This window comes from Haliotis cracherodii, unplaced genomic scaffold (genome assembly GCF_022045235.1).
Source record: "Haliotis cracherodii isolate W230 unplaced genomic scaffold, xgHalCrac1.p SCAF_1, whole genome shotgun sequence".
In the NCBI taxonomy this organism is placed as follows: domain Eukaryota; kingdom Metazoa; phylum Mollusca; class Gastropoda; order Lepetellida; family Haliotidae; genus Haliotis; species Haliotis cracherodii.
Window position 1 is genome coordinate 3,427,883 of NW_027266264.1, and position 144,179 is coordinate 3,572,061.

At 41.2% G+C, this 144,179-nt stretch overlaps 5 protein-coding genes across 7 annotated transcripts; 2 read left to right on the forward strand and 3 right to left on the reverse strand.

The window, feature by feature from the left end:
• The first annotated feature begins 876 nt into the window (after positions 1–876).
• LOC139471518 (uncharacterized) lies at positions 877–25,908 on the forward strand. The gene is made up of 23 exons (XM_071253898.1): positions 877–952; positions 3,431–3,674; positions 4,051–4,213; positions 5,927–6,069; positions 8,334–8,487; positions 9,147–9,289; positions 10,813–10,951; positions 11,288–11,427; positions 12,717–12,840; positions 13,187–13,317; positions 14,243–14,372; positions 15,932–16,062; positions 16,844–16,997; positions 18,086–18,287; positions 18,707–18,843; positions 19,372–19,599; positions 20,056–20,279; positions 20,794–21,022; positions 22,750–23,023; positions 23,389–23,648; positions 24,068–24,305; positions 24,795–24,898; positions 25,023–25,908. Exons 1-23 carry the CDS (start codon positions 877–879, stop codon positions 25,611–25,613), a joined length of 4,359 nt encoding a protein of 1,452 aa, XP_071109999.1. The 3' UTR covers positions 25,614–25,908.
• Positions 25,909–29,424: 3,516 nt separating this feature from the next.
• On the forward strand, positions 29,425–47,839 carry LOC139471513 (uncharacterized). Its single transcript, XM_071253888.1, has 23 exons — positions 29,425–29,632; positions 31,513–31,756; positions 33,220–33,382; positions 34,429–34,571; positions 34,946–35,096; positions 35,676–35,818; positions 36,296–36,446; positions 37,120–37,253; positions 38,136–38,259; positions 38,984–39,114; positions 39,554–39,683; positions 40,531–40,658; positions 41,443–41,596; positions 42,330–42,531; positions 43,101–43,237; positions 43,452–43,679; positions 43,869–44,092; positions 44,352–44,583; positions 45,128–45,401; positions 45,572–45,831; positions 46,050–46,287; positions 46,566–46,669; positions 47,015–47,839. Exons 2-23 carry the CDS (start codon positions 31,518–31,520, stop codon positions 47,768–47,770), a joined length of 4,446 nt encoding a protein of 1,481 aa, XP_071109989.1. The 5' UTR covers positions 29,425–29,632; positions 31,513–31,517; the 3' UTR covers positions 47,771–47,839.
• A 7,319-nt stretch (positions 47,840–55,158) lies between these two features.
• On the reverse strand, positions 55,159–80,503 carry LOC139452557 (uncharacterized). The gene is made up of 22 exons (XM_071234114.1): positions 80,220–80,503; positions 79,961–80,123; positions 75,254–75,396; positions 69,312–69,462; positions 69,030–69,172; positions 67,992–68,148; positions 67,416–67,549; positions 65,306–65,429; positions 64,889–65,019; positions 63,686–63,815; positions 63,382–63,521; positions 62,983–63,136; positions 62,292–62,493; positions 61,385–61,521; positions 59,663–59,890; positions 58,288–58,511; positions 57,852–58,083; positions 57,359–57,632; positions 56,855–57,114; positions 56,395–56,632; positions 56,046–56,149; positions 55,159–55,710 (listed from the first exon to the last, which is right to left on the reverse strand). The coding sequence occupies exons 1-22, from the start codon at positions 80,501–80,503 to the stop codon at positions 55,159–55,161; spliced, it is 4,305 nt and encodes a 1,434-aa protein (XP_071090215.1).
• Positions 80,504–84,684: 4,181 nt separating this feature from the next.
• LOC139471529 (uncharacterized) lies at positions 84,685–106,403 on the reverse strand. The gene is made up of 23 exons (XM_071253907.1): positions 106,208–106,403; positions 103,880–104,123; positions 103,620–103,782; positions 102,369–102,511; positions 101,073–101,223; positions 100,445–100,587; positions 99,196–99,352; positions 98,676–98,809; positions 96,606–96,729; positions 96,196–96,326; positions 95,163–95,292; positions 94,855–94,994; positions 94,449–94,602; positions 93,747–93,948; positions 92,838–92,974; positions 91,111–91,338; positions 89,381–89,604; positions 88,945–89,176; positions 88,450–88,723; positions 87,914–88,173; positions 87,454–87,691; positions 87,098–87,201; positions 84,685–86,699 (listed from the first exon to the last, which is right to left on the reverse strand). The coding sequence occupies exons 2-23, from the start codon at positions 104,116–104,118 to the stop codon at positions 85,953–85,955; spliced, it is 4,455 nt and encodes a 1,484-aa protein (XP_071110008.1). The 5' UTR covers positions 104,119–104,123; positions 106,208–106,403; the 3' UTR covers positions 84,685–85,952.
• Positions 106,404–109,546: 3,143 nt separating this feature from the next.
• Positions 109,547–135,655, reverse strand: LOC139471538 (uncharacterized). 3 transcript variants are annotated; one of them, XM_071253918.1, is made up of 23 exons: positions 135,426–135,655; positions 129,551–129,794; positions 129,289–129,451; positions 127,183–127,325; positions 126,773–126,923; positions 126,395–126,537; positions 122,118–122,274; positions 120,639–120,772; positions 119,658–119,781; positions 119,286–119,416; positions 118,687–118,816; positions 118,382–118,521; positions 117,968–118,121; positions 117,237–117,438; positions 116,926–117,062; positions 115,505–115,732; positions 114,244–114,467; positions 113,845–114,076; positions 113,328–113,601; positions 112,795–113,054; positions 112,335–112,572; positions 111,977–112,080; positions 109,547–111,572 (listed from the first exon to the last, which is right to left on the reverse strand). In XM_071253918.1, exons 2-23 carry the CDS (start codon positions 129,787–129,789, stop codon positions 110,826–110,828), a joined length of 4,455 nt encoding a protein of 1,484 aa, XP_071110019.1. In that variant the 5' UTR covers positions 129,790–129,794; positions 135,426–135,655; the 3' UTR covers positions 109,547–110,825. The 3 variants fall into 3 exon arrangements, 2 of the variants coding, with proteins under 2 accessions (XP_071110019.1, XP_071110024.1); XM_071253923.1 differs by lacking the exon at positions 135,426–135,655 and adding an exon at positions 131,378–131,430; XR_011653844.1 differs by having other exon boundaries at positions 111,490–111,572; positions 112,345–112,572.
• Between the last annotated feature and the right edge of the window lie 8,524 nt (positions 135,656–144,179).

Consider the following 144,179-nt stretch of genomic DNA (forward strand, 5'->3'; position numbering starts at 1 on the left):
ATTCCGAAGTAATAAAAGTAGTGCGCAGCGGTGGGCGTGGCTTAATTTTTTACATTCATTGGGAAATGAATGCAATAACACGTGACCAATTCAGCTAATCAGAATGCAGGAATGTCCATGAACACAACGAAAATTTAATTATTACAGGCATAACTAAAAAACAATCATAAAAAAAAAGAAATTTATTTCGTTACGGTGAAAATGATATTTGATCTACATTAGTAGAAAAAGTATTCTATGACAAAGATGTATATGAATAATTGTCAGTCAAACAAAATGAGTTATAACGGTGGAATTCTTTTTAATCAAGAAGTCCTATTTTAAAAAAATGAATTGCCACTGAAAAACAACAATTAATTCATCAGAGTGACGCCAATATTCTATCTATTCTGTTGCGTTGAAAAACTTCTGTTTTACCAGGAAACGTGGTCTTACTATTGGAAACCTGACTGCTCAACAAATAGATACTTGAAAAGCGCTTCAAGCAGAACGCCCGCTGTGACGGTAATATGTTCACTTATGAATCACCTTGAGCTCCTCGCATCGACAGACAGCGCATTTGTAGATGTCACGCGTTGGGACAGAGCCCCCAGTTTTGTTTTTTTTTGACTAATAGTATTTGTCTGACAACTAATTCCAGAGATTCCTGCCGAACAATGCATCTCACCTGGACATGTAAGGCCATTGCATCATCATATGTTAACAGGCGCTTTAAGAACATGCTACGTTGTGTCTTATGTACACTCAAACAGTGGCATGGTCGTTTACCCACGAAAAACATCTGTATATAATCAATGCTTTGACTGGCTTGTCGCTCAACAGAAGGCAATAGCGTTCCATATCTAGCCTCTAGTAAATGGTTGTACGGCGAATACCATGAAGAGTTTCAAGATGGCGTGTGCTGTGTGTTGTTGTTGTGGCGATCGAGTCCGATTTGACGATAAAAAATACGGTAATGCATTTCTGTCATTTTGTAAACCTGCATAGCAACAGTGATACTAATATTAGTGGCACATACATTAAATACTGTTTATATTTATAACAATAATGATAATAATAATACAACAATAATAATAACAGTAACAACAAAACGGTTAAGCTTGATGAATGAATATATTCCCATTCATTTTGGTATTTGCGTGTCATCCAATCCGAATGTGGTGTACTGTGTGAAATACCCTACATGTCAATCAAAGCATGTCGAAATGTCTTGCATACTTCTGCTTAAAACAGAGATATCTGTATTCATTCTTCCGATGTCAAACAGTTCATTTTTTAAGCCTCATATAAGTGGTGACATGCGTATCAATACTGTGTAAGTAATATAGGGTCACGTGTCCTTTCATGGGTCAGTGACTAACGTCCTGGGTTATCCCAAGCACACGTGACTGAACTGAAGGATTGTCACGCTTCACAAGAATGTTGGTGTAAATAATTCTAGCAGTAGATAATTTATGTCGTTGACCCTGTAATAGGAACTGGCATCATCCAAAGACGGCGACAACAGACGGAGCGGATGGAATGCCCTAAACACAGTCAGTTTGACATACCGTACACATACTGTCATAATTATACGGACCCATCGATGAGGCCCTTGTCACATGACCCCTCTCAATGAGGCCGTATTGCGACATACTTTTGAATACCGGTATTATTCCTGGGAACAAGCGAGAGAGCAGGAGGTTGTTTGTCCGTTGCTATGGACGTAAACATTATTGAATGAACCACTGCAAATCGGTCAATAGTGACGGCAGCTGTCAGTGTACCGCAAGTCGTTTACCACGCAGGCCGAGGGAGAAGCGTGTAGTCTGTGACCTCGACACTGTGTGCATCCGACCATCTTATAAAGCATATTTATACATTTGCACTTGTTATTAGTGATCTGGTATACCAGATGCAACAGTATTACAGCACTATAACTTACTAGTTTAACAAAGCTAAACACGACTAACAAACACACATTGGTTCTAATCCTGCACCTCATTTTGTTAAAGAGCTGTATCCGCGCTTGTGGTACTGGGTTCGAATCTCAGGTTCTCCCTGATTATTTACCCCACCAGTGCCGGCGGGTTTCACCAAAGTCGTAACCATCTGTGACCTGGATCACGTCCGTCCACCTCCCTCAGTTTACCTGAAACACCTAAATATAACTGGGGTAGTGTTCAAAGCGGCGTGAAACACAATTTACCCTCTCACAGCCACTTCAAAGAGTCGACACGCCTTTGATTTCTACACACCATTGAGTGTGTGAGTGAGTATGTTGGTCAGCAATATTACTCGGGGACAGTCTAGTGTGGGGTATAATGAAACACAATCTGACACATCACATCATGTCAGCAACATTCACTTTTTTGTCTCTACGACAAACTGAGATTTCCTTTTTACACAATACGTTTCTATAAGGATGAAAATGCTTTCTTGGACATTTTCGAGAAGAATCAGATGGAATGTTTCATCTGGAATGGTGTTCAGTTTATTAAATTATAGATACGATTGCTTAAAAATCTGTTACAGCCGAAAACATTTATTGAATATTTTATCAGCAAGGATCGAAATTGTTTGATAAGATTTAGGCAAGTGTTAAAAGATTGTATAGAGCTTGAAGGAAGAAAAATGGCCACGGAGAGACCAGCGAGAATATGCTAAAATATACAGAAAACGATCCATCCATTTCTATTGCTTTGTCCCCTATTTGTTACCTATTAGGTAAATAATTACAAGATCGTACATTGAGGAAAAAAATATGTAATTGAATAGAGCAGCAAGTGTGCACAATATGTCCAAAATAATTTGAAGTCAAATGCCAGTTTGTTTTTGTTGCTTTGCCTCAATACAACACATTAGAACAACTCGTTGTGGTAGAGATACCACTGTACACTACCAGCCCACTCAACACAGTACCTCAGATATAAGCAGGGTTACGATTAAAATTACATCACTGAAATTTATTAAAGCGGCCTTTGACACAACTCACTCACTAATGTGTCTATGGTATGATTTCCAAGCTCTATATTCAGTGTAAATCTGTTCAGGTAATGTTAGGTTTAGGATAAATGATTTTCTCCCTGGAGTGAGTGAGTGAGTGAGTGAGACAAATACATCAGAAAGACAAAACTCAGTCACGTAGAATGATAATCAAATAGTGATGATACCAGGTGCACGCGAAGAGGTCCGTCACAAACACATGCAAAGAGAAGTCAACTGTTCATCTAAAAACACGGGAACATTTGGTACAAGTGAAAACAGGGAACTGCTTCATGACATCATGTCCACCACATGTCTGCCGTAAAACGTTTTGAGAGCTTTACTGAAGCTTTGAATGTCGTAACCCTGATCAAACAGTTTTGTTTTAGCAAGAATCATATTTGTAGTTAGTTAAAACTAAAATGCAGCTTGGTGTGTATACCTAAAACTTTTGATCGTTGAACAGTTTCACTGGAGTTCCTATTAGAAAAATACGACATGTTGACAATTGGCCATACTGAGCGGCAAGAGTTAAGAAGCGAGTTGGAACGACACTCAAGCAAGTATGAGGCTGAGGCAGGCGAGGAGGATGTGCTTGCGGCGTTCAGTTTGCTGCGGAAGGGGGTGTGTCGGCCAGACTTCCCTGGACAGTACACGACACAATACTACACCGTCATGGACGTTCTGCAGAACCTGATGACCTTGTCCAAGTAAGTATACAGCTTCCATAAACTACTTAAATCCCTCTCAATAAAGCACAGAATACACTTCCCTGTAATTTGTTGTTGTTGTTTGTTGATTAACGCCGCACTCTGCAATATCTTCCCTGTAATGATATGAGAAGACATTCATGTTGTAATAGGCTTGTCGTAATAGGCGACTAGTTGGATCTCGTGGTCAGGGTCGGTTGGTCAAGTGTGGCGTAAAATACCATTCACTCACTCACTGTCTGATCAATACTTACCCTAGTCAGGCACAACTGCGGACAGCAAGTACAACCACCGCTTCCCTGCAGTATTACCGTGGGACGTGGATGTTCTCGCTCACCTGGGATACCATGGTCCTAAGTCAGGCCTATGTTTTCAGAATTTTGAAGGATTCCGGGAAAATAACTTCTTTGTCCCGCATCCACGACTTCTGCTTCGACTTCCTCCACGACCTGATCCAGCAGGGTCCGGGAACGACACACATGCAGCTGTGGAAGAAAATGCTTAGCGACAGTGACTTCGGTTTCAAAGTCTACTACCATGTAAGTCTTCATTTTGTTCACCTACCTGAAATGTACGATTGAAGTATTTTTTTCAGAACCATACCGGCGCGCGAGGGTTCCGAAAAAGTGGTAGACGTCTAAGATCTGTATCACATCGGGCTTTCCTCCCACATGAAGCTGACCCGCTGTAATATAACTGAACTATTGTTAAAAAACATATCACTCACTCACTCGCTCACCCACAGCTGACACGTCGTTATAGAACTGAATTGTTAACTAAAACCAATAAAACCTTTCAATATTCAAAAGAAATCTCTGCAAAAAGTAGTCAATTTTACGATTCCGACCATTTCATGAGCATGCATATTATAGTGATGATACCAGGTGTTCGGGAAAAGGTGAGCGTATATGCCCCTCTGATGGCACCCGTCACTAACACGTGCAAGTCAATTATTCAGTCACAGGATCATGTAGTACAAGTCGAAATAGGGAACTACATCCGACATCATTCTTGTTACTTGTGCGTCACATTAGGAAACTGTCCTCCACATGTCCATCATAATACTTTTGGCCTTGAATGTTGAAACCTTCATCAAACAACTTCTGAGCAACGGTCGTATACACCCTTTGAAATCTTGGAAGAAAACGAATGCGCGAATGTACCTCAAAAGTTGTCAGATGTAGACAAAGACTGGAGCTGCAGGTATATTGCTCGAGATTAAGGGAAAGTTGACTATTGGAAAGTTGAAGTCATCCCTCTTGTCATGCAGGGGAGGTAGGGTAGCCAAGTGGTTAAAGCGTTCGCTCGTCACGCCGGAGGCCCGGGTTCGATTCCCCACATTATAACAATGTGTGAAGCCCATTTCTGGTGTCCCCCGCTTTGATATTGCTGGAATATTGCTAAAAACGGCGTAAATCCATATACTCACTCACTCACTCTTGTCTTGTCTTGTGAAAAGTGTTTTGTCACTCTGAATCTTTATGCAAAGATCTAAATAGGAAACAGAAGGAAGGGAATTTAATGGTTATTGAACGATATCAGATCCTGAAGCTTAAGTTAAACTTAAAGTTAAACCAAAATCACCCACTCACTCTCCAACGGCTGACACGCGGTGATACAACTGAACTACTGGATGTACCATCGTAAGCAAGCATTTTAGTGTCTTCAACAAAATACATCTCGACAATTCAGCAAGTATGAACCAAAATGTTTAAAGCGCCACACGAAAGAAATACTGCTTACATTAATGATTTAAAGCAGCGTATAGGCAGTGTGTCAACAGGGCATCTTTTCAAGCATTTTAGGAAAAAGACCAAGAGACGTGTGTATAATTTCAACAATTACCAGGGAGATTTTTTTATTACGCTAATAAACAACAACAATTGGAAGAGATAAACTATTCTTTCTCAAAATTGTTTAGCCCAGTCTGTATCTGGTTCAGCCGATCGCCAAGAAACCAGATTAACATGAGGCGAGGCTTCGGTCTTTCTCCCCTCCCTTGTGTTTACAGTTTCAACCAAAACCTCGTCTGACATTCCATTTCAAATGATGGCTTCATTTGCAATAAAACTAGTCAACCTCCTTTCGTATTTATGTTCCATAGATATTCCAGCATTTGCGAGCTTTTTATTTGAGGTATTACTTTCGAAGTAAAACCTCATAACATGTTTTACTTCATAGCAGGGTTTCCTGTGTTTTGATGAACCCGTCTTACTATGGCAAACATCCGCAATAGATTTATGATACTTCAGAGCCTCACGGGATCCAAGCTGAAGAAACACATCCTGTTCCTGAAGAGGGAATACAGAAATCAGGAACAGGGGACAGACTGGGACGGCTTTAAGACCACTTTCGATGCTTGTATGGAACAACTCATTGACAAACAGAATCTGAGGTAAACCATCTTTTCAGTTACGATACGTTAAACCATGGTAACATCAACTACTCTTTATGCAGGAGGAGACAATCTTACACGCCTGTGGTTCGGAGAAGCGTCCCATGTGGGCCGTGAGATGATAATATACTGAACCGCAAATGAAACGTCCCCATGGATAGATATAAACAAACACTGTAGACATACTTTGAGACATATTAAAAAGATGAAACTTGGCAAAACTGATCATCAAGGTTGAAATTAAAGTGTCAAATGTTCTGAAAGTGAAACACAACACCAGTCTCTGAGAAAAAGTCAGTATCTCGAGTGTCCGCCATGTTCATTGATGACTGCCGTGCAACATCGATACATGGAATGGATGAGGCAGTTGATGAAGCCCATAGGCACTTGAGCCCACTCTCTGAGGAACGCCTGACGCAGTTCAGCTGCAGTTGTCGGCCTTGGTCGGACGTCATTCAGCCGTCTTTGAATCTCGTCCCACAGGTGCTCAATTGGATTTAAATCGGGACTGAGGGCAGGACACTGCATGGTTCTGATGCCATTGTGCTTGAGGAGATCTCTTGTTGCTCTCGCAGTGTGGGCGCGGGCGTTATCATGCTGAAACTCGTGTTTGCGGCGACGTGCCAAATGAAGTATGGCGTGTGGTCTCAAGACTTGATCGCTGTGACACCATTGCCTCTCCCTTGACTGATGTTCTGGAAGACCACAGGGCCGACCGATTCCACCCCACACCATGATGCTCGAACCACCCCACGAGTCTCTCTCAACAACACAAGCATCCGAATAGCGTTCCCCACGGCGTCGCCAGACTCTCTTTCTGCCGTCTGCTGTCTGAGAAGAGGACTTTTCCCCACTGATAGTGGCGCCAATGCTGGAGCTGTGTTGCCCACTGAAGACGGTCCCGCCGATGACGTGGTGTCAGAATGGGTCCTCGATGTTGCATGTGACAGTGGAGGTGTCTGCTCGTCAATCGTCGAAGCACGGTGTCTCCCTGGTGTGTCCCCATGGTCTGTCGAGCAGTTTCCTCAGCAGTAACAAAACGATCTTGAAGATGCTGTCGCAGAATCTGATGATCCTGACGTCGGGTTGTGACACTTGGTCATTCACTACGTGGTCGGTCATCTGTAGTGCTGGTGGTCTGGTACCGTTGCTGGAGCCTGTATATGGTCCTTACATGGACTTGAAATGCATTGGTTAGTTGCCGGGCAGTTTGTCCAGCTTGCAATCGTCCAAGGGCTTGGTTTCGCTGATTTCTTTTCAATCTTGATATGTGGTAGCAATACAATAACGAATGAATGTTATCCGATCTTGGTGGATTTTTTAGGGCATGAAATTGGGGAACGCATGTGCATTTCAATTTGCACGGAATTCACGTGCATCGGGTTACCATGGCCGTTGCCGTGATGCGTTTGGGCGATCAGTTTTATTGTCATCTGATTTGTTTTGTTGTTGTTTATCATCAAATTTAATTTATTCCGGACAAGGTAATGTTAAATTGAGGAACTCTGACAAAATTTACCCAGATATTTAAATGACAACTTTTTATGCAATGCTACATGGGGTGACGTTTCTTTTGCGGTTCAGTATATAATTGAGACATGATGTCGTACTGTCCTCTGAGATAAGAATACGTCCTCACTGATGGTCGTTTCGTTCATTGAATATATTTATGGGGAGTGTTTCCTCGGGCTAGTGGATAGAGCGTTTGCCCGGATAGTAGATGGTAGGTTGTTCGATCCCCAGGCCGCTTCCACGGTCTAGTGGGTAAAGTGTCTGCCCAGAGATTGAAAGGTAGGTGATTGCATCCCCTGGCCGCCTGTTGTCTAGCAGATAGAGCGTCTGTCGATGGTGCGAAGGTCGGTGGTTCGATCCCACGAGGAATCGGCTTAGAATGAGCATGCTTTGTGTTTGAGTGGGGTATCCATGTTAAACTGCGACATGATATCTCAGTGGGCTAGCACTGTATAACCGACCAGAAGCACACACACACGTCACATCACCTCACCCCACCTCACCTGGGACGCCACGAAAGTCACCTCACCTCATATATTTGTGGACGTGTTAATCCAGTATGGTATGTCCTGGTATCTTATCGACAGTCGTGATTTATATTTTGTGTTTGAATCTTGCAGCTCTGTTATTTATTTGTATGTTGAGGTTGTGCAAACATCCTAGGTTAGATCAAACGCCTCTTTGAACAGTCGGCGTGTCTGTTTAAGTATAAATGTTCACACACATGATGGCCTAACTATGTGTCACTTCAGCGACAGAGCGTTCGCGGAGGCCCAGGCTGAGTTCATAGAGCTGTACCTCCACGCCCATCTCGGGTTTATCTCCCGGGAGAAGGAAGTCAGGGAGTTCCATGATCATCTGGCATTGCTCATCTGTAACAACTACAACTACAGGAACGTATATGTGGTGACTATCGTCTTCCAAAACACAATAAGGTCCAATCTATTCCGACAACTCAAGCAGTCCAGCTACTGAGGCTGAATCTATTCAACATTCAAGTAGTACAGACTCTTAGCCCGAATATTCCGATATGTCAAACAGAATAGACACTCAGGCTTAAGAGGTGACCAAATTGACCAGGTGGTCAGGCTCGGTTAATTGCATGTCGTAGAATCCCGACGGCGTGCATCTCTATGCTCAGAATATCTATTACTGGGTTGTCTGGTCCGGACTCCTTTTCTTACAGGCCGTCGTCATATGGCTGAAACATTGCTGAGTGCAGCGTCTAACAACACAATATCATTTTTCCGAGTAGGCTGCAAGGTGTTACGACACCTAAATACGTGTTTGTGTCTCTGTGGCTGAACCATGGCAGGCCAAACCAAGTACACAACCCCTCATTATTCATTAAAAAGAGGATATAAAGGTGAAGTCGAACTATAACGTCTTGTAGTTGAATCTGTTGATATGGAGCGATGTTATTAAGACCTAGTTGATACACCCGTGGCCCCAACATGTTGATATTAATGTTTGGTCTTCAAATATAAATAAAATGTACACAATGTACACCGTATGTAGATGAATGTGACTGCAGGTCGTATTAGTGTGCATGTATTTTACTGAAGGGTTTGAAGGACCCCGGACACCTTACACACCTCTTGAAACAGATTGAGGACATCATTTGTCAAACGAATCTGACAACTGAAGACTGTGACGCCGTCGTTAAGAGGCTGCACGATGTTGTGAAGATGTTGCTGACAGTTATAAAGTAAGTGACAACTGTAGAACTTAGATCACTGACACGAATCTGTATTTAACCCTGTCTGTGTCATTGAACCTTGATGGCATGGAACAGTGCCTTGATTGCTTGTCATTGTAACTTAAAGCTGTAAATCAGTGCTCTGATTGCTTGTCATTGCACCTGATGGCGTGGGTCAGTGCTCTGATTGCTTGTCATTGCACCTGATTGCGTGGATCAGTGCTCTGATTGTTTGTCATTGTACTTTGATGACATGGATCTGTGGTCTGATTGATTGCTATTGTAGCTGATGGCGTGGAACAATGGTTTGATTGCTTGTCATTGCATCTGATGACGTGGATCAGCGCTCTGATTGCTTGTCATTGCACCTTAAAGGCGTGAATCTGTGCTCTAATTGCTTGTCAGTCTTCCATCACATTCCTTTTTCCTACGGAAACCTCTTTTGAAATCCTTTTAAGCCTTTTCGCGCAACAAAACGTGCATATGAAGATATCGATAGCCTACATATCGATTCATGTAAAAATGGCTGCCGATCGATCACCCATGTGAACATTTGAAGAAAGTTTTATTCATAACAGCATGTTGTTTACGAGGACAATTTTTGGTGATCAATATTCATTGCCATCTCCGTCAACCACCACCGTAAGGATTTGAAAGTACATCAGAAAACATTCCTCCCTCGAAAGTAAGCGAAACCAATGTCCTAAAATCACTGAAGTCACAGCACACGCACTTGAACATAACAACTTATCAAACTTGATGAAATTTATTTCGGAACAAGCGCTGTGAAGCAAATCCAACATCAACCACTGTTTCAGGGCCACAACTGTCACATTTCTTTCAAACGCTGGCGTTGAGTCCGTGAAATTGAAATTAACAGGTCAAATCAGATTCCTCGTGTCAAAATAGCCGCCTCGTCTGCAGCCTAAATAGGGGCTGTTCAGTCATACTCCAGTTTCATTGGTAATCACGTTGTACCAGTAAGTCAACAGGTTAATGTAGAAGCACATCATAGATCGGTGTTGTCGGGTTTGTGTAACCTAAATTGTCAGAGGCATGGAAACTGTCAACATCAACATTGCAGCCATATTGACAATAGGGACGAGTGACCACGATGTAGGTCAAGTTCTGCTACATACCAGATTGGGTTGGAAAGGCATGTTTTTGGAATTTGTATTATTTACTCAGGCTAATTGCAAACTAATAAGATTCACATTTTAAATATTCAGCAGAATGTTAATTAATAAGGTTTGTTGGAGAAATACATTCGTTTAGCATTTTGTAAAACCTGTTAAGCCTCCAAAGGGAGATGGCATATTCGATGACTGTTCAACGGTTGTGATTTCAAGTGTCACTTTGATTTAAACGATCGAAGTCAGTGAGTGAGTGTGAATAGCAATATTTCACGGTTGGGATACCAGAAATAGGCTTCACACAATTTACACAATTAGGAATCGAACCAGCGACGAGCGAACGCTTTAACCACTAGCCTAACCCACCACATCAAACAATTTGATATGATTCCACTGTAGGGATGGCCATATTTACCACAAGGTGTACGGGGACATCCTGGATTTCGTGGCTGTTATCTGTGACACCAAGGCAGGAAGTCCAATCCACTCCATTGTAGAAGCAGTGGGGAGTTTCTACTACAACATCAATTCCTTACAGGTAGTCAGAAGGATTTGGCGTAAAATCAATAACTAAACCTCCAAAATGCTGTGAACTGTGGTTTGCCTATTATGATAATGTTATGCATATAGCTGTGGAATAGCACACTTCCACTTTGTTTCACTGATAAGTTGCAGCATTCACCCTAGACATGGTCATTGTCAGCTTGTTGTGGGAGGTAACAAAGCCTATAACACGCATCCAATATGCAGGACACGGCACAAGCGTAACCCATGACTGATGACGTCATATAATTACCAAATATGTAGCACCAGATTACTGGATTTTGACAAAATGTGTTTGCATGTCACATGTTTTGTGATCTGCCTTTTCTAGGGCAACTCTGAGATGTTCACTGTGATGACGACGAAGCTGATCGACTTTCTGACCAACCTGGATGACCACACCCTGATGAGGGTCCATTATGTGGATTATGCCATCCATCCAGTCCTTAGCAAAGCCATGGACAAGACACTGTAAGTTATGACACTATCGTCGACCAATCCATGCCATGGGCGAGACATTGTAAGCCATGACACTTTCTTCGACCAATCCATGCCATGGTCAATACACTGTAAGCCGTGACACTTTCTTCGACCAATTAATGCCATAGGTGAAACACTGTAAGCCGTGACACTTTCTCCTACCAATCCATGCCATGGGTGAAACACTGTAAGCCGTGACACAATCAAGACACTGTAACCTATACTCAATCATTCATACCACTTATCCCTCCTATGGGCGTAATACTGAAAACCTCGATCAATCATACCACTTATCCCACCTATGGGCGTGATACTGAAAACGTCGATCAATCATACCACTTATCCCTCCTATGGACGTGATACTGAAAACCTCGATCAATCATACAGCCGCTATCCATGGCATGGGCGAAACACTGTGAACTATCTTCGATCAATCATACCACCCTTGCTTATTTGGGGCCTGAACATATACTGATAAATCTTGGCCAAAGTGTGGGTATTTGCTGTTTCCATTAGAACCACCCCTAATCGCCAACCCTCCCCACCCCCACCACCCCTGCTAAACTGGATATTCACAAAGATTAAGTGTATATAGATATGAAAAATCAATAACTTCTATGAGATCATTTCATGAATACCTTGTATCATCACTATTTGATGGCAATTCACAAAAATATGCATATGATGCAGTCGAGGTCATAAAATGAAATCCTTATTTTCCCAATGTTTTCGCTTTATTTACGAATCCGTAGATAGGTTTTACGACCCGTGAAGATCCGGGGTAGAATAGGTCTGCAGCAACCCATGCTTGCCGTAAGAGGCGACTAACGGGATCGGGTGGTCAGGCTCGCTGACTTGGTTGATGCATGTCATCGTATCCCAATTGCGTGGATCGATGCTCATGATGTCAGTTACTGGATTGTCATGTCCAGACTCGAATATTTTCAGACCGCCGCCATATAGCTGGAGTAGTGTTTAGTGTGGCGTTAAACAACAAACAAACAAGATAGGTTTTACATACACAGTCTAATTGAAATTCAAACAATTATTTTCTGTTTTCATATGGAATTTGTGGTTCATATCAACCCGGGATATACACAGAGATGCCCTCATCAACTGTTGTATATTCAAATAGATGCATGAATCAACTATTGTGAACAGGGTACTATCCCCTTGTTGGACGTAGGTCCGTCCATGAATATCATCCGCATTTGCAATGTTCGGATGTTTAAGGTTTGAATCGATGAAACCTAATGGCTGTTGGCATAAAAATCTTTCAGGCCTCCAGCACATTGCCGGTTAACTATAGACCTGATCAAGGCGTGTATACGAATATATCAACCAAGAACAATCGAAGCAGCTAAGATGATGATGTATGAATCGCAAAACAGGATGCAATGGAAGGTAAGATGTTTTAGAAGTCATCATCTCTCAGTGATTGATTTCAATTGTACAAACTTTTACAGAAAAATCATGTTGGAGGTTTTTCTCCAGGTCGAATGATAATTACGTGCCATACGCCATGTCGGCCTTGCTGTTGATATTCTGTACAGGACAGTCATTATCCAGATATCCAGCCTTGAACCGATTCCTCCCTGTCCTTCAGACAGCCGACTTGTCCGATCCCGGATGGGAGAAGAGAGGTATCCTTCATGCAAATTCCCTTCCCGACGAAGACATAACGTATTGCATAAAGTAATTCTTAAAGTAGTTTGTGTTTTACCAACTTAGCTACTTCCGTGTATTTTAGGATCACTTGAAGGATGCGTGTGACCTGTTTGACCTCCTGACACAAGTCCAAGTGATTGGGGATGATAAGCAGACAAGGGAGTATTGCAGTAACTTCAGCAATCTCACGGCCCATTTCGGGTATTTGTTGGAGTGAGTACATAATCAGCAGTTCAAAATAATATACGAACATCAGGCCATTGAACATATGAAATCCTGTAAACCTCAGAGACGCTATATCGTTCCCACTTTGTGTATACTGTGTGTCTGCATTAAGATTTCATTATTGAAAGAATTAATATATCATATATTTCGTCTGTGAGTGGTCACGAGTACCCAACTTGTCTAATGGTGGGTGAGTTGGTTTGTGTTAAATGTACAGGGCAACTTGGACTACATAAAGGTTCCCTTTTGTAAGCTGATGTGCAGTGTTGTATCTCTTTGACATGCCAGAATTCTATGATCGATAGCTCGTATCCCAGATTCACCCTGATTATTAGTTTTGGTTTGTGAGCTCTTTATCTGTGCCCGTGGGTTTCACAAAAGTGACAAAAGATCTATATTGCGTCAGGTTTTCCTCCTACTTTGAGCTGACATGCTGTCACATAATCGGAAAACCTCTCACTCACTCCGTCGCTAAGTGTCACTAGTATGTTTGTCATGTGAAATATGGCTTTAAATCCTACTGTCCAGTGGCAAAGAAATTATGGATTCAGTGTATTTGATAGGGGAATATGTGTAACATTTCTGTGAGAAGTATCCGTCATCTGTAAGACCGGTGGAGCCGTTATTGTGTATGCATGTGCCAAACAATGACAACCTAGACCGTCACTCATGCTTTCAAATCACTTGTGTACATGGCCAAGACTCAAATGTTTACAGGCCGTTGTGTTGCAGCTGACATATTGATGACTAGGGTATGAAACCAACTCACTCACCCTGTTTACATTGGTGCCCTGGCTTACTTCCCAGCGACCTTCACGGCCATCTCTGTGGGCTGAGGTGCCGAAGAATTGTTTTGTTGCATTAGTTAGTTGTCCAATACACTATGAAATAGATGGCATCGGATCTGTTTCAGACGGGAGGAGGTTCTGCCTAAAATGATTGAAAAAATTGTGGATTTTTCATTGACACTACTTGAGAAGAGGGAGCCGAAATTATTCAAAGCAGCACGGGACGCAGCACACCGAATCGGATTTAAAGGGAGGGTAGGTAAATGAAATACAGGTATTATATCAATATAACTGGAATTGGCATTTATAAATATATCTCCTATGCAATAGCTGAGGCAGGGGCGTCCTGTTGTCTCGGGCAGCTGGGAAGGTGCGCCCTTGCGTGCTCTCTCTACACGTTGTGTTCGTCTTTAATAAGAAGACATTACAGGGGCAGGTCAAACTTTCTAAGCCTAACAAACAAACAAACAATTCTGGAAGTGTCAACATAATCTCCCTGCTTTTCAGTACACATCTCATAACAATAGTGAAGAAAATGTTTTCTGAAGCCACCCTGAAAACCCATTCACGGCAGCTGTGGGGTCATCGTTGTGGTAATAGCGCTTTCCACGAAGGTGTTATTCCAGTTTGAGGAAGCTCTTTGAACCCACATTGACGCATAGCAGCCTTTGCAAGTTGAGATGTGTGAGAAAAGGCATTGTCATGAAAAAGTAGAACTCCAGCTTTCAGCATTCCTCCTCGCTCTTTTGACTTTCTAAGTAATCCTCAAGTTCAGCAACAGTAATAAATCCATCTGAAAGTATAAGTTTTTCTATCTCCTTGATTGAATCTTTCCTCGGGTCATCATCCAGGCTTGTTCTCCCAGCCTTACATATATCTGCCTAATGTTTAACAGTGGAATAGCTAGGGCAATTTTCCTTATACACTCGTGACATACGGTCATGCATTTCTTGGGGAGTACTTTTCTCTTAAGTTAAACAACTTGATGACTGCTCGGTACTCGTTCTAGTCCATTACTGTGTCCCTATTATGTTCAACTGGCTGTCACTAATATACAAACGGACCAAATAAACTTGCAATGCACAACTCAAACACAGTACTCTTATGGCCCATAGTCGAAAGTTAGTCAGGCTCATAACATTTTGACTAGCCGTCGTACAGGAATGTTAAAACGGGTTTCCTTTGGCTAGGTGTGATGAAACTTCTTTGTATTGTATGAAGGTAGAGCTTTAGAATGGTATATGCTATCTTCATCTGATGACGTCTAATAAAGCAGCTCAAATACTCATATTGTAAACCATAGGACACAGTTCTGGCCCAAACCTTTAAACTAAGTGGCGGCGGGGTAGCCTAGTGGTAAGAGCGTTCGCTCGCCACACCGAATGCCCGGGTTCGATTCTCCACAAGGTTCTCCACATGGTTGTAATGTGACCCATGCAAAACGCCCATTCCCTTGTGATGTTGCTGGAATATTGCTAAAAGTGGCGTAAAACTCTCTGATAAGTTAACTATCATGTAATGCAGACACACCAGCATCGATACACCCTGTCTCCCTAGATTATCAAGATGATATGCCAGTAGACTTTTATAATTGCTTCGTTTCTTTATGGGATGTCTTTTTGAAGATGCCTTCCTTTTCCCACCAGAATCACTGTTGTCTTACATTGATTCTCCGCCTGTTTCAATTATGAATAACCCTACTACATGTTCATGGTCCCCAGAGCTACGAATTAACGGGTTGCACTGTGTATGTCAAACGTGTGTTGATCCATGTCTTGCAATGTTACCTATATTTGGGTTGCGTTTGTTTCCAGTATCACAAAGGCGTAATCATATCGACCCTGGCACGCGTACTCCCACTGCTTGAAGACCCCAGGTTCGACTGGACTGATGAAGATGCCTGCAAAACCGTGGAAGTCCTTGCTGGTGTCGGGATGCGCACTTTGTGAGTTGTGTTTAACCTGTGGACGGTTGCACAAAGTGATCGTAGTGCCAAGATGATCGTAACGCCTATGATTTATCATTGGTTTACGATCCATTTAGAAATAAGTTCACTCTGCAAGTATGACACAAAGACACAGATACATAAGTGATACTTCGTTTCTGATATGTCACACCCAGTCAGGAATCAGGCACAGAGAAATGTTTGATAGGCATTTCTTAGAAGTTGACAGATGACAAAGTAGACACAATTTATGGATAACAAGAGCCATTACAGTAAAATGAAGAAGTTGTTATCCATAAATCGAGTATACATTGTCAGGCACAGAGAGTAATGTCTGGCATGTACTTTAGGTATTCCACACAGTAGCATGTACCGTGGGGTTTCCGAAGAAATGGAGTTCCACTGTACAGACAATGGCATTATCACGTGAAACGAAACACGCATTAATCTCCATTTATGTGTAATTAATCTTCAACCATGGTCAGATATTTTTCACTTCTTATAGTGGAGCCCTGTGTGAGGTCAGGGTAAGAACAGGTCCCCAGCAACATATATGGATAGGGTAGGCAAACTCTGTGACTTGGTTGATTGCATGTCATCGTACCCCGACGCGTGGGACGTTGCCTATGATATCATTTACTGGTTTGGCTGGTCCAGATACACATGACACAGCTGTAACGTTGCTAAGTGCAGCGAAAAGCAACACACAAATAAAATAATACAATAGATGGAGTAAAACCAGTGTGGTTGTCTTCATTACTGAGTAAAGCTTTTATTTTAGAACATCCAAGACGCCATACGAGAAAGAGTTCAATATCCTGACCAAGTTCTTCCGAGCAGTGTTGAAAGATGGTTTGGTTGGCGAAGATCCTAAAAAGAAAGTTTCAATGCGCTATCATCTTTTCCATGAGCAGGGATCAACGTTCATCCAGCTTGTACGTTCCATATAACAGTAACTCGTTAAGATGTTCCTCTTTATCCAATAATAAATGCTGCTGTGCGAAATGGTGAAGATGTATGGATTAGCTGTTGGTTCGAGATATGAGTGTGAAGCTCAACTGCCGTAATTCATGTACATGTATACATGTAGGCTTTTCATTTAAATGGTTCATCTAATATGATAGGACTCAAAGTCTTATTAAATCTGGCTCATAATATACTAGAAAGAATATTTAAGGGAGCCCCAAAATTTATTCAGAAATGACATGTAAAGAAATGACATTTTGGCATTAAGTCTTCGTAGTAAAGTCAATATCTGGTCCATACCCCTTGGGCAATGATGAAGGCACGGCATCATCTGGGCACACTGGAAATCAATCTGTGGATTGTTTCCCATGGTATCCTTCCTCATTCTTCTTGAAAGGCCTGCTCAAGCTGGTGCAAATTCTGGGAACATTGAGTTCCATTGCAAACCCTTCGGCCCAGAACATCTCAATGGTGTTCAATCATCGACACGTCTGGAGATTGAGCTGACCAGTGCAACCTTGTTTCTTTAAACAGTCGACATACGTACCAACTCGAAGAACCATGTGATTGATACGTTTATTGGCACATGCATATAACCAGGATGTGTCATCGTGGAGGGCATGCCATATACATGTATGTGTAATCTGCCAAGTTTGAGCGAGTTTGATATCCGCGTTCAGTAAATGTGTCTTGTGCAGCAAAGTGGGACCTTTCATTCTTACAACTGAAATGGCAGGGGTTCCCTTAGATATTGTTCTTCCTAGAGCAGATCATAATGAAGAGAGTCATCTTCTTTCTGTAGCTTATTGAAACGTTTCAGTGCAATTACATACCACCAAGTAGTCATTCGATGTTTTTTGTTATTCTATTACCTATTCTTCAGTTTGTTTCTGTGTAAAAGAACCCAAACAATTACATTGTGATGACGTACCATTGAGTGCAAAGTTGTAATAACCTACGTCAACTTTTATAATGACAATCAATGATGCTGAAAGCCTGAAAAATTTTGTTTACTCATTCCTGAGGACAAGTCTTACATGTTCTGTCATTTCGCTAGTTGGACAACCCTGGGAAAATACAGAGAGCTTTGTCTGTGGTGAGATGTGTGATCAGTTTGACCTCTCACCAGAACCCCAAGATCGCAGAAAAGGCAATGTGGCAGGTCCACACTCTAGTGGGCGCAGGGGCCAAGGTCATGGCACAATTCTTTCAACAAATCTTAACAGCCTTCATTAACACAGAACATTATTTCTTAATTGGTAGGTGAAACTATGTTAAAGATTGTTATAATTTGCATGTGGGAAGCCACATGGTTAAACACATATGCTACAGATACAGTTTTGGTGATTCAGGATTGACATGTCAATACACAAGGCCAGTTCCAAGTTAGGTCATACATTTAAGCTTTTCGTGGCAGTATGTGAGTTTTTTTAGAAGAAATTCATACATGTGTAGCTTTTTCTGCACCTTTAATTTGTCTTTAAATGTGACTTTCAGGCATCATCTGGTTAAAACGTTTTCTTCTTTAATATATGCTGATGGACTTTTCAAAGAGAGTAAGGATAGGTTATATGGATGAACAAGTTTTTTGTTGATTCATATGTCTTATCCTTACTTAGTACTCCTACTTCCAAATGTTTTTCAAAGAAGTCTTTCAAAGGGAGCTTTCTTTTTCTAGTTCCCCTCTGCACACTCTATTGCCACAATCAAGACCTTCTGGAGTCACAGTTTGAAGCCGTGTTCACGTTGATTGACTGCAACTGTCGACACAACATATTACAGTGGTTGGTCAAAATAGCCAAGAAACAGCCATTTGTAAGTATTATACACCATCCAAGCAAAGCATTTGGATGATTATTAAATTACCCAAATTGATCTAATGTAACAATTAAATATTGCTTTTTAATGAAAATCAAAGCACAGCTTTGGACCTCCAGTCTGATCAACTTTCCCTTTATGTCATGCAAAACTTTGGAAAGGTTCAATGGTAGACACGTGATGGACATTTCCAAGTTTGACACATCAGGGAAAACATTTATGTCCGTGGCTATACCTGTAGGCGAACACTTGATGTTGTCAATGCGTGTGTTTGTTTTCCATCGATGGAGCAGGATATGCCCAAACACCTGGTGTCATGACTGATAGTGATTCATAAACACATGCTTGTGACAAAGTCGTACAATGGACTATTTCTACCTAGAGATTTCTTATGGTTATGGAAGGGGTTGTGTCGCTTTCATTTATATATCGAGTCAACGTAGCCTATATCTAACTGACAACAACATGTAAAAAAGAACAAGAAACTGGTGTACCTTTTACTCCATGGGGATTTACCCTTTACAGCTGTTCACGGAGAAGCACTTAGCAAGACTGATTGATGAGATGTTGCAAGACCATGACAGAGAGCAGGTTTTGTATTTGGACATCATGGATGGTCTGTCTTCCGCGGTGCCAGGCAAATTCATTCCCCACATGAAAAGACTGATCAACATGGAACCAAGCAGCGAGTTTGCAGGCAACTACACACGACTCCAGGTCTTAACGAATGTGGCCGTCAACAGCAAAGATGAGGTACTTTCTTATTCATTCTAGGCAGACTGTTATTTAGCACAGACCCATTTGAAGCAACTGCATACATACTTGCAGTACCCAGGGTGTTAAAATTAAAGTGACCAATGGATGCTATTCTGAACAGCCAATTGCGGCGCCTTAGACGACAGGCCATCAGGGCCTCGTGGGATCAAAACGCATTAGTTCAAATCATAACAGCTAAACCTTCAACTGAATACATCAGGAACATCTCTATATGCCACATGTGTACATCCGTTATACCGCACCTACTGACTGACGTTATTACTGGAGTGGTGCGCGATAACAATATTTATTATATGGTAGAAAGTGTAATCCTATAAAGTTTGTAGCAAGATCTGATAGATATACAAATTAGGTCACCTGGCGGGTACAATTTTTAAGCTAATAATCTCTATTCATACACTGTAGTGTACAAACCTTTCTTTGTAATATCAGGCCGAGTGTGAGAGAGTGATGGCATTTCTAGAGAAGAAGATCCGAGGCCCCGAAGAAGAAGACATGACAGTTAGTTATCTTATAAAGATGAGTGATGTAGGCGATATACATCGACATGTCCTGGAGAGCCGTAAGCCTGCCCTAGAGGACCTGAGGGAGAGATCTACTGTTGCGACAACAAAGGGTCACTGCACCCATATAATTAATGTTTTGGATGGAAAAGTGTGAGTGCCATGCCAACTTTCAAATGTCAAGTACCCCATACAACGGCAAAATTACCCTGGAACATTTCAAGCTATTATCTTTTTGCGATTCATTTTCATGACATTCTATATCTTCAAGCTGATCTTCCTTATATATACCTTCTCTTATGTGCTGACCTGGCCTTGAAAGTTCCAGGGTAGAAAAATCCCCACTGTATCATGCTCTAGCACTGATTCATCATGTGCACGTTCTGTTTTGGAAAGCATAGCAAATAATTATTATAGAGACGGAATTTTACCATGGACTCGCCCTTTGGCAGAGATTTCTTATGATTATTGAATGGGTTTTGACACTGTTATTTATTGAAACTATAACAGTATATCCAAATTGCCTTTTCCAAATATTATCGCTGAGAATATCCAGTCGCCCACTTTCACATGTTATCTATTGCACTTTTAATTATGGTAGATGATATAATTGCTGTCGTAGAAAATTCAGATCCTAGTACTGTGACAGATTATCAAATTCCCTCAGTCAAAACCTGGCACTTGAGATCATGGAGGTGAAGGATGATGTGGAAAAACTGGACGTACGAGTGACGAAGACTGAGGAGGGTCTGGTGCAGGTCAACCAGGAACTTGGGCAACAGAAGGGGACACTGGACGAGGTCAAACATAATGTAAAAGAACAGGTGGAGAAGATGGGTCAACTGGAGGAGACGGTGGATGACACCAAGGCTAAAGTGGAGGAACTCGACGAAAAGGTCTGTCATGTTGGTTGTACCATGTCAAGCCATCATTTATCCTCATGTGGGGGAAACGAATAATAATATTTAGGGTTGCAAGGATCAACTGTTGGTTAAAAAAATTATCCTTGAAGAGCTTAAGACGTACCAGTGAACCTCTCAATGTGTTAGATTGACTACAGAAAAGCTTATAACCTGTACCTCACAAATCGATTCTGAAATCACTGGAATGTATTGAAGGTTATCATCCTGGATCTCCTCAGCACAGACCCGCCACTCCTTAACATGGATGACCTTGAACTTATTGCCAAAGTAGTCCACACAGATTGTCATTGTTAAGTCCTTTTCTGATGATATTGGCATGTCCTTTAGGTTCGAGAAATCCAACATTCTTCATCTGAAACGTGGCAAGATATAAGAGCGAGGATCAGTCATTTACTTGGGGGAGGAGTTATTGACCATCTCTTGTAAGGTCAGGCCAAAGCATGTTTAGGGAGGAAGAAATGCAGAAAATAAAAAAATGTCCACATCTAAGCCAAACATCTGGAGTTTAGAGCTGAACGCTAACAATAAAGTTAAAGCCATAAAAACCTGGGCCTTCGATGTGACGAGCGAACGCTTTCACCACTAGGCTACCCGACCACCCTGTATTTAGCAATTATAATGGGAGGGCGTGGTTTAATTAACGTGGAGGGTCTTCATGACAGAATTGTATTGTGCACTTTTGCACACATATATTTATCTGATGATGCTCTTGTTAAGCATGTAAAGATTCATAATGAAAACAAGGGATTCCAGAGTTTTCTGAAACGATCCGTGGATGTGGGACATAATCTCAATGTCAATGTTGATTTTGTTGATGGTTCTGTACAGAAATGAGTGTCAACCAAGCTAAGTGCCACATCAGATCAGTCAGTTATCCAGGAGAGGCTATTTGAACGACCATTGCATCGAGTTTACGTGCAGTATGTTGGGAAGTACAGCAACCCGGCAGAATATTTCACTTGGATGACATCACCTGGCCCAGAAAGTGAAACAGAACGCTTCCCACTTACTTCCCACTTGAAACTGTCATGTGTGATTTTGCGTTTTGTCTAGTCCAAAGGACGATATCATTAGAAAAGAACATGCCAATGAGAATCTGTTCTTTTAGTGTGGATCCTCCATTGGCAACAAGTTCAAGGTCATCCATACAAGGGAGGTGAGAAAGGGGTGTATGGGATCTGGGCAAAAGAGATCAAAGGTGGTAACCTTCCTCTTTACTAAGCCAAAAGCTTAAAGGGTTTAATGACAAACAGAAAAGCAAAGGACTTAAAGAATCGCCCTGAAATATTGGTTCATTATTATTATTATCTAAATGAGGACATGACCCCTGATTACGTTTCTTTGTATGTCAGCACCATACCCGTGCTCATAGGTTTCACCAACGTCTAATAACTGTCTTCTTTCCGCCCACATAAAGCTGCCTTTGATGTTACTGAAATACTGTTCAAGGCAGCGTTAAGACCCACCTCACAACTTATGTCATTCGCTTATAACCAAACAACCAATATGAACTGTGACTGATTTATGCCTACCATTTTAAAAACAAATGGGGTATTATCACATAACGACTTTTATTGATTACGTCGTTAACATTAAGGTGTGTATATTGTGAATGTTGTAACTGATTTTCTTATGTAACAGATTCACGAAGCTGTTCATTTGTAACTTTTATCACATACCCCTTCTCCAACCATATCTAGACATTGAGTCATGCTCCCTTCTGGTCAAGAGACGTGACCAGACTTCTCAATCCTGAAAGCTTTCTGGACTGGACACATCTATCAAGTCGTCTTGGCTACACCAATGATGACATCAGGAGCTGGGCTCAGATGCACGACCCATGTATGGCCATGCTGAACGAATGGTACGCCACTCGCAAGACGAGGGAAGCCACAGATGCTGTGCTGACAGCACTGCAAGAGATAGACAGAATGGATGCTGCTGTGATCGTGGAGAATGCAATGAAGATGACAGGTATGTGGTCTGTTGAAATTGTTTGAGGCTAATCTGCTTTATCTTTTATAAGATGAAAGTGATGTAGTTGTTAGATACTTACCACCCTTATGATGGTATGGTGCTGACTTCCAAGATTCATCAGCACTACAATTACGAACACACGATAACAGGATACAAGTACGTCTTAGAGATGCAACTCTGCACAGCAAATAGTGGCACATGTAGCCCTAGAGGAACAAGTATCTGTTCAAAAAGCAGTTAACATTGACCTCCCCTATTAAGATTTGTCATTTATGATGATAATTATTACCTGATAAAAATGACCTTCATTTGATAACTGTTTTGCATTCTTTGCCATTATGAAAATATTAACTTCTCTCCAGAAGCTGTAGTTAAAGACGAAGAGTTTGAGTACCCGGAGCCTCCAGAGGTGTTCATCAGCTACCAGTGGGGAATCCAGAACGAGGTGAAGCTTCTGAAGCAGCACCTGGAGAAGGCAGGCTTCACGTGCTGGATGGACATTGGTCAGATGGGAGGTGGAGACAAGTTGTTCGAGAAGATTGACCGGGGAATCAGGGCAGCCAAGATCATCATCTGTTGTGTCACTGATAAATACACAAAGTCTCCCAATGGCATTAGAGAGGCAAGGATGTGGTTGCACAAGTCGAAAATAAGATAACACATAATCATTTTCTGCGACACCATTCATCTTTGTATAATCGCAGTGGCAGATTTAAGTATATGGGCATGGAAAGTGATGTCAGTTTTGACTTCTTATGTTTCTCGTCATACAAAGACACATCCCAACGTGTTTCAAATATTTCTATTTAAAGCATAATGTCAACGATAACACAAAAATTACTTATATAAGTACAACTTCCTACCAATCAGAAATGATAAACACGTTCTGTATCGTGATATTTCCTCACTATATGCAATGGCACAGCTTTTTGATATCGACGTGCCCTGTTGAATTGTTATTGATTACCAACATTGTGAACCATGATTGAACTTTTGTTTGACTGTCTCATTTGCGAATATATGTTATCAATTTGGATTCAGGTGAACCTCTCGGTAAGCCTGGGTAAGCCCATCATCCCTCTGTTGATGGAGAAACTGTCATGGCCTCCACCAGGCTCAATGGGGCCAATCTTCAGTGAGTATCTGTTCATCCGATTCTTCACCCGGCCTGGGGAGGAGACTGGTGACGTCAGGTACTGGTCAGCAGCCAAGTTCCAGGAACTCCTGATGCAGGTCAACTACAACAACGTCAAGCGGGATGAAAAGAAGGTGGGAAAAGGTAAGTGTGTTCTGCTTTGGTGTCGATTGTGGTATGGTGCAGGGTGACAGGGTGAACTGTATGTGTTGAATGTTTAATGCTGCTGCAGGGTGAATGTTATGAACAGGCCATCTGTTGAGTAAAAGTAATCCTTCCCGCCAAAACAATAGGTTAACATGTTAATATTATTGGGGTTTTGTTTTTGGGACGTTTGATTCAGAAATGTGGAAGAATAACACAAAGGAATGAAATTGATATATATCGCTCAAAAGAAGGGGAACAACATCCGTGTTTTTCATATGACTAAAGTTCATGTCTTGTGGGTATCACAACACACAGCCTTCCAACTGTGGCTGTTCTTTAACCTGTTTGCAGTAGTATCCGGATCACATGAATGGATTAAAATGAAAACAGTGGTCATGACTTGAGAGTTTTACAGGTATGCAACTGGAAAGATATTACATGGGAAGTGAATGTTTATTGAGTCCAAGTTTACCTTCCTGTACATAGAATACAAGAACTGGTGGTGTCCTGTGGCTGAAGTCATCAAGATAGAAAAGAAGGACGTGAAGGCGATGACGACCTCCAGTCAGCAGAAGCAGCGGGAGGTGGAGGTAGGTTAACTGCACCAGAAACATGTTGACATAAAAAATGTACTTATAATTAAAGTGGCAATTAATGTAGCACATTTACCTCCGACGTGTGAACATTTGAAAACAAATATATTTTTCTCTTCAGCGGGGAGCAGCCTCTCCTGATATATTCATCTCCTACCAGTGGGGAAAACAGAAGCAGATTCAACTCATGTACAAGCGCCTTACTGAGATGGGCTTCACCGTCTGGATGGACATCTACCAAATGGGAGGTGGGGACTCCCTCTATGACAAAATTGACAAGGGCATGCGAGGGGCAAAGGTCGTCCTCTCATGTGTCACTTCGAAGTATTCCCTGTCAGCCAACTGCAGGAGGGAAGTCAGTCTCGCAGATGCCCTCAAGAAACCAATAGTGCCTCTGTTGCTGGAGAAGATGACATGGCCGCCATCTGGTCCGATGAGCATGGTCTTCATTCAACTTTTGTACATAAACTTTACAAAGGATAAATCCGTCCAGGATCGTTGGAGTGGAAAGAAGTTCGATGAATTATTAATTAAATTGAATCAATACGTGCCTGATATTATACTTTTCGGTAAGGAGGACGAAGAGACAGAAGTGAACGCTTCTCCAAATCCAGAAGAATCTCCAGCAGTCGGCGACTCACTGGACACAACACCTCAGTCACAAGACAACACCACGACCGTTGCTGAACAGATGCCTGATGTCTCTGATTGAACCTCCTTGACAACCACCGCCATAACAGCATAAACCTCTGCAGAACCCCAAACATACTCAAACTCCTCAAGGACATTAAACAATTGCTCAAGGGAGACAGGAGCCCCACCAGTTGTTTTCATGTATAATTTTGTAGTATATTTTGAAGTTGTTCATACCCGACCTGTGATGTTTTTATTCTTGTGATATGTCTATCCATTGTTTGTTGTCCTCATTCAGTGGCGAGTGAAGTCAGACACGACCGACGATGTCCTACATCCCTCATCGGCTCCCGTTAGCTCTCATTCAAGTTGTGACCAGGAAGTCAGTCTCTCTTGTGATACGAGGGACGTTCAATAAGTTTTGCAACTTGGGCATTTGTGTTTACACAAACAATGTCAACTTGTGACAGGTGTGACATTATTCAAAACATCAGGTTGACACGTGTCATAACAAGTTCCAGACACAACAATAACTTTGATTTGATGGTTCATTCACCTAAGACTGGTCACAATCATGGATTACCTCAAACATGAACAACGCGCTGTAATACAGTTCCTTACTAAGGTGGGATGCAAAGCAAAAGAAATCCATGATCGCATGTGTAAAGTGATGGGTAAGGAAGGACGCTCCTGAATATTCCACTGTTTGCCGTCGGTCTCTACAGTTGAAAAGGGGTTGGGAGTTCATAGACGATGACCCAAGGTCAGGCAGGCCTTCAGATGCCACCCAACCGGAAACCATTGCTGCTATAGAAAGAAGAATTTTGTCTGACCGACGAGTGAAAGTATCGGAACTTTCTAGGGAATTCCAAATATCAGTTGGAACTGTTGTAACCATTATCCATCAGCATCTTGGTATGTCCAAGGTATCTGCAACATGGGTACCTAGAAACCTCAGAGCTGAATATCGCCATCAGAGAACTGAAAGTTGTCGAGATCTCCTGGATCTCTATACTGCTGATGAAGCCGGATTTTTCTCGACTAGTGACAAGTGATGAAACATGGATCTACCACTGGGACCCAGAAACTAAATTATGTACACTATACGACAACTTAAATCTCAGATATTACTGTTTTTCTTGTCGTAAGAGGCGACTAACGATGTCGGGCTGTCAGGCTGACTGATTTGATTGATGCCTGTCATCGTATCCCATTTGCGTTAATCGATTCTCATGACATCAATCACTGTTTTGTCTGACCGTCATTACGGTTTAATTTTGCGGAGTCCGGCGGTAAACAAGAAAAATGCATTTTTCCACTCACTCACTTACTGCAAGAATGAGAAATCCTCGCGTGTTGCATAATATCAATGATTCATGTTGGGAGGCTATATGAATGAGGCAATAACGTTTTTTTAGTTTTTGTTTATGAAATGGAAATGACTATACCCCTGTTACTGCTGAGAACTACTTTTATAAGACACCGGCGACAAATAAAGACGTGTGAATCCATGTCATCTTGTCCTTCGTTATCGGTTCTAGGGGCGGCGGGGTGGCCTAGTGATTTATAGCCTTCGCTTATCATGCCGAAGGCCCGGGTTCGATTCCCCACATGGGTACTATGTGTTGAGCCCATTTCTGGCGTCCCCCGTCGTGATATTGCCGGAATGTTGCAGAAATCGCCGTAAAACCATACTCACTCTGTTAACAGTTCTGGAACCCATTCTTTGTTGTTTCAGAAATTACTGTGAATGGTTTCTTCCAAAGAAATTTGAAAAGGCAATGCCAAAGAAATAAATAGTATATATTTCAGCATTTCACTGTCATCATTACAAAGTATAAAAATAATGCATATTTATAGTTGCCACATAAGAACTGTGAACCAGATGTGTGTGTCGATATCTCACTGGCTGAGAAAGTTGAAAAACGCCTTTTTTGTGATATGGTTTTAAGAATTCAACTCATGAAAGGTAATATTATGAGATTTTTTTCTTGTGGTTAAAGATTAAATATATTTTGGACAACGTGTCTGATGTTTTTACAATTTTTAATAATTTGCTTATAATTGGCTTCGAGATCATCTTTCCAGGGCAAGGGAGTTAACTGCCTTATAAGATCCAGTTTCCACGTGGGACGGAAATACGATTTTTATTTGCAATCTCAGAATGAAAATATTTAGAAACATGATGTTTAATATAAAATGCAATATCCCAGTCTGGTGAGATATGTTTATTTTGGTGTGATTACTTGATTTTAGTACAGCAAGAATAGGGAAAACCTTAATTTCACCGTTCAACATGTCGAACATGTAGTATTCGCAAAGCGATTGAATATCGTGTGCTGTGCATTTATTCGGGTTAATTGATACTTTCATGCGTGCCGTTATTGATTGTACCATTTTCTTCTCAGTCCCATATATAAAAAACGGCGTATTAACAAGGCGATTGGACATTTGAGCTTTATTCAGTCACCCCGACTTGATGGTTGACATGCATGGACTTTCAACATTGAAAATAATATCGTCACTTACAAATCACATTTAATGAGAAATAGGAACCTGACAATTGAACAAAACTTAGTTGAACTATTACAAGGATATGTTCCCCTGTAACTGCTACAGCTGGTTATACGCCTTTGGCGATTTTGTGTGTTATCACAATTTGTCATTGAAACTTGGCCAGTGTTTATTACATATCAAGCAATAGTGTAGCTTGGAACACAAGGCGGAGCTGCCAACGGTTGAATCACTTTGGGAATCATTTCGTGTCAAAAGCTGATTTACACTTCCTTGAGGCTCATGGAGTCACTCTTAAGTCGAGCGTTTGAAATGAAACATTGGTGTCTTACACATCTTGTGTGAGTGAGACGCCACTTTGAACATTGTTACAGTTTATCACAGCTACACAACGGCAGCTTCCCGTAATGACACTTTGGTGAAACGCACCCAAACACTGAACCCCAAGAAGTCGCGTCTCACTTTGTGTGAAACTAATGCTCAGGAGTATGGTCCTAATAGACGAAGGTTCATAATCGGGACGATTCTTGGAGGCGAACCTGCGAAAAGCGGATCCTGATATGTTATGTAATTTAATGTATTGTTTGAGAATACATAGTTCCCGGAGCTGCAGTAATAATTCCATTACATAAACAAGGCGGAATGTAAGCTTTAAGAATATAGCAATTAAGAAAAGTACAACACGGTAATGAACAATAGTAATGCCAATGTAACATGTTAAGTGCTACAGACAGGTAAACGAATGTGCATGTAAGTGAATGTTTTATTAACTAACGGAATGGTTGCGTCACTAAAGACATATCATTTTCTGTCTTAGAGAAGTATTGTTTGATTTTGGCATCAAATCAAGACGGGGTCCAATGTAACAACCTGTGCCTGGCGCCGTTTATTGCCTCCCGCAGTGAGAGCGTACATAATAAGTAAAGGAAAGGTCTCCAACACGGACCAGACATGCGATGTTACATGGAGAATAACTGAGTTCGATCCTTGTATGCAAATCAGTTATTGGAAGGACTTGTCGTGAACGTGTTCAGAGGCGAAACAATACACTAAATGCGTACAGTGGAGCCCAGTTTGTCGAACGATTTGTCAGGAACGTCTAAGCATTTACAAATGAGAATGCTTCTTCAACCAGCTTGTTTATCTGGACTCACTACGTCCGGTTTAAGGAGGTTTCACTGTACGCGGGGTTTGTGTGTACACTCAGCAAAGGTATGCTCCAGTAACAAAGGACGGCATTAATGAGACAGAAACGGGGAGATGTTTATGCGTTGCCATGGGAGTAAACATTGTTGAATGGACCTTTGAAAATGGGTCAATAGCGTTGACAGTTACCACGTGTATATGTCGTGTGCCATAGCCAGTATGGCCGCCCAAAGCGCGGAGTTGGTGGCACGCGGGTACAGGTATACACAACTGTCGCTGAAAGACGTTTAGTGGGAACGTGATCGATTTAAGCTACACAGTCTACTGTCAAGTTCGACATGCCTGTGGTTTCTGAATATCGGATATACTGATTGTGGAATTGACATGAGTGGTCTCCCACTGGCCACTGCTGCGAAACGACGGAAAAAGCAAATAAAGGTAACTATGACTAGTTGTGACATGGTAGGTTTCTGATACTAATCAGAGCAAAACGTCAGTTCTCTGATTAACATTATGCAAGTCATGACTGTTATGAATGATCCATTCACAGATCATTGAACGATTAAATGATGACCACAATGTTCTTATATCGCAGTAATCTGGTGTTCACACGTCGTAGAAGGATAAGCTTCATCCCCTCGTCATTTTCATATACTCTGAACTTCCATTTCTCTTGAGCTAAATAGGACCGCCTCCATGGACTCATAGTAGAGCGTCCTCCCGGAGAGCGTAGTGTCCGGGGTTCGATCCCCGTCCCCGTCATACCAAAAGATGTTAAATGATGGTATTTGTTGTTACCCTGCCCGGCGTTCGGCATTAAGGGGCTAAAACAAGGACTTGTCGGCTCGGAGTCACTTTATTGGGTCTGAGTGAGGCATTTATGTTAAACTGGTAATGCTATATCAGTGGGCTAGCACTATAAAACGGCATCAGTCCAGCCACACACACGTGTATGCAATACAATAGGAATACAATGATCATTACATAAACATATACCACCACCCGATTCTTTGATAGTACTTTAGTTAATCTGTCTTGGCATGATATGTCAATCATAGTTATATGAAAGAATCGGATGGTCCTTAATCTTTTTTCAGTTGTATAAAATATAATAATACCAAAATGCTTTACAAAATTTGTATTGGCTATGAAAAATTGGATTGTGCCTGCTTAAGTTCTTCAGTGTCAACACTGGATCACACTTCACCCCAGACAGCCTTGCCTACTCTGGGACAGGGCGTGCCACACGTGGAGCACACATGGTAACTCCACGTGTATGGTTGGTATGTCGCTGTTCGTGCGGCACTTATACACAAGCCGGCGTTATACATAGAGAGACTATTTCCTCAATCGATTTGATCTATTACGGACAATAACAATATAATGGAATTTTGCACGGTGTAGTAGGATACGCATTAAATATAATCATAAACACAAATTACAAAATACAAATACAATACTTCATTATTTTATGGCAGTTAGATGTCAGTCTAGGAAATGCATATTGCTTTTCATGTAAGTCAGGTTACTGAGATTAACGGGAACAATGAAGGATATACTGACCATATGCAGTTAATACGGGCATGTCATTTCGTTCTCTTGAAGATACCTTAAAGATCGAGGTACATTACTTAAATTCTAACCATATTCTAGTATTTTTAAATGAGTGAGTGTGTAGAGGTTAAAGCTGCTTTAATAATATATTAGCTATACACTGTGTCAGGTTAATGTTTGACAGTCCAAAGAACATAGCTATGTTCAATGTAGGATACGTACAAGAAGAGTCGCGGATCCTGGCGCTGGTTAGGACACAACTCTGCATAGCGTCGTGTGGAGCGAAACCAAGGACACATTTGAAGCAGAACGCCATTTAAAAACGGGCCATGTCTACTTAATATCTCTCAATAATTAACAATATAGTAGATAATAAGATTTGTACGAATCACTATTAGGAGAGAACTGGGTTTTTACCTCCGATCTGATGTTAATGCAGACTGCAATGCAAATACGTTTTGCTTCTTCCTGAAGCAATACGTCATGCGTCATAGAAGTAACTCGAGAGTATGAAACCAATGTATAACGCATTGGAAAGCAAGAATCCACAGTAAGAAACGATAGTCTTACAAACAAATTCAGTGTACTTTATTCCCAAAAGTTCCAATATATGTACATAAAGCAAACATGCTAGAAAATATGTCGTGATCAGAATATGCAAACGTGGAAGAGGCCCGAACATGCACGTTTAATGCTTTGATTTATAGATAATTCATAGTACTGCCAGTGAACACCTTGGCATGACAAAAAAATCTTCACTACAGAAGCCATGGAGGTCTTAGTAGGAAGATACGACCTGATGACAGTCGGTCAAGATGCACGAAAGGAATTTGACAACGAGCTGAGACAAAACTCCGACAAGTTAGAGACGGTGGTGAACGAGGAGGATCTCCTTGGGGCGTTCAGGTTGCTGAGGGAGGGGGTGTGTCGGCCGGACTTCCCCGGGGAGAGCACAGACCAGTGCTCCGTCGCAAAAGACATCCTGGAGAAACTCATGAACATGTCCAAGTAAGTATTATGATGTAAAGTCTACCTTTAGAAATTTTCACCACAAAGTTTACAAAGGCGTTAACCCATGACGTAATTGGTGAAATGTTGCGAGATACACTGGAGAATACGGCCAGTGATGTTGAGAAGTTTCAATATTTCTTTATTAAATATAGCCCGCGGCGACGCATTTTATAGCACGCGCCATTTTATGGAAGCATATTTTCAATGTATATTTTTTTCGGGGTCAATTTAATTCATGGGGCAATAGGAATTATGAGTGTGATACAACATATATATATATATTTTTCGTTTCTGTAGTTTTCATTATTTTGAAAGAGAATGCAGCTTAGGTTCACATCCAAGCATCGTCGGGCCGAACACAATCTACATCCTTTACAATTAATCATGTTTATGATGGCAAGTGTGGATAATAGCTGTGTGGGGAGTTTAAAGTGGTACACCCACTTCTCATGCAACTTCCAAGCATGCTTGCCGTAGCCTCGATGACTGCAACTTCATGCACTTGTCAGGGTATCCTTGTTCATGTCATTGTATCGAACTTTCAGTTGCAATTTATTCTTTACACAAAAACGTCGAGAGCGCCTAAGCCTCCCACACTTATCTGTGAGGCAACAAACGAATAATGAAGTATTTCTGTCAGAAGTACTTAAGAACTCAATGTCTGACACATGGTGCCGTTTTCATATCCCGCCATATTTGCTCATTCCTTGCCACTCGGCATCTTGTAGATTACGGAACGGAACGAGAGTCCCAAATGGTAGTCCTGCACCATGAATGTGGAATATATTTAATTTATGGGAAAAGCAATCTAGATATGTATACAAAAGCAAGTCTTGCGAGCTCTAGCTAGCTCTATTCCACATATGAAATGAGCATCAGGAAAATTATTTGTTTAATTTTAGAGGCGAGAAGAGCACTATGTAATATAAGAATTCATAGACAAAATATAAGGTCTACCAAAATGGCATCGTGACAATTCGTATATGTCCGTAGACAGACGTTACGAGACGCCATGGCTACGCATAACCTTCGTAAGTGTCCGTAACCACTATGTCCATTTCCGTTTACTTCCGTAACTGATCAGGCATAACTGGGTAAAATTGAACTTGACGTGGTCCACATGGATTATCTTACTCTGTTGGCGTGAGTTAGAGTCAGACGCTTTCTTATAAAAACTGGTTGTTTGTCTTGGTGTCGTGTGACCTACGGCAGAGATGGTCCTCAAGAGAAATTGTGGTGCTGACTTTTGAAGGCGCAGCACACCAATGCCATAAGATAGGTTAACCTAAAAGTCATTCCACATACACCCATGTCGGATTCTCCATTTATTTATTCATGATTCACGTAATCGATGTGTCACTATGTGAACGTGAACGTTTTCCTAGAATTCTATGTATTTTATCATATCAAAACATGCATATATATGTCCTACGTTTCCACACGAAAGTAACTTTCCTCAGGGATTTAATGGAAAAAGGAAAGATGTCATCCTTGTCCCGCATCCACGACTTCTGCTTCGACTTCCTCCACGACCTGATCCAGCAGGGGCCGGGGACGACACACGTGCAGCTGTGGATGAAGATGCTTCGCGACAAATACTTCGGTTTCAAGGAGTATTACCAAGTACGGTGTCTATTTGGCTAATGTCTGTTTTGTTTAGTTCTGGCCCATTATTATATGCCTATGTAATGTCATCGTATTTCCACTACCTATTAACACATTTACATTTTCTACTTTATTTTACGTTATATGTAAAATTCTTGGACACGACGTTAATCCCAATTTCACATCAACGCACCTTACAGGTGAAATACGTGAATCGTAGTGATGTTTTGATGCATCCCAGTATAACCACGTACAACAAGGAGAAGACCCGTGAAGATTCCTGGGTAGAATAAATCTTCAGCAACCAATTCTTGCTGTAAAAGGCGACTATACTTGTCGTAAGAGGCGACTAACGGGATCGGGTGGTCAGGCTCGCTGACTTGGTTGATGCATGTCATCAATCCCAATTGCGTGGATCGATGTTCATGATATTAATCACTGAATTGTCTGGTTCAGAGTCGATTATTTACAGACCGCCGTCATATAGCTGGAATATTGCTGACTGCGGCGTTAAACAACCAACCAACCAACCAACCAACCAACCAACCACAGGGAGAAACATACTCCGCCGTCTTGACAACAGACGTTCTGCAATTCAAGCTCCTCATAGGAAAACGGCGTCGCGGAAAGTATATCAACATTGACATTAGATCCCCGTGATGCACAAAGCCGAAACATAATTGGCAATATGGCAACAAAGCAATTCTTAGTATCCCAATTTTCGTTTGTTTTCCATTTGAGGTAAATGAAAAACTGGGCAGTGAAATAAATTCGTTTCTGTTTAATCTATCCTCTATGAAGACATGTGTGCGACCACACTTGTGATGAGCGTACGACCTTAAATGTAAATGCCAGACTGTGCACTGTAGGCGTATGTTGTATTGTACACATTGCCTTTCCTTCTTAATTCAATTTTCGGATACAACATTCAGCGCAGCGTAAAGTTATTATAGTACAGGGCTGAGATATAAAAGTAAGCGAATGACCACAACTGAAACATAAATATGAGTCAAAGTCACAGTTGCTCGGGCCTCTCTTTGAAACTCTCAATCTATCTGCTTCAGAACCTCACTGGGGACAAACTGAAGAATCACATCAGCTTCCTGAAGAGGGAATACAGGAGTGAGGAGCCGGAGCCAGACAGAAGCAGGTTCAAGACAACGCTCGACCCTGGTATGAGGGTCCTTCTTGACGGGGATGCTTTGAGGTAAAGTGATATATGGCCTCACGCCACAGACACAGTGACAGACAGATTCAGGGTAGTTGTATCAGCAGGAAGGCTTACTCAGACGCTAGTCAAGACTGTTATGACAGAATCATACATAGACCACTAAACGATTAATGGCGCCAAATATGGTATAATACACAAGGCAATACATCACTAACAGGGAGACAATGTTACCATGAGGATATGTATCATCATGTACCGGGAGCAGGTGGTATTCTTACTTTCGCTTTGGCTTTGACGGTAGAATGTATAAATACAGTTTGAAACATATATTTCCTTGACATACGATCATCTATAAGAGGGCATGGTTTCGAGATATTCCATGATGAATGATTACATTGTGTCTTTTTCAGACCGGAGGCGTTCACTGAGGCCAGATCGGAGTTTATAGAACTCTATCTTTACACTGATCTGATGTTTCTCAATCGGCCGACTGAAGTGAAGGATGTACACTATCGAATTGCATTGCTGGTCTATCGCGCTTACAAGAGGAATGTATTTCTGGTGAATATCTCTGAATGCCATGACGTACAAACAGTCTTTACAGTTCACTCTGTAGAGCCACGTTACAATTAAAGACATGCAACAACGGCCCTGTAACATTTATCAGAGTTCTAAATAATGATCTTTGCGGAAAAGAAAAGGATACATTTAATCCAGTCAATATTTGTTCATCTTGAATGATTGGTAATCCTTACGTTACCCAAGGCCCCGACTGCTTGTTCTTTAATCCTTTCAGTCGAGGGGCGGTCGGGTAGCCTAGAGGTTAAAGCGTTCGCTCGTCACGCCGAAGACCCGGGTTCGAATCCTGACATGGGTACAATGCGTGAAGCCCATTTCTGGTGTCCTCCGCTCACTCACTCACTCACACTTTCAGTCGAAACTATGTAATATGTTCTTAAGGTGTGTGTGAGTTTGGTTTAACGTCACTCTAAACAGTTTTGTACGTTAATCACAGCGTGTGCCCTCAATACTATGGAATGCGACTACAGGGACTAGTTTACAAATGTGATGAGCCTGGCTTTGATGTTGACGAACCAAGGATCATAATCGGGCTCAATTTGTCTTTATCTGTTACTAAAGGGTTTGGAGGACCCCGAGATGTTTAAGCACTTCCTGAAGCGTCTTGGAGACATCATCTGTCAAACGCATCTGGGGGCCGATGACTGGGAGGCCGTCGTGAAGAAGCTGAGTGAAGATGTGAGGATGCTGCTCACAGCTGTCGAGTAAGTTCCGACTGCAATAATATAAACTAATTTGGAATTAAAATTAAATTGATTTAATTAAACTAAATGAAATTGCTGATGACACAAGCTGGTAAATATTCTGTATTCACCACGGGCTGAGTGGGAGGGTTGATCACTACTCACACGACGGTCGTATCAGTCATTATTTTGGATGTATCTGAATATTATTAATGGTGGTCAAAAGCCTTAAAGGATCCGATGAACGTTGATTCAAATGTTCAAATCCCGATTATGGACTTTGGTCTGACAGCACCAAACCAGTCAACGGTATTTGAGACATTCCTCCCACATCAAGCTGACATGCCGTGAGTTTACGGAAAATAATGTTCTATGCCGCGCTGAACCCACTCGAACAGATCTCCTATACCGTTCACCTTTGACTAACATACTTCCCACTATGTAGTAAGATCTCTCCTGTCACCTTGATGAGTCTCTGGCATCTGCTCCCTCTTCCAGCAAGGCTGTCCTGTTCCACAAGGTGTACGTGGAGATCTTAGACTTCGTGGCCACTATCTGTACAATGTTGGCAGAGACACCTATCCACTCCATTGTGGAGGTCGTCGGGTACTTCTACTACCATATCAAGGACAAAGAAGACAACATCAAGGTAATCAACAGTGGTTGTATCCTTCAATTGAAAATGGTCACTCTTGGACCAGTGATTAAATAAACCGTCAATCGTTGTGCAGAGTTGCGTCCAATTGTGTACCGGGATCTGCTGATCGTTGGATTGAATTCGCCGCGAATGTTATTCTTTGTCTACACCCGCCTTCATAAGTTTCACCATCCAGATAAATTTCTTCAATCTGAGTCAGCGTAGTTGGGTGTGTACTGGGCAGTGTAGCTGGCCCTGTTTGAAACATACCTTCATTAGTAAATATGCAGGCTATTGCGTAAATATTCCGTCTTTGGATATTTACCTCCGGGCACCTAGTTCGTTAATTACAACTTCAATTTAGAATACAACACCTGTTAGTCATCTTTCTATGATATGTGTAATCATATGAACAATAATAAGAATGATCACTCATACATGCATATTTCTAGTTCAGCTGTTCATTCACACATGAATACTAGTATGTCTAGGGCAATTGATCATTCATACATGCATTTCTAGGGCACCTGGTCATTCATATATGCATATTTCTAGGGCAACTGATCTTTTATCGAAGCATATTTCTAGTCCAACTGATCATTCACACGAATATGTCCAGGGCAACGCATCATTCGTACATGCATATTTCTAGGGCAACTTATCATTCATACATGCATATTTCTAGGGCAACTCTGAGCTGTTCAATGTGATGACGAGGAAGATGATTGACTTTCTGACCAACCTGGATGACCACACCCTGATGAGGGTCAAGTTCGTGGATGCCGCTGTGACGGAAGTGTTGGTCAAGTCCATGGATAAGTAGGTCTAGGAAACATTGATTTGTATTTCGATATGACCTGCTGTGTTAGTCTAGGATCAGAAGGTCAGGCCAGCAAAGGATGGGCATAGACATTAAAACGAAAATACTTTTGCAACGTGGTGATTTCAAATTTGAAACCCGTGGTTATTTCGGGTAATATTGGTCCCAAGTAATCTATATGTTCAGAGGTGATCGGGTGTTGAGGCTCGCGTCTTGGTTGATGTGTCACTGTACCCTGGTGGCGTGGTACTTTGCCCATATAGCATTGGCATGTCTGGTCTGAAGAAGATTCCCCAACTCAATTAAGAGCTGATACGCTTGAACCCCAAGACAGTCATCTTAAGGAATTAAACCAGTTCGTTATAACCGTTGTTCGTTATAAGCATATACATAGCATGCATACAGCAATTGAACGGCACCAAACAATAAGTCCGTTATATCCGTCAGTTCGTTATGAGCATGTTCGTTATAAACGTAGTTCACTGTGACCAAAAATAAGTGTTCCTAATTATTAACTGAACTGCCACTGTGAACCAGATACAATCAAATCTAAGCAATGGTGCACATTTATAATATTTATATCAGAACAAGGCACAGAAGAGGCAGATTATAATATAAGAAAATAAAATGATAATCCTGAGAAGGCAGCAGAGCCAAGTGGCCTCCAGAACAAAGAGGATGTTACAGACAAGCCGTCTCGTCAACCAAAGCCAGAAACGCAGTTTATTTAAAAACTACTTTGTACAATGTTTGATAAACTCCTTGCGCGATTATTGATATAGACATAATTGAAACACAGTAAACACGATTTACAGTGTCCTCATATAGAGTGCAGCATTCTACACTACACCAGATCACTAGTTTGACTGATTTTACTCCAGAACTCCAGAACATGTTCAGTTAATGATTGACCTTGTGAAGGCGTGTCTAAAAATCCACCAACCAGCAACAGCAAATGCAGCCTACAAGATCATACGGGAAGCAGAGAAGAACTTGAAATGGAAGGTGAGTTTTGACAGAGGTCACGCCTCAAGGCATTGTTGTGTACCATTCAATAAACGTATATGTTCCAGTATGTGTATGTGTATGATCTGTGTGGATGTTTTCGAAATTATGCTAACAGTAATTTGAGTTTGTTTGTTTATTTGTTGTTTAACGCCACACTCAGCAATATTCCAGCGTTATGACGGCGGTCTGTAAATAATCAAGTCTAGCCCAGACAATCCAGTAATTCACATCATGAGTGTCGATCCACCCAATTGGGATCGATGACATGCATCAACAAACTCAGCGAGCCTGATCACCCGATCCCGTTAGTCGCCTCTTTCGACAAGCATAGTCGCCTCTTACGACAAGCATGGGTTGCTGAAGACCTATTCCTTCCCGGATCTTCACGGGTAACATTAATTTGTGAGTATAGATGCGAGCAATGTTAATTATGTCTCATGAAACATGTTGAAGAACCAGCGACGACATCTTTGCCTGGACACTCGATACACACATACATTCGAAATCCACATGTATGTCCATGACTATAGACGGTGAGTCAGTAAAATCCCCTGGAGACATGGAACTGTGACGGATAACTCCGACTTCGTCATTGCTTTAGCGACGTGTCAGGGTTACCTCTTGCCCCTTCATCGGGTGAAGGAAGGAGCCAGTTTATGATTGTATGCCACGGGAATTTGTCCAGTAATCTGTATGTTTAACCTAATGCCCTGTTGTTCAGGAACACGTGGAGGATGCTTGTGAAATTTTGGACCTCTTGACAAAAGTCGAACTGTACGGGGATGATAAACGGAAAACGGAATTTGGCGGATACTACAAAGACTGTACCACCTACCTCTCTAAACAGATCACGTAAGTCTATATCACTCATCACTATATCACTAAATCAATTCATCCCGTCGATTGCAGTCAGTCAGTCAGCCAATCAGTACAAATGCACGATAAACCTATAGTGTTCATTTTAATGGCCAACCTCGCTCTTTTGTGTGATCATTGAGTTTGCGACTGACTAGCAGGATCAAGGTCTAAGACCCTGCAATTCCATTTGTAAATCTGGGATCTCTGCTAGATCTGCTTGCCGTAAAGTTGGTACCAGAGTTACCCTTATCATGTTCCTTGATCTGTCAGCACCGAGTCGTGAACGTTTGTTTATTATTGAACTAACCCGCAAAAATATTACTGAAATATGATTGGTTTCATTGATTTCCTCATCAGTGAGTGTACACCACACGCAAAGTGCATTGTGATAACACTTACAACAAGTAAAATATAAATATTCAATTTCTTCTAGGCGGGATCGTGTTGTTCCGAAAATGGTTGAAAAAATGGTTGAATTTACCTTGAAAATTTTGGAGAAGCGGGAGCCAAACTTATTCGAGACAGCAAGAATAATAGCGGACGAGGTGGAACTCAGTGGAAAGGTAAAATATGATGCTTCTTGTGTGTCTCTTTAAGATCTCTTTCATTGACATGACAAACTTAAGAAAGATGAACACAGGGTATATGTTCTGTTTTGTGTGTTGTTTAACGCCGCACTCAGCAATATTTCAGCTATTCAATATGACGGCGGTCTGTAAATAATCGAGTCTGGACCAGACAAACCAGTGATTGATATCATGAGGCATATGTTCTGCAAATAAAAGCGGCAAACCCCCAAACCCATACTCACAAGAAGTCAATTTACGATTCCTTCTATATCATGGGCATGTGTTTATGAATCGCTGTCAAAACAGTGATCATTAGGCGTTCGCGAAGAGGTGAGCGTATCCTGCATAACCGGTGGCACCCATGACAAACACATGCAAAAGCAAGTCAATTGTTTACCTTAAAAAAATGGGAACATATGGTAAAAATGCTTCTTTTCATTGTTTACATCTTCGTAAGACTTCTGTGGCTCAAAGGTCTCAGGTGCCACGTCATTGCTGTTTTCACAACTTTCCTTCCAGGAGTTAAACCCAAATCATTTACTCATTCACGTCTAAACAGCAGGTCTCTCACAACACAGGTCTATCAAAACGTGATAAAATAACTGTCCTACTCGTAATTGTAATTATGTGTTGACGGTATCATTGACCATTCGTCCAGCATTGTACATGATACCGAAGTCTCGTGTACAATACGTTCTAACTTTAACTTTAAACCCTGATATCATCCAGTTAGAACGGTCATACATGTAGATATTTGCTGCGCCTTCTCCTGACTGATCATTCCTGTATTGTCGTGTCATGTCATACTTACGTGCATGTAAATATATATGTTTGTTTCCAGAAACACAAAGACCTGATAGTGCCGACTTTTACACGTTTAATCCTGATCATCGGCGACGCCAAGTTTCCCTGGAAGGGATATGCCGACAGAGCTGTGCCCCGCCTAGCACAGCGTGTGCTGGATGCCTTGTGAGTTGTTGCTAGACACGAGGGAGGGTTCAGCGTAAATTATGAGACACAGACACAGATACATTTTATAACTTATACAGACACATTCACCAGACACAGGATGATTCAGATATAGCAGTGTAGTTTCAGACACAGACACAGACAGATTCAGATATAGCAGTGTAGTTTCAGATACAGATACGGACAGATTCAGATATAGTAACGTAGTTTCAGACACAGACACAGACGGATTCAGATATAGTAACGTTGTTTCAGACACAGACACGTTGTATAATTTATACAGATACATTCACCAGGCACAAACACAGTCAGATTCAGATATAGCAACGTAGTTTGAGGCACAGACAAAATGCAGATACGGCCACGGGCAGATGCGGGAAGGACACAGACAGGAATTGACATGAATGCAAACAGGAATAAAGGTACATACATGTATATGCATACATTAACGAAGACACTAACGCAGACACTAACGCAGACATCAATGCAGGCATATACAGGTCTGGTCTTGAAAGTTGGTGCCCCTTACTCGTATCATTACATAGATCTATATGACAAAGGATTGGAAGCCTCGTCGTTTAAGAACACGATTACTAGTGTATGGGGAAGCTGAAATTTGACAGTAATGTACAGCACACGGTCTGCATTAATGCATACTAGCAATAAAGATACCAGTAGCTGTAATAGGAATTTTGTTGTTGATGTTTATCATTGATGAAACATTATATGCAAAATAACACTAAATGATGCATGAGGTGTTGTCAGAGTAATCGTTATATTGCAGAGATTCCAAGAGCTTAGACGAGAAGACGTTCAACGTTATCCTCGAGTTCTCACAGATAGTGCTGAAAGGAGACTTCATAGACGAGGAGCTGAACCGTCCACTCACAGTCTACTACATCTTGTACTGCAGCTTTGTCACCACGTTTCTCAAGCTTGTGAGCAATTAGTAATATTTAACAATCTGAGCTTCTTTTAAAGTGATATTCCTTTAGAGTAAAATATTATCGATAGCACAAACAGTTGATTATTGCCTTGAAATATAAACTATACTACTATATTCAGACTGATGTTAATTTCACTGCAGTTTGATTATATGACATGCCATGCCTTATTTGGCATCCATTGTGATATTAACATGATCGATGTAACACATCGTGTCCGTATAAAACATTGATTCACCACTATAACCCAAGGGTTTTGGTACACCGATAGCATGGTTCGGGACAGATGCTAAGCCATGTATAAACTTCTTTCAATTTCGAAGACGTTGTCCTCCATACACGAGTTTGTTACTATCTACAAAAACTAAAACGCCTTCAAAGGAAGTGTTATCCATGTCACGCACGTACATCAGGTCCATGGTAACTGTTTCCATCAGGATCGTAATTACTCTGCCTATATGTAGACGTCCCTCATGTCCACTGATCTCGAAATGGTCTTTCTACATCTGGTTTGTCCATGAGTTCCTCATGAATGATCACTCTATTCACGGGCCCGTTCCTCAAAGTGACGTTGGCGCTGATGGTATCGTAGCTCCCATACTTTATCATATGCTTATGGCATTAGCGGCGTTAAGGTTGCTTTGTGGAATGAGACTTCCTGACTGTATATAATAACGCCTTTAATAACGTAGGGACAATGCTGACTGTTTGCATGCTTTAACCCCAGCTTGATGACCAGGAGAAGATACAGAGAGCTATCCCAGTGGTGAGAGAAGTCATCAACATGTTGACTCATGAGTATGAAGAGGTTTCACGGATCGCCATGGGTCAAGTCACACTCCTGGTTTCAAATGGGTCGAAACTTATGGCCGAGTTCTTCCCCCAGATTATGGACGTCTACATGGACACAGAGAACTCCTCATTATTGTGTAGGTCTGATAGCATAACCTAATGTCTACATGGACACAGAGAACTCCTCATTATTGTGTAGGTCTGATAGCATAACCTAATGTCTACATGGACACAGAGAACTCCTCATTATTGTGTAGGTCTGATAGCATAACCTAATGTCTACATGGACACAGAGAACTCCTCATTATTGTGTAGGTCTGATAGCATAACCTAATGTCTACATGGACATACAGAAATCGTCGCTATTGTGTAGGTTTGATAGCATAACCTAATGTCTACATGGACATACAGAAATCGTCGCTATTGTGTAGGTTTGATAGTATAACCTAATGTCTACATGGACATGCAGAAATCGTCATTATTGTGGAGGATTGATAGTATAACCTAATGTCTACATGGGCATACAGCAATCCTCATTATTGTGGACGTTTGATAGTATAACCTAATGTCTACATGGGCATACAGAAATCCTCATTATTATGTAGCTTTTTCTTGAGAGAAACTATGTTAGGTTGCAGTCGTCAATTGCTGCGTCTCTAGTTTGCCTTGTGGAGCCAACATAACCATTTGTAAACATATGTTTTAGATCCTCTGAGTACACTTTATCCACACAATCCGAAACCTCTGGAGCCACATTTTCAAACTATCTTCGAGCTGATAGACTCGTCACAACGAAATGCGATTTTATCCTGGCTGAGCGAGATTGCCAAGAAACAGTCATATGTGAGTAATAATGTTAACACACCGACAATCAAGCGAGATTACACAAAAGACAGAGAGGTGACTGTATACGCGGATGGGTGTAAGACGTACATTCGCCAGTTATTGACACTTGCTAAAATAAATTGAATAAGATGTAAAACGCTGGTATTGGTCCCTAAAACATTATACAGCCCTCAGGAATGGCCAGTGATTGATAAAGATATATTGTTTTCAGTTGTTCACTGACGAGAACATTGTAAAACTGATTGAGGAGATGTTCCAAGGAGACGATAAGTTCCAGTCTCAATATCTGATGGTCATGGACCCACTCTCCAAGAAGATGCCAAGCAAATTCATACCCCACCTGAAAACTCTCATGGACGGCGACATCAACACACAGTGTGGTGCCATGTACTACCTGTTGCAGGTGCTGAAGAACGTGGCAATTAGGGGCGAAGACGAGGTAATATATAATATTATATACAATATATCTGTGGAACCATATGAATGTGCCTTGAAACGTACACAACTCCTGCATTAGAACTATATTCGCGGATAGGTATTTGGATGCACTTGTATATGAATTATGAACATGTACCGAAATATAAAGGTAATGACTGTCCATGCTAACATCATGACTTTGAACTTTAAGACCCAAGCTGAGATGGTGATGGCATTCTTGGAGAAGCAGATTCGAGGGCCTGAAGATCAATTTACAACACCCAGCTGTCTTAATGAGATGCGTGTAATTGGTGGACTCTATCGGCATATCCTGGAGAGCCGTAAGCCAGCCCTAGAAGACCTGAGACAGAGATCTACTGTCCAGACAACAAAGGATCAGTGTACTTTTATCTTGGATGTCCTGGAAGGCAGAAGGTGAGAATATAAGTGGCTCCAGAGTGTCTTTGTATTTAATTATCAAATGCTTCATAACTGCTTGAATGCATTATGCATTCCTGCTGGGTGTCCTTGAAGGAGTCCTTCCAGAATTCCATGTACATTACCTTGAACAACCTTATCATACAATCTTCCGTTGCTCCAATGAGATGTATGGATCTCATATGTACATTTCTTGTTTCGTCTTGTTTTTTCTTCCGTTACCTTTATATATTATACTCCAATTATCTATTCCTAGTTTGGAGTCTTTGGCGGAAGAGATCAAAGATGTGAAGGACGATGTCGAGGAACTTGACACTCGAGTGACACACACTGAAGTGGGCGTGGTGTCGGTCAGCCAGCAGGTCGGTCAACAGAAGGAGGAACTGGAAGAAGTCAAACACAATATGGAGGATCATGTAGAGAAGATTGGCCAACTGGAAGAGACAGTGGATGACACTAAGGCTAAAGTGGAAGAAATAGATGGCAAAGTAAATAGTAGTACAGGTTTTCAAGGAACCACTGTTTTTTCCCCTTGCATCTGCGTTTTATATTTACTCGAACTCAGTCCATGTTTCTGCTGGTGGACTGAAGTCTCCGAGTTTTAACATAAGCTCTGTAGCTCAAGTATGCTGAGAGAACTACAAAAGGAATGTTTGGGCCGAGATATTTAATCTGCCCCTCCATTGTGTTGCAAATTGAACATATTTCGTATACTAGTTGCTTGTAAGAAGAAGAATCCCTGCACAACAGACGTAATTCAAAATATTATGTCGCTTTTTTGTTTCAACAAAATCAGCAAGTGTGCTATGGTGTGACTGAATTTGTGTTTCATCGAAAATGGATAGTGATCGAAGTTGGTGTTCTCTGTCGTTGATGTTTTGTGTTCACGACATCACACTCAGGACAGAAAATCCATAGTTCCTCGTAACTCGTTGGCTACTCTCGAGGATGTACAATAATTTTAGATTGGCATTAGTCCTATGACCTCTACGATATATACATTGATAGACGATATAATACAACTATTTCCAGACACTGAGCCATGCTCCCTTCTGGGCAAGAGACATGGCCAAATTACTCAACCCTGAAGACGCTCTGGACTGGAGGCTTCTTTCCAGTCGACTTGGCTACACCAATGATGACATCAGGAGCTGGGCGCAGATGCACGACCCATGTATGGCCATGCTGAATGAATGGTACGCCACTCGGAAGACGAGGGAAGCCACATTTGCTGTGCTGACAGCACTGCAAGAGATGGACAGAATGGATGCTGCTGTCATAGTGGAGAATGCAATGAAGATGTCGGGTATGTGATACATTCATATTCAATAACGATAATGATAACCCATTTATATTATTAATATTTCTTAACACTATGATGAATGTTTTCAGTGATATCCAAAGAGTACTTGAAATAAGGAGTTCTTCATAGCCTAGCGATCTTTCTTCTAATACTATAAGCTTATATTCATACAGAAACTGTTGCCGAAGACGAAGAGTTTGAGTACCCAGAGCCTCCAGAGGTGTTCATCAGCTACCAGTGGGGAATCCAGAGCGAGGTGAAGCTTCTGAAGCAGCACCTAGAGAAGGCAGGCTTCACGTGCTGGATGGACATTGGTCAGATGGGAGGCGGAGACAAGCTGTTCGAGAAGATTGACCAAGGAATCAGGGCAGCCAAGATCATCATCTGTTGTGTAACAGAGAAATATGCCAAGTCTCCAAACTGCAACAGAGAGGTATGTGTCCAGTTAATATTCCACTGACAGTATAGTCATAAACCATATTGAAGTTTCAGATGTTCTCACCCAAACCCATTACATAATTCTTGGCATCCATTATTAAGTGGCGGTATATTTCAGTTGCTGACAAAGTGTACGAAAGGGGGTAGTGAAGGCAAAATGTGATCAGTAAAATGAATTGATTTTAATATGGACATATTGTGTTTTGGCTTAAGGTGAACCTTTCAGTAAGCCTGGGTAAGCCCATCATCCCTCTGTTGATGGAGAAACTATCATGGCCTCCACCAGGCTCAATGGGGCCAATCTTCAGTGAGTATCTGTTCATCCGATTCTTCACCCGGCCAGGGGAGGAGACTGGTGACGTCAGGTACTGGTCAGCAGCCAAGTTCCAGGAACTCCTGATGCAGGTCAACTACAACAACGTCAAGCCGGAGGAACAGAAGGTGGACGAAGGTAAGCGTCCATTTCCAGGTTCCACTGACTAGCTTCCATGTTGTAAACCGATAAGGGAGCCAAGGTAGGAATAGGAACGGGGAACTTTGACGCTAGCTTGTAGTGTTACATTACCAACCATCAGTCAGATACATGTTTATCAAATGTAAGACACTGTGTGTGAACAGAATGTGGATCAGTTTGATTTTTTTTGTTTTCTCATTGAAAATATTTCGGGAGTCATGTGATATCAATTTGTTGTATGTTGTCCAGCTCTAGTTGTCCTTTCTTTTTCAAAGAATACAAGAACTGGTGGTGCCCTGTGGCTGAAGTCATCAAGATAGAGAAGAAGGACGTGAAGGCGATGACGGCCGCCAGTCAGCAGAAGCAGGAGGAGGTGGAGGTAGGTGCAGCAAACGAACACATCGGATATGACTGACCTGCCCTATAATTGCTAAACACTCATGACAACCTTGGCACATTCTAGGGATTTACCACGTTACAACTGGCCCCATTAACCTTTCCTTGTCCTAAGTGATACCTGCATGGCTTGATTGCTGAGACAAGATATTTCCAAGCCTCTGTGACATAGCTGGAATATAGCTGTCTGCGAAGTAAAATGACAACCAACCAAATCACTCAATATATGAGATAATATTATGGCCCGTGTTAAGATAACCCTTCTGTGTTGAGATCAATTATACCGATTGTTATGTTTTGATTTATTTGTAATTCCCTTCTTTCTCAGTCTGGAGCAGCCTCTCCTGATGTGTTCATCTCCTACCAGTGGGGAAAACAGAAGCAGATTCAACTCATGTACAAGCGCCTGACTGAGATGGGCTTCACTGTCTGGATGGACATCTACCAAATGGGAGGTGGGGACTCCCTCTATGACAAAATTGACAAGGGTGTGCGAGGGGCAAAGATCGTGCTCACGTGTGTCACTTCAAAGTATTCTCTGTCAGCCAACTGCAGGAGAGAAGTCAGTCTCGCTGATGCCCTCAAGAAACCAATAGTGCCTCTGTTGCTGGAGAAGATGACATGGCCACCATCTGGTCCGATGAGCATGGTGTTCACTCAGCTTCTGTACATCAACTTTGCCAAGGATGAAGCTGTTCAGGAAAGATGGGATGGAGATACATTTGAGGAACTGTTGACAAAACTAGATTACCATGTCCCTGGTATTATTATTCTAGGCAATGGGGGTAAACAAGCTGAAGTCAAAGCTTCTCCGGAAACAGTGCCGTCCACTACAGCAAAAAATGATAAACAATTACAACCTAACCTAAAAGACATGACATCAAGTGAACCGAATATCGAACCCCCTGAACAGGTTTCCTCGCAACAACATCCTCAACAACAGCAACAGCACCAGCCATCAACACCTCTACAAGAACCACAGCACCAGCAACAGCCACAAATTGACAATCCTCCACACAGACAACCGGTATCACCTCAAGGAAAACCAGAGACAAAACAATCGAGGTCATGCACAATGTTATAACCATCTGTGTTGTCGTCTACTGCTGCAACAATCCAAGTCAGCACAATGTTATAACGATCTGTGTTGGCATCTACTGCTGCAACAATCTAAGTCAGCACAATATTATAACTGGCTGTGTTGACGTCTACTGCTGCAACAATCCACATCAGCACAATATTATAACTGGCTGTGTTGACGTCTACTGCTGCAACAATCCACATCAGCACAATATTATAACTGGCTGTGTTGACGTCATACTGCTGCAACAATCCACATCAGCACAATATAATTACTGGCTGTGTTGACGTCATACTGCTGCAACAATCCACATCAGCACAATGTTATAACCATCTGTGTTGACATCTACTGCTGCAACAATCCACATCAGCACAATATAATTACTGGTTGTGTTAACGTCATACTTCTGCAACAATCCATATCAGCACAATATAATTACTGGCTGTGTTGACGTCATACTGCTGCAACATTCCAAGTCAGCACAATATTATAACCATCTGTGTTGACATCTACTGCTGCAACAATCCACATCAGCACAATATTATAACTGGCTGTGTTGACGTCTACTGCTGCAACAATCCACATCAGCACAATATTATAACTGGCTGTGTTGACGTCTACTGCTGCAACAATCCACATCAGCACAATATTATAACTGGCTGTGTTGACGTCTACTGCTGCAACAATCCACATCAGCACAATATTATAACTGGCTGTGTTGACGTCTACTGCTGCAACAATCCACATCAGCACAATAATATAACTGGCTGTGTTGACGTCTACTGCTGCAACAATCCACATCAGCACAATATTATAACTGGCTGTGTTGACGTCTACTGCTGCAACAATCCACATCAGCACAATATTATAACTGGCTGTGTTGACGTCTACTGCTGCAACAATCCACATCAGCACAATGTTATAACCATCTGTGTTGACGTCTACTGCTGCAACATTCCACATCAGCACAATGTTATAACACTCTGTGTTGATGTCTACTGCTGCAACAATCCACATCAGCACAATGTTATAACCATCTGTGTTGACGTCTACTGCTGCAACAATCCACACCAGCACAATGTTATAACCATCTGTGTTGACGTCTACTGCTGCAACAATCCACATCAGCACAATGTTATAACCATCTGTGTTGACGTCATACTGCTGCAACAATCCACATCAGCACAATGTTATAACCATCTGTGTTGACGTCTACTGCTGCAACAATCCACATCAGCACAATATTATAACTGGCTGTGTTGACGTCTACTGCTGCAACAATCCACATCAGCACAATGTTATAACCATCTGTGTTGACGTCTACTGCTGCAACAATCCACATCAGCACAATGTTATAACCATCTGTGTTGACGTCTACTGCTGCAACAATCCACATCAGCACAATGTTATAACTGGCTGTGTTGACGTCTACTGCTGCAATAATCCCCATCAGCACAATATTATAACTGGCTGTGTTGACGTCTACTGCTGCAACAATCCACATCAGCACAATGTTATAACCATCTGTGTTGATGTCTACTGCTGCAACAATCCACATCAGCACAATGTTATAACCATCTGTGTTGATGTCTACTGCTGCAACAATCCACATCAGCACAATGTTATAACTGGCTGTGTTGACGTCTACTGCTGCAACAATCCACATCAGCACAATGTTATAACTGGCTGTGTTGACGTCTACTGCTGCAACAATCCACATCAGCACAATGTTATAACCATCTGTGTTGACGTCTACTGCTGCAACAATCCACATCAGCACAATGTTATAACACTCTGTGTTGATGTCTACTGCTGCAACAATCCACATCAGCACAATGTTATAACCATCTGTGTTGATGTCTACTGCTGCAACAATCCACATCAGCACAATGTTATAACCATCTGTGTTGACGTCTACTGCTGCAACAATCCACATCAGCACAATATTATAACTGGCTGTGTTGACATCTACTGCTGCAACAATCCACATCAGCACAATATTATAACTGGCTGTGTTGATGTCTACTGCTGCAACAATCCACATCAGCACAATGTTATAACTGGCTGTGTTGATGTCTACTGCTGCAACAATCCACATCAGCACAATGTTATAACCATCTGTGTTGACGTCTACTGCTGCAACAATCCACATCAGCACAATGTTATAACCATCTGTGTTGACGTCTACTGCTGCACCATGCCTGTGATACAAAACTGTTTTTGTTTGTGGCTGCTCATCCATCGGTTTGTTTGAGTGAGTTATTTCCTATTCAATGACAAGAAGCACTGCACCACATGTGTTCTAATGCTAGATGATGTTGACTTTTGTCTCGAGAAAATGAATGTAATGTTGATTACATTTTGTTGCTGACAAACCGGATGACGAACTGTGATATAAACTTAGGTGCCTGACTTTGATGTCAGATGACGTTAGTCTTGGTGTTTAGAGAAGTTGTTCAATGACATGCTAGAGTGCAAGTGGTATTCATTCTGCTCATGTTACCAATGTTAACGTTGACATTCTGTTTCATAATTAAAATTACGTTATAGATTGATTATATTTGTGACTGTTTTGTTTTGTTTTAGCATTAGTTTGTTTTTAGTAATTGCTTTCTGCATGTGTAAACGTCCGTGGGGACTCCCATGACGGTCGTTATTGGTGTATGATGCAGCCCAAATTTTGCTGACATCGGGGTTAAACGACTTCCATGTACTCACTCACTGTAAGTCGAAATGTTTGCATCTGCCTACAAAACTCATCTGAATAAATAAAAGCGACAAACCTTTTCCATTTTCATACGAAATCACTGCCAATAACAGAATCGATTGTTCGATTCCGACTATATCATGAACATGTGTTTATGAATCACTATCAAATAGGGATGATACCAGGTGTTTGCTAAAAAGTGACCAGACAATCCAATGATTGACATCAGGCGCATCGATCCACACATTTGGGATGCGAAGACATGTATCAACCAAATCAGCGAGCCTGACAATCCGATCCCGTTTGTCCCCTCTTACGACAAGCATAGTCGCCTTGTAAGGCAAGCATGGGTTGCTGAAGACCTATTCTCGGTCACAAGCACATGCATAGGCAAGTCAATTTGTTCACCTGAAAAAAATGGGGAATTCCATCGGACATCACGCTTGTCACTAGATATATGAGCATGCTCGATTGTACCTCAGAAGTTGTGACAAGAGGCTGGAGCTCCAGGATTGTTGCTCAACATAAAGGAAAAGTTGACTATTGGAAGTTGAAGTCATCCAGTCTTTCATTCAGTCTTGTGGAGAGTATTTTGTCCCACTGAATCTTTATGCATAGATGTAAATGAAGACAGATGAAGCGGTCTCACTGGTGACCGTAGTGACGTAATTCATGTATGTGTATGCGGAAAAGGGGAATCCGATGAGCCAGTCATGAAAGTATGTAGCCATGGGTCGCAATTCGCTGTGCAGCGTAGCATCCCTTAGTTGTGTCACAATTCTATGATCACTGGTTCAAATCCGAGACTCGCCCTATTCTTTGTGAGCAACATACCTCGTTGGTCTTATCACTGTATGAACGTCTAGGACTAGCATCACGTGATCTGTCCTCCACATCAAGCTGACACAACATGATATAAATGTTAGAAGCGTCTGTCAACTCACTCACTCACTTAATATCCCGATATATGTATTGTTTTATCTATGTCTGATCCTTTGACTCTTGTTTTCACAAAAAAATTTACAACCATACACGGCAAAGTGGTCAAAACATCAATATATTATCTTTATTAGCGATGTAGTGCTGGCTTTCATATATTCTGCTTAATCAAATAAATAACATGTTATCTTATACACGCGTGCCTTTAAATACTATTATGAAACGTGTCGTAAGCTGGGGTGTACACGGTTTCACTCACGGAAGGTGAAGGTGTGTACAAAGTCACAAATATATATTTTCGGTGAAATGGTTTTGTGTAACAATAAGAGTGAGTGAGTGAGTGAGTTTGGTTTTACGCCGCTTTTAGCAATATTCCAGCAATATCACGGCGGGGGACACCAGAAATGGGCTTCACACATTGTACCCATGTCGGGAATCGAACGCGGGTCTTCGGCGTGACGAGCGAACGCTTTAACCACTAGGCTACTCGACCGCCTCGTAAGAATAAGAACTATCCTGTGTATAACAGGCGATTATCACTGTGGTAGCTGAAAGTACATAAAGTCAATTGAGACGTGACAAACAAGTGACGCCACGACGTCTGTATAGATTTCCAGACAAGTAGTCAGCTGGACGTAAATATTCAAATTCTTTGTACAAAGTACAGTAACTCTTAACACATAAGATAGTGTTTAGATTTGGGATAAACTCGTCAGGTCCGTAGTGGTGCACAAAGCAACAGCGGCCATCGCAAATATACAATTATCAGTTATTCCAGCTAAATCACGAATGTCCCTATATGATCCAAGCCAGCAAGGCACAATGGCAGGTCACCAGGATACACTGATTAGCAACTAGGGCACACTGACACGCCATCGGAGCACAATAACACGCATTCAGGGCAGAATGACAAGCAAGTCCTGGTCACACAATTGCAAGCGTTCTCGTGGGGACTAACCTGGAATGTCGACAGGAAAAAACTGAAGAAATGAACATTATTTTCAACCATGTGACACGGCAAATACAGGTGAGTGTCTCTTTCTAATCAGCGAGAGACTCTTTGTTCGTAAAGAAACATATATTTCTTCGGTCTATAGTTGTTCTCTGCCTGACTCTAGATTGCACACACAAAAATTGACATATATTAACTCTTAAGAACAATCAACGACATATTTATTCACAGTAGAGACGTAGTTCAACAGACATACATACTGGAGGATTAATACCTAACTACATATATACAAGAATCAAATGAATAAACATGTCATTTCAAATGAAATTACAAACATAGATATCACAGTGAGATATACATAATTTTATGACTGAACTGAAACTTTATTACACTCAGGTCGCTAGCAGCGACATTTGAGGTAGAGATCAAGTATTGGTTATAAACAATATACATGAAAACAGTATTACAGTGTCACAAGCATCTTTCCCCAGCAGTCGGATCAGGTGCAGTACACAACTGAAAAACTGTTCAAAAATTTATAAAATATTCTTTCTAGTTTTGAACTTATCATAATTATTATACAGAACTTAAATACTTATAGTTTTCTCAGTGTTCCTAATCTTCGGACAATAAAAGCAAAATCAAAAAAAATATTTTATACATGTTAGGTTAATGTAAAATTATTTACGAATCAGTTGTTTCCTCTCTTTGTCAAGTGAAGGACACATACACAAATAGTGAAATTCATCTCATGTGACATACAATTGGAGTGGACATTTTGTTTCAGATTGTCCGCCATCTGTCTGTTTCAACTGTACATTGTAATTAGATGTTTTGAACGTCCGTAAAGTTCTCCAAATGTTATCATCTGTAATGATCAAATAGCCTTCAAACTTTAAACAGTCACTTTTTAGAATTCTATACATGGATCCTTTGGAATATTTATCTCTTGCAGATATATAGGATTGCAACATGGTATGATCTTGGACGGTTTCAAAACGCTTCACATCCACGTGTATGTTTCTTTGTTTGGTGTTTAACGCCACACTCAGCAATATTCCAGCAATATCACGGCAGTCTGTAAAAAATCGAGTCTGGACATGACAATCCAGTGATTCACATCATGCGCATGGATCCAAGCAATTGGGATACGATGACATGCATCAAGTCAGTGAGCCTGACCACCAGATCCCGTAAGTCGCCTTTTACGGCAAGCATGGGTTCCTGAAGACCTATTCTACTCCGGATCTTCACGGGTACATGGGTTGCTGTAGACCAATTCTATCCCGGGTCTTCACGGGTACATGGATTGCTGAAGATCTATTCTACCATGGATCTTCAAGGGTACATGGGTAGCTGAAGACCTATTCTATCCCGGGTCTTCACGGGTACATGGATTGCTGAAGACCTATTCTACCCCGGTTGTTCACGGGTACATGGGTTGCTGAAGACCTATTCTATCCCGGGTCTTCACGGGTACATGGATTGCTGAAGACCTATTCTACCCCGGTTGTTCACGGGTACATGGGTTGCTGAAGACCTATTCTACCCCGGATCTTCACGGGTACATGGGTTGCTGAAGACCTATTCTACCCCAGATCTTCACGGGTACATGGGTTGCTGAAGACCTATTCTATCCCGGGTCTTCACGGGTACATGGATTGCTGAAGACCTATTCTACCCCGGTTGTTCACGGGTACATGGGTTGCTGAAGACCTATTCAACCCGGATCTTCACGGGTACATGGGTTGCTGAAGACCTATTCTACCCCAGATCTTCACGGGTACATGGGTTGCTGAAGACCTATTCTACCCCGGATCTTCACGGGTACATGGGTTGCTGAAGACCTATTCTATCCCGGATCTTCACGGGTCCCACGTGTGCGTACAAACACTGTGCGGAAGTATAGGTAAGTATTTACATTCAGCACCCAGTAATATCACAATTCATAATCACAAATACGCTTTTAGACTATCAACATATCCATCAAAACTTCGCAAACATGATCAAAATGGTTATCTCATATCATATATCATATGTGTTATTCTCACTCTAACATGAATAACATTTCTGTTACCGTACAAGCGCAGCACATGTCAATAGGAAATAAGTAATAGTATTTCTACATGTAGAATATTGATCCCGGTTGTGCAATACTCTCATGAACATAACAAAACCATAGGATTTTATAAGCTTTCAATATAACATGATGATGAAGATCAATTAACATATTATGTACAGCCTGGTATGAGTCCTGCTATAGACGAATCACAATTTAGTAGTGTTCAGCTCACTATTGACACCTTCTTGAAGTGTCGGTAAACAATGTTAACGTAACTACAGTAATCAGAGTGAGCGAGTGTGGTTTTACGCCGCTTTTTAGCAATATTGCAGCAATATGACGTCGGGGGACACCGGAAATGGGCACACATTGTACCCATGTCAGGAATCGAACCAGGGTCTTCGGCGTGATGAGCGAACGTTTTAACCACCAGGCTACCCGGCCGCCCCTACACACAAAAAGATAAGCCTTCTGTGTTGATAAGTTTATACTTTCAACAATTGACACAAAAAGGGAAACATTAATTGAAGATTCCAAGTGAATATCGGACATCATGTTTTACAGTTTATCACAGTTTGCTACAAAATATAAACATCAGAGCCAGAGAATAACGATTCTCCGCTGAAACAGATTCTATTGGGCGTACACAGCAAATTAGCAGTAAAACTTTTATGAATGGATCACTGAAAACAATGATGAAATCAGGTGTTCGGGAAAGGCTAAATGTGTTTCTACGATATCAAGCAGCATCTTGACTGCTTTTGTTCTGGTGTGTCCTCCTTATCGCCAGTATCGACTTCAGTGGACGGAACAGGTTCTTCTGGTTCCTCATCACCTGACACAGTAATATTCGGCACGTACTGATCTAATTTGGTCAATAGTTCATCAAACTTTTCTCCATCCCATCTTTCCTGAACAGATTCATCCTTGGCAAAGGTTATGTACATAAGCTGAGTGAAGACCATGCTCATCGGGCCAGATGGCGGCCATGTCATCTTCTCCAGCAACAGAGGCACTATTGGCTTCTTGAGGGCAACAGCGAGACTGACTTCTCTCCTGCAGTTGGCTGACAGAGAATACTTTGAAGTGACACACGTGAGCACGATCTTTGCCCCTCGCACGCCCTTGTCAATTTTGTCATAGAGGGAGTCCCCACCTCCCATTTGGTAGATGTCCATCCAGACGGTGAAGCCCATCTCAGTCAGGCGTTTGTACATGAGCTGAATCTGCTTCAGTTTTCCCCAATGGTAGGAGATGAACACATCAGGAGAGGCTGCTCCAGACTGAGAAAGAAGGGAATTACAAATAAATCAAAACATAACAACACATACATGTATTAAGGTGAGCGTACCCTGCCCCACAAACACATGCAAAGGTACAGGAGGGTATTACAATGGACATGGTTTTCCACACTAATTCGTCAAATTTTTTTCCTCCACATGTCTGCCGTAAGACTTTTGAAAGCTTCACTGAGGCAAGAACTGTATGATGCTTGCACACTACTCCCCTTTAACTGCAGTTCAGGGCGAAAATATAAGACTACAATGCACAAATGTGACCACAGCAATAATATCGGAAAATAATGTAGCTAATGAAACATTCGGTCTGCCCAACCTACCTCCACCTCTGCTTGTTTCTGCTGACTGGCGGCCGCCATCGCCTTCACGTCCTTCTTTTCTATCTTAATGACTTCAGCCACAGGACACCACCAGTTCTTGTATTCTTTGTGTGAAAAAACACATTTCTTATGGCTTTCTTTCGCAACAATAATAATAGGTGTAATAGGTAAAACACTATTCCGGAAATGTTGAAGATAGCTATCCCACAATTCGAATGTAAATAACATTTCAGTAGATCTTACGAAAGTAAAAAATCCAACTTATTTTAAATCTTCACTGAATTATGCTTTAAATGAACTATCCACACATGCCTCCCCTCTCGGTAACTATGCCTCCCAATTTGCCCACCTTTTTCCACCTTCTGTTCCTCCGGCTTGACGTTGTTGTAGTTGACCTGCATCAGAAGTTCCTGGAACTTGGCTGCTGACCAGTATCTGACGTCACCAGTCTCCTCCCCAGGCCGGGTGAAGAATCGGATGAACAGATACTCACTGAAGATTGGCCCCATTGAGCCTGGTGGAGGCCATGATAGTTTCTCCATCAACAGAGGGATGATGGGCTTACCCAGGCTTACCGAGAGGTTAACCTTAAGCCAAAACACAACATGTCCATATAAAAATCAATGCACTTTATCGAACACATTTGCCTTTCAATACGCCTTTTCGTCACAGTTTCTCAGCAATTGAAATTATTAACCCCCAGATGAATGATGGCATGGATTATTAAATATTCTTTTGTGGAACACTTGGAACTTTGATGTTGTTAGAAAATAGACTTTAATGTCAGTGGAAATTATCCGGACACATACCTCTCTGTTGCAGTTTGGAGACTTAGCATATTTCCCAGTGACACAACAGATGATGATCTTGGCTGCCCTGATTCCCTGGTCAATCTTCTCGAACAGCTTGTCTCCACCTCCCATCTGACCAATGTCCATCCAGCACGTGAAGCCCGCCTTCTCCAGGTGCTGCTTCAGAAGCTTCACCTCGTTCTGGATTCCCCACTGGTAGCTGATGAACACCTCTGGAGGCTCCGGGTACTCAAACTCTTCGTCCTCGACTACAGCTTCTGAGGAAGAAAATATAAACATATGACCATTCTATAATGGAAAGACAATGTTGACAAGACCTCAATACGTGACAAAAATACACTATGACATATGAACGTGCCCTTTGATGGAAACCTATTTCGATAAGTACAAAGAAGTTCATCAGTTTGGCATTGGATGTTGTGATATCTCAAAAGTGGTTAAACACGTACGAAAAGGTTGTATAACAGATAAAAAAAATCCATTTCATGTAATTAATAATACCTGTCATCTTCATTGCATTCTCCAATATGACAGCAGCATCCATTCTGTCCATCTCTTGCAGTGCTGTCAGCACAGCAAATGTGGCTTCCCTCGTCTTCCGAGTGGCGTACCATTCATTCAGCATGGCCATACATGGGTCGTGCATCTGCGCCCAGCTCCTGATGTCATCATTGGTGTAGCCAAGACGTCTAGAGAGAAGTGTCCAGTTCAAAAGGTCTTCAGGGTTGAGCAGTTTGGTCACGTCTTTTGCCCAGAAGGGAGCATGACTAAGTGTCTTGATGATTGATGAAAGAGAGTTGTAAAATTAGACTCCCATGATCTTTGTTTACTTTACAAGCAGAATCAGTAGTAAACGTAAAAGTATTAGCAATTTTCCATATTATATTGAAAGGTACAGATGTCTTAGATGTTGTTCATTACCATATAAAATTTTGTGTTTTTACATCGTTATTCTTGAAAAATTTGAGGATCACTCCTTTCAAACCATGCTTACCTTTCCGTCGAGTTCCTCCACTTTAGCCTTGGTGTCATCCACTGTCTCCTCCAGTTGGCCAATCTTCTCGCCATAAGCCTCAACATTGACTTTGACCCCATCCAGCTCCTCCCGCTGCTCACTCACCCATTGGTTGAGCAGCACCAGACCCACCTCAGTCCTTGTCACTCGTGTGTCCAGTTCCTCCACATCTTCTTTTACATCCTTGATCTCTTCAGCCAGGGACTCAAGGCTGTAGGTTTATTAACATAGTATATTGTCAGAGAAGCGACTTTCAATGAACGGACCAGTGACGCATTGCTGTAATGAAAGTTATAGTTTGGAAAGTAGTAAAATATGTAATTTTATTTCAAGTGTGTCGAAGAACTCCACAAGTTCTACCAGGCATAATTTTTAGACCTTTATGAAGTTTTGGACAGTGCCATAGTATTCTCACCTTCTTCCTTCCAGAATATCCAAGATGAAGGTACACTGGTCCTTTGTTGTCTGGACAGTAGATCTTTTCCTCAAGTCCTCTATGGCTGGCTTACGCCGCTCCAACAGTGGTCTGTATACACCACCTATAGCACGCATCTCATTGAGACAGGAGGAAGTCACCATGTCGTCTTCAGGACCTCGAAGGACCTTCTCTAGATATGCCATCACTTCCTCTGCCACAGCCTGTGTTACGAACATGTACGTAATTAGTGCCTGTATCGAGCTGTTGGCTATTCAATGGTCTAAATTGATATATGTAATAGTGTAAACTAGTTTATAACGAACACACTTACAACGAACTGACGGATATAACAAACTGTTTTTGGTCCCATCCATTTGCTGTATATATCCTGTAAATGTGCTTATAATGAACTACGGTTATTACAAACTAAATTTAGTGGTCCCTTTGAGTCCGTTATAACAGTAGTTTACTGTATTTGCTTTCCAAATGATCACAGCCTTACCACTTTTTGTCTAAGTTACGTTATAGATTTAGGTCCTCTATCTGTGTGATAAAAGGGTTTTATAATGAGGATATATATTTGTTTGATGTGTATTATATAACATAAGTTATTGATTGATTAATATTTTAAATGAAATATATATTGATGTGACGTGATCAACTGATAGACAAACTGATCTTGAAATCGCGAGAACGTGAGAATGTTCTTTCAGTATACCATAGAAGGCAGTACTGGGTCAAGTGTTTCTACGAGTACGAACAGTCCAGCAAACATAAAACAAGTCTCATCCACGTTTGCCACCAAGGCCTGCTTGAAATCCCACATCTATATTCAAACATGATTTGTCAGTCAAACACCTACTTTGCTAGCACAGAACTATCATGTGCCATATATTTTGTTTGTGCCACTAATCTGAAACCCTAAATTCATTTCTTAAAATTGTAATAGAATAGTTACTCAGTACCTCTTGTTGCCTTGTAGTGTGACAGTGTCAGATAACGGCCAAGTTTAGTTTCATTTAATTTCACTTCCTTTAACTTACTGTAATTGTCTTGCAAAATACTACCAAGTGAAAATGTATCAAACTTGTGTTTTAACAATAAACTTTAAGTGATCAATTCATATAATTTCAATGGGATCCGTTTCGACGGACACACGAGACTGATTTTCTGGCGTTGATGTTTGGCTTGTAACAAGGATCACGTGAGGAATTTAAAGGCAGTCTGGTTCATTCTGTTAAAGGGTTCGAGCAGAGTATATTGTTTGCATTCTAAATTTGATGTTTTATAGGATTTGCCATCATGTTTGTGCCAATGTAATGCTTTGTAAGGCGTAGTGTATTGACATTTGAATATATTAAGAACAACGTACCTCATCGTCACTCATAATAGCTACATTCTTGAGAACCACAAAGAGTTGATACTTGGCACCGTATTTGGAGTTAACATCCCCTTCCATCAGGGTTTTCAGGTGGGGGATGAGCTCTCTTGGCATCTTCTTGGAGAGTGGTTCCATGACCATCAAATACATTGCCTGCATCCTTTCATCACCTTGGAACATCTCCTCATTCAGCTTACCAATATGGTCCTCAGTGAACAACTGGAAAGAGCTCACATTTAACTCTGGATTGTTACATGTATGGTACACCATTCTGATCAAAGAGCATGGTCTTTTGCATAAACGTTTCCTTTCTACCATTTTTCATTGTGATATATTTGTACTTATTATTTGTTATTATGTTAAATCAATATTTATTTATTTTAATTTTAGTGATTAATCTATTGTTTCAATTGAGCCTTTTGTATTTGTAATATCAATTTTGTCAATTTTCAGTCTGTGTCGGTTTGTCACAACCGTGAAGCATAGACAAATGATTTGTTATTTGATGCCACGAACAAAGGTATCGATGCGGTTACCATAGCTGCGTTAGAATAACGGCCAGGTCAATGTACCTCAATGTTAACAAAGATACCTTTGCTACTTGTTGCCTGTCGGATTTTCGGACATTTCATTGCAATGTTTGCTTCACTTAATCTAAGTAAATCAAGAAATACATTTCAATATCTTAATATTATGTGTTAATATTTTAAATGAAATATTTCCTTCACAGTGATGCTGCCATGAATATGTTAAGGATCAATTAGACAATGTGTGAGAGCTAGCAGCAGTATACTGATTTAACGCAAGATCTGATGATCTGGGCTATCATCACCTACAGCTGTTCAGAGCGACCGACGTTACCAATGTTGATGACTGACCCACAGGGGTTGATGTGGTTATGAGGCCAGCCGTCGAACCCTTTGCGTGTAGGATTGAACGGCAGTTTACAACATAACACACAGCCATGCACAGCTCGTGTGTCGGTTGGGTTTATTTTATTAAAAAAAGAACATCTGGTCAGCCTTGGCTGGCTGCAAATCCTGACTTATGCCATTAAAATCTGTGGGATTAACCTGGAATTTATGTCCCAGAGCTCTGCGGAGTGGCGGTGCACATGATGCGTGGAGCTAACATCAGCAGCCTCATCACGAATATGCCAAAATAAAAGTTATCCGGGCCAATTTGGTCCACATCGGGTTCAATCAGACACCACTCCCCATGTCACATCCTTGTTACAAAGACGTAAGAATGCACGTCTTTACCTTTGATTAGACATTCAATGAATACATTCCCGTATTTTATTCCATATTGTTATATGGTTACAGTGTAATGTGATAAACAGTGTTGTGATTGTATTACATTGATTCTTCTAAGATTCGGTAGAAGTTTATGGCATTTGTGTTTTGACAATAATTGGTTGTCAAGAATGTAGTAATATATAATGTAAGCAGTGGTGAACATATGTTGGGTATTGCCATTGTAATTGTTGTGCAGGAACTGGTATTGATTCGTACACCTTAACAAGACAATTATTAATTGTCTCCCACTTTTGTGGTTTGTTGGTTCCACAATGAATTCTTTTGCGTACAGATTTCTGGATAAATTATTGTATCATTTTGGTCAACACATAGCGTTATGTATATATTACCCTCCGCTATAAAACGGTTTGTATCCACTAACACTTGATTATACTTCACTATTACACCAACTTACATTCGGTTGTTTCTTGGCTATCTCTGTACACAAGTGTAATACAGACGACCGTTCTGGGGTGTCGATCAACTCGAAGAGGGTTTGGAATTGTTGATCTTGAAGTTTGGGGTAGTGTGGGTAGATTTGACTCAGGTAATCTGAAAAAAAAACGGGCACGCATTCAGGGTATTTGTAATAAAATGAAATCTCTCCCTGGAATCGTCCTTATGAACAAATTTAAGGATTATCAAATCGTGTGATTGGGTGTGTGTTTGTTTGTTGTTTTAACGCCACACTCACCAATATTTCAACCGTATGATGGTGGCTGGTAAAGAATCGAGTCTGTTTAATCTCTATCAAGAGATAGATATTGTGAGCAACGAGCCACGCCTTCGGTGTACGATGACACGCAATCAACCAAGTCACCAAGACGGACCACCCAGCCCATTTAGTTGCTTCGTATGGCCAGCATAAATTGGCCGGAACCTATTCTAACCCGGAATCCATTCGGTTGCCGTGGTAACGTCCACCTTTTACTATATGTAGATGTTGAAAGAGGTCTAGACTAAACGTGTGATGATATATCATATTGCAATACTGCATATATATTTCCTTTCTCGAAAGCCGAAAAAAACTGGTTTTAATCACGTCGAGTTAACGGAGTTTCACAGTATGCACATATACAAGCAACTGCTTACCTCGTCCTAAATTCATAACCCAAAGTGACGTACATTATCAATTCCCTTCAAACAAGAGAGTCTCAGTACTTATATAGGTTTAACATTAGTTTTGTTTCCACGACAGACACATCCGTGAAATCGTCCTCACAAATTCAAAATGAACGAAAGAAGGGAACGTATGAAAGCAACCTTTTGTTGCATGAAGGAAGTATGACATTATTTACGTAAAGTCGAAACGTAAAACATACATAACAATGTGGAATTCTCTGTGTCCATGTAATCGTCCATCAGCTTGGGAAAGAACAGTGCCATGACCTTTGACCCTTTCCCCACAACGACGCTGACCTGGGCCATGGCTATGTCAGAAACTTCGCTATATTCGTGAGTCGTCAAGTTGACGATTTCTCTCACCACCAGGATGGCTCGCTGCATCTTCTCCTGGTCGTCCAGCTTAGGGAGAAGAAGGTTCCATGATGATACAAGTAATGCATGTAGGTTGACTGTGTCATAGCGTGTGGCAAATATATCACCTGGGATATCAATATTCCTTCTATATAAGGTATGAGTGAATAGATGGGTTATATCAAATTCTACCATGACGATGGAACATAACCTCAATCAGAGGTTTCAAATGGCGTTGATTATTGTCCAAGCAGATTATATTAAAAGCAACAAATATTAGCCGAAACCCCGTGAAGTATCAGGCAGATGAAACTACGTGGATTATACCATGTAGAGTGTGGAACACATCAAACCAGAGGACTCTATAAGTAGAAGTCATTGTGCAGAGATGCATCCCTTATACATACGAGAATTTATAATCGTGGGTTCGAATTCTTGTTCAACAATTACTATGGTTCTGGTTAACTATTTCATGAAAGTATCTTCATACAATACGTCCTTTTTATAGGCGAATAAGTTTGAAATTAAACTACTTACAAGGCTCAGAAATTTTGTCGCGACCGAACAGTACAGCTGGAAGTAGATTGTGCTTGGTGTGTTAGTTTCCTCATCAATGAAGTCTCCCTTCATCACCGTCATCACGAAGTAGGCAATGACACTTATGTCCTTTTCAGTAATGCTTTTGGGCTCTCTGCAAGATAAAGAATTGTCGTTAGCCTTCAGTTACCATTAATCTGTCATTAGGTTTATTTTAATCTGTTTAAGTTTGTATCTTTGTCTGTCTGGGTCTGTCAATTGCATTTAATCTTATTCAGGCTGTACGTTACAGTATATAGTGAATATGTCAGTTTTAACACTTTGTACAAATATCACATTTCGCCTATTTCGTCTAGTATAAGTTTCTATATATCCGTGCAGTGTAAATGTACTACTTACAAGGCTTCAATCGACCTCGATGCAAGCTTGCTAACAATCCTGCCCGAATAACCGAACCAGTTGCCTTTCCAGGGAAAGTTGGGATCTTTCAGGAAGGGCAGCAGATTGGAAAATGTCGACATTATCAGGTCCTTGTTTTTCTGAAAAGATACAATCAATGGAACAAATATTAAAATCCTGTGTTATAAACCCGTAAAAGACAAAAACAACAACTGCAAGTTGGCTACTGTCACTGTCACGTTTTAGAAGAACAAAAACCAGGATTGTCGTCAGTCCAGAAGTCGCCATTCACAAGTAAACTCACCTTTCCGATGAACTCTATTTCATCTGCAACTTCACTTCCAGCTTTGAACATGCGCCCTTCTCTCCTCTCGAGAATTTTCAAACTAAATTCGACCATTTTGTCAACCATTTGGGGAATGATACGATCCCTCCTGGAAACAAAATGTATATAGTTTACACTGTACCAAACAAACGAAAGGTACTTGCTTAACATCACTCGCAACAGTAATCTTTTATCCGTGTTCTCTGGGTTTCCAAGTATCCAAGCACCACGAAGGGGCTAAAGTGGGGATGGTAAAGGCACGTGTGGGCTGTATAATGACAGTACTTAGGTCATGTGGCGATCATGAAAGGCCAGCTCTTAGTTTCCATGTGACTTTTGCGTGTAATTGTAGTCCAACGGCATGGATAATTGCTCATACTGTGATCTTTTTGCCTATTGTATACCCTATCGCTTCTTCATGCCTCTGTCACAGGGCTGCGTTTGAAGAGAATCTCTATGCAATCAGTCTGTGAATACATACAGAGACGAATCTGCCATCATGAAGACAAGAACTCAAGAGAGCATGCATACTTTTATACATACTTATTTCACAAAGTAGGTAAATACACACGTGTTTCACAAAGTAGGTAAATACACACGTTTTTCCCTATGCAGGTAAATACAAACGTGTTTTACAAAGTAGGTAAATACACACGTTTTCCCTATGCAAGTAAATACACACGTGTTTCACAATGTAGGTAAATACACACGTTTTTCCCTATGCAAGTAAATACACACGTGTTTCACAATGTAGGTAAATACACACGTTTTTCCCTATGCACGTAAATACAAACGTGTTTCACAATGTAGGTAAAACACCCACGGTATACAAAGACGTACTTAACACGAGATATTTTTTATTCTGGTACGATACATCTCTGCAGAGATTGGATCACCCCGTAGCTTACTGGTTTGGGGGGTGGTGGGTTGTCCTGGATTAGTGACTGCAGCCTGTATATAATAGATCCAATCCATCAAAAGTCCCAGAGTCGGAACTCCATAAGCTGACACTTGTCCATGGTCACATGGGATAAATTCTAACATGGAATCTCTCCGGGATGTCACAAGAGATTTTCGAGCTTGAAATAAAAATTGACATGAAAACTTGTTCCTCAATGTAAATATTTCCTTGCAGTTTTGTAAACCAATTTCACTTATACATATGGGTAATTGTAACCTTACTTCAATTGATTGACGAAGTAACTGCAAAAGTTTTTGTAGGATTCAGCAAATTCCGTGATCTCTTTCTCATCTCCAAACACTCGGACTGTCATCAAGATGTCCAGAATCTCGTGCGCATCTTTCACATGCTCCTGAAAACAATCATCAAGATCATGGTACCACAGATTCCATAGCATGACAAACTCATTTCTTGAGATCTTAGGTTATACATTTCTTATTTGGGGTTAATTCTCAAAGTTTAGGTTGTATGTTGTAGGAAAAATTGGATCAGTCAAGTTTAAATTTTTTAAATCTTAAAAATAATCCCTTTGATACATTCTTCATGCACTGTATCAATTCTAGTTATAGGTGCTGTTGATTCTAATTCTGTGTAGGAGAATAATATAGCGACACTAACGTGGTCGCTGATTATGGTACCTTCCATTTCAGAAACTTTTCAGCTTCCCTGACGCAATTATAGGCCGCCTTGGCTGTCATCGGCTGGTTGATCCTAAGACATGCCTTCATCAGGTCTATCATCAGCCGACCGTGTTCAGGAGTTCTGCAACATATTCACAATATGTAGTTCTCTTTCAAATGTATGTGACGCCACATAGTCCAAAGTACAGTCAAGTGTTCATACATAGACACCTATTACGCATGATACATATAAAATATATTGAAGCTCAACGTATTAAAGTAAACGTATACAATGTTTGATAATTTGCAACAAATTCATTAGGATTAAATTAAAACTTGAAAGAAGCAGACTAAATGTATCAATGTATATGAACGTATCGTGCCCCACCGGGGGCACAAACATATGCTAAAGCAACACACCAGAAAATACCATGTCCATCATAAAACTTTACTGAGGCCTTGAATGTTGTAACCTTGATTAAACAACTTTTGTGCAAGAGTCGAGTTACGCTCTTGGAAATCTCCGCCAAAAGGGCACGCTTGATTGCACGTAATGAGTTGTGAAAAGTAATTTGCAGTTGCAGGAATAGTGTTCAACATAAAGGGAAAGTTGACTATTGCAACGTCATCCCTCTTGTAATGCAATCTTGTTGAGAGTGTCTTGTCACTCTGCTATGCAGAGATCTAAATATTGAACAGACGAGGCAGTTTCACTGGTCTCCTATATTTTCAGGTGGGGACTTCAGTGGTGAAAGGGAATTTGCTATTTGACCGTTATTGAATGATATCAGATCGTTGATATACATGAAGCTTAAGTTGAAACTCTCGGCCAAATAACCTTGATGGACCAATCCGAGCAGAAATTCTGATTCATATGCATAAAGAAACAGATCAGCAAGAAGTTGAGCACATGGGAGTACCCATGGGGATACCTACTTCTTGCCTAGAAGATGTCCTACCCTCAACCTTTACATAGATGTATGGTCACCACGTTTAACAACAAATGCCCCATGGATCAAGGAATGGAGTGTTTCCTCAAGTTAGTCATGTGGGATAGTGGGGTACAAGGTGGTAAAATCAACTGGTTTGACAGAATTGAACTTGATGCTTTTCTGAGATATTGAGAAACTTTAAACAAATAGTTTGTGTTTTTGAGAATCCACTCCACTTTTCTCAAATAATTTCTGTGAATATATAGAAAGTCATTCATTGATTGTATTATGAATTGTGGTTAATCGTGGAGACAGGGATTTGGTGGTACATGTTGTGGATCCAGCAACATATCTCTGTTTGTATGGAGTTTTATGTGACTTTGGAATCCATTGCAAAAGTGGAATGGACATGTCTTCAGGTTTTAGAGTCAAGTTAAATGTTGATAGTAGTTATAATTGTTTTGGCAGATTTTGTTCAGTTAACATACTGGCCTCGTATATGACATTGTTTGATATGTCACTTTTCCAAGTTCTTTGATCAAACAAGTAGTGCAGTGATGCTTACTAAAAATGCTATCCAAAGTCAACATGATAATCACATCTATGACAATATGTGTCAATGAAATGCTATAATGTTACTCATTAATGCCACGTACATCATCAGTTTGTTTTGGTAAGCTAAATATATACATCTTAAGATGTACACATTTTTTGTTCAAACTGGAGTATATGTTTCTCAGGTGCAAATTCATTGGTTGAATATAGTTTTACAAAATGTGTCTCTGAATTTTACTTTGCCACTTTTGTGTCTCTAAATCTTTACAGCTTTGGTGTTCTGTAATCTATACAAAAAAGCAAAACCTGTCTCCTGCGTAAAAGAAGCCCAATGTATTCGTCAGACAGGATCCTATCGTTGTAACAATTTCTTATGATATCTGTTAGTTTCTTCCAACATTTGACAAAATTTGCGTAAAATAGTTTTTCTGTTTTTTAATCCTCAAATTTATACCCATACGTCAGTATTTGGTGAATGTTAGAGTCAAATATCTGAACAGCGCATATAATAGACATGTGCTATAATATAATATATGTATTATAGGAAACATTGTTTTCATTGCATGTAGAGATATATACTTTTGTATCAAATATTTTAGATATGATATGATATATCAGGTTAGCATGAACACAGGACCTACTTGTCCATGGCCTTTATAAGAACATCATATACAGCTGCGTCAACAAATTTGACCCGCATCAGGGTGTGGTCCTCCAGGTTGGTCAACAGATCAATCAGCTTCCTCGTCATCACAGTGAATAGCTCAGAGTTGCCCTTAATAAGTAGAGAAATTGCAAATCATGCAACGTTACGCAGCATCTGTCGTGGTGAGCAGACGAATGGGAGACCCGAAAGTTTGACAGCGTATAGCTAATAGTACTTCGGTAAGGTGAACACCGAAAAAACGTTAAAGAAATATGTTCGCTTTGCAAACACAATAACTATTAAAAAACTGCCGCGCTAAAGAAAGCATACACTTGAAAGTTGACCAAAATTATTACATACTTTATCAAAAACGTAACTAGGCTGAAAACAGTCGCCGAAACACTGCAGACATAAGGTTCAAAACACAACTATGATACCCGTATCAAATACATCAACATCGAATAACAAGTTCTTGTTTGCTTAATTTTTAGCCACCAAATAACATGTATACTTTCTTTTGCCCGGCAATTGTCGTGATGTCCACACGGGTGGTTGTCTATGTGATTCGCACCGTTATAGTAGGCTTGTCCTTCTCCTCCTTTGTGTGGAACAGGAAATATCCAACAGCCTTTATAATGGGGTGGATGGGGCTCCCTGCTTTCCTGGTGCAGATCGCAGTCACAAAGTCCATGATGTCTGCGTGAACTTTGTGCAGCATGAACGTGTTGCTAGAATGATATAATCACAGGATTAGTAAAGGCTGTGGTCGGCAGACAGTGTAAAGAGGAGAAGATCTGGGCCCACTTGCACACATCGATCTTAGCGCTTAGACTATCGTAAGCCTATGTTAAAGTATGGAAGTAACGATCATCTTAGCGCTACGACTATCGTAAAGCTATGTTAAAGTATGGGAGTAACGATCATCTTAGCGCTACGACTATTGTAAACCTTTGTTAAAGTATGGGAGTAACGATCATCTTAGCGCTATGACTATCGTAAACCTATGTTTAAGTATGGGAGTAACGATCATCTTAGCGCTACGACTATCGTAAAGCTATGTTAAAGTATGGGAGTAACGATCATCTTAGCGCTAAGACTATCGTAAGCCTATGTTAAAGTATGGGAGTAACGATCATCTTAGCGCTACGACTATCGTAAGCCTATGTTAAAGTATGGGAGTAACGATCATCTTAGCGCTACGACTATCGTAAGCCTATGTTAAAGTATGGGAGTAACGATCATCTTAGCGCTACGACTATCGTAAACCTATTTTAAAGTATGGGAGTAACGATCATCTTGGCGCTACGACTATCGTAAACCTATGTTAAAGTATGGAAGTAACGATCATCTTAGCGCTACGACTATCGTAAGCCTATGTTAAAGTATGGGAGTAACGATCATCTTAGCGCTACGACTATTGTAAACCTATTTTAAAGTATGGGAGTAACGATCATCTTAGCGCTACGACTATTGTAAACATATGTTATGGTGGGGGTAACAGTCATCTTAGCGCTACGAACACTGATTGTCTGCATGTGTCGTGAGTACTCGCTAACATGCCATGTCTTAAGGACACGGATTGACTACACGTATCACGGATTCTACTCACCCGACGGCTGACAGCAACATCTGAACAATATCAGTTACACTCTTGAGCACCTTCTCGGATTCCTCTGTGGTGAGGTTGAGGTTGCAGATGATATCTGCAAGAAGCTCCAGGAAACGTTTGTACATCTCGGGGTCAACGATGTCCTGAACAACGGATGATTACATGCTTTAAACTCTCTCTCTCTCTCTCTCTCTCTCTCTCTCTCTCTGTCTCTCTCTCTCTCTCTCTCTCGCTCGCTCGCTCGCTCTCTTTCACACTCACGTGTGCACAACGTGTTCTCACCTTGAAGATGTTCCTGTCGTATATATACCACAGACTATGTGGAATGCGGTGGTGGATTTCCTGGACTTCCTTTGAACGATTCAGGAGCGTTAACTCTAGGTAGATGTACAATTCTATGAACTCTGTCTGCGCTTCCTTGAAAATTTCCTCTCTGAAATTAAGGACAACATTCTAATTGGCGTGGAGATTGCACATCCAATCTTATTATCGCAACTTCTGGTTGAACCGCCTCCGTGGTCTAGTTGTAGAGCGTCTGCCCTGAGAGCGGGGTTCGGGGTTCGATCCCGGACCGCGTAATACCAAGAGACGTTAAAAGATGGTACTTGTTGTTACCCTGTCTGGCGCTCGGCATTAAGGGGCTAAAACAAGGACTGGTCGACTCGGAGTCAGTATACTGTGTCTGAGTGGAGTATTCATGTTAGACTGCGTCATTGTATCTCAGTGAGCTAGCACCATAAATCGGCATCAGTCCGGACTAAGTACAAGCAGCCACACAAACACACACACGTACATGCACGTCGCTATATAAGTGCAATAATCTTGGACGCGACGTTAAACCCAATTTCACCTCATCTCACCACATAGTTGATATACATGATACAACAGATAAACATGCATGTAGCCGTAATACTGTCAATGTTCACGTGGTACCGTGAGTTAACAGTGTCATGAGATATCCCCATACAGCTTTCAAGTGGGCACCTTACCAAAACAATGTGAACATGCGTAGTGTGAGCTCATTTGAAAATGTCAGGAAAAACAAATCCTTGTATTTTAAGTCTGTACACGTAAAAGTTGTATCAAACATTAATCTATATCATTATACAAACATTTTTGTCATACTGATTTTACGAAACGAGTGTCAGAATTCTTGTTTGTTTAAAGGGCAAGTTCACACAAAATAAACCTATTTTCCTTGTACTTTTTCATCATGAAAATATTTTTTTCGTAGTTTCGGAGGCAAAACAAATAAAATATCACACGTATCAAATTAATTTTATTTATAAAATCGGTTCATATTTTTCACATTTACAGAGAGTTCTATTTCCATAATAAACACACCATGGCTTATGCCCCTTGCAATATGACGTCATTGGTGCCAATTGATAAAGGAATGACGTCATAAGACTTTATTAGAAGCGTTTCACGTGGTGTATCTAGGTGTGTGGTTCTATCTTCTCAAATGCGCAGCCTAGCTATTGTTTTGTTCGGTGCCGAGCTGTCCAAGATACAACGCTAAGCACAATTACTCTAAAATTATTTCGTTTTTCAAAATCGCGACTGAGAAGACAACAATGCACTGATAACATACTGTAAGATTCGCGATTATGGTTGGAAGGGTCCATTGTATGAATTGCGCTTATTCGTTCATTTGTGTTGCGCATATATTGGCTCTTGCTGAGTTGCTGTCGTCTTCCGTGAAAGTTTAGATACCTGCTGGTTCTGAAACCACAGGACCATATGTAACTGATAATAACAATTAAAAAAACTCGCAAAAATATTATAGACGAGGCCGAAGGCCGTTTTTGTTACTATTATTAGTTACATATGGTCCTGTGCTGAAACTGATCGGAAGCGGATGGTGTACGATCCTTATATGGAAACGGGCTAAAGGGACAGCACTCTCATCAAGACCCTGACTGGAATGTTTTTGTAAACAAACGCCGTAAAGTTGAAGTAACTCGATCTGGTAAGTTTGCTGTTTTAGTTTATACTAACCACAGTAGTATTTAAGAAATGTATTTTAGCAGGGGTAGGGTGATATTTGTACATAGTTTCACTTGATAATCATGAATATCCGCGATGTTGTCTCGTTCACATGTTCACTTCCTGCATGGTTATGTCGATACTCCTGATCAGCTGATCGTTGCAGTATGCAGCAAACTCCTGTTGATGGAGTAAGTTGTGTTACGTAATGCTTTAGTTTTACGGCCATTCCCGTCTGGAATTAACACAAATCATCTCATTTCGGTAATTAATAAACTTTATAATAACACAGGAAAACAAATGTGTAAGTTTCCCTAAGACCGAAAACGGGTGTTGGATCGTGAAGGCACGGTAACGGTATATCGAGACAGCGGTGGCACTATAGCGCGGTAATTGAGCGGATGGTAGAGCTCGGACTGCGCCCGGCAAACTGCATTGTTGCCAAACAAATTATAAATTATATAAACTCATTGAAATTCTGTGTGTGTGTGTTTGTGTGTGTACCTAATCTTTAAAAAATCATGTACAATAATTTTGATTCAGACTGTTGAAGCAAAAATCCGCCAAAATACATTGTTGCAACATGTTTATTTTTTTATATTTAGGCTTTATATATTTTTTATTCAAAAAGATATCTGGTTTTGCTGGTTTGTAGCTGACAAAATATCCAGTCACTATCCAAAATCATCGCCCACCTACCACCCAAAATATTCAAATTTCATGTTCAATGCAATTTATAGCACATTTATACATGATAAAAATCAAGTTACCATTTTATATTTTGTGATAGTGAGATATAGATGACAAAAGTGTTACTGTTTCTATGTTGTATCTTTCAAATATGAAGTTTCGAGCCAAGTCATGCCAGACACCGATGCCCAGAAAGTACAGGTCCCCAGTCCATCATGGTGTAAAGTCGCTGTCTAATGTACACCAGAAGCATGGCACACCGTGCTTAACAGTATGAGGTACAAAATAATATTTTGACAATGAATAATCACACAATGTAAATACTATATGCAAATAATTTCTGTATTGAACTATTTTGTGTATCTATTATATTCTATATTGTTGTCTTTTGTTGTAAAAGTGTAGTGTGGATGACAAATGAACGTATACTGTGAATGACATATAAAAGTTTGATCTGATACAATTTGTACACATTTAACTGATGATATTTGTATTCAGGCACCCAGTGACATGCCTGACACTGCTGCAGATTATTACCACCTTCTTTTACAATTATTTAGTCAGTGTACATATTATTTTGACAAATCTATGTTAAAATTATTTTTATATTTTTCAGGGCCCACAATGATAAAAGTCATAAAATATTAGAGTGTCTTGTGAGGTACAGTGCTTCAGACAACAAGAGAGCTGTACTTATGAAATAGTCAACCAGTGCACTAACAAGTTGCAATCGCCACTGAGCATTTAGCATGTTTAACCAGTGCTTGTGATATTTTCTTCAGTCTTTTCCCCAGCCTTCGCCCTTGCCCAAAACTACCTGATCCAGCATCAGCCATCCTGTATTACAGAAACTTATCAAATGAAACAGCAAAGGCTGATTGTTGTCAGAGACCATAACACAAGATTTCAATGAAAAAAGTTTATTTTAATGAGCATAGAGAAAAACATTACATACATCAGATGAAAATCTTTCATGAATCACCTCGACAACACAAGATGGAATAACTTTTCTCTGATTCTTCTATTCTATTTCTGCAAATCCCCAAAGTGAACCTCTTTTTTATGAGGTGTAGATAGATTCTGAAATGAAAAAGTGTCTTTTATTAGTCAAGCTATGCACAACATTACAAAAACACAACATTACATACCATTTACATATATATTTTGGTCATTAAATCTGGAGGGATGCTTATATAAGAAGTAATTTGTATTGATGATATATGCATAATTTTTATTACATGTTATTAATTCAATAAATACCAAAACAGTTTATAGTTCTATCATGTTGACATGATGTGTTTATTACTGTAGGTTTGAATACTTCTTGAAATATTGTGGGCATGTTTCAATATCACTGATGTTATTTAATAACCTTACAAGTTAATATGCTTTCACAACTTTCTGGCAAATGAACATTTATGGTACTCAAATCTCTTATTTTACTTGTCAGATTTGTTTGTTGTGCATGATAGATCTTAAAATGCATAACAAAATAAATTGATGAAAGTAAATTATATTATATGTTTTCCCAACTTTATTTCAGGTGTTCATATAAAAAAGGATGGTGGGGTAGCCTTGTTGTGAAAGCGTTCGATCGTCACACTGAAGACCCAAGTTCGATTCCCCACATGGGCACAACATGTCCAGCCCTTTTCTGGTGTCCCCGAGTTGTGATATTGCTGGAATATTGCTAAAAGCATTTGCATTTTAGGGGGTGGTTGTTACAGACGTTTTGCTCAAAAGGTCAGGTTGGGAGGTCCAAATCTCCAAACAAAGATTTACAATTTCAAATATTTTTCACTAATATTCAACAAGTTTTTTAGTTTCTTAGATAATTTATATGTATTGATTGTGACAGTAAATTTGCTTTTTGTAAACATTTTACATATATCTGTTCCACTCAGTTAAACAACCCACTGTTTTTAATAATTAATCATACATTAGATATTTCTTCTTTTTTATAGTTTCTAAAAATTTTTTTTTAAATCTGGCCCCATAATACATGATAAATAGTTTCCCTGCGAAGCTGCAATGCATTTTCAATGAATGGTTGTCAGAACAAACCAATAACCAATAATCTATTAAATAGAATAAGATACTGTAGGCCTACTGCAGTAACTGGTTTCAAACACTAAACAAATCAATTGAGTGATCTATCTTTTCACTTTCAAATAGGGACGGTGTGAAGTGTGAAGTACGACATCCAATTACTTATCAATAAATATGGCAGGTATTTTGAACTCGGATGGGAAAAAATCAAAGAGAATCTTTTTTTTTTTCCAGTACGTTTCCACTCGGCAACCGACTTTAGAAACGTACTTGGAACGTACCCCATTTTCGTGTTACTCTAAGCATATGGTCATCAGCTGGTGGGCCTAATGTGTAATCTTGTTGAGACAACGTTTGGCGACAGATCGTATTTGTTTCTTAATATTGGCAAGTATCATTGATCTGTAGCCTATAGGTGGTGGGAATAGTTATACCTACTATAGACAAACTTAGATTGACGACATTGCCGGTACCGGCAATAGGGTCGTAACAGGGTGGGACCGGATAAATAGGCCTGCTGACGAAGCATGCGGGTCACCAGGCGTGACAAAAATCTCTTAGAATATTACGTCTCCGCTTCTGAAAACGTAATAATGAGCATATAGGTAATTTAGGTATACACACATCAAAGTGTTATTCTTACCACGTTGTCACTGATAGGCCTAATTGTGTAGCCTAGATGTCGAGTCGGGGTCGGGTGACAAATTAGGTGATGTGGGTCTTCTCTTGTTTCCACTTGATTTTCATCGTTTCCATTCAGCGAAGCTTGCTTGTTTTGGTTCAAAATCGTATGGTTTTGCGATTTCTTGAAGGGTCAAGGGAACTTCTTCGGACCAGGCAAGGTATCGGATGCCATGTTGTCTCACCATAAACTGGTACTTGATATCTTTTGCGTTGTGACAAGACAGGGACCCAGTTAAATTGGCACCATAATCATAAAGGGGGATAACTCAGGCCTGTTTATCTCGGAAAACGAAGGCCTCATAACGGCATGACATTTTCACACTTATTGTGAGCTCGCTACATTGACTGTGAGAAAAATCAGTGTATATTTTCAAACACTGATACTAACTAATTCTAAAATTCCGTTTTGTTTAAAATAAGAAAGAAACTGATTTTTGCGTGTACACTTCCCCTTTAAGCGAGGGTACTACTTGGATTCTTACACGAATTTCGTAAAATCAGTATGACGCGCATGCGAGTGTAATAATCTTTTTATTACCCGTTATGTCGCAATCATTTTGAACTCCCCTTTAGAAACATGCACTGAAAACGACCGCCGTCTAAGAAAACCACAACTGTCGATGTCTTCACCTCTTACGTCGTTGCTAGTCTGACGTCATTGCGACCTTTCGTCTCACGTCTTTACGACCTTACGTCACGGTCGAATAACGTCAACATTGCCGCCCTGGAAGTTAACAACAAACTTGTGCACATACGATTTTTATAAAATTGTTTTTTTATAACCCGTTGGGAAATAACAGTTACATTCTCACTTGAAGCAGTCTTTTCCAACGATGTAATCGATGGCTGTTCTAAAGGTGATCTCGAACCTCTCTCTGTCAGGACCAGGCTCCCGGCTCCTGTACTCCCTCATCAGAAAGCGTACGTGACTCTTCAGCTTGTCTCCTGTGAGGTTCTAAACAGAAAACACCTGACAACTTTCACCGGGAATAGTCGAGTATACGGGTCAACTGCAGTATTTGGGTCCCCACTTCGGGGGTTTCCGTAAGGCAACCGCTGCCTTCGGCAGTTTCAGTACGGAAGCTGCCGAAGGCAGCTTCGCTTATATATAAGCGCGCACGCGCAAGCGTAGACTAACATTTAGTCTCTGAAATCTTATATTACACAATATCCTTCTTGACTCTAAAAATAAAAAAATTCCCTATGCTGATTTCAGAGCTAGCTTGAGCTGGCTAGACTTGCTTTTGTATGCATTTCTAGATTATTATTTTTTCATAAAATAAATATATTCCACGGTCATGGTGCAGGACTAGCGCAAGCGTGCCGAAATCCGTTAGGAGGCAATTTTTAGCAAAAAGGACCCCAAAAATGAGCTGGACGTGAGAAGTATGATCTAAAACTCCGCTCCTGTGGGGGTCGAGAGTTTTACGATAGAAAGTGAAGCCGAATGGGCGATCTTTTGTTCCAAAGGGCAATAACTCTCCTTTTGAAATGATATAAGCGACGGTCCAAACTGTCGCTTCCGGTCTGGTTCCCGGATCAATGCGCGCTGCGACAACTACTGACATGTAGAGACGGAGCCAAGCTAAAGAGTTGTCCTGTTGCACCTTCGTTCAAAAACGGTCGTTTACAACTGAATATTTTTAACTAGCACATATTTTGTAGTGATTAATAGTTTATAATATCAACATTCTTTGAGTCTTCAACTACAAGACGAATTGTCACTCTGGAATATAGCGGGAAAAACGTCATTAAAAATGGTATATTGCCACGGTATTTTATACGTCAGAAAACAGCGAGGCATTCTGTCAGTCTGGGCTTACATATTGCATCGATGAAATAATGCAAACTCATTTTATTTATCAGCCTTTGTGTTATTTCCCACAACAATTCAAGCATTCAAATCACAACAAATACTACCATGGACTTCAATTTATTAAAATTAGTGATACGCCAACATTTGCAGCACGCAGACATCTTTGACAGGCCTTTACCAATGATCTATATAGTAAGTTTACATCCGTGCCTTTACAAATAATTTAAGAGAAATAACGTTCAATATAATAAGACAACTGATTTTAAATGTTACTTTTTATATCAAAATTAAAGTTGCATCTGAATATTTAAATTTATTTTATTTTTTTAGAAATAGGCCAATTGAACATCTATCATGCATCTTTTAAGCACTCAGTTACTCAGTTGCAATATACATACTAGTCATCATACTTTGAAATAAGAGATTTACCCATATTATTCTGCCCCTAAAACACGTGTCCCACTATTAAGCGCTTTGAGTCATCACAGGTGTTAATTCATTCATCCATCATTTCTTACAGAATTCTGATACTCATGCTCTTAAAATAGTAGTAAATTACAGAGATTTGTCCCAACAAACAACAAATCATACTAGCTACCCCACAAAATGTGTATGATGTATAAATAGATCTAAATCATAGTTTTATCTTCTTGTTTTAGTAACATAATATTTATTTTAATGTTGACAAATTATTTCCCATACAAACCCACACACTACCCTGCTGTATCTATGTATCCTGATTTTCATTCAACAGTACTTCAAGACACCTGTAGTATTAAGTATATTTTGTAGATATTATTATCATCTAGCAAATATGAATTTAGAAAGTTTATCATCAAATCTTCTGATGGTTAAATAAATGCAAATTGAACCCCACAGTCATTCCACGTAGATAAATGGATTTATTTGTGTTATTTGTTTTTTAATATAACAGATTATACTTACATATGTTACAGTCAGTGTCTATAATCAGGCCCAATATGTATTTTGACTAAAAATTTCAGCCAATATGCATATTGACTGATTCACTCAAGCAAGGTATATATTCTTTCTTAAATTTTCATTAATTTATTATTGCCTGAAAAATAGGACCGGATTTTAGACAGACTGGCTGAAATGAATTAGACTGCATAATTTAATCTCCTCAATTTAATTTGGATCTATTTTGATCTTATCAAGATCAAAGTAACTTATTTAAGAAATTAAAAATGTTTTCACAATGAATTGATTGATTCTCCAAACCTGAAAGAATACCAGAGTCCCTTTTTTTATGTTACTTATCTTTATTGGCATAATATTCAGTTCAGAAACAGATGACTGCTAAAAAGTCATGCATGTGTAATCAAATACTAGTACACATGCACAAGTGTGCCAAGATATTAAATAGAATAAGAGTCATTGTGCAATGCAGATATCTTTTGGTGTGAAGAGAAAAAAGAATAACATTAATAATTTGTTTATGTTGGAATTTGAAACATCAGATTAGAACAAGGAAACATAAAAAGAAAGGCCTAATGAAGTTAAGAATCAGTTTTAACTGTGTCACAATCATATGATTATTGTCAATGCAAACTGGATGTAGACACTGCATTGTTAATACAATCAACATTATAGAGATTGACAATTAGTATGAATATATTGTTTTATTTTATAAAAATTGTAGTTGGTACAAATACTCTTGAATATGTATTTTAACTGAAATATATAGGGTCCTCTGTGTCTGAAATTTTTCTTTCTACTTTGTAAAATTCAAAAAAGGCCAAAATAATACATATCTTTCATTGATCATATTGAAATATGATCATGGTAGTATTTGGCAACAAACAGCCACCGTTCATACATAAAATCCTTTTCTACAACATGCACCAATTAACCCTTAAATATCAAAACAGATTTCAGTTATTTCCATTTCTTTTATTTTGAACATTGTATCATGATATCTAGTTGATGACGTAATTTTACAGTGCCTGTTACTCTTACAATTTCTTGAGAACATTTCTCATTGCTCTCTGTTACATATCTGACAAATCCTTACATGTGTTGCTGTCAATATTCACAACATTGAGGCAACGTTGCATGAGACCTTCACATTTCGCGTACCGTATCGCTTCACCGCTGTACTTACTGAAATGCATGCATATGATGTAGCCTGCTCGGCGATGCTACAACATAAATATAGGAGGAACGTATACAAATCTACTTAATTTTTAAAAGTGTGATATTCATACATCAAGGGCAACACTTTAGTACCGATTGCAACACGTCAACAAAGCGACCTGGGATGAACGATCAGCTGATCTCACCGCATCGCTTCGAACGCCTATCTAGGGGTTAACTATACAATATAATCAGTCGTGGTCATCCCTGATGTATCATTAAATCAAAGAACATTTGTTTCCGGACATGGCAATAGATAAATCATTTTTTAGGCGAAAAGATATACTGTCCACACATAAGCGTGACTGATGCCGACAGAGGTGAAGGTTATACTAGTTAACTGTCTATAGGCGTCATAGTAACATGTAGTGCTCGTATCGCGCATACCACATGCGCCGTCAGTTTAAGGTTGGACCGTCCGGGTCAGCGCACCTAGCGGGTTAGTGAAGGGAAGATAAATTGAAAAAGATCGCCCATTCTTGTACTGTCAACTTCTTGTTGTTTGTGGGCGGGACATAAATGACGTAAGACGTCACGTGTCTGATCATGTGACTTTCCTTATATGGACTCGTTACTACGAAAGCAACTTCGCTCATAACTTGTAAATTCATAAAGTGTGGCTTGTACAAATAAAACAGAGTCGACTTGGCGTACAGTGAAGACATCTTTGCATAGGTATGGGGCGAATGCCGGAATGTATGACAATTATTTTGTTCAAAACATTATCAGAAAAGAAATATTTCAGTTGTTCAACTGATCAGTTTCTAAGTTCACCGGCCGTGTTTACATTTATTAAACTTAGGAAGCAAAATGATCGTTTAAGAAAAAGATGAAAAAGAAGCAGAAAAAGAAATTGAACTAGGTCTAGATGGATCCACAGACTTAGGTCCTAGAATCTATATGACAGTCAAAACAAATTCAACGTTTCAAATGATTTGTTTGAATGAGAAAGTATCTATAGATGATCATTTTCCTATGAAAATTCACATGCTTTCATGAATGAAGTTATACTATATTGCGATTTATTTGAAAAAGGGGGATCCTCCCCCTTTACCCCCCATATTTTTCTTTAAAAATGTCATAAAGGTGGGGTTGTACCTGCCTTGAACCCCGCTGTGTTGTCCGCCCAACAAAATGTATAATTGTTCAAGTAACAGAACGAACTTACCATCGTGCGATTTATTTGAAAAAAGGGGGGTGTAACCCCCCTTTACCCCCCATTTTTACTTTAATATTTCGACAAGGGAGGACAAACCCCCCGTGTACCCCCCGTGTGTTGTCTGTGTAAGAAAATGCTGAACTGCAGACAGCGTTCGGTAGAAAAATGGCGGCCAACAAATCCTCTCGCTTCGACCGTAAATAACGAACTGCGCATGCGTGGAACGTTTTTCGTTCGACAACTTCCGTAAACACGTAAAAACGTTCCTTCCGAAGTGGGGACCCAAATACTGCAGTCTACCCGAGTATACTGTCAAGTGAACACCCACCCCATTGGTGAGGAAAGTCTCATAATACCCCTCACTTTACAGATGCAACGTGCACTTACATGATAATACTCTTTAAACCCAAAGCCACTGTTGCCAAACATCAAGCTCCACAACTGCATGTGTGTCGTCCCCGGCCCCTGCTGGATCAGGTCGTGGAGGAAGTCGAAGCAGAAGTCGTGGATGCGGGACAAGGATTTCATCTTCCCATTTTCCATCAAATCCCTGAAAAAACTCATTGGTGAAGAAACGTAGGACAGATGTATGCATGTTTTGATATGATTAAAGATATGAAATTCCAGGAAAATGTTCAATACTCACTCTGACCAAGTCATCAAATTTTCCAGCACATCTTTAGCGAAATAAAACTGATCAGAACTCTCTCCGGGGAAATCCGGCCGACACACCCCCTTCCTCAGCAACCTGAACGCCCCAAGGAGATCCTCCTCGTTCACCACCGCCTCGTACTTGTCGGAGTTTATTCTCTGTTCATTGCTGAAGTCAACTCTCTGGTCATGGCCCGCCGTCATGAAGTTGTACCTTCGTATTAGGTGCTCCATCGTCACTGTAGACGTAGAGGGAGTGAGTAAGTCATCGGGTTTCATGTCATATATATATAGTAATATATATATATATATATAGTAATACTTAAATAAGTGGAGTAAGATTGAACACAGTATTAATAGGCTAGCGCTTTCAACTCGTACCACGTACGAGTCTCATCAGGCCATAACTGAATAACGGACATGAAGTAGTAACATATAGTTACGTGACGTCATAACATTTAGGAAACTATGACGTCACAATACCAAGTTGACAAAGGACAAATAACTTACGCCTTTACATTTAACTTAGGCGCGTATTTATGAATGAAATGTTGCTCTTTTTAAAACAATGTAGGTTCAGGATCAAAATTTAGCTTATATAGCGGGAAAACTAAAAGGTTGCCGTTTCCACATGCTTCTAAATGTTCACTGAGTGGAATCGTGCGGTTGTGTGGCTGCTTTATTTTTGAACGGTGAAGATTCATTCTTCTTTTTAATTTAAGTTTTGTCTTTCCGATATACTTTTCATTGCATCCACTACAAATAATCAAGTAAATAACATTTCTAGTATCACAAGTCATATTTTGTTTTACAGTTCATTTAGTGTCCTTGGTAATTTGGACTGAAAAGCCTTCAATTATATTGCTGCAAGTTAGGCAACGTTTGTCACCGCACTTAGAAACCTGTGGAGTGATGACAACAGAATCAAATATAGAACTTGTCAAAATCTTTCTAAGATTTTTGGGTTGTCTTTGGCTGTTGATAATTTTGTATTTGCTTAATATCTTCTCCATTTTAATACGTTGATTCAAAATAGGCAGGTATTGTTGAACCATGGATAATGATTTTACATAATTAGGGTTGAAGGTAGATACTAGAGTTAAATTATTCCCCATTTTCTTCAGACTTTTCTCTCAGTTTTAGTTGCTTAATACTTAGCGCCTTCTGTATGCTATCTTCAGTTAGCTTTGCGGGATAATTTTGATGCAGTAGGAAACTCTTTAGTTCAGCAAGGCGAGTAGTTTTAACATCATTCCCGGAAACAATGGTACAAGTACGTCTTGCGAGACAGTAAGGGATGTTACGTTCTGTATGATACGGGTGACATGATCCGAAATCCAAATATTGGTGCGTATCAGTATCTTTATAAAAGATATCAGTTTGTACAAATCTCCCAGATATTAAATTGATTCTTACATCGAGAAAGGTTAAACTGGATTCGCTTTTTTCTATGGTGAAATTGAGCGACGCATTAAGTGAATTCTAAACAGTCTTCTAAAAACCTTTTCCATGAATATTCAATTTGTTCTTTCATAGATTCACCAAGAGTATCTTTCACCTTATCATAAAACATATTCTCTAAAAATCCCAACACAAGGGATGCATAAGTAGGGGCTACCTTAGTACCCATGACTACTCCTTTCTTTTGTGAATAATAAGATCCATCAAAATAAAACATGTTATTGGTAATAACCAACTTCAATGCTTCAATGATAAACTCATCCGAAAATCTATCTGATATTTCATGGCGGTATTCTTTCAGCTAGTATCTGATGGCTTCCAATCCGAGCTCAGTTTCAATATTACTATACAAACTAACAACATCAAAACTAACTAACATAGATCCTTCCGGTACCTCAGTAGGTAATTTACATTAAAAAAATATATTTATATTAAATAAGTAATATTTCCTATCTAAACTTCATAATAATCTCTATATACATCTTTCAAATCAGTAATAGCATTACATCCTGATTCGTTCTTATGTAGAAGAAGAATACTTTCACCAGTGACAAAGGAAGTGTCTTTGTGGGGGTGTAGGGGTAGTTGCCTGGTGGTAGTATCGGATAGTGGCTGGTGAAGCATATGTCGGAGTTATGTTGTGGTGAGTTGTGTTAAGTTGTATTTGTGACCGAATTATGTAATCGACACTGTATTGAATATACAAACCACTCCGTTATGAATAAACGTCCCGAATCTGCACGCATAGTCTATGCAGATAAACTCACTCGCTCACCCAAAACTCAACCATCCACTCACTCACTAGCCACCCTACTTCTTGCCTGAATGTCCTTTCCCCCAAATTCACATTTATTTGTCAAACATTGCACATGTTGCTTTCTCAGTACACTTCAGGTGACATTAGCTTTCACTTTTGACAAATTGTCCGGAACTTTCTCTGGTCACCGCCTTCAGTGACAACGCACATATGTCCACTGTGTACATGAAAAGCATGACCTGAAAGGACTATCACGAGATAAGACTACATGACCCTCTCATACACATTCTCCTCTCATAGCTGTTTATTTATTTACTCTACTATTGGCTACGACGCATGGGTCGCGCATATTGCGTTAATGTAATGACCAGTTGCCATACCACAACATAACATACTCTACATCAATATCAGAAGCATCACATGATAGTAAAGTACACTGGTTTCTCAAGCACACGACGTGCATGCAACCTGAGCGAGTATGAATACATACAAGCGACAAAGCCCTTTCACAATTCATAAGAAATTTCTGCTAAAAGCAGAGTCGAATGTACGGTTCCTACTATATCATGAGCATGTGTTTATGAACCACTATTAAATAGTGACGATACCAGGTGTTCGCGAAAAGGTAAGCGTATCCTGCCCCACCGGTGACACCCGTCACAAACACATGCAAAGGCAAGCCGGTTTTTTCATCTGAACGGGAACATATGGTACAAGTTTGAAGACTGAGACACTGCAACTAATTCCCCTTCCGGATCGACAAATCACACAGAAATAGATACAGACAACACAAGCGACTGATGAATATATTCTGGAAAAAGTACCTAACAGTACCCATATTTTTTTTAATTATTTTTTTCTGGATTATGAATAAATCTTTCTCACTTATTAGTAAAAAAATATTGACTTAAAAATCAGGTACATTCAACTCAAAGTATTTCTCCTTTTGTTTCTTTATTAGTGAGTGAGTGAGTTGGGATTAACGCCGCTTTTAACAGTATTCCAGTTATATCATGGCGTGTCAGCTTAATGTGGGAGGAAAGCCCGAAGTGATGCAGGTCTCTTACGTTTGGAACCAGTACATGAATGTATATGGCCATAGGTCGCAATACGCTATGCAGAGTAGCGTCCCTTATTTGTGTCATAATTCTATGATCACTCGTTCCATTCCGAGACTCGTTCTATTCTTTGTGAGCTGCATACCTGCGCTCTTTGGTCTTATCACCGTATGAACGTCTGGGACCTGCATCACGTGGTCTGCCCTCTCACATCAAGCTGACACAATGTGATATAAATGTTAGAAGCATCTGTCACCTCACTCACTCTGGGCTGAATTCAAGGTTATGATCAAATATCATCGAGTATGATCCTTATGCACATCACACCTTCAGGAGAGCTAAATATACAATTGAAACATAAAATAACATTCAGGTCTGCTATAGTATGTGCATTCGAGTTAATTCGTAATTATTCAATTCAAATACAATAAATATTAAGGGCACATCAGGACTCAATGACAAGCTATCAGCTATCATTGAATTCTGAAGGCGTATCATTGTGCCCTGATGGCGTGTCATTGTGTCCTGATGGCGTGTCATTGTGTCCTGATGGCGTGTCATTGTGTCATGAATCGTGTCATTGTGTCCCGATGGCGTGTCATTGTGTCCTGAATCGTGTCATTGTGTCCTGATGGCGTATCATTTTGTCCCGATGGCGTGACATTGTTCCCTGATGGCGTGTCATTGTGTCCTGATGGCGTGTCATTGTGTCCTGATGGCGTGTCATTGTGTCCTAATGGCGTCTCATTGTGTCCTGATGGCGTGTCATTGTGCCCTGATGGCGTGTCATTGTGTCCTGATGGCGTGACATTGTGTCCTGATGGGAACAGTATTAGGGAGCATTAGGGAACAATGACACGCCATCAAGGCACAATGACACGCCACCAGGACACAATGACACGCCATCAGGGCACAATGACATGCCATCAGGACTCAATGACATGTCATTAGGGCACAGTGACACGCAATCCACTAAGTCCTGGTCAAACTAACCCAAGCGTTCACGAGAGGACTGTCCTGGAATGTCCACAGGGAAAAATTTATTTGAAGAAATGAACACTATTTTCAACCATGTGACACGACAAATACAGGTGAGTGTTTCTTGCTAATTAGTGAGCGGCACTTTGATGCGACGTCCAAGCGTGAGATCGTTATGCAACATGACCAAGATTATCAGTCTTCAGTCTCATTTATTCGGTGTATAGTTCTCTGTATAAGACACAGTATTGGCATAAATAAGCACTTGACAATAATCAACAGCAGCTTCATACACAGTGGAGACGAGGTTAGAAACACATTCACTGCCAGGCCTAAGAACGTATACACTCATGTTTGATGGTGGCTAAAAAGAAACAAACAAGATATGTTTTTTGCATGGTTATGTTTTTGATGCGCGTTTCGGATGCGCGTTTCGGATGTATGTTTTGGATGTGTGTTTTGGATGTATGTTTGCAGTGTTTCGGCGACTGTTTTCAGTTTAGTAATTTTTTGTTTACGTTTGTAATATTTTGGTCAAATCCAGTTTTTAAGTATATACTCTCTTTTAACCGACAGTTTACACAAAGGAGGATTTACATATCTACATTCATAAAAATATCACATGAATAAAATCTCTTTTTTAAATAGATACAAAGCATGAGTATCACAGTTAGGCATACAGAATTATAGGACGCATCATGAACAGTTTCAAGAAGTAATTTGTGGATGGAGTATTCACATTCGGCAGCCAGTAATATCACAGTTTATGTCCACAAACATGCTTTTAACCCATTAACAAATCGATCAATGATTCGCACGCACACATTATCAACATGATTATTAACATAATTATCTCATATTATATATTATATTTATTACACTCACTCAAATAACACATCTTTGAGTGCAGATTCCCGTTTCGTGCCAATCACATTACGCTAATAAGAGACTATGTAGTATTAAGAATACATGGAAATACATGTACTGTATTCAAAGTGTTTCTGCCATGTATTCGTAATACTATGAACACACTAAACTATATTATTTCATTGGTTTTCTATGTAACAAGATGACGAAAATCAATTACACATATACATAATGTACAGCTTGGCATCTCTCTTCCTATGGGTAAATTGTAGAAGTGTTCAGTTCACTATTGGCGCCTCGTTGGTTAAAGTGAACAATGCAAAAGTATTACGATTAAATCAAAAGATGGAAAAAAATAGTAGAAGATAAATAACTGAAATGACTGCTTAAGGCGGAAGTTTCTTATGAACGTGGAAAGGGTTTTATCGCTTTTATTTACAGTTTGTCACAGTTTGCCATTAAGTTAAACATCAACACAAGAATATCCAGTCTTGATTCTCCGCTGAAACCGACCCCAATGGGCGAACAAGGCAAAATAGAAGTGAAAAAAAACTATGTGGATGGATCACTGATGACACCAGGTGTTCAGGAAAGGATAAATGTGTTTCTACAATATCAAGCAGGACCTTGACTTCTTTTGTTCTGGTTGACTGGGCGGTGGTTGATGTCTCTGTGGTTGCTGCTGAGGCGGGGGCTGTTGCTGCGGCTGGGATTGTGGCGGGGGTTGCTGTGGAGGAGGTTGCTGATACTGCTGTGGAATCCTTTCTGTTCGTGGTTGTTGCTGTTGTTGAGACGGCTGCTGTTTTTGTGGTGGTTGATCCGGCTCTGGGGTCGGTGGTGGTGTGTCCTCCTTATCGTCAGTATTCACTTCAGTGGACGGAACAGGTTCTTCTGGTTCCTCATCACCTGACACAATAATATTCGGCACGTACTGATCTAATTTGGTCAATAGTTCATCAAACTTTTCTCCATCCCATCTTTCCTGAACAGATTCATCCTTGGCAAAGTTGATGTACAGTAGCTGAGTGAACACCATGCTCATCGGACCAGATGGCGGCCATGTCATCTTCTCCAGCAACAGAGGCACTATTGGCTTCTTGAGGGCATCAGCGAGACTGACTTCCCTCCTGCAGTTGGCTGACAGAGAATACTTCGAGGTGACACACGTGAGCACGATCTTTGCCCCCCGCACACCCTTGTCAATTTTGTCATAGAGGGAGTCCCCACCTCCCATTTGGTAGATGTCCATCCAGACGGTGAAGCCCATCTCAGTTAGACGCTTGTACATGAGTTGAATCTGCTTCTGTTTTCCCCACTGGTAGGAGATGAATACATCAGGAGAGGCTGCTCCAGCCTGTAACAAATAAACACGGAAACAGTAAATATGTGACACATAAACAGTATATTTAATCACCTCTAAGCATGTACAAAATATTCTACCAACAATGATGCGACTTTAAATATTGTAATAAACGGAACAAAACCCTTTCCACATTCATAAGAAATCTTTGACAAAAGCAGAATCCATTGTATATCATCCAGCTATAGCATGCATTAGTGAATCACTATCAAAAAGTGAAAAGATTTCATGATCTAAAGGTAACACTTTTATTCCTCGTTTTTATATGCAAACAAAACTCAGATAACTGCAGTTCAGAATGAACATATAAGCCTGTGATCCACAAATGTGACCACGGCAAAAATATCAAAAGTAAACTATAGTTTATCAAATATTCGGTCTGTTCCACCTACTTCAACCTCCTCCTGTTTCTGCTGACTGGTGGCCGTCATCGCCTTCACATCCTTCTTTTCTATTTTGATTACTTCAGCCACAGGACACCACCAGTTCTTGTATTCTTTGTGTGAAAAAAACATATGTTATGGCGTTCTTTCAAATTCATTTGAGTTTCAACAATAATAGATTATTAGGTAGAAGATTTCAGAAATGTTTAAGATAACGTTCTCATCCTTCGAATGTAACTATCATTTCAGCATACCTGGTCAAAGTTGAAATCCAACATATCTGGAATATCTTCACTGAATTATGCATTACATAAATATCCACACATGCCTCCCCTCTCGTTATCTATGCTTCCCAATTTGCCCACCTTTTTCCACCTTATGTTCCTCCGGCTTGACGTTGTTGTAGTTGACCTGCATCAGGAGTTCCTGGAACTTGGCTGCTGACCAGTACCTGATGTCACCAGTCTCCTCCCCAGGCCGGGTGAAGAATCGGATGAACAGATACTCACTGAAGATTGGCCCCATTGAGCCTGGTGGTGGCCATGATAGTTTCTCCATCAACAGAGGGATGATGGGCTTACCCAGGCTTACCGAGAGGTTCACCTTAAGCCAAAACACAACATGTCCACATAAAAATCAATGCACTTCATCGAACACATTTCGAACACAATACGCCTTTTCGTCACAGTTTCTCAGCAATTGAAATTATTAACCCCCAGATGAATGATGTCATGGATTATTAAATATTCTTTTGTGGAACACTTGAAACTTTGATGTTGTTAGAAAATAGACTTTAATGTCAATGGAAATTATCCGGACACATACCTCTCTATTGCAGTTTGGAGACTTGGCATATTTCCCAGTGACACAACAGATGATGATCTTGGCTGCCCTGATTCCCTGGTCAATCTTCTCGAACAGCTTGTCTCCGCCTCCCATCTGACCAATGTCCATCCAGCATGTGAAGCCTGCCTTCTCCAGGTGCACCTTCAGAAGCTTCACCTCGTTCTGGATTCCCCACTGGTAGCTGATAAACACCTCTGGAGGCTCTGGGTACTCAAACTCTTCGTCCTCGACTACAGCTTCTGAGAAAATAATTAAACATGTGACCATTCTATTATCTTAAAACTATGTTGACGAGACATCAATACTTGATTATAAGACTTTGTAATAATTGAACTTTCCATTGATGGTGACAACTGCTGCAACGCCAGGATAAAGCTGTTGGAGTAAATACAAAAATAACAATATCATTCTTCTACATTAATTTAGTAGTGGGAATTGTGATCTTCAAAAATGGTTAAACATTTACATAACGGTTGGTAAACATATGATAAAAAATATGCAATTCGTGTATTTACCTGTCATCTTCATTGCATTCTCCACGATCACAGCGGCATCCATCCTGTCCATCTCTTGCAGTGCTGTCAGCACAGCATATGTGGCTTCCCTCGTCTTCCGAGTGGCGTACCATTCATTCAGCATGGCCATACATGGGTCGTGCATCTGAGCCCAGCTCCTGATGTCATCATTGGTGTAGCCAAGACGTCTAGAGAGAAGTGTCCAGTCCAGAAGGTCTTCAGGGTTGAGCAGTTTGGTCACGTCTCTTGCCCAAAAGGGAGCATGACTGAGTGTCTTGATGATTGATGAAAGAGAGAGTTGTGAAATTAGACTCCAATGATCTTTGTTTACTTTACAAGCACAATCAGTAGCAAACGTAACAGTATTAGCAATTTTCCATATTATATTGAATGGTACAGATGGTTTAGATGTTGTTCATTACCATACAAAATTTCGTGTTTTTACATCGTTGTTCTTGAAAAATTCGAGGATCACTCCTTTCAAACCATGCTTACCTTTCCGTCGAGTTCCTCCACTTTAGCCTTGGTGTCATCCACTGTCTCCTCCAGTTGGCCAATCTTCTCGCCATGAGCCTTAACGTCGACTTTGACCCCATCCAGCTCCTCCCGCTGCTCACCCAACTCTTGGTTGAGCAGCACCAGGCCAACCTCAGTCCTGGTCACTCGTGTGTCCAGTACCTCCACATCTTCTTTTACATCCTTGATCTCTTCAGCCAGGGACTCCAGGCTGTAGGCATATTAACATAGTATATTGTCAGAGAAGCGACTTTCAATGAACGGATCAGTGACGCATTGCTGTAATGAAAGTTATAGTTTGGAAAGAAGTAAAATATGTAATTTTACTTCAAGTGTGTCGAAGAACTCCACAAGTTCTACCAGGCATAATTTTCAGATCTTTATGAAGTTTTGGACAGTGCCATAGTATTCTCACCTTCTTCCTTCCAGAACATCCAAGATGAAGGTACACTGATCCTTTGTTGTCTGGACAGTAGATCGTTTCCTCAAGTCCTCTATGGCTGGTTTACGCCGCTCCAACAGTGGTCTGTATACACCACCTATAGCACGCATCTCATTGAGACAGGAGGAAGTCACCATGACGTCTTCAGGATCTCGAAGGGTCTTCTCTAGATATGCCATCACTTCCTCTGCCACAGTCTGTGTTACGAACATGTACGTAATTAATACCTGTACCGAGCTGTTGGCTATTCAATGGTCTATATTGATATATGTAATAGTGTAAACTAGTTCATAACGAACACACTTATAACGAACTGACGGATATAACAAACTGTTTTTGGTCCCGTCCATTTGCTGTTTATATGCAGTAAATGTGCTTATAACGAACTACGGTTATTATGAACTAAATTTAGTGGCCCCTTTTAGTTCGTTATAACCGTAACAGCCTTACCGTTTTTTGTCCAAGTTACGTTATAGATTTAGGTCCTCTATCTGTGTGATAAATGTGTTTTATAATAATGATATTTATTTATTTGAGGTGTGTTATATTTCAACACAAACCAACAAGTTATTGATGTCGATCAACTGATAGAGAAACTGATCTTGAAATCGCGAGAGCGCGAGAATGTCCCTTTCAGTATTCCATAGAGTGCAGTACTGGATCAAGTGTTTCTACGTGTACGAACAGTCCAGCAAAAATAAAACAAGTCTCATCCACGTTTGCCACCAAGGCCTGCTTGAAATCCCACATCTATATTCAAACATGATTTGTCACTCAAACACGTACTTTGCTAGCACAGTACTATCATGTGCCATATATTTTGCTTGTGCCACTAAACTGAAACCCTAAATTCATTTCTTAAAATCGTAATTGAATAGTTCCTCAGTACCTCTTGTTGCCTTGTAGTACTGTGGCAGCGTCAGAAAACGGCCCAGTTTAGTTTCATTTAAGTTTCACTTCCTTTAACTTACTGTACTTTTCTTGCTAAATAGTACAAGTGAAAATGTATCAAACTTGTGTTTTAACGATAAAACTTTCAGTGATCCATTCATATCATTTCAATGGGATCCGTTTCGACGGATAAACTAGAATAATTTTTTAATTTGAAGTTTACACGATATATGGTTTTTCAATTAGACGAGAAATCGGTCAACTGACCGCGGAATTGACGTTCATAAGTTTATGAAAGACACAACTTGACGTTCATACGTTTTTCAAGAGATCATGTTCTTGAAATGACGTAAACACTGACGGACTACTTCCACATCCCGGGGGAACCCCTGGGAATTCCCGAGCACGAATATGCACAGAAGCGTTCTTTCTGATCATTTAGACCCTTTTATCTTGAACTCAGCGTTTTAGTATACATTGAGAAACGCTAGAGAGTTTGACTGCATGATCGTTCTCGAATATCCTTGCTACGACCCATCCTAGTGAACAAAACGAAGAAATGCACATCCAAACTATGGTAGTATCGACTGGATCCGTGTCTTTGCTGGCAGTGACTGTCTACAGTAATCTATGACTTTACCTTAGTGTCTGTTTGATACATCTGTAACCACCTTCTGTTAATGGGATCGAGCAGAATATATTGTTTGCATTCTAAATTTGATGTTTTAAAGGATTTGCCATCATGTTTGTGCCAATTTAGTGTTTTGTAAGGCGCAGTGTATTGACATTTGAATATATTAAGAACAACGTACCTCATCGTCACTCATAATGGCCACATTCTTCAGAACAACGAAGAGTTGATACTTGGCACCGTATTGGGAGTTAACATCGCCTTCCATCAGGGTTTTCAGGTGGGGGATGAGCTCTCTTGGCATCTTCTTGGAGAGTGGTTCCATGACCATCAAATACATTGCCTGCATCCTTTCATCGCCTTGGAACATCTCCTCAATCAGCTTTACAATATGGTCCTCAGTGAACAACTGGAAATAGTTCAAATATCTCTAGATAGTTACATGTATGGTACACCATTCTGATCAAAGTGCAAGGTCATTTGCATAAATGTTTCCTTCCTACCATTTTAAATTGTGATATATTTGTCATTATAATTTGTTATAATGTTTAATCAATCATTTGTTGTTTTGGTTTTTTTAATTTTAGAGATTAATCTATTGTTTCAATTGAGCCTTTTGTATTTTGTCAATTTTCAGTTTGTGTCGGATTGTCACAACCGTGAAGGATAGAGAAATGATTTGTTATTTGATGCCACGAACAAAGGTATCGATGCGGTTACCATAGTTGTGATAGAACAACGGCCAGATAAATGTATCTCAATGTTAACAAATATATCCTTGCCACTTGTTGCCTGTCGGATTTTCGGACATTTCATGGCAACGTTTGCTTCACTTAATCTAAGTAAATCAAGAACTACATTTCAATATCTTTATATTATGTGTTAATATTTTAAATGAAATATTTCTTTCACAGTGATGCTGCCATGAATATGTAAAGGAACAATTAGACAATGTGTGAGAGCTAGCAGCAGTATACCGATTTAGCTCAAGATCAATATGGTGGTGGCTCTCTGATGATTTGGGCTATCATCACCTACAGCTGTTCAGAGTGACCGACGTTACCAATCTTGATGACTGACTCACAGGGGTTGATGTGGTTATGAGGCCGGCCGTCGAACCCTTTGAGTGTAGGATTGAGCGACAGTTTACAACATAACACATAGCCATGCACAGCTCGTGTGTCGGTTGAGTTTATTTTATGAAAGAGAACATCTGGTCAGCCTTGGCTAGCCACAAATCCTGACTTATACCATTGAAATCTGTGGGATTAACCTTGAATTTATGTCCGATTGCATCACAATCTGGATAAAATCTTTGAGCTCTGCAGAGTGGTGGTGCTCACGATGCGTGGAGCTAACATCAGCAGCCTCATCACGAATATGTCAAAACAAAAGTTGTCCGGGGCAATTTGGTCCTAATCGGGTTCAATCACAGCTGTAAGCATGCACGTCTTTACCTTTGATTTGACATTCAATGCATACGTTCCCGTATTTTATTCCATATTGTTATAGGGCTGCAGTGTAATGTGATGAACAGTGTTGTGATTGTATGACATTGATTCTGCTAAGATTCGGTAGAAGTTTATGGCATTGTGTTTTGACAATAATTGGTTGTCAAGAATATAGTAATATATAATGTAAGCAGTGGTGTGGAAGTATATATGTTGGGTATTGTAATTGTTGTGCAGTAACTGGTATTGATTCGTACACCTTAACACTACAAGTATTAATTGTCTACCATTTTTTGTGGTTTGTTGGTTTCACACTGAATTCTTTTGCGTATAGATTTCTGGATAAATTATTGTTTCATTTTGGTCAACACATAGCGTTATGTATATATTACCCTCCGCTATAAAACGGTTTGTATCCACTAACACTTGATTATACTTCACTATTACACCAACTTACATTCGGTTGTTTCTTGGCTATCTCTGTACACCAGTGTAATACAGACGACCGTTCTGGGGTGTCGATTAACTCGAAGAGGGTTTGGAATTGTTGATCTTGAAGGTTGGGGTAGTGTGGGTAGATTTGACTTAGGGAATCTAAAAAAAAAACAGTCAAGGTATTTGTAATATAATGAAATCTCTCCCTGAAATCGTCCTTATGAACAAATTTAAGGATCATGAAATCGTATGATTGGGTGTGTGTTTGTTTGTTGTTTAAACGCCACACTCACCAATATTTCAACTGTATGACGGTGGATGGTAAAGAATCGAGTATGTACAATCTGGACAATCAAGAGATAGATATTGTGAGCAACGAGCCACGCCGTCGGTGTACGATGACACGCAATCAACCAAGTCACCAAGACGGACCACCCAGCCCATTTAGTCGCTTCGTATGGCCAGCATAAATTGGTGGGAACCTATTCTAACCAGGAATCCATACGGTGGCCGTGGTAACATCCACCTTATTCTACATGTAGATGTTGAAAGAGGTCTACACTAAACGTGTGATGATATATCATATTGCAATACTGCATATATATCTCCTTTCTCGAAGGCGGTAAAAAACTGGTTTTAATCACGTCGAGATAACGGAGTTTCACAGTATGCACAGATACAAGCAACTGCTTACCTCGTCCTAAATTCATAACCCAAAGTGACATACATTATCATTTCCCTTCAAACAAGAGAGTCTCAGTACTAATATAGGTTTAACATTAGGTTTTTTCCACGACAGACACATCCGTGAAATCGTCCTCACTAACAAATTCCAAGATGAACGAAAGAAGGACAGCTTGAATGAAAGCAACCTTTTGTTGCATGAAGGAATAATGACATTATTCACGTAAAGTCGAAACGTAAAACATACATAACAATGTGGAATTCTCTGTGTCCATGTAGACGTCCATCAGCTTGGGAAAGAACGGTGCCATGATTTTTGACCCATTCCCCACAACAACGCTGACCTGGGCCATGGCCATGTCAGAAACTTCGCTATATTCGTGAGACAGCAAGTTGACAATTTCTCTCACCACCAGGATGGCTCGCTGCATCTTCTCCTGGTCGTCCAGCTTAGGGAGAAGAAGGTTCCATGATGATACAAGTAATGCATGTAGGTTGACTGTGTGATAATGTGTAGCAAATATATCACCTGGGATATCAATATTCCTTCTATATAAGGTATGAGTGAATAGATGGGTTATATCAAATTATACCATGAAGTTGGAACATAACAGATTTTGATTGCTCAATCAGAGGTTTCAAATGGCGTTGATTATTGTCCAAGCAGATTATATTAAAAGCAACAAATATTAGCCGAAACCCCGTGAAGTATCAGGCAGATGAAACTACGTGGATTATACCATGTAGAGTGTGGAACTCATCAAACCAGAGGACTCTATAAGTAGAAGTCATTGTGCAGAGATGCATCCCTTATACATACGAGAATTTATAATCGTAGGTTCGAATTCTTGTTCAACCATGACTATGGTTCTGGTTAACTATTTCATGAAAGTATTCTCATACAACGCGTCCATTTATAGGCGAATAATGTTGAAACTAAACTACTTACAAGGCTCAGAAATTGTGTCGCGACTGAACAGTACAGCTGGAAGTAGATTGTGCTTGGTGTGTTAGTTTCCTCATCAATGAAGTCTCCCTTCATCACCGTCATCACGAAGTAGGCAATGACACTTAGGTCCTTTTCAGTAATGCTTTTTGGCTCTCTGCAAGATAAAGAATTGTCGTTAGCCATCAGTTAGCATTAATCTGTCATTAGGTTTATTTTAATCTGTCTGGGTCTGTCAATGTATCTTTAATCTGTTTGGGTCTGTCAATTGCACTTAATCTCAGTCAAGCTGTACGTTACAGTATATAGTGTATATGTCAGTTTTAACACTTTGTACAAATATCACATTTTGCCTATTTCGTCCTGTGTCAGTGTCTATATATCCGTGCAGTGTACATGTACAACTCACAAGGCTTCAATCGAGCTCGAGGCAAGCTTGCTAACAATCCTGCCCGAATAACCGAACCAGTCGGCTTTCCAGGGAAAGTTGGGATCCTTCAGGAAGGGCAGCAGATTGGAAAACGTCGACATTATCAGGTCCTTGTTTTTCTGAAAAGATACAATCATTAGAACAAATATTAAAATCCTGTGTTATAAACCCGTAAAAGACAAGAACAACTGCAAGATGGCTACTGTCACCAAAGATAAAAACTGTTTAGAAGAACAATTACCAGGATTGTCGTCAGTCCAGAAGTCGCCATTCACAAGTATACTCACCTTTCCGATGAACTCTATTTCATCTGCAACTTCACGTCCAGCTTCGAACAGGCGCCCTTCTCTCCTCTCGAGAATTTTCAAACTAAATTCGACCATTTTGTCAACCATTTGGGGAATGATACGATCCCTCCTGGAAACAAAATGTATATAGTTTACGCTGAACCAAACAAACCAAAGGTTACCTTGCGTGATATCACTCGCACCAGTACATCTTTCATCCGTGTTCTCTGGGTTTCCAAGTTTCAAAGCACCGCGAAGGGGCTAAAGTGGGGATGGTTAAGGCACGTGTCACTGTATACTGATAGTACTAAGGTCATGTGGCGATCAGGAAAGGCCAATTCTTAGTTTCCATGTGACTTTTGCGTGTTATTGTATCCCAACAGCATGGATAATTGCTCATACTATGATCGGGTATTGTCTACCCTATCGCTTCTTCATGCCTCTGTCACGCGGCTGCGTTTGGAGAGAATCTCTATGCAATCAGTCTCTGTGAATACATACAGAGACGAATCTGGCACCATGAAGGGTGGAATTCAAGAGAGCATGCGTACTATTATACATACGTGTTTCACAAAGTAGGTAAAAGCACACGTTTTTCACTTTGCAAGTAAATACAAACGTGTTTCACAATGTAGGTACAGCACCAACGATATACAAAGACGTACTTAACATGAGATATTTACTCTGGTACGATACATCTCTGCAGAGATTGGATCACCCTGTAGCTTACTGGTTCGTAGTGTTGTCCTGGACTAGTAAAGGCGGACTGTATAATGGAGTCTGGATAAGGATAGCCAGTGACTGAAAGCATGAGCACCGTTCCAATCCATCGGGGCACGATGACACGGACGTCCCAGAGTCGGAAACTCCATATTCTAACCCGTAATCTCTACGGGATATCACAAGAGATTTTCAAGCTTGAAATCATAATTGACATGAAAACTTGTTCCTCAATGTAAATCTTAGCTTGCAGGTGAACATACACGTTTTGTAAACCAATTTCACTTATACATATGGGTAATTGTAACCTTACTTCAATTGATCGGCGAAGTAACTGCAAAAGTTTTTGTAGGATTCAGCAAACTCCTTGATCTCTTTCTCTTCTCCAAACACTCGGACTGTCATCAAGATGTCCAGAATCTCATGCGCATCTTTCACATGCTCCTGAAAACAATCATCAAGATCATGGTACCACAGATTCCATAGCATGACACATTCATTTCTTGAATTCTTACATTATATATTTCTTATTTTGGATTAATTCTCAATGTTTAGGTTGTATGAAAAATAGGATAAGTCTAGTTAAAAAAATTTAAATCTTTAAAAAAGTCCCTTTGATAAATTCTGCATACAATGTATCAATTCTAGTTATAGATGCTGTTGATTCTAATTCTGTGTAGGAGAATAATATAGCGACACTAACGTGGTCGCTGATTATGGCACCTTCCATTTCAGAAACTTTTCAGCTTCCCTGACGCAATTATAGGCCGCCTTGGCTGTCATCGGCTGGTTGATCCGTAGACATGCCTTCATCAGGTCTATCATCAGCCGACGGTGTTCAGGAGTTCTGCAACATATTCACAATATGTAGTTCTCTTTCAAATGTATGTGACGCCACATAGTCCAAAGTACAGTCAAGTGTTCATACATAGACACGTATTACGCATGATACATATAAAACATATTGAAGCTCAAACGTATTTAATTAAACGTATACAATGTTTGATAATTTGCAACAAATTCATTAGGATTAAATTAAAACTTGAAAGAAGCAGACTAAATGTATCAATGTATATGAACGTATCGTGCCCCACCGGGGGCACAAACATATGCTAAAGCAACACACCAGAAAATACCATGTCCACCATAAAACTTAACTTAGGCCTTGAATGTTGTAACCTTGATTAAACAACTTTTGTGCAAGAGTCGAGTTACGCTCTTGGAAATCTTCGCCAAAAGGGCACGCTTGATTGTACGTCATGAGTTGTGAAAAGTAATTTGCAGTTGCAGGAATAGTGTTCAACATAAAGGGAAAGTTGACTATTTCAACGTCGTCCCTCTTGTAATGCAGTCTTGTTGAGAGTGTCTTGTCACTCTGATATGCATAGATCTAAATATTAAACAGCTGAGGCAGTTTCACTGGTCTCCTATATTTTCAGGTCGCCACCGACATCAGTGGTGAAAGGGAATTTGCTATTTGACCGTCATTGAATGATATCAGATAGTTGATATACATGAAGCTTAAGTTCTCTTGGCCAAATTACCTTGTTTCGACCAATCCGAGCAGAAATTCTGATTCATATGCATAAAGAAACAGATCGACAAGAAGGGGAGCACATGGGAGTACCCATGGGGGATACCTACTTCTTTCCTAGAAGATGTCCTACCCTCAACCTTTACATAGATGTATGGTCACCACGTTTAACAAATGCCCCATGGATCAAGGAATGAAGTGTTTCCTCAAGTTAGTCATGTGGGATAGTGGGGTACAAGGTGGTAAAATCAACTGGTTTGACAGAATTGAACTTGATGCTTCTCTGAGATATTGCAAAACTTTAAGCAAATCCTATGTGTTTTTGAGAATCCACATGATTTTAACTCCACTTTTCTCAACTATTTTCTGTGAACATATAGAAAGTCATTCATTGATTTTATTATGAATTGTGGTTAATCGTGGAGTCAGGGATTTGGTGGTACATGTTGTGGATCCAGCAATATATCTCTGTTTGTATGGAGTTTTATGTGACTTTGGAATCCATTGCAAAAGAGGAATGGACATGTTTTAGGTTTTAGAGTCAAGTTAAACGTTGATAGTAGTTATAATTGTTTTGGCAGATTTTGTTCAGTTAACATACTGGCCTTATATATGGCATTGTTTGATATGTCACTTTTCAAGTTCTTTGATCAAACAATTAGTGCAGTGATGTTAACTAACAATGCTATCCAACGTCAACATGATAATCACATCTATGACAATATGTGTCAATGAAATGCTTTAATGTTGATCATCTTGCCACGTACGTCATCAGTTTGTTCTGGTAAGCTAAATACATCTTGAGATGTACGCATTTCTTGTTGAAATTCAAGTATATGTTTCTCAGGTGCAAATTCATTGGTTGAATATAGTTTTACAAAATGTGTCTCTGAATTTGGTTTTCCGTAATCTATACAAAAAAGCAAATCCTGTCTCCTGACTAAAAGAAGTCTAATGTATTCGTCAGACACAATCCCATCATTGTCACAGTTTCTTATCATATGATATCTGTTATTTTCCACCAATATTTGACAACATTTGCTTAAAATAGTTGTTCTGTTTTTAATCCTCAAATTAATAGTATAATAGTCAGTATTGGTTGAATGTTAGAGTCAAATATCTGAACAGCGCATACCATAGATATGTGATATTTACGAGAATATATATTATAGGAAACATTGCTTTCATTGCCTGAAGAGATGGATACTTTTTGTTATTTTTTTCTAGATATAGCAGGTTAGCATGAACACAGGACCTACTTGTTCATGGCCTTTATAAGAACATCATATACAGCTGCGTCAACAAATTTGACACGCATCAGGGTGTGGTCCTCCAGGTTGGTCAACAGTTCAATCAGCTTCCTCGCCATCACAGTGAACAGCTCAGAGTTGCCCTTAATAAGTAGAGAAATTGCAAGGATTACAAATCATGCAACGTTACGCAACATCTGTCGCGGTGAGCAGACGAATGGGAGGCCCGAAAGTTTGACAGCGTATAGCTAATAGTACTTCGGTAAGGTGAACACTGAAAAAACGTTAAAGAAATATGTTCGCTTTGCAAACACAATAACTTTTAATAAACTACCGGGCAAAAGAAAGCATACACTTAAAGGTGGACCTAAAATATTACATACTTTATCAAAAACGTAACTAGGCTGAAAACAGTCGCCGAAACACTGCAGACATAAGGTTCAAAACACAACTTTGATACCCGTATCAAATACATCACCACCAAAACCACCTCTGTATCCACTCGGGTGGTTGTCTATGTGATTCGCACCGTTATAGTAGGCTTGTCCTTCTCCTCCTTTGTGTGGAACAGGAAATATCCAACAGCCTTTATAATGGGGTGGATGGGGCTCCCTGCTTTTCTGGTGCAGATCGCAGTCACAAAGTCCATGATGTCTGCGTGAACTTTGTGCAGCATGAACGTCTTGCTGGAATGATATAATCGCAGGATTAGTAAAGGCTGTGGTGGGCAGACAGTCTAAAGAGGAGATGACCTTGAGCCTTCTGGAAATCGGAGATATGACTTAAATATGATTAGTACGCGGGTCAATATGAGAATGGGGTGTCACAAAACAACTGGGACCACTTGCACACATCGACCTTAGCGCTAAGACTATCGTAAGCCTATGTTAAAGTATGGGAGTAACAATCATCTTAGCGCTACGACTATCGTAAGCCTATGTTAAAGTATGGGAGTTACGATCATCTTAGTCCTAAGACCATCGTAAACCTATGTTAAAGTATGGGAGTAACAATCATCTTAGTGCTACGACTATCATAAGCCTATGTTAAAGTATGGGAGTTTCGATCATCTTAGCACCAAGATCGCTTTGTGGAACCGGGCCCTGGACAGCTACAGGTATAAGTGACGGTCTACAACTTATAGACTGATCATTGGGGAGAACGGTGAAACAATGGAAAGCATCTTGTTATCAAGTGGACAAGTTAACATGAAAACTATATAATACATAAGAAGTCGGTCGATACAAGTATGGTCACACAAAAGTACGCTAGTGGTCTAAAGATGACAGGGATACAACTAACTGCTCACTAGGGTCGTTGGTACAAACAGATCAAATGCTTAAAGGAAATGGATTGAGTCGAGGGTACTTGCTCACATGCTTACCATGGCTAAAGGAACCCTGATTGTCTGCATGTGTCGTGAGTACTCGCTTACATGTCAGGTTTTAAGGAACACTGATTGTCTGCATGTGTCGTGTGTACTCGCTTATATGTCAGGGCTAAAGGAACCCTGATTGTCTGCTTGTGTCGTGAGTACTCGCTTACATGTCAGGGCTAAAGGAACCCTGATTGTCTGCATGTGTCGTGGGTACTCGCTTACATGTCAAGGCTAAAGGAACACTGATTGGCTGCATGTGTCGTGTGTACTCGCTTACATGTCAGGGCTAAAGTAACACTGATTGTCTGCATGTGTCGTGTGTACTACCATGCGTACTATATACTTACATACCATGTCCAAGGGACATTGATTGACTACACGTATCACGGATTCTACTCACCCGATCGCTGACAGCAACATCTGAACAATATCAGTTACACTCTTGAGCACCTTCTCAGATTCCTCGGTGGTGAGGTTGAGGTTGCAGATGATGTCTGCAAGACGCTTCAGGAAACGTTTGTACATCTCGGGGTCAACGATGTCCTGAGCAACGGATGATTACTTGCTTTAAATTCAATCCTCCCTCTCTCTCTCTCTCTCTCTCTCTCTCTCTCTCTCTCTCTCTCTCTCTCTCTCTCTCTCTCTCTCTCTCTCTCTTCCATCCAACCTCTTCTATTCTCTCTTCTCTCACTCTCTCCTCTCCCTCTATCCTCCATCCAACTTCTCTTTATTATCTTTTATTCTCTCTTCTCTCACTCTCTTTTCTCCCTCTATCCCTCATCCAACCTCTCTTTATTATCTTTTATTCTCTCTTCTCTCTCCCTACTCCCTCTCTCTTCTATCTCTCTCTCTCTCTCTTCCATCCAACCTCTTCTATTCTCTCTTCTCTCACTCTCTCCTCTCCCTCTATCCTCCATCCAACCTCTCTTTAATCATCTTTTATTCTCTCTTCTCTCTCCCCCTCTCTCTCTCTTCGATCTCTCTATCGCTCGCACTCACACTCACACGTATGCACAACGTGTTCTCACCTTGAAGATGTTCCTGTCGTATATATACCACAGATTATGTGGAATGCGGTGGTGGATTTCCTGGACTTCCTTTGAACGAGTCAGGAACGTTAACTCTAGGTAAATGTACAATTCTATGAACTCTGTCTGCGTTTCCTTGAAAGTTTCCCCTCTGAAATTAACGGCAACATTCTAATTGGCGTGGAGACTGCACATTCCATCTTATTAACGCAACTTCTGGAAGTGAATACAAAATTATATTAATGCAGATTTGAAACCTCCACATAGTTGAACCGCCTCCGTGGTCTAGTGGTAGGGTGTGCCTTGAGAGCGGGTTTCGGGTTTCGATCCCAGACCGCGTCATACCAAAAGACGTTAAAAGATGGTACTTGTTGTTACCCTGTCTGGCGCTCGGCATTAAGGGGCTAAAGCAAGGACTGGTCGACTCGGAGTCAGTATACTGTGTCTGAGTGGAGTATTTATGTTAAACTGCTGCATTGTATCTCAGTGAGCTAGCACTATAAATCGGCATCACAAACACACACACGTACATGCACGTCGCTATATAAGTGCAATAATTTTGGACGCGACGTTAAACCCAATTTCACCTCACCTGACCACATAGTTGATATACATGATACAACAGATAAACATGCATGTAGCCGTAATACTGTCAATGTTCATGCGGTACCGTGAGTTAACAGTGTCATGTGATATCCCCGTACAGCTTTCAAGTGGGCGCTTTTCTCTTTTTTATTTGCTTACTAATACACTGTGAACATGCGTAGTGTGAGTCCATTTGAAAATGTCAGGAAAAGCAAATCCTTGTATTTTAAGTCTGTACACGTAAAAGTTGCAAAAACATTAATATATATTATTATACAAACATTTGTGTCATACTGATTTTACGAAACGAATTTTTGTTTTTTAAGCGAGGGTAATACATGGATTCTTACAGGAATTTCGTAAAATCAGTATGACGTGCATGCGAGTGTAATAATCTTTTTATTACCCGTTATGTCTCAATCATTTTGAACTCCCCTTTAGAAACATGCACTGAACACGACCGCCGTCTAAGAAAACCTTCACCTCTTACTTCGTTGCTAGTCTGACGTCATTACGACCTTACGTCTGACGTCATTACGACCTTACGACTGACGTCTTAACGACCTTACGTCTGACGTCATTACGACCTTACGTCACGGTCGAATAACGTCAACATTGCCGCCCTGGAAGTTAACAACATACTTGTGCACATACGATTTTTATAAAATTGGTTATTTATAACCCGATGGGAAATAACAGTTATATACTCACTTGAAGCAGTCTTTTCCAACGATGTAATCGATGGCTGTTCTAAAGGTGATCTCGAACCTCTCTCTGTCAGGCCCAGGCTCCCGGCTCCTGTACTCCCTCATCAGAAAGCGTACGTGACTCTTCAGCTTGTCTCCTGTGAGGTTCTAAACAGAAAACACCTGACAACTTTCACCGAGAATAATCGTACATATTGTCAAGAAAACACCCACCAGAACTGAAAGTAAAGTATTCAATGCGGCACCCACCCAATTCCTTGATACTTCAAAATGTGCTGATCTTAATACCCTGCTACGTAACATGAGCCGGCGCTTTTGGAGCAGATACATCATGGCAGTTATCACACATCTGTTTACTCCTTCTAAAACAGTGAAACACTGCTTCACCGGACATAACCGTTCTCAGTGAAATCGTCTGGACCATCAAGTCTGGAATAACGAATCAGGTGAACTCATGTCCTGTCCTGCATATCGATAGTAAGGGAATCGTAACATATCTTTAAATAGTACCTCATAGTCCAAATACTAGTAATGCAGGTTGATAGTTTATCACTGAGATGAGTATTTACGGGGTTTAAACCCACTACCCACCGTGTCCTAGTAGGACACAGGCTGACCACTTGTATGTTGTAGCTGTTCTCTTTAAGAGTTAACATTTACTGACTTTAGTGTGTAGCATTTGTTTCTTTAGGATTTAGCATTTACTAACTTTCGGATTCAGCAACTACTGATTTTAGGGTGTAGAATTTCCTGACTTCAGGATTTGGCATTTACTGACAATAAAATTTGGTTTAATCCAAATACTAATGAATGAAAACTATGCAAAGTGTGTATTTAAGGTACTATAATGTGCTATACCTCCCCGTAGAAAGGCTACGGAGTGTGTTGAGGCATTTACCGATGCTACGATTTGAGATAAACTGAGTTGATGAAGGTTTGTTGTTTGTTTATTTATTTGTTGTTGAACGCCGCACTCAGCAATATCCAAGCTATATGACGGCGATCTGTACATAATCGACGTACAATCCAGTCCAGATTTGACCAGACAATCTATCGATTCACCCAATTGGGATACGATCACATGTATAAACCAAGTCAGCGAGCCTGACCACCCGATCCCGTTAGTCGCCTCTTACGACAAGCATGGTCATCTTTTACGGCAAGCATGGGTTGCTGAAAACCTATTCTACCCCGGAATCTCTCCCCAGGACAGTCTCATAATACCTCTCACTATACAGATGCAAAGTGCACGTACATGATAATACTCTTTAAACCCAAAGCCACGGTTGCCAAACATCAAGCTCCACAACTTCATGTGTGTCGTCCCCGGCCCCTGCTGGATCAGGTCGTGGAGGAAGTCGAAGCAGAAGTCGTGGATGCGGGACAAGGATTTCATCTTCCCATTTTCCATCAAATCCCTGAAAAAAACTCATTGGTGAAGAAACGTAGGACAGATGTATGCATGTTTTGATATGATAAAAGACATGGAATTCCAGGAAAATGTTCAATACTCACTCTGACCAAGTCATCAAATTTTCCAGCACATCTTTAGCGAAATAAAACTGATCAGAACGCTGCCCGGGGAAATCCGGTCGACACACCCCCTTCCTCAGCAACCTGAACGCCACAAGGAGATCCTCCTCGTTCACCACCGCCTCGTACTTGTCGGAGTTTATTCTCTGTTCATTGCTGAAGTCAACTCTCTGGTCATGGCCCGCCGTCATGAAGTTGTACCTTCGTATCAGGTGCTCCATCGTCACTGTAGACACAGAGGGAGGAAGTCATCGGGTTCCATGTCATATGTATATATTAAATAAGTAATATTTCCTATTTAAACTTCACAATAATCACTGTATACATCATTCAAATCAGTAATAGCATTACCCCCGATTCGTTCTCATGTAGAAGAAGAATACTTTCACCAGTGACAAAGGAATAATCTTTGTGGGGATGTGGGGGTAGTTGCCTGGTGGTATGTCGGATTTGGGTTGTGGTGAGTTGTGTTGAGTTGTGTTTGTGACCGAATTATGTAATCGACAATGGATTGAATATACAAACCACTCCGTTATGAATAATCGTCCCGCATCTGCACGCATAGTCTATGCAGATAAACTCACTCGCTCACCCAAAACCCAACCATCCACTCACTCACTAGCCACCTTACATCTTGCCTAAATGTCCTTTCCCCCAAATTCACATTTATTTATCAAACATTACACATGTTGTTTTCTCAGTACACTTCAGGTGACATTAGCTTTCACTTTTGACAAATTGTCCGGAACTTTCTCTGGTCACCGCCTTCAGTGACAACGCACATATGTCCACCGTGTACATGAAAAGCATGACCTGAAAGGACTATCACGAGATAAGACTACACGACCCTCTCTTACACATTCTCCTCTCATAGCTGTTTATTTATTTACTCTACTATTGGCTACGACGCATGGGTCGCGCATATTGCGTTAATGTAATGACCAGTTGCCATACCACAACATAACATACTCTACATCAATATCAGAAGCATCACATGATAGTAAAGTACACTGGTTTCTCAAGCACACGACGTGCATGCAACCTGAGCGAGTATGAATACATACAAGCGACAAAGCCCTTTCACAATTCATAAGAAATTTCTGCTAAAAGCAGAGTCGAATGTACGGTTCCTACTATATCATGAGCATGTGTTTATGAATCCACTATCAAATAGTGACGATACAAGATGTTCGCGAAAAGGTAAGCGTATCCTGCCCCACCGGTGACACCCGTCACAAACACATGCAAAGGCAAGCCGGTTTTTTCATCTGAACGGGAACATATGGTACCATGGTTAAGACTGAGAGACTGCAACTGATTCCCCTTCCGGATCGACAAATCACACAGAAATAGATACAGTGAGTATGGTTTTACGCTGCTTTTAGCAACATTCCAGCAATATCACGGCGGGGGACACCGGAAATGGGCTTCACACATTGTACCCACGTCGGGAATCGGCGTGACGAGCGAGCGCTTTAACTACTAGGCTACCCGACCGCCCCCGAAGAAATAGATACAGATAACACAAGCGACTGAAATATGTATTCAGGAAAAAGGACCTAACAGTACCTTTATGTTTTTTAATTATTTTTTCTCGATTATGAATAAATCTTTCTCACTTATTAGTCTAAGAATATTGACTTAAAAATGAGGTACATTCAACTAAAAGTATTTCTCCTTTTGTTTCTTTATCAACACTGATAATGGAACACTCCGTATGTGTACCGCCGTCACTTATGTCACATAACATGTGTCTGTGATCAGTGAACTGCGTTGTAGGGCGGAGGCGCTTTAATACAATAAGGTTTGTTGACCTTGATTACTTTATCACTGTGTACACTGCGTGTAACTGCCACAATGTTTATTCACGCAATGAACTAGTACTGCTGAGAGTGTTATAGCAACCGTGTCATAGTGCGTTATTTCCAGATGGCATAAATAACGATTCCCAATAAATCTTGTGTCATGTTTCCCCTCACTCGGACACTCGGTTTTAAACAAGGGTGTATAAACAATGAGTCCCCTCGATTGATGATTTCACGTGTGACCCGTTCAATGTGACCCATGTTCAGTTGTCAATCACTATTGCTGCGTGTTTGGGCTCTGTAGTCCCTTGTTACAGACGCTGTATGCTGTGCTTAGAATGAAGGTTTCAATGTTGGACATATACATACATGCTTAACCTTTACTTGTTGTCTAAGGGTGATTAATGTACACAGGCAACATTTAACATCAAGTTGTGATGGTATTACTGTATGTAAACGACAACATGATTTCAATGTGTATGTTCATATAGAACCGATGCGTTACCTTTGTCAAGTTAGTTGTAGGTACTAATGCAAAAACAACACACATTAGAATCCAATCAGTAGTGTCCAGTATCCAGTATCTATATACACGCTATGCTGTACATCCACCTCCAAATATATTCCACGTTACGCGTCTCACGGAGAATGACATCAAGTAAGCCGGGCGGCGTGGTGTCACAGATACCAAGCCCTAGTGGCTGTTGTGGGACTCGCCTCGGGATAGCTGTCTCTACTTTGACCTGATTCCAGTCATTCATCCAGTCAATGTTTGCTACCATGGCAATGTCTAAACAGCTAAGGCCGTTGATTCTCGCGTACGTTTGTCAATGGAAATACCTGGTACATAATGGCCCATACGACACCACTCCAGGATAAAACGAGGCCGCTGATATCGTTTATGTTTATATATAGGTATTCAAGAGAATTGTGCAATGTATTGAACATAATGAAGCGATATATATTCATGTAGTGCAAAAGACGTATGACTTGTATACAGTTAGGCCTCGTCAACCCGACGTCTCATGGATCAATACACAGATATTTATATACTCCAACACCAATTGAAACGCTAATACCATATATGTTGGTTAATATATTAATAATTACTCATATTCAAGAGATATCAGATTAGTTCGATGCACAAACGAACATACTGTTATGTGGTGTGAACCGACGCTCATGAACGCATCGCATGTGACGTCATAGATCCATGACTCGAGATGCAACATTTGTCTTACGAAGGATTATCGTGTAAATTTTGGAAATAACGTGAAGCTGATAAGAATAAAGACAAATAAAACTTTACTAATAGTATGTTTTGTCATTAATGCGTACACACTGGAAACATCTCTAAACGTACCTATTTCTCTGTGTGTCTCTATGGTTCGCGTTATTACGGTGGTGAGTATATGTATCTACTGAAAACACATTTTAGTCGCAAGGTTCGCATCAAGTCACAAAACACATTCTTAGTGACATAATTAAGAAGGTGTTTGGAAACAGTGCATGAATGTATATGGCCATGTGTCGCAATTGGCTGTGCAGAGTAGCGTCCCTTAGTTGTGTCATAATCCTATGATCACTGGTTCGAATCCCAGATACGCCCTATTCTCTGTGAGCAACATACCTGTACTCGTTGGTCTTATCACCGTATGAACGTCTAGGACCTGAATCACGTGGTCTTTCCTGCCACATAAAGCTGACACAATATGATATAAATGTTAGAAGCATCTGTCACCTCACTCACTCTGGGCTGAATTCAAGGTTATGATCAAATATCATCGAGTATGATCCCTATGCACGCCACACCTTCAGAAGAGCTAAATATACAACTGAACCATAAAATAACATTCAGGTCTGCTATAGTATGTGCATTCGAGTTAATTCGTAATTATTCAATTCAAATACAGTAAATATTAACAGCACATCAGGGCACAATGATACGCCATCAGGGCACAATGATACACCATCAAGGCACAATGATACGCCATCAGGGTAAAATGACACGCGATCAGGGCACAATGACACGCTATCAGGGCACAATGACATGCCATCAGGGCACAATGATACGCTATCAGGACAAAATGATACGCAATACAGGCACAATGATACGCCATCAGGGCAGAATGATACGCCATCAGGGTGAAATGACATGCTATTAGGGCACAATGTCGAGCTATCAGGGCACAATGACATGACATCAGGGCACATTGATACGCTATCAGGACAAAATGATATGCCATCAGGGCACAGTGATACACCATCAAGGCACAATAACACGCTATCAGGGCACAGTGATACGCTATCAGGACAAAATGATACGCCATCAAGGCACAATGATACGCCTTCAAGGCACAATGATACGCAATCAGGGCACAATGACACGCGATCAGGGCACAATGTCAAGCTTTCAGGGCACAATAACACGCTATCAGGGCACAGTGATACGCTATCAGGACAAAATGATACGCCTTCAAGGCACAATGATACGCAATCAGGGTACAATAACACGCGATCAGGGCACAATGTCAAGCTTTCAGGGCACAATGACATGACATCAGCGCACGATGATACGCTATCAGGACAAAATGATACGCCCTCAGGACACAATGACACGCCATCAGGGCACAATGATACACCATCAAGGCACAATGACACGCGACCAGGGCACAATGACATGCCATCAGGGCACAATGACACGCGATCAGGGCACAATGACACGCTATCAGGGCACAATGACATGCCATCAGGGCACAATGACATGCTATCAGGGCACAATGACACGCTATCAGGGCACAATAATACGCCATCGGGGCACAATGATACGCCATCAGGGCACAATGACACGCCATCAGGGCACAATAACACACTATCAGGGCACAATGACAAGCTACCAGGGCACAATGATACGCCATCAGGGCACAATGATACGCCATCAGGGCACAAAGACTCGCTATCAGGGCACAATGATACGCCATCAGGGCACGACGATAAGCCATCAGGGCACAATGATACACTATCAAGGCACAATGATACGCCATCAGGGCACAATGGCACGCTATCAGGGCACAATGTCGATCTATCAGGGTTTAATGTCAAGCTATCAGGGCACAATGACACGCTATCAGGGCACAATGTCGAGCTATCAGGGCACAATGACACGCTATCAGGGCACAGTGATACGCCATCAGGGCACAATGATACGCCATCAGGGCACAATGATATACCATCAAGGTGCAATGATACGCCATGAGGTCACTATGATATGCCATCAGGGCACAATGATACACCATCAGGGCACAATGATACACCATCAAGTCGCAATGATACGACATCAGGGCACAGTGATACGCCATCAGGGCACAATGACACGCTATCAGGGCACAATGTCAAGCTATCAGGGCACAATGACACGCTATCAGGGCACAATGACAAGCTATCAGGGCACAATGACACGCTATTAGGGCACAATGTCAAGCTATCAGGGCACAATGACACACTATCAGGGCACAATGATACGCCATCAGGACACAATGATACGCCATCAGGGCACAATGATACACCATCAAGGCAGAATGACATGCCATCGGGACTCAATGACATGTCATTGGGGCACAGTGGCACGCAATCCACTAAGTCCTTGTCACACTATCCCAAGCGTTCACGAGTCTGTCCTGGAATGTCCACAGGGAAAAAATTAACTGAAGAAATGAACACTATTTTCAACCATGTGACACGGCAAATACAGGTGAGTGTTTCTTGCTAATTAGTGAGCGGCACTTTGATGCGAAGTCCAAGCGTGAGATCGTTATGCAACATGACCAAGATTATCAGTCTTCAGTCTCATTTATTCGGTGTATAGTTCTCTGTATAAGACACAGTATTGGCATAAATAAGCACTTGACAATAATCAACAGCAGCTTCATACACAGTGGAGACGAGGTTAGAAACACATTCACTGCCAGGCCTAAGAACGTATAAACTCATGTTTGATAGTGGCTAAAAAGAAACAAACAAGAAATGTTTTTGCATGGTTATGTTTTTGATGCGCGTTTCGGATGCATGTTTTGGATGTGTGTTTGCAGTGTTTCGCCGACTGTTTTAAATTTAGTAATTTTTTGTTAACGTTTGTAATATTTTGGTCAAATCCAGTTTTTAAGTATATACTTTCTTTTGCCCGATAGTTTACACAAAGGAGGATTTACTTATCTACATTCATAAAAATATCACATGAATAAAAATATTTTTTTAAATAAATACAAACCATGGGTATCACAGTTAGGCATACAGAATTATATGACGCATCATGGACGGTTTCAAGAAGTAATTTGTGGATGGAGTATTTACATTCGGCAGCCAGTAATATCACAGTTTATGTCCACAAACACGCTTTAAACCCATTAACAAATCGATCAATGATTCGCACGCACACATTATCAACATGATTATTAACATGATTATCTCATTTTATATATTATATTTATTACACTCACTCAAATAACACTTTTTTGAGTACAGATTCCCGTTTCGTGCCAATCACATTACGCTAATTACAGACTATGTAGCATTAAGAATACATGGAAATACATGTACTGTATTCAAAGTGTTTCTGCCATGTATTCGTAATACTATGAACATACTAAACTATATTATTTCATTGTTTTTCTATGTAACAAGATGACGAAAATCAATTACATATATACATAATGTACAGCTTGGCATCTTTCTTCCTATGGGTAAATTGTAGAAGTGTTCAGTTCACTATTGGCGCCTCGTTGGTTAAAGTAAACATGTAAAAGTGTCTACAGTAATCAGAAAAAGGTAGGCCTTCTGTGTTGACAAGTGCATACTAGCAACGATTAAATCAAAAGACGGAAAACATTAGTAGAAGATAAATAACTGAAATAACTGCTTAAGGCGGAAGTTTCTTATGAACGTGGAAAGGGTTTTATCGCTTTTATTTACAGTTTGTCACGGTTTGCTTTTAAATTAAACATCAGCACAAGAATATCCAGTCCGCTGAAACCGACCCCAATGGGCGAACAAGGCAAAATAGAAGTAAAAATTATGTGGATGGATCACTGATGACACCAGGTGTTCAGGAAAGGATAAATGTGTTTCTACAATATCAAGCAGGACCTTGACTTCTTTTGTTCTGGTTGACTGGGCGGTGGTTGATGTCTCTGTGGTTGCTGCTGAGGCGGGGGCTGTTGCTGCGGCTGGGATTGTGGCGGCGGTTGTTGTGCAGAAGGTTGCTGATACTGCTGTGGAATCCTTTCTGTTCGTGGTTGTTGCTGTTGTTGAGACGGCTGCTGTTTTTGTGGTGGTTGTTCGGGCTCTGGGGTCGGTGGTGGTGTGTCCTCCTTATCGCCAGTATCGACTTCAGCAGACGGAACAGGTTCTTCTGGTTCCTCATCACCTGACACAATAATATTCGGCACATACTGATCTAATTTGGTCAATAGTTCATCAAACTTTTCTCCATCCCATCTTTCCTGAACAGATTCATCCTTTGCAAAGTTGATGTACAGAAGCTGAGTGAATACCATGCTCATCGGACCAGATGGTGGCCATGTCATCTTCTCCAGCAACAGAGGCACTATTGGTTTCTTGAGGGCATCAGCGAGACTGACTTCCCTCCTGCAGTTGGCTGACAGAGAATACTTCGAGGTGACACACGTGAGCACGATCTTTGCCCCCCGCACACCCTTGTCAATTTTGTCATAGAGGGAGTCCCCACCTCCCATTTGGTAGATGTCCATCCAGACGGTGAAGCCCATCTCAGTTAGACGCTTGTACATGAGTTGAATCTGCTTCTGTTTTCCCCACTGGTAGGAGATGAACACATCAGGAGAGGCTGCTCCAGCCTGTAACAAATAAACACGGAAACAGTAAATATGTGACACATAAACAGTATATTTGATCACCTCTAAGCATGTACAAAATATTCTACCAACAATGATGCGACTTTAAATATTGTAATAAACGGAACAAAACCCTTTCCACATTCATAAGAAATCTATGCCAAAAGCAGAATCCATTGTATATCATCTAACTTTATCATGAGCATGCATAAGTGAATCACTATCAAAAAGTGAAATATTTCATGATCTAAAGGGAACACGTTTTTTTCCTCGTTTCTTTATGCAAACAAAACTCAGATAAGTGCAGTTCAGAATGAACATATAAGCCTGTGATCCACAAATGTGACCACGGCAAACATATCAGAAGTAAACTATAGTTAATCAAATATTCGGTCTGTTCCACCCACCTCAACCTCCTCCTGTTTCTGCTGACTGGCGGCCGTCATCGCCTTCACGTCCTTCTTTTCTATCTTGATGACTTCAGCCACAGGACACCACCAGTTCTTGTATTCTTTATGTGAAAAAAACATATATGTTATGGCGTTCTTTCGAATTCATTTGAGTTTCAACAATAATAGATTATTAGGTAAAAGATTTCAGAAATGTTTAAGATAACCCTCTCATCATTCGAATGTAACTATCATTTCAGCATACCTGGTGAAAGTTGAAATACAAGATATCTTGAATATCTTCACTGAATTATGCATTACATAAATATCCACACATGCCTCCCCTCTCGCTATCTATGCTTCCCAATTTGCCCACCTTTTTCCACCTTATGTTCCTCCGGCTTGACGTTGTTGTAGTTGACCTGCATCAGGAGTTCTTGGAACTTGGCTGCTGACCAGAATCTGACGTCACCAGTCTCCTCCCCAGGCCGGGTGAAGAATCGGATGAACAGATACTCACTGAAGATTGGCCCCATTGAGCCTGGTGGTGGCCAAGACAGTTTCTCCATCAACAGAGGGATGATGGGCTTACCCAGGCTTACCGAGAGGTTCACCTTAAGCCAAAACACAACATGTCCACATAAAAATCAATGCACTTCATCGAACACATTTCGAACACAATATGCCTTTTCGTCACAGTTTCTCAGCAATTGAAATTATTAACCCCCAGATGAATGATGTCATGGATGATTAAATATTCTTTTTCGGAACACTTGAAACTTTGATGTTGTTAGAAAAAAGACTTTGCTGTCAATGGAAATTATCCGGACACATACCTCTCTATTGCAGTTTGGAGACTTGGCATATTTCCCAGTGACACAACAGATGACGATCTTGGCTGCCCTGATTCCCTGGTCAATCTTCTCGAACAGCTTGTCTCCACCTCCCATCTGACCAATGTCCATCCAGCATGTGAAGCCCGCCTTCTCCAGGTGCAGCTTCAGAAGCTTCACCTCGTTCTGGATTCCCCACTGGTAGCTGATAAACACCTCTGGAGGCTCTGGGTACTCAAACTCTTCGTCCTCGACTACAGTTTCTGAGAAAATAATTAAACATGTTACCATTCTATAATCTTAAAACTATGTTGACAAGACATCAATACGTGATTATAAGACATTGTAACAATTGAACTTTCCTTTGATGGTGACAACTGCTGCAACGCCAGGATAAAGCTGTTGGAGTAAATACAAAAAAATATGATTATTCTACATCAGTTTAGTAGTGGGAATTGTGATCTTCAAAAATGATTAAACATTTACATAACGGTTGGTAAACAGATGATAAAAAAATATGCAATTCATGTATTTACCTGTCATCTTCATTGCATTCTCCACGATCACAGCGGCATCCATCCTGTCCATCTCTTGCAGTGCTGTCAGCACAGCGTATGTGGCTTCCCTCGTCTTCCGAGTGGCGTACCATTCATTCAGCATGGCCATACATGGGTCGTGCATCTGAGCCCAGCTCCTGATGTCATCATTGGTGTAGCCAAGACGTCTAGAGAGAAGTGTCCAGTCCAGAAGGTCTTCAGGGTTGAGTAGTTTGGCCACGTCTCTTGCCCAATAGGGAGCATGACTAAGCGTCTGGATGATTGATGAAAGAGAGTTGTAAAATTAGACTCCCATGATCTTTGTTTACTATACCGGCATAATCAGTAGCAAACGTAGCAGTTTTAGCAATGTTTGATATGATATTGAAAGGTTTAGATTTTGTTTGTTACCATTGAAAATGTTGTGTTTTTGCATCGTTATTCTTGAAACATTTTAGTTTCCTTCCTTTCAAACCATATTACTGTCATTCATTTCAAAACCAAAACGACAGGTTACCTTTCCGTCGAGTTCCTCCACTTTAGCCTTGGTGTCATCCACTGTCTCCTCCAGTTGGCCAATCTTCTTGCCATGAGCCTTAACATCTACTTTGACCCCATCCAGCTCCTCTCGCTGCTCACCCACCTCTTGGTTGAGCAGCACCAGGCCAACCTCAGTACTGGTCACTCGTGTGTCCAGTTCCTCCACATCTTCTTTTACATCCTTGATCTCTTCAGCCAGGGACTCCAGGCTGTAGGTTTATTAACACAGTAATTGTCAGGGGTGCGACTTTCAATAAACAGATCAGTGAGGCATGTTAGTTTTTGGACAGAAGGAAAGTATCATCGAATAATTCCATTCAATGTTCTACCAGGCATTACCTTAATTATGTCCTTGACAGTGCCCTAATATTCTCACCTTCTTCCTTCTAGGACATCCAAGATGAAGGTACACTGGTCCTTTGTTGTTTCTGTAGTAGTTCGTTTCCTCAAGTCCTCTATGCCTGGTTTACGACGCTCCAACAGTGGTCGGTATACACCTCCTATAGCACGCATCTCATTGAGACAGGTGGAAGTCACCATGTTGTCTTCAGGACCTCGAAGGACCTTCTCTAGGTATGCCATCACATCCTCTGCCAAAGCCTGTGTTACAAACATTTACTTTCCAAATGATTACGGACGTACCAAGATTTCCCTTAGTAGATTACAGATGTTGGACCTCTATCTGTTTGATAAATGGGTTTTGTAACCTGGATATATATTGACTTTAAATATGATATATTTTAACAAAGACCGACATTATGAACTATTTATTGATGTGGATTAATGATTTGAATTGCATAATCTTCTGGTTTGAAAATCATTTCCAGCAGTGTTGCTTGTCTGCGGATATGCCACGTTTATCCCAGCATGAACAGCATACTAGCTTGTCAGCAAACAGGAACCTATGGCATACTGTAAGGGGCATCCTCGCGATCATGGCTTTTGATAACATGCTAAATATGCAAAACCTACGAACATCTTGTTTTCTGCCAATCTCGCATTCTCGCACGCAAAATCTCGAAAACGCAAGAATGTTCCCTACAATATTCCATGGAAACCAGTACTGGATGATGTGTTTCTATGTGTAAGAACAGTTCCTCAGTACTCAAACACCTCTTATCCACGTTTGCCACCATAGCCGGTTTAAAAAACCGGATCTATATTCAAAAAGAATTTGTCAGTAAAACATGTGCTTTCCGAACAAACTACTGTCGTGTAACATAGTTGCCACATATCTGACTCGGAATCGAATAGTTCCTCAGCACCTGTTGTTGCCTTGTAGAACTGTGGTAGCATCAGATAAGGGCCCAGTTTAGTTTCATTTAGTTTCACTTTGTTAAATTTCTATACCTTTTTTGATAAATAACACTAAGTGAAAATGTATCAAACTTTCAGGGATCCATCATAATATCTACACTACTTTGCCTGTTGCCCCAAATGGAATCTTTTCCAGCAGATAAACGGTTATTCTGTGGGGTTGACATTTAACAATGCTTATCTGAGGAGTTTGAAAGCACTCTGACTCATTCTCTCAAAGAGATCATGCAGAATCTATTGTATTAACTGATATGTCAGCCTCAATGTGGTATTACAGTGTTAAGGCGCATTGATGTTTAAGTATATCAAGAACAAAGTACCTCGTCTTCACTCATAATGGCCACATTCTTGAGAACAATGAAGAGTTGATACTTGGCACCGTATTGGGAGTTAACATCGCCTTCCATCAGAGTTTTCAGGTGTGGGATGAGCTTTCTTGTTATCTTCTTGGAGAGTGGTTCCATGACCATCATATACATTGCCTGCATCCTTTCATCGCCTTGGAACATCTCCTCAATCAGCTTACCAATATTGCCCTCAGTGAACAACTGGAAATAGTTCAAATATATCTAGATAGTTACATTTTATGGTACCATTTTGATCAAAGTGCATGGTCAAATTACATTGACAAAGTGTCTCCTTCCTGTCATGAGTTGTAATTATTCCTCAGAATAATATATTTTGCTCAATCAGTTATTTTGTCATTTAATAATTTAGATTTATAAGCGTTTTCTATTTCCTACTTCATTTTTGTCCCAATCATGAAGAATAGAGAAAACACTTCTTATTTGGTGTCATTTCGATGATGGCATCAGTCATACTACCACCGTGAACAAAGGTATCGATGCCGTTACAATGACACCATAGTATGCAATAGAAGAGCGCCAAATGAAATTATCTCAATGTTAAGGAGCTCGCCAGTTTTGTTTGTTGCTCGTCAGGCTTTCAGGCTACATTACATTAGCACCGTTTGCTTTACGTTACTGAAGTAAACACAGAAACACATCATAACATATATATTTTGTAAAAGTATTGATATTTTAAACTTAATATTTCTTTTGCGATGATGCTGTCGTGAATCTGTGGAGGCACAGATACACAATGCGTTGGAGATGTACTCATGAGTGCTAGCAACGCATGACCTGTTCAGTGGTGGCTTTCTGATGGTAAGAGCCCGGTGTCAACAGATATTTTCCACATCTTTTCATGTTTTTAATCAAGGTGCTCACGTCATTTGACGCACTTTCCGAAGTAAGACCCGTTTTATCTCATGTATATTGATTATCGATGAGATCGTCTTGACCGCCATTTCGTTGGAAGTAAACGCAAGTGATATGGGAGGTGGAATCTGACTGGGAGGGACTGAGCAGGGACATAACTCGTAATAGACGCTGGTGGCGCTTCGATCGAGCCCAGAAATTCCGGCCCCGTTGCCAAGGGTGGACACTGGACTGTTACAGTCAGTTAGCTCCCTTGCCTTGGGACGATGTGATCCACAGAGCTTACATTGAGAGTTTCATCACAAAGAAGCCAAAACAATGTGGTCCGGGGCCCACGTGGTCCCCATCGGGTTCAATGAAAAGTCACTCCCCATGTCACATACTTGTAACACAGCATTTTAGAATGCATGTCTTTACCTTTGATTTTGATTCAAGCGATCCCATAGGTTATTCCATAAGTAATATAATCCTACCCCTATAAAACGGTTTGTATCCACTAACACTTTATCACACCAACTTACATTCGGTTGTTTCTTGGCTATCTCTGTACACCATTGTAATACAGACGACCGTTCTGGGGTGTCGATCAACTCGAAGAGGGTTTGGAATTGTTGATCTTGAAGTTTGGGGTAGTGTGGGTAGATCTGACTCAAGGGATCTTGAAAAAAAAGGCATGCGGTAAAAGTATTTGTACTGTAGGGAAATCCACTCGTGAAATCGTCCTCACTAACAAATTCAAAGCTTAACGAAAGAAGGAAACGTATGAAAGCAACCTTTTGCTGCATGAAGGAAGTATAACATTATTCACGTAAAGTCGAAACGTAAAACATACATAACAATGTGGAATTCTCTGTGTCCATGTAGACGTCCATCAGCTTGGGAAAGAACGGTGCCATGACCTTTGACCCATTCCCCACAACGACGCTGACCTGGGCCATGGCCATGTCAGAAACTTCGCTATATTCGTGAGTCGTCAAGTTGACAATTTCTCTCACCACCAGGATAGCTCGCTGCGCCTTCTCCTGGTCGTCCAGCTGTGGGCACAGAGACGAAGGATCATGATAAAAGTATTGACTGTATCATAATGTGTGGAACATGTATCACCTGGGATATAACCATCAAATTCTACCATGACTTTGGAACATAATTTATCCTGATTGCTCAATAAGAGGCTTAAAATCACAATACAGTAAACTACGGTTATAACGAACTCATAGGGACGACTAATTTTGGTTCGTTATAACCGTAGTTCGTTATAAGCATATATACAGCATATATACAACAAATGGCCGGGACTAAAAAATAAGTTCGTTATATCGGTCAGTTCGTTATAAGCGTGTTCGTTATAACCGTAGTTTACTGTAATGGATTTTATGTCTAAATGTTACAATCCTGAAGTCAGCACTTGCTGTTCAAAGTCTTGACTGCCCCAGGTTAAGCTATTCAGCAAGCAAAGATATATCATCAGTGTTTAATTGGCACCCACAGAGGTTATTTGCTGAAAGTATTCGCACACAACCCATCTATTCTACAGGTGAATAATGTTAAAACTGAATCGCTTACAAGGCTGAGAAATTTTGTCGCGACCGAACAGTACAGCTGGAAATAGATTGTGCTTGGTGTGTTAGTTTCCTCATCAATGAAGTCTCCCTTCATCACCGTCATCACGAAGTAGGCAATGACACTCAGGTCCTTTTCAGTTATGCTTTTGGGCTCTCTGCAAGATAAAGAATTGGCATTAGCCTTCAGTTACCATTCATCTGCCATTGCGTTTGTTTCATCTGTTTGAGTTTGTAACTTTTATCCGATTAAGTCTGCCAATGTCATTTAATCTCATTCTGAATGTCTAATGTATATGTCAGTCTACATGTCGGCATAGATTCTGAATATTAACGCTTTGTCTGTCCAAATATCGCACCGCCTATTTCGTCTAGTATAAGTTTCTATATATCCGTGCAGTGTAAATGTACTACTTACAAGGCTTCAATCGAGCTCGAGGCAAGCTTGCTTACAATCCTGCCCGAATAACCGAACCAGTCGCCTTTCCAGGGAAAGTTGGGATCTTTCAGGAAGGGCAGCAGATTGGAAAATGTCGACATTATCAGGTCCTTGTTTTTCTGAAAAGATACAATCAATGGAACAAACATTAAAATCCTGTGTTATAAACCCGTAAAAGACAAAAAACAACAACTGCAAGTTGGCTACTGTCACTGTCACGTTTTAGAAGAACAAATACCAGGATTGTTGTCAGTCCAGAATTCGCCATTCACAAGTAAACTCACCTTTCCGATGAACTCTATTTCATCTGCAACTTCACTTCCAGCTTCGAACAGGCGCCCTTCTCTCCTCTCGAGAATTTTCAAACTAAATTCGACCATTTTGTCAACCATTTGGGGAATGATACGATCCCTCCTGGAAACAGAATCATGAAGGCTAGAACTCAAGAGAGCATGCGTACTATACATACGTGTTTCACAATGTAGGTAAAACACCCACGATATACAAAGACGTACTTAACATGAGATATTTACTCTGGTACGATACATCTCTGCAAAGATTGGATCACCCCGTAGCTTACTGGTTCGGAGTGTTGTCCTGGACTAGAGATGGCGGACTATATAATGGAGTCTGGACAAGGATAGCCAGTGACTGAAAGCATGAGCACCGTTCCGATTCATCGGGGCACGATGACACGGACGTCCCAGAGTCGGAAACTCCATATTCTAACCCGTAATCTCTACGGGATGTCACAAGAGATTTTCAAGCTTGAAATCATAATTGACATGAAAACTTGTTCCTCAATGTAAATCTTTCCTTGCAGGTGAACATACACGTTTTGTAAACCAATTTCACTTATACATATGGGTAATTGTAACCTTACTTCAATTGATCGGCGAAGTAACTGCAAAAGTTTTTGTAGTATTCAGCAAACTCATTGATCTCTTCCTCTTCTCCAAACACTCGGACTGTCATCAAGATGTCCAGAATCTCATGCGCATCTTTCACATGCTCCTGAAAACAATCATCAAGATCATGGTACCACAGATTCCATAGCATGACAAACTCATTCCCTCACATCTGAGATTTCTTATTTAGGTTTTATTCGCAATAAGGATTCTATTTATAATTTTAGAACTAGTCCGTTTGACACATTCTTAACACACTGTACCAAATGTATTTTATAATTACTCAGTCTGTATATTCAATGTAGGATAATAGTATAGCTGTACTAATGTGGTCGCTGATTGTCTACCTTCCACTTCAGAAACTTTTCTGCTTCCCTGACGCATTTATAAGCCGCCTTGGCTGTCATCGGCTGGTTGATCCTAAGACATGCCTTCATCAGGTCTATCATCAGCCGACGGTGTTCATGAGTTCTGCAACAGATTCAAGCCATGTAGTACTTGTTCACATCGTTATTCAGACATGTGAGGCCAAGGTTACATTCAAGTATTCGCGGATTGGATTCCGTTACCACTCACTTCTAAGGCAGGCCAACTAACAGTGCGACTCGTCGTCAACATAATAATGTAAATTGTCGATGCAAGAGAATAACCCCTCAAGATTAATGACACATCTTTGATAACATGAAATGCTCTCTCCCTGTAACGTACTTCATCATTGTTGAGCTAACCATCTACATTCACATATCTACACACTTTTTTGTTCAAACTCAAGTTCATATTTTCAGGTGCAAATTCATAGGTTGATTTATTTATACACAATTTGTCTCCAGAATTTGACTATGCCAACTGTGTATCTCCAATGTTGTGGTGAAATACATTAATGTTAGCATTGCCTTGTGTATCTCATACACTAGCAAATCCTGAATAAAACAGAAAGAATTCCCACAAAAGCAGCTGAGTGTATGGAGTATCGTCGCAATCTTAAGGAAAGTTGTAAAATGTAAAACTGCCAGGATGATGTCCACAGAATATATTATACACCAATATTTGATACACTTTGTATAATAACTATTACATGCATATTTTCGCAATCCTACAAATCATTAAAAATAATTCGCTTGCACTTTCACAGTAGTTCTGCTTTTTTATCCCCAATTTATACCCACACGTCAACTATCTGAACAGCGCATGTAAACACAGATTTTGACATTTATGAAAATATGTATTATAGGAAACATTGCTTTCTTTGCCTGTAGAGATGGATACTTTTGTATCAAATATTTTAGATATGATATGATATATCAGGTTAGCATGAACACGGGACCTACTTGTTCATGGCCTTTATAAGAACATCATATACAGCTGCGTCAACAAATTTGACCCGCATCAGGGTGTGGTCCTCCAGGTTGGTCAACAGGTCAATCAGCTTCCTCGTCATCACAGTGAACAGCTCAGAGTTGCCCTTGATAAGTAGAGAAATTGCAAGATCTATTATTGCTGGGATAACCTCACGCAACGTTCAGCAACGCCTGTCGCGGTGAGTGGGCGGATGGGTGACGAGAATACTTGACAGCGACTAGCTGCTAGTGATTTAGTACTGCGTCTCACTGAAATACAGTAAACATGTGGTGCCCTCACGCAAGTGTCTTTGTACGAAATATGCCTCTGTTCACACAGAAGTGAATGGGTAGAGAAATTGTAAAATATATTATTGCAAGAATTCTTTACATTAATATTTAAAACGTTGGTGGCACGTGATCTTGTGTGTAGTCCAGGTCACAAATCAGGCAACGTAAAGTAATGATGGTCGCGGTGTATGGGCGGATGGGTGACTCTGGACTGAGAGCTACTTGGGCTTCGGTCCTGCGCCACACTCCAAGTTTATATGTGCTGTCTCCTTAAGCAAGTGTCTTTTTACGAAATATGCCAGTGTTCACTCAGAAGTAAATGGATACCTGGTAGGATTAGATGTTAATGTGTCTGTAAACCTTCTAGAGCCTCTTAACACAGCTTAGGTTGTATACGTAGCAGGATGTGTAATGCGAGTGCACACCGATCCACGCACGGGGATTACGATAATGTAGCGATTTGAAAATGCTTCAGTCGATTGATTTGGCGCATTGAAAATACACATTTGTGAGTGAGTTAGTGAGTATGGTTTTATGCAGCTTTAGCAATATCCCAGGAATATCACGGCGTAGGACACCAGAATTGGAACTGCTACTTTTACTACTCCTACTACTCCTACTACTCCTCCTCCTACTACTACTACTACTTCTACTACTACTACTACTACTACTACTACTCACACATTACACAGTAGTAGTACTAGTAGTAGTAGGAATAGTAAAAGTAGCAGTTTGAAGACCAGTAGTAGTAGTAGTAGTAGTAGTAGTAGTAGTAGTAGTAGTAGTAGTAGTAATAGTAGTAGTAGTAGTTTTGTTTGTTTGTTTGCTTTTTAAAGCCCCACTCATTAATAGTCCAGCTATATGACCGAGGTCTGTAAATAATCAAGTGTGGGCCAGACAATCCAGTGATTGACATCATGGGCATCGATCCAAGCAACTGGGATATGACATGCAACAACCAAGTCAGCGAGCCTGACCACTCGATCCCTTTAGTCGCCTCTTACGGCGAGAAAATGTTGCTGGAGACCAATTCTACCCTGGATCTGGTCAGTAACAGTAGTAGTAGTAGTAGTAGTAGTAGTAGTAGTTAAATATCAAGGGAAACTAAAGTAACACAATAACTAGTAACAGTGTCTAGACATAGCCGTGATGTCGGGTGGGTGTCTGTGTAATTCGCACCGTTATAGTAGGCTTGCCCTCCTCCTCCTTCGTGTGGTACAGGAAATATCCAACACTCTCTATAATAGGGTGGATGGGGCTCCCTGCCTTCTTGGTGCAGATCACATTCACAAAGTCCATGATGTCTACGTGAACTTTGTGCAACATGAACGTCTCGCTAGAATGATAATGTTGCAGTATTAGTAAAGGTTGTGGTTGGCATACAAGCTAATGGACAAGAACAGATAAGCCGGAGCCTTCTAGAAACTGGAGAGTTCAGTAAGATAGGTACGAGGGCCAATATGAGAATAGGGAGTGTCAACAGAAAGTTTGACAGCTGGAGGTTTAGACACACATTTGGGGAGAACGAACGGTGAAACAATGGACATGCATCTCACTATCAAGTGAACATCATGCAAAATGCATCATACAACATTAGTGGGTCGACACGAGTATCTGCAAACAAAATAACGCCACTGGTCTGAAGATGGCAAGGTGATGCTAAAGGAACACTGACTGTCTGCATGTGTTGTGGGTACTCGCTTACATGCCATGGCTAAAGGAACACTGAGTGGGTGTGAGTACTCGCTTACATGCCATGGCTAAAGGAACACTGAGTGGGTGTGAGTACTCGCTTACATGCCATGGCTAAAGGAACACTGAGTGGGTTGTGGGTACTCGCTTACATGCCATGGCTAAAGGAACACTGAGTGGGTGTGAGTACTCGCTTACATGCCATGGCTAAAGTAACACTGAGTGGGTGTGAGTACTCGCTTACATGCCATGGCTAAAGGAACACTGAGTGGGTGTGAGTACTCGCTTACATGCCATGGCTAAAGGAACACTGAGTGTGTTGTGGGTACTGCCTTACATGCCATAGCTAAAGGAACACTGAGTGTGTTGTGGGTACTGCCTTACATGCCATGGCTAAAGAAACACTGAGTGGGTGTGAGTACTCGCTTACATGCCATGGCTAAAGAAACACTGAGTGGGTGTGAGTACTCGCTTACATGCCATGGCTAAAGGAACACTAAGTGGGTTGTGGGTACTCGCTTACATGCCATGGCTAAAGGAACACTGAGTGGGTGTGGGTACTCGCTTACATGCCATGGCTAAAGGAACACTGAGTGTTTTGTGGGTACTGCCTTACATGCCATGGCTAAAGTAACACCGAGTGGGTGTGGGTACTCGCTTACATGCCATGGCTAAAGAAACACTGAGTGGGTTGTGGGTACTCGCTTACATGCCATGGCTAAAGTAACACTGAGTGGGTTGTGGGTACTCGCTTACATGCCATGGCTAAAGTAACACTGAGAGGGTTGTGGGAACTCGCTTACATGCCATGGCTAAAGTAACACTGAGTGGGTTGTGGGTACTCGCTTACATGCCATGGCTAAAGTAACACTGAGTGTGTTGTGGGTACTCGCTTACATGCCATGGCTAAAGAAACACTGAGTGGGTGTGGGTACTCGCTTACATGCCATGGCTAAAGTAACACTGAGTGGGTTGTGGGTACTCGCTTACATGCCATGGCTAAAGGAACACTGAGTGGGTTGTGGGTACTGCCTTACATGCCATGGCTGAAGTAACACTGAGTGGGTTGTGGGTACTCGCTTACATGCCATGGCTAAAGTAACACTGAGAGGGTTGTGGGTACTCGCTTACATGCCATGGCTAAAGTAACACTGAGTGGGTTGTGGGTACTCGCTTACATGCCATGGCTAAAGTAACACTGAGAGGGTTGTGGGAACTCGCTTACATGCCATGGCTAAAGTAACACTGAGTGGGTTGTGGGTACTCGCTTACATGCCATGGCTAAAGTAACACTGAGTGGGTTGTGGGTACTCGCTTACATGCCATGGCTAAAGGAACACTGAGTGGGTTGTGGGTACTCGCTTACATGCCATGGCTAAAGAAACACTGAGTGGGTGTGGGTACTCGCTTACATGCCATGGCTAAAGTAACACTGAGTGGGTTGTGGGTACTCGCTTACATGCCATGGCTAAAGGAACACTGAGTGGGTTGTGGGTACTCGCTTACATGCCATGGCTAAAGTAACACTGAGTGGGTTGTGGGTACTCGCTTACATGCCATGGCTAAAGTAACACTGAGTGGGTTGTGGGTACTCGCTTACATGCCATGGCTAAAGTAACACTGAGTGGGTTGTGGGTACTCGCTTACATGCCATGGCTAAAGAAACACTGAGTGGGTTGTGGGTACTCGCTTACATGCCATGGCTAAAGTAACACTGAGTGGGTTGTGGGTACTCGCTTACATGCCATGGCCAAAGAAACACTGAGCGGGTTGTGGGTACTCGCTTACATGCCATGGCTAAAGTAACACTGAGTGGGTTGTGGGTATTCGCTTACATGCCATGGCTAAAGAAACACTGAGTGGGTTGTGGGTACTCGCTTACATGCCATGGCTAAAGTAACACTGAGTGGGTTGTGGGTACTCGCTTGCATGACATGGCTAAAGTAACACTGAGTGTGTTGTGGGTACTCGCTTACATGCCATGGCTAAAGAAACATTGAGTGGGTTGTGGGTACTCGCTTACATGCCATGGCTAAAGTAACACTGAGTGGGTTGTGGGTACTCGCTTACATGCCATGGCTAAAGTAACACTGAGTGGGTGTGGGTACTCGCTTACATGCCATGGCTAAAGGAACACTGAGTGGGTTGTGGGTACTCGCTTACATGCCATGGCTAAAGAAACACTGAGTGGGTTGTGGGTACTCGCTTACATGCCATGGCTAAAGAAACACTGAGTGGGTTGTGGGTACTCGCTTACATGCCATGGCTAAAGGAACACTGAGTGGGTTGTGGGTACTCGCTTACATGCCATGGCAAGAAGTAACACTGAGTGGGTTGTGGGTACTCGCTTACATGCCATGGCTAAAGTAACACTGAGTGGGTTGAGGGTACTCGCTTACATGCCATGGCTAAAGGAACACTGAGTGGGTGTGGGTACTCGCTTACATGCCATGGCAAGAAGTAACACTGAGTGGGTTGTGGGTACTCGCTTACATGCCATGGCTAAAGAAACACTGAGTGGGTTGTGGGTACTCGCTTACATGCCATGGCTAAAGGAACACTGAGTGGGTGTGGGTACTCGCTTACATGCCATGGCAAGAAGTAACACTGAGTGGGTTGAGGGTACTCGCTTACATGCCATGGCTAAAGTAACACTGAGTGGGTTGTGGGTACTCGCTTACATGCCATGGCTAAAGGAACACTGAGTGGGTGTGGGTACTCGCTTACATGCCATGGCTAAAGTAACACTGAGTGGGTTGTGGGTACTCGCTTACATGCCATGGCTAAAGTAACAATGAGTGGGTTGTGGGTACTCGCTTACATGCCATGGCTAAAGTAACACTGATGATCTGCATGTGTTGTGTTTACTCGTTTACATCCCATGGACATCTTTCCGAGGTAAAGGAGTTAACTGACTATAAAAGTCCAGTATCCACCCTTGCCAAACTAGGCTGGTATTATGGAGTTATGTTTTGTCTGGACTAACGAGTCTATGCATAGTCCAATCAAAATCGCGCAAAGAAATCCGGTTCGTAAACTGTCGTGCAGATTTCGATCGATTGCAGGGTTTGCAAAGCATGTGCATCGCCAATTCGTTGTCAGCAGATATTTTCCAACTCCTTTCATGTTTTTAATCAAGGTGCTCACATGATTTGATGCATTTCGCGATATAAGACCCGTTTTATCACAATATATATCTTGATTATCGATCAGATCGCCCTGAATGGGCGCCACCATTTGGTGTGAAGCAAACGCAAGTGACATGAGAGGTGGAATCTGATTGGTCGATAGGAGAGGCTTGGAAGGGACGTAATTGGTAATAGCCACTGGTGGCGCAATGATCGAACCCAGTAATTCTAGGATAGTTCGGCAAGGGTGGAAACTTGACTTTTAAAGTCAGTTAACTCCCTTGCCTCGGAAAGCTGGCCATGGCTGAAGTAACAATGATTGTCTGCTTGTGTCGTGGGTACTCGCTAACATGCCATGGCTAAAGGAACACTGAGTGCGTCGTTGGTACTCGCTTACATGCCATGGCTAAAGGAACTCTGAGTGTGTCGTTGGTACTCGCTTACATGCCATGGCTAAAAGAACTCTGAGTGTGTCGTTGGTACTCGCTTACATGCCAGAGCTAAAGGAACACTGATTGTCTGCTTGTGTGTCGTGGGTTCTCGTTTACATGGCTAAAGGAACACTGTGTCCTGGATACTCGCGTACCATGCCACGGCAAAAGGGACAGTGATAGTTATAGCACAGGTGCTACTCACCCGACGGCTGACAGCAGCATCTTAAGAAGATCAGTTACACTCTTGAGCACCTTCTTGGACTCCTCGGTGGTGAGGTTGAGGTTGCAGATGATGTCTGCAAGACGCTTCAGGAAACGTTTGTACATCTCGGGGTCAACGATGCCCTGAACAACGGATAATTACATGCTTTAATCTCCTTCCCTCCCTCTCTCTCTCTCTCTCTCTCTCTCTCTCTCTCTCTCTCTCTCTCTCTCTCTCTCTCTCTCTCTCTCTCTCTCTCTCTCTCTCTCTCTCTCTCGTTCTCCCTCTTTCCCTATGTCTTTCCCTCCCGTCTAACTCCCTCGCTCTCCCACATACATATTACATGCGCTCGTGCGCGCACGCAAAACGTGTTCTCACCTTAAAGATGTTCCTGTCGTATATATACCACAGACTATGTGGAATGCGGTGGTGGATTTCCTGGACTTCCTTTGTACGAGTCAGGAACGTTAACTCATGGTAAATGTACAATTCTATAAACTCTGTCTGCGCTTCCGTGAAAGCTTCCTCTCTGCAATTAAGAAATTCCAAATTCTAAATTCCAAGACAGTTGGAAGGTAAATTATGATGTGGCACCATTTATTGAAATTAAAACGTCATGAGATATCACCATAAAGCTTTCAACCGAGCACTTTAGTTTTCAGTCTCTCACTATGACAATGTGAACCTGCGAAGTGTGAGTATATTTGAAACTGTCGCAAAATATATCCGCGTGTGCTAAATCTGTACATGTGAGAGTAGGATCAAAACATTTACAATCTGATACTCACCTGAAGCAGTCTCTATCAACGATGTAATTGATGGCTGTACCAAATGTGATGTCGAACCTCTCTCTGTCAGGCCCAGGCTCCCGGCTCCTGTACTCCCTCATCAGAAAGCGTACGTGACTCTTCAGCTTGTCTCCTGTGAGGTCCTGAAAAGCAAAATTTTATAATACTCGTGCATATTGTCAAGTAAACACCCACACCCAACCACATTCAAAATGTGATGTTCATAATACCCGGCTTCGTCATGTGCAACGGCGCGTGTTACGCAGATAAGTCAGTCAGTCAGAATGGCAGTCATGGAAGTCATCACGTGACTGTTTTCACCTTCTAAACACATACGTCAGTCAACATGGCAGTCATCGTGTGACTGTTTTTACCTTCTAAACACATATGTCAGTCATCATGGCAGTCATCGTGTGACTGTTTTCACCTTCTAAACACATACGTCAGTCGGCATGGCAGTCATCGTGTGACTGTTTTCACCTTCTAAACACATACGTCAGTCGGCATGGCAGTCATCGTGTGACTATTTTCACCTTCTAAACACAGACGTCAGTCGGCATGGCAGTCATCGTGTGACTGTTTTCACCTTCTAAACACATACGTCAGTCGGCATGGCAGTCATCGTGTGACTGTTTTCACCTTCTAAACACATACGTCAGTCAACATGGCAGTCATCGTGTGACTGTTTTCACTTTCTAAACACAGACGTCAGACGGCATGGCAGTCATCGTGTGACTGTTTTCACCTTCTAAACACATACGTCAGTCAGCATGGCAGTCATCGTGTGACTGTTTTCACCTTCTAAACACATACGTCAGTCAACATGGCAGTCATCGTGTGACTGTTTTCACTTTCTAAACACAGACGTCAGACGGCATGGCAGTCATCGTGTGACTGTTTTCACCTTCTAAACACAGACGTCAGACGGCATGGCAGTCATCGTGTGACTGTTTTCACCTTCTAAACACATACGTCAGTCGGCATGGCAGTCATCGTGTGACTGTTTTCACCTTCTAAACACATACGTCAGTCGGCATGGCAGTCATAGTGTGACTATTTTCACTTTCTAAACACAGACGTCAGACGGCATGGCAGTCATTGTGTGACTGTTTTCACCTTCTAAACACATACGTCAGTCAGCATGGCAGTCATCGTGTGACTGTTTTCACCTTCTAAACACATACGTCAGTCAACATGGCAGTCATCGTGTGACTGTTTTCACCTTCTAAACACATACGTCAGTCAACATGGCAGTCATCGTGTGACTGTTTTCACCTTCTAAACACATACGTCAGTCGGCATGGCAGTCATCGTGTGACTGTTTTCACCTTCTAAACACAGACGTCAGACGGCATGGCAGTCATCGTGTGACTGTTTTCACCTTCTAAACACATACGTCAGTCGGCATGGCAGTCATCGTGTGACTGTTTTCACCTTCTAAACACAGACGTCAGTCGGCATGGCAGTCATAGTGTGACTGTTTTCACCTTCTAAACACATACGTCAGTCGGCATGGCAGTCATCGTGTGACTGTTTTCACCTTCTAAACACATACGTCAGTCAACATGGCAGTCATCACATATCTGTTTTCTTCTGAACACATACTTTACATTTAGCATTTACTGACACTAAAATCAAGTTTTATCCAAAACTGTGATGATAATGATGGATGAAAACTATGCAAATTGTTTATTTAAGGTTGGCGGTTTACAAACTTATGTATTATACTCCACTGCAGAAAGACCAGGGAGTGTGTTGAAGCCCTTTACAGATGTAAAATCATGTACATTGGGAAATGTTGCACCTATTGTATCAATGTAGTGATGACCAAAACAATATTAACCACTAACTGATTCTGATGAAAACGAGGCACACGTATGAAACTATTTTCGAAATGTATTTGTTGGAATGCCATTGCCTTCCGGTCATAAAGATTTGAGATGTTATGTGATTTGTGAGGATATCTCTCACCGTAGAGATACAACGTGTCGTACGTACGTGATAACGTGTAGTACGTACGTACGTTATTCTAACCCGGATCTTCACGGGCATTGGTGAGGAAAGTCTCATAATACCCCTCACTATACGGATGCCACGTGCACTTACATGATAATACTCTTTAAACCCAAATCCACTGTTGCTAAGCATCAAGCTCCACAACTGCATGTGTGTCGTCCCCGGCCCCTGCTGGATCAGGTCGTGGAGGAAGTCGAAGCAGAAGTCATGGATGCGGGACAAGGATTTCATCTTCCCATTTTCCATCAAATCCCTGAAAAATAACTCTTTGGTGTCGAAACGTAGGAAAGATGTATGCAGGTTTTTTATATGATAAAAGACATGGAATTCCAGGAAAATGTTCAATACTCACTCTGACCAAGTCATCAAATTTTCCAGCACATCTTTAGCGAAATAATACTGATCAGAACTCTCTCCGGGGAGGTCGGGCCGACACACCCCCTTCCTCAGCAACCTGAACGCCCCAAGGAGATCCTCCTCGTTCACCACCGCCTCGTACTTGTCGGAGTCGTTCCTCTGCTCATCGCTGAATTCTTCTCGTTGGTGATGGCCCGCCGTCATGAAGTTGTACCTTCGTACCAGGTGCTCCATCGTCACTGTAGATGTATTGAGTGTGTGAGTGAGTCATCGTTATATATAACATGTCTTTTCTGAGAAACAGAGAGCGTAGTCACTGTACATACCATTCAAATCAGTCGACCAGTAACAACATTATCTTCGAGGGGCTGTGGGGGTGGTTGGTTGGTGGTAGGGGTGTTGGGGTGGTTGGTTGGTGGTAGGGGTGTGGGGTAGGTTGGTTGGTGGTAGTGGTGTTGGGGTGGTTGGTTGGTGGTAGGGGTGTGGGGGTGGTTGGTTGGTGGTAGGGTTGTGGGGTTTGTATTTGGTGGTAGGGGTGTGGGGTAGGTTGGTTGGTGGTAGGGGTGTTGGGGTGGTTGGTTGGTGGTAGGGGTGTGGGGTAGGTTGGTTGGTGGTAGTGGTGTTGGGGTGGTTGGTTGGTGGTAGGGGTGTGGGGGTGGTTGGTTGGTGGTAGGGTTGTGGGGTTTGTATTTGGTGGTAGGGGTGTTGGGGTGGTTGGTTGGTGGTAGGGGTGTGGGGTTGGTTGGTTGGTGGTAGGGTTGTGGGGTTTGTATTTGGTGGTAGGGGTGTGGGGTAGGTTGGTTGGTGGTAGGGGTGTTGGGGTGGTTGGTTGGTGGTAGGGGTGTGGGGGTGGTTGGTTGGTGGTAGGGGTGTGGGGGTGGTTGGTTGGTGGTAGGGTTGTGGGGTAGGTTGGTTGGTGGTAGGGGTGTGGGGTAGGTTGGTTGGTGGTAGGGGTGTGGGGGTGGTTGGTTGGTGGTAAGAGTGTAGGGGTGGTTGGTTGGTGGTTGGGGTATGGGGGTGGTTGGTTGGTGGTAGGGTTGTGGGGTAGGTTGGTTGGTGGTAGGGGTGTGGGGGTGGTTGGTCGGTGGTAAGAGTGTAGGGGTGGTTGGTTGGTGGTTGGGGTATGGGGGTGGTTGGTTGGTGGTAGGGTTGTGGGGTAGGTTGGTTGGTGGTAGGGGTGTGGGGGTGTTTGGTTGGTGGTAGGGGTGTGGGGTAGGTTGGTTGGTGGTAGGGGTGTGGGGTAGGTTGGTTGGTGGTAGGGGTGTGGGGGTGGTTGGTTGGTGGTAAGAGTGTAGGGGTGGTTGGTTGGTGGTTGGGGTATGGGGGTGGTTGGTTGGTGGTAGGGTTGTGGGGTAGGTTGGTTGGTGGTAGGGGTGTGGGGGTGTTTGGTTGGTGGTAGGGGTGTGGGGTGGCTGGTTGGTGTGGGTGTGGGGGGTGTGGTTGGTTGGTGGTGGGTGTGTGGGGGTGGATGGTAGGTCGTAGGTAGTGAGTAATGGTTTGTGAGTGGTGGAAGATAGGTAGAAGTTGAGTTGGAGTGAGTTGTGTTTGTGACGGGAATATGGAATAGCCATTGAGTGAGTATACTCAACTGTAAAACTAGTTCTCTCTCTAGAGGAATGTTCAGAATGTATTATTGCAACAGCCGCCTTGTGAATGTCTCCAGAGACCAGATGTACAGACTCCAGAAGCGCCAGAATTCAAGAGTCGTTTGCAGAACAGCTAAAAATCAACCACATCACTCCTACCACGGTTCGCACTGAGTACAAGAGATCATTCTGAGTGCATACACGTTTCAAAAACAAATATCTCACTGAACTCTTACCACTCTACTCTCCTCAGAGAACCCTCCGATCTCAACAACAGAAACTATTTTCTATTCAGAAAATCAGAACATCCACGTTTGACGAAAGAACCTTCTTCTATTCCGCAGCGATTCTATGGAACTCTCTTCTAGATAATTTCTTCTGCCATGGACGCTTCTATATTTTCTCTGCGTTTCGCTCTGACCCATGGGTAGCTAATGATATTTATCTGATAACTGTAATACACAGGTGCTCCGTATTGCGTTTATATTATGTAATGACCTGTTGCCACAACACAACATAACATACTCTATATATATCAAGGGTCGATATCACAAACATGGCATGAAAGTACACTGGTTTCTAGACGTACATCCTGTAAGAGTATGTCAATATGCCTTTGTCATATTTTAGGAATCCTCAAAGAAGAAATCGATTACAATAGACTATAACCGACTATCGTCGTCTCTAGGAATTTAGCGACACAACATGTGACCATGTTTACTTTAAAAGGTGTTTTCTTTACAGGCCGTGTGGTTTCTTTACAGACTGGCGACGTATACAATAAAGAATTGAATGGACTGACGTCGCATGGCAGGGGTACTGCTGTAGAAGCGCCAGGCAATCGATATTTACTTTTTCAAGCATATTGTGTGAATGGCGGGTGCTATCGGTAGAGCAAGACATGCTTACCTTTTTTGCGAACACCTGATTTCCAGGGGTCCATTCATATAATTTCCACAGATATTTGGGATCTGTTTCGGCAGAAAATCTAGGATGGTTATTCGCTTGCATTGACGATTTATATATCTTATATTTGACGTGTTTTATATGATCTAGCACCTTTGACAGTGCCGTGCCTGTGGTAGTTTGCGTTCGAACCCTGTCCTCGCAGTGATTCATGGTTATGTCGATTTCATACCACGCATCACACTCCAACCTCTGATTGGTTCATAAATCATGTATACAATTAATTGCCCAATAACTTGAGATTAAATTCTAATCGCCTGATCAGATGATATTAGAAAAGACAAGATGTACTAGTTTAGCGTGTTTATCTAACCGAACAAACGTGTTAACGTACATAATTTGAAAGTGGTGACGATTCCAATATGTGGTTAAACTCTATCATCACTTCGTTGCCAGAGAAAGTGACGTATCATAAAAAATGAAAGGACATATAACAAATTTAAGAGTGTGAGAATTTGCGTTGTTTTTCACTATAAAATGCGATTGGCAGTAAAATAAAAACGACAAAACTCTTTCCTTATCCATAAGAACAAAAAACAGCGTCGACTGTACGACAATGTTATAAGCAAGCGTTTATGAATCACTATCAAATAGTGATGATTCCAGGTGTTCGCGAAAAGTGAGCGTATCCTGACCCATCGGAGGCAAGTCAAAATAAGGAATTGCATCGGACATCATCAAATTTGAAAATGTCCTCTTCTCTGAAAAATTTTGAAAACTCTACTGAAGCCTTGACTTCTGAGAAAGAGTCGTATGACGCTCTTTGAAATCGTGGAAGACGGAGCATGCTCGAGTGTACCTTTAAAGTTGTGCAATGAAGACCCCAAGGGCTGGAAATCGACATAAGGGGAAAGTTGACGATTGGAAAGTTGAAGTCATACAGTGGAGAGTGTTTTGACGCTCATAATCTTTATGCATAGATCGAAATATGAAACAGATGAAGCGGTCTCACTGGTCTCCTTTACTTCTAGTTCAGGTAGGTAAATCGGTGGAAGGGAATTGGCTATTTGAAGGTTATTGAACGGTATCAGACCATCGATATACCTGAAGCTTAGGTTCAGCTTCTTTGCCAATAACTTTGTTTTGACTTTGGCAATCCGAGCAGAAATTCTGAATCAAATGCAAAAAGAAACGGATCAAAATCAAAAGTAGCGCAACTGGTGCCCATGCAGATACCAACTTCAAACACGACGCAAAAAGTCGTTATTTATTTATTTGAGCAGTCTTTATTTGAAAGAGGTATAAATATACTCGGAAAATAGAATGAGGATTCGCTATGGACATTGTGAAGAGACTAAAGTTGTTTGAAGAGGCGGTCCTTTAGTTTATGTTGTGTTATCAATATATACATATTGGGGCGTGTTATTACGCATAGTCTGACCGTGACACCGCAACAAGTAAAGTGAAATTGGCTCCTTCGTGGGGTGGAAATACAGCTCTTCTGAACGTTAGAACAACATATTCAGGAGGTTCCCTCATATTAAGCCGTTTGGTAAATCGAGTCAACCCCTCACTGTGTAGTAATGTAATTTCTCTACGCATTGTGTAGCAGCAGAAAATATGTAAAATGCATTAAAACGACCTGTTGTCTTTGTTCGACCTGTTGTCTTTGTTCATATTCACATGGGTTTCCAAACCAGAAAAGTACCTTAAAATGTTTTCAACTTTTTTTCGAATATCTATACCTCTTTCTTCACTTTTATTCTAAAACTATTGACTTAGAAATATGGTGTGTTTCACACATACCTTTTCTCCTTGTGTTTCTTTAACATTAATGATGAAGGGGCTTTGGGGTAGCCTAATGGTTAAAGTGTTCGCTCGTCACGCTTACGACCCTAGTTCGATTCCCCACATGGATCAAAATGCGGCGTAAAACAATACCCAGGCACTGATGATGAACACCGTCATATGACGTACGTCACCATGCCCAACTATGTAACTAACAACGAAACCAGGGAGTCTCTGTAAGTATCCCTGGTAAAACATGCCTTATCAGTCAACTCTGTAGTGTGTCGGATGTCCTTAATACAATAAAGCGTGCTGACATGGAATACTTTGTCTGCACGCTGTATATAACGGTTGCAATGTTTGTTCACGCGTCTGTTGCTACTGGCATTGTTCTTAGTGTGTTACTACCAGATGCATCAATAATCCAATTCCTGCGACACACAAAATGCCAATTTTATCCGAAACTCATATCAGTATATTGAATTAGGGTGTTGGAAATGAAAATATAAACATTGACAAGCGACAAAACACGAATCAAAATGCAAATGATTGATTATAGTATGGACGGTATTGTTATGAAAATAACAGGCCGCTTGGCGTGTTGTTCGCTTGTTCTGCACAGAGTTACTCCCCTTTCCTACTCCCCTTCCCATATCTATCTGTGCTGCAATCATTGCTTTTTTAAATAGACCCATCTGATTAGTCTGAATGATAGATAGTGAGTATGGTTTTACGCCCCTTTTAGCAATATTGCTGGAATATTGCTATAAGCGGCGTAAAGCCATACTCACTCACTCACTTACAATGAGGAGTAGCATCTAATAATTAATGGCAGTTAAGTTATTCGAGAGACATGCAAGTCATGATATTTAGACAATGGTTGTCTTGAATCGGTCGCTAAATCAGATGTATCGTTATTCTATCCTTAAAATCGGCTAGTCTAGATAAGTGGTCAGGGCAGTCTTATATGTTCGTATTATCTATTTAATGTAGGAATTATGATTTCAACTAATCATCATTTTCTTAGAAATTTTGTATGTCAACTAACAGGAGAAAAGGGTACTGCTCTTCAATTTTTATTGTAATGTATTTCGGTGACATTGATTTCAGTGGATATGCTGACCGGTAATTATAATGTTTTCTCACGATTTTTACTGTTACTTCATGTGTGACCGGTGCAGTGTGACCCATTATCAGTTGTGAGTCTCTATTGCTGTGTGTAAAGGCCACGTTTCCCTACGATTCAGACGATGTATGCTGTGCTTAGAAGGAAGGTTGAACAAATACATATAATTATGCTTCACCTTTGCTTGTCTAACGGTAATTAATATACATAAGCAACATTTAACATCAAGTTGTGGTGGATATCACACAGAAAGTATCATTGTATGAAAAAGACAAAATTATTTAAATGTCAGTAAAGACAAGATATTTTATGGATAACAACCTTTTATTCTATTATGATGCGAAATTTTGGTACAGGTCCTAATACCGTTGATAACGGTAAAATATCCCGTCTTTACTGTTACTTACCAACTTCTAAAGAAGACAGTCAAACAGTTCGATATAAAAGTCTATGTTCATATTTACCTATGACTTCCAGTTACGCTTGTCAAGTCAAGTCGTTGTAACCGCTAATCCAAAACAGCACACAATAAACTCCAATCAGTAGTGTGTCCAATATCCAGATAAAGAGTATATTAACACCATACTGTACGCCGCACAAGCTCCGTACGAATACGGATCGATACCTCCTCGTTTTGTGTTAAGGCTCAGCGGGGGCCGCTACACAGGTCGGTGTGTCACAAACACCAAGCCCTCGTCACTGTCGGCGGAATGACAAGCCTCGAGATAGCTGTCTCTACCGGACTGCAGTCATTCAGTCAGCAAATATTGCTACCATGGCAACATGTAAACAAATAAGCAAATTGACAATGCAATACTACTTCATAATACAACGAGGCCGCTAGTATCTTTTTTCTGTTCTTCTCCCATAGACCCGTTGCTGAATTACTGGCGCATGTAAATACGTATTCAAGAGAACTGCGAAATGTATTGAACGGAATAGAACACACAACATATTCATGTAGTGCAACAATGCTCATGTCAAGAGGAGGTAAATCTTCCTGCAATTATTCTCAAAGCTATAGTTTACCACACCTCGGAGGGTCGGTTCAAAATCCCATCTCTAAACTCATTGATTAACGCAGAAAGCGGGAAAATCAGCGTACTCCACAAACTAGGGTAAAGGTTGCGTGTGTATTTCATAACCTGCTATTTTTAGAATTGTCGTCGAAGTTGAGTTACCGTATTCGACGTAATTAGCGCCCAGGGCGCTCTCAAAATTAGAAATAGGGGGCTCTTATTAGAAAATTATTTTGGAATGAAACATAAATTTCGTGGTTCATGCGGACAGCCTGAAATGTTTATATACGAGAGATACATTTTTCCAGAATTTAATTGCCCATAATTAAGGGTGCATATAATACACGAGTGCGTATTATACGCGAATAAATAAATCTTGTCTACATTGTTCAAAGGGGTGCTAATTGGGATTGTTCTCTAGCCAATATATTAGCAAATATCGGCGTGGGCGCTTATTAGAGCGGGGCGCTTAATACGTCGAATGCGGTACATTGACGAAGTCAACAGTTATTCTTAAAACTATCAATACAGCCGAATACGCGGTTGTAAATAGGTTTCTTCTCTTCTGCAATCATTTGTTATAATTTTCAGTGTGTTGTAGATGTAGTTTATAAGGGACAATATATAAAAAAATAATTCAATCGGACCCCACCCTATTTCTATTAGCGGTATGCAGTTTTTACATAACTACGCAGTTACTTCCCTTCGGACAGCACAACAGTATTTGTTTTTAACAATCCAGCAACAATCCTCGTTTTTTGATGAAGTAAATGTAAGAATGTTGTACTGGAGAATATATTTCTGACATTGGGGTATTTTTTGCGTTGACAAACTATGATATGTGTTTAAAGTTTTAAAAATACTAAAATAACTGTCAGACTGAACCATTTCACATTCTCAATGTCATGTCACGATGTGTGTATGATGGTACTGTATGACTGAAACATGTTTATTATCATTAAAAAACGTAGTTCCAACGTAGGTAGGAGGAACAATCATGATATATGATATATATAATGTGTTACAATAAATAACTAAACGTATGTTTTAATTAATGTAAAGTACAGTGAACAATCTGAATCATTCATGGGGGATGGGGTGGGACAGATTGGATGATTGGAATAATCTTCTTGATACTTACAGGAAATTGAGAGGTTGTGAATCTGTAACATCAACTTTCTCAACGTTTGTCAGAAAATAATAAGGTTGCACAGTGGCTTCAGGATCATTTTGAGTGTGAACTTTGTGAGCGAAAAAACTCCAAGAGAAACATTGCATCACATGTTCAATTCAGCACTAGTAGTAGTAGTAGTAGTAGTAGTAGTAGTAGTAGTAGTAGTGGGTCTGGTTCCTTTTCATTGCTGAGATCAAGATCCAGAATCGCAGCATTGAAAAAGCAAAGAAAAAGTTTGGAAAATAAGCAGTGAAGTTTAAAAACATCCCCATTACTTGAACAGTTGCTGATGTCAGTGTAGTTCCGACTAAGTTTCAAACAAATGGGTTAGTATTTGAAATTCACAAATTTGTCCCCGGAAACCGTCAAAGTTTTGCTACGTGGGTTGGACAGGTTTTTGATGTTCCCTTTCACGAGGTTAATTTTAATGCCTTAATGAGTACGTTTCCCAGAATACAGCAAGAAGATAAAAAGAAGGACAAGTTAAGGAAAAATATAGAGCTGAGCATTTCCTTGTGCCAGTAAAAACTCCGGTACCTAAGAGAGAACGAGGTCAGGCTATGGCATTGCAAGGCCTTGGACAGGAAGTTAATAATCTGAAGGATAAAGTAAGCAAGTTAAACCCACAAATGCAAACCAAGAAAGAAAACATGATATCTCTAGAAAAGGAAAATTACCATTTGGAAAGAAAATTAAAAAGAGTTACTGATGAATTTGCTGTAAAGAGACAGAAATTGGAAACCCTTAAGCCAAATATGAGAGGAAAATATTTCAGAGAAAATAGTGCCCATGCTCAAACTAAAACCAGTCTGTCCAAATATGCTTCAAAAGTTAAGAAAATTGGAAAGGAATTTGAATACACTCAATAAGAGCATAAATCTTCAAAGGAATATGTAGAAAAGTCAACTGAAGCTTTGGAAGATTCTATTAGCACATTGGAAGAGGCAGCACAAAAAGAGAAAAGCATGAAAAATGACTTGGAGTACTTTGACGAACTTTTGAAAGACAAAAGAAACCAATTAGTCATGAAACATTGTTTTCTCTAAGGTTGATACAGACTCCTTATGTTTCTTTTCATATCTAATAATATTATGGTTTAATTCAAATAAACATTTTCTTAAAATATTATCCCTTTTCATTTGTTGCCATTTTTTAGACCAAAATGAAATTTCTAGCTCTATACCATCCTATTATATGATATGTATTTCTGAAGTTTAATCAGTGATTTGTTAACAATATACAAAATTATAAATTTGACTGAGCATTTAGAATTCATTTCACCTCACAATCTCACCACTTTACTACTAACGTGACATTATAGCCCATTTCACTTCACTATCTCACCTCTTCACTACTAAAGCGAAGTTATAGCCCATTTCACGTCACAATCTCACCTCTACACTACTAAAGCAATGTTAAACTCCATTTCACTTCACCACCTCACCTCTTCAGTACTAGCGCAAAGTTATAGCCCATTTCACTTCACTATCTCCCCTCTTTACTACCAAAGCGACTTTAAAGTCCATTTCACCTCACTATCTCACCTCTCAACTACTAACACGACGTTCAAGCCCATTTCACCTCACTACCTCACCTCTTCACTACTAACGCAAAGTTATAGCCCATTTCACTTCACTATCTCACCTCTTTACTACCAACGTGGCGGGAAAACCCATTTCACCTCACTATCTCATCTCTTTACTACTAAAGCGACGGTAAAACCCATTTCACCTCACCACCTCGCCTGTACACGACCAACGTGACGGTAAAACCCATTTCACCTCACCACCTCACCTCAACACTGCCTAGTGATGGTAAAACCCATTTCACCTCTCCACCTCACCTCTTCACTACTAATGCCCATTTCATCTCACCACTTCACTACCAACGCGACGGTAAAACCCATTTAACCTCACCACCTCACCTCTACACAATCAACGCGATGGTAAAACCCATTTGACCTCACCACCTCACCTCTTCAGTACCAACACAACGGTAAAACCCATTTCACCACACCACCTCACCTCTACACTACCAACGCGACGGTAAAACCCATTTCATCTCACCACCTCACCTCTACACTACCAACGCGACGGTAAAACCCATTTCACCTCACCTCTACACTGCTAGCCAGCATCTTTGTTTTAGAATCCACATCAAGGTTGTCAACCTTGTTGAACATTATCTGTGTAGTACTACAGTGTGGTCAGGATGCAATGGGTTTTTTGTTTGTTGTTTGTTTGTTGTTTACCGCCCCACTCAGCAATATTACGCCTACAGGACAGCGGTCTGTAAATAATCGAGTTTGGACCCGACACTCCAGTGATTGACATCATAAGCATCGGTCTACGCCATTGGGATCTATGCCATGCATCAACCAAGTCAGCGAGATTGACCACCTGATCCCGTTAGTCGCCTCTTACGACAAGCATAGTCGCCACTTAGGGCAAGCAGGGGTTGCTGAAGGCCTACTCTATCCCAGATCTTCACGGGTCAGGATGCCAATTTAGACAATCGATGTAGTTCCCTATCTTAAGACAGAAAATTGCATTTTTCATCTTTGATACGTTTATATCTCACCTCTTTTCTACTAAAGCGACTTTAAAGCCCATTTCACCTCACCAACTCGCCTCTACACTACCAATGCGGCGGTAAAACCCATTTCACCTAACTATCTCCCCTCTTTACTACTAAAGCGATGATAAAGTCCATTTCACCTCACCACCTCACTAACCTCGCCTCTACACTACCACTGCGATGGTAGAACCCATTTCACATCACAATCTCACATCTTTTCTACTAAAGCGACTTTAAAGCCCATTTCACCTCACCACCTCGCTTCTACACTACCAACGAGATGGTAAAGCCCATTTCACCTGACCAACTCGCCTCTCCACTACCAACGAGATGGTAAAACCCATTTCACCTCACCGCTTCACTACCAACGCGACGGTAAAACCCATTTCACCTCACCACATCGCCTTTACACTACCAACGCGACAGTAAAACCCATTTCATCTCACCACTTCACCTCTTCAGTACCAACACGACGGTAAAACCCATTTCACCACACCACCTCGCCTCTACACTACCAACGCCACGGTAAAACCCATTTCACCTCACCGCTTCACCTCTACACTACCATCGCGACGGTAAAACCCATTTCACCTCACCGCCTCACCTCTACACTACCAACGCGACGGTAAAACCCATTTCACCTCTACACCTCACCTCTACACTACCAATGTGACGGTAAAACCCATTTCATCTCACCACCTCGCCTCTACACTACCAACGCGACGGTAAAACCCATTTCACCTCACTACCTCGCCTCTACACTACCAAGTAGACGGTAGAACCCATTTCACCTCACCACATCGCCTCTACACTACCAGCGCGATGGCCAAACCCATTTCACCTCGCCTCTACACTACCAATGCGGCGGTAAAACCCATTTCACCTCATTATCTCCCCTCTTTACTACTAAAGCGACTTTAAAGCCCATTTCACCTCACCACCTCACTAACCTCGCTTCTACACTACCAATGCGATGGTAGAACCCATTTCACATCACAATCTCACCTCTTTTCTACTAAAGCGACTTTAAAGCCCATTTCACCTCACCAACTCGCCTCTACACTACCAACAGGACGGTAAAACCCATTTCACCTCACTACCTCGCCTCTACACTACCAGCGCGATGGCCAAACCCATTTCACCTCACTACCTCGCCTCTACACTACCAACGCGACAGTAAAACCCATTTCACCTCACCACATCGCCTCTACACTACCAGTGCGATGGCCAAACCCATTTCACCTCACCACCTCGCCTCTACACTACCAACGCGACAGTAAAACCCATTTCACCTCACCTCTTCACTACCAACGCGATGGTAAAACCCATTTAACCTCACCACCTCACCTCTACACAATCAACGCGACAGTAAAACCCATTTCATCTCACCACCTCGCCTCTACACTACCAAGTAGACGGTAAAACCCATTTCATCTCACCACCTGGCCTCTACACTACCAACGCGACGATAAAACCCATTTAACCTCACCACCTCACCTCTACACAATCAACGCGACGGTAAAACCCATTTAACCTCACCTCTTCACTACCAACGCGACGGTAAAACCCATTTCACCTCACTACCTCGCCTCTACACTACCAAGTAGACAGTAAAACCCATTTGACCTCACCACCGCACCTCTTCAGTACAAACGCGACAGTAAAACCCATTTCACCTCTCCACCTCACCTCTTCACTACTAATGCCCATTTCATCTCACCACTTCACTACCAACGCGACGGTAAAACCCATTTAACCTCACCACCTCACCTCTACACAATCAACGCGATGGTAAAACCCATTTGACCTCACCACCTCACCTCTTCAGTACCAACACAACGGTAAAACCCATTTCACCACACCACCTCACCTCTACACTACCAACGCGACGGTAAAACCCATTTCATCTCACCACCTCACCTCTACACTACCAACGCGACGGTAAAACCCATTTCACCTCACCTCTACACTGCTAGCCAGCATCTTTGTTTTAGAATCCACATCAAGGTTGTCAACCTTGTTGAACATTATCTGTGTAGTACTACAGTGTGGTCAGGATGCAATGGGTTTTTTGTTTGTTGTTTGTTTGTTGTTTACCGCCCCACTCAGCAATATTACGCCTACAGGACAGCGGTCTGTAAATAATCGAGTTTGGACCCGACACTCCAGTGATTGACATCATAAGCATCGGTCTACGCCATTGGGATCTATGCCATGCATCAACCAAGTCAGCGAGATTGACCACCTGATCCCGTTAGTCGCCTCTTACGACAAGCATAGTCGCCACTTAGGGCAAGCAGGGGTTGCTGAAGGCCTACTCTATCCCAGATCTTCACGGGTCAGGATGCCAATTTAGACAATCGATGTAGTTCCCTATCTTAAGACAGAAAATTGCATTTTTCATCTTTGATACGTTTATATCTCACCTCTTTTCTACTAAAGCGACTTTAAAGCCCATTTCACCTCACCAACTCGCCTCTACACTACCAATGCGGCGGTAAAACCCATTTCACCTAACTATCTCCCCTCTTTACTACTAAAGCGATGATAAAGTCCATTTCACCTCACCACCTCACTAACCTCGCCTCTACACTACCACTGCGATGGTAGAACCCATTTCACATCACAATCTCACATCTTTTCTACTAAAGCGACTTTAAAGCCCATTTCACCTCACCACCTCGCTTCTACACTACCAACGAGATGGTAAAGCCCATTTCACCTGACCAACTCGCCTCTCCACTACCAACGAGATGGTAAAACCCATTTCACCTCACCGCTTCACTACCAACGCGACGGTAAAACCCATTTCACCTCACCACATCGCCTTTACACTACCAACGCGACAGTAAAACCCATTTCATCTCACCACTTCACCTCTTCAGTACCAACACGACGGTAAAACCCATTTCACCACACCACCTCGCCTCTACACTACCAACGCCACGGTAAAACCCATTTCACCTCACCGCTTCACCTCTACACTACCATCGCGACGGTAAAACCCATTTCACCTCACCGCCTCACCTCTACACTACCAACGCGACGGTAAAACCCATTTCACCTCTACACCTCACCTCTACACTACCAATGTGACGGTAAAACCCATTTCATCTCACCACCTCGCCTCTACACTACCAACGCGACGGTAAAACCCATTTCACCTCACTACCTCGCCTCTACACTACCAAGTAGACGGTAGAACCCATTTCACCTCACCACATCGCCTCTACACTACCAGCGCGATGGCCAAACCCATTTCACCTCGCCTCTACACTACCAATGCGGCGGTAAAACCCATTTCACCTCATTATCTCCCCTCTTTACTACTAAAGCGACTTTAAAGCCCATTTCACCTCACCACCTCACTAACCTCGCTTCTACACTACCAATGCGATGGTAGAACCCATTTCACATCACAATCTCACCTCTTTTCTACTAAAGCGACTTTAAAGCCCATTTCACCTCACCAACTCGCCTCTACACTACCAACAGGACGGTAAAACCCATTTCACCTCACTACCTCGCCTCTACACTACCAGCGCGATGGCCAAACCCATTTCACCTCACTACCTCGCCTCTACACTACCAACGCGACAGTAAAACCCATTTCACCTCACCACATCGCCTCTACACTACCAGTGCGATGGCCAAACCCATTTCACCTCACCACCTCGCCTCTACACTACCAACGCGACAGTAAAACCCATTTCACCTCACCTCTTCACTACCAACGCGATGGTAAAACCCATTTAACCTCACCACCTCACCTCTACACAATCAACGCGACAGTAAAACCCATTTCATCTCACCACCTCGCCTCTACACTACCAAGTAGACGGTAAAACCCATTTCATCTCACCACCTCGCCTCTACACTACCAACGCGACGATAAAACCCATTTAACCTCACCACCTCACCTCTACACAATCAACGCGACGGTAAAACCCATTTAACCTCACCTCTTCACTACCAACGCGACGGTAAAACCCATTTCACCTCACTACCTCGCCTCTACACTACCAAGTAGACAGTAAAACCCATTTGACCTCACCACCGCACCTCTTCAGTACAAACGCGACAGTAAAACCCATTTCACCTCTCCACCTCACCTCTTCACTACTAATGCCCATTTCATCTCACCACTTCACTACCAACGCGACGGTAAAACCCATTTAACCTCACCACCTCACCTCTACACAATCAACGCGATGGTAAAACCCATTTGACCTCACCACCTCACCTCTTCAGTACCAACACAACGGTAAAACCCATTTCACCACACCACCTCACCTCTACACTACCAACGCGACGGTAAAACCCATTTCATCTCACCACCTCACCTCTACACTACCAACGCGACGGTAAAACCCATTTCACCTCACCTCTACACTGCTAGCCAGCATCTTTGTTTTAGAATCCACATCAAGGTTGTCAACCTTGTTGAA

Bases quoted from the DNA above. Each gene is read 5' to 3' on its own strand.
- LOC139471513 (XM_071253888.1), top strand. From the start codon at position 31,518: ATGGAGGTCTTAGTAGGAAGATACGACCTGATGACAGTCGGTCAAGAT. The intron at 40,659-41,442 runs GTGAGTTGTTGC...GTTATATTGCAG, and splicing joins CAGCGTGTGCTGGATGCCTT to AGATTCCAAGAGCTTAGACG. The intron at 43,238-43,451 runs GTGAGTAATAAT...TATTGTTTTCAG, and splicing joins TTGCCAAGAAACAGTCATAT to TTGTTCACTGACGAGAACAT.
- LOC139471518 (XM_071253898.1), top strand. From the start codon at position 877: ATGAAGAGTTTCAAGATGGCGTGTGCTGTGTGTTGTTGTTGTGGCGAT. The intron at 18,288-18,706 runs GTAGGTGAAACT...TTCTTTTTCTAG, and splicing joins AGAACATTATTTCTTAATTG to TTCCCCTCTGCACACTCTAT. The intron at 21,023-22,749 runs GTCTGTCATGTT...AACCATATCTAG, and splicing joins TGGAGGAACTCGACGAAAAG to ACATTGAGTCATGCTCCCTT.
- LOC139452557 (XM_071234114.1), bottom strand. From the start codon at position 80,503: ATGAAACCCGATGACTTACTCACTCCCTCTACGTCTACAGTGACGATG. The intron at 65,020-65,305 runs GTACCATAATCA...GATTGTTTTCAG, and splicing joins AAAAGTTTCTGAAATGGAAG to GAGCATGTGAAAGATGCGCA. The intron at 56,150-56,394 runs GTGGGCAAATTG...TTTCACACAAAG, and splicing joins GGAACAGAAGGTGGAAAAAG to AATACAAGAACTGGTGGTGT.
- LOC139471529 (XM_071253907.1), bottom strand. From the start codon at position 104,118: ATGGAGCACCTGATACGAAGGTACAACTTCATGACGGCGGGCCATGAC. The intron at 93,949-94,448 runs GTAAGTAGTTTA...CTTCTCCCTAAG, and splicing joins CGACACAATTTCTGAGCCTT to CTGGACGACCAGGAGAAGAT. The intron at 91,339-92,837 runs GTAAGTTGGTGT...AACTATTTCCAG, and splicing joins TAGCCAAGAAACAACCGAAT to TTGTTCACTGAGGACCATAT.
- LOC139471538 (XM_071253918.1), bottom strand. From the start codon at position 129,789: ATGGAGCACCTGGTACGAAGGTACAACTTCATGACGGCGGGCCATCAC. The intron at 115,733-116,925 runs GTAAGTTGGTGT...AACTATTTCCAG, and splicing joins TAGCCAAGAAACAACCGAAT to TTGTTCACTGAGGGCAATAT. The intron at 111,573-111,976 runs GTGGGTGGAACA...TATTTGTTACAG, and splicing joins AGAAACAGGAGGAGGTTGAG to GCTGGAGCAGCCTCTCCTGA.